Below are 144179 nucleotides of genomic sequence, written 5' to 3' on the forward strand. Positions count from 1 at the left end.
TGAAGGGGGCCTACAGGAAGGCTGGGGAAGGACTTCTCAGGATCTCAGGTAGTGATAGGACTAGGGGGAATGGAATGAAGCTGGAGGTGGGGAGATTCAGGCTAGATGTGAGGAGGAAGTTCTTCACCATGAGAGTGGTGAAGCCCTGGAATGGGTTGTCCAGGGAGGTGGTCGAGGCCCCTGTTTAAGAGCAGGCTGGATGAGGCTCTGGCCAGGCTGATCTAGTGTGGGGTGCCCCTGCCCATGGCAGGGGGATTGGAACTAGATGATCCTTGTGCTCCCTTCCAACCCTGAATGATACTATGATACTATGATATTTGATGTGCTTTACTGAAACCACTGGTAACATCCTTAAAATGATTAGCAAGTTTCACTGCTTTTATTTGTGAACATTTCCATGGCAATGTGCTTCCTTGCAACTTCCTGGCTTGACTTCTCAAAATCTGCTTTAGCAGGCACTTGCATGTGAAATGAATCACACGTTGCCACTCCCTGGAAAAACATGACTGCTGATGAAACATGCTATTGCTGGCCACTGTGGGAGATTATTACTGGAGCCAGCGATCCTGCAGGTTGGTGCTGACCCTCCAAAGACATCTCCTAAGGATGTGTGGGTGATTTTTCGTCAGGATGAGGCTCTAAAATTGGAGCTTTATTTTTTTTAATTGGCTTATAAAAAGCAGATTTTCCCAAATGCAGATAGTTAGTTAGTTCAATTCAGGTAATTTGTTCAAATTTCTGTAAGCAGGTTCAACAGTGGAAGGGAAACTTATTTCTCATTGATTCACCAAGAATGTCACCTGGGGGAATCAGACAGGAGCGATGGATTACAATCTGATGAAATTAATTGGAAGGTTTGGGCGATAGGGGTAGTTATGGGATAAATGGATGCTGCTTCAGCTACACAAGTCAACTGCTGCCTCTCACCCAGGTCACATAAGGGCATGCAACTCTCAACTTCACTTTGTTCCAAAGCCCAGATGTTATGCCATTAAGATCTGGTGACATGACACTTGTGACTATACCCTGCAGCCACACACGCTCTCCCTTCCACCCACAAGGGAAGTACCTAATCTGTGGCACCATTCACTTGAAAACGATTTCTTGTTTGTTTATGATACCAAAGGACTATTTTTTCAGGGTAATAAACAACAAAGCTGTCTTATACTGGTGTTACATTCTTTTCAGAGGGCTGAGCTATGGTGACAGAGCTCACTGTTTGATGCTGGTGTTCATGAACCTGCCCTCTGTGCTCCATTGACCACATTTCTCATTTTCAGCAGTGCTGCTGTACAAGCCCCCAGGGCTGGGGACCTCGACTTTGCAGCTACTATTCAGACCACTATGTGTTCACAAGGCCAACACTGACAACCCTAAAGCTGCAAATCTACAGCCAAATACGTGGCAGCACTGCTGCTTGCAGCAGATTTCGCACCTGGGCCGCTGACACTTTGCATTCCTGCCCAGGAGTGATTTGAGCCACATTTGAGAGGATGTCACAAAACTTTATTTTTCATTTATGTCATAAAATATTTAGTCTGGAGAAAAGGAGGCTGAAGGGAGACCTGAAAGGAGGTGGTGGGGAGGTGGGGTTAGTCTCTAGGCAACAAGTGCTAGGAATGGCCTGAAAGTGCACCAAGGGAGTTGTAACTGGGTAGTAGGAGAAACTTCTTAGAAAAAACTTCTTCACTGAAAGGGTTCCCAAACGCTGCAAAGAGGCTTCCCAGGGAGGTGGTTGAATCACCATCCCCGAGGCGTTTAAAACACACATAGGTGTGGTGCCAAGGGACAGCACCAGGCTTGGTAGATAATGGTTGGAGTCGATGATCTCAAAGGTCTTTTCCAAGCAAAAACAACTCCATGAGAAACATCAGTTTCAGGCAAGTACCAGCAAGGAAACGAAGCTGCCGGGGTTATTTGAAGAGCAGTAAGCAGGCTAAGACGGCTCTCCCATCTCCCGGCTGAGGTGATGGGATCAGGCCCTCATCTGTGATCTCAGCGCCTCGCACTCCCCCACGCAGACCCCCAGCTGAGCATCTGTGCCGCACAGCTGTGCCAGCATCGGGCCAGCAGCCCTCGCCGCCCGAGGCCTGCGTACAGCCACCTCGTGGCAGACCTTTCAACCCCCGGGGAAGATGCGGTGCGCCCAGTGCAGGCAGGTATAAGGGATGGCGAGGGAGGCAGAAACCGCCCTAAGGTTTCGCAGGAGAACAGGAGCGCGCCGGGCTCCCCGGCAAAGCTGCTAGGGGCTGGGGCCCTGAGCCGCAACATGGCGGCGGCGCCTCAAGCAGCGCCTCAAGCAGCGCCCCGCCGCGCCCTCCCCGCACGGTCTGACCACCCGGGCGGGGCTTGCGCTCCTCCTGCCACGCCACGCCACGCTGCGCCGGCCACGAGCCCGTCCGCTGCGGGGGCTCTGCCCCAGATACTCGCAGAACGTCGCCCTTGGCACCTCGCCTCCGGGCGCGGCTTGGCACGCCCTGCGGGCGGAGCTTGCTGCATCCTCAGGGCCCGGCGGCGGGGATCGCCCGGAAAGCCGTGAGTACGGGAGTGGGCCCGGAGAGGTGGTGGGGGCAGGCTGTCTCTGCCTCCCCGGCGCCCACGGAGAGGACCCCGGCCGCCGCCGCTCGTCTCTTCCCGCCGGCTGGCTGGGGCGAGTGCCGCGGGGCCTCGGCGTGCCGTGTGGCCCTCACCGCCCCGCCCGCCCCTCCGCACCCTCCCGCAGCAGCGGCTGCGGTCGCGCACGTTGCGGGAGCCCCGCTTTCCCTCCCTGCCAGAGGGAGAACGAGGCTGAACGGTTCCAGTTCACTTGTGGTGTTTTGAGAGGGGTTTAGGCATAGTATGTGCGGGGATGCCCTCACTCGAACGCCTGCGTGAGCCGCCTCAGCACAGTAACTAGTGAGGTGCCCGGCGGCTTGCGCAGCAAGGACAAGGGCAGCTTGGGTCCGTCCCCAAAGCGTGCGGCTCCTGCAGCAGACCCTCACACCTCCGCCTCGCAGGACATCGCCTGCAAGCCCCAGGTGTGGGTATTGTGTCCCTATAGGGTGCCTTGAGCTGCTGGTGGGTTTGTGCAGTGTCAAATGCGTGAGGCACATGCTGTAAAGTCCCCAAGGCTCAAAAGAGGGCCACGTCCACAGCTAACATTTGTTTGGTGTGGTTTTGGGGACCACATGCATGCAAAGGCTGACATTTATCGAATGTCCTTGCTAAGCTTTGTGAATCAGCTTTCATGGCTGTTTTTTCACTTCTTTACAAGGGTGAAAATAAGGTTTTGTCCTAAACCACACATCCTGTTTGTCATCACTCCCATGCTTCAGTAGCCCTTCAAGCACAAACTACAATTCTGTTAGGATTCAAAGGCCACTACCACCACTGCATGGCAGAGTTAATGCCTAACAGCTCTACTGACACTGTGGCTCCTGTGTGGTCGTCTTTGGCCTTCAGGGGTTGTATTTCCCTAACTGATATTTGGCAAACCAGTTGTCACCCCTTTCCCAAATTCCCCTTGTACTGTGCCCTTTGAGCTGGGTAAGAGGTGGCTAATCTTACCTCAAATGGCAAAAAGACCCCATATTTTTTTACATTTATTTTATAAAGGTCAGCATATGTGTGTACAGAATGTAAGAAACACTTGGCAATTACTGAGTTAGAAACACTTGGCAATTACTGAGTACTTGCTTTCGTGCTGCCAAAGGCAAATGCCAATTATTCATAAGATGTTTCTTTAGATACGGTGCCCCACGACATTGAGCTAGGGAGCTGTGATAAAGGAAAGAATCAGGGTATGATTTTAAGTGAACAATGAAGTTGCTGTACCTATTTTCACTTGCTCTTCATTGAATAATCCTCCCAGGCTCAGGCTAATTTTAAATATCTCCAGCAAAGAAGGTACTCCACCTTCCTTTCGTCCCTAGCTGTCAATCTGCAAGTCAAATCACTCTGACAGACTTTTCCTGCCACATTTGATACCTTCCATTTTAATTGTACCAAACTAAGCACAGCTCTAAAAATTTAGAGGAAGAAGATCCAAAGGCAGAGTTTTCTTAATGCTGTGCCTATAAACGGTCTGGGTGCTGCTGATCCTGGCAGCTGTTAACTTCCTAGTGTTGGGTAAAGGCATTTTCATTCGCTCTATGTCTTTGTTTTGTGAGCTAGTGGAACAGAGTATTTGGGTACATTTAAGATTTAATGTTAAAGGCACCATATGCAAAGAGGCATAACAGGAATTTGGACAGAATATTCTTGTTTTGCAGGTACAACTGCTCCAGCAAATATGCTCCCTGCAGAGACATTCCCAGCACAGCAAAATGTGGGAGTCACTGATGATGTCATTCTGAAGCTAAAGACAGCCCCATCTCTCCTGTCTGGTGAGCCTTAAGAGTCCTTATAAGCACTCTGTGGTCTTCCCTTGATGTCTTTTATCATAGTCAAAAGTGAAGTGAAACCACCATGGAGCAGAAGTTTTATAGATGGTGTTAATTGTTCTTTTAATGACATTTAGTGAGTGCATAACAATGCCAAATCATTGGGAGCTGCTTTTTGGACTTTGTCTTAACCATAAAATCTTCAGAAATTGATAGGCCTTTTGGTTTTCAGAGACTAAGCCCATGTGTGTTGCTCATGTAGGAATGGGGTCAGAAAAAGTCAACAGTCATGGAAAGCACAGAAATGGCTGAAGAAGGTTGTGGTGGGGAAGAGCAGCTAATGCCAGCAATAAGAATTCTCTTTATGGTCCCCTCCATTACAAATCAGTCGTCTGGTTGGTTGTGAAATACAGTGTCACACAAGACAAATCCCAAGGAAAAAGAAGACTAGGGTTTGGGGCTGTTGGGGTTTGCTTTGTTGGGCTCTTCTCTGCTGCAGTGGAGCTGCATTGCTTATTCTGTTAAATCCTACTGAGATTAGAACCAAGAAAATTAAGCAAGAGAAACATAAGAATGCAAAAAGTCTGTCTGTCTGCAGAGTTTAGGAAAAGGTCAGAGAACAAGAAATACAATGAAAATACTCTCAGGGCATGCAGCTGGGGCTGTGCTGCAGGCTTGTTGCAGCCACAATTACACTGAAAGTCCCAGAAGACTCCTCAGTGAAAGGTTATGTGACTTTGACATGTTTAAATCCTTTCCCTGCAGGTGATGTTGGGAAAAACCCATCATTTGCTTACACGGAGAGCTAAGAGTAGGCCACAGGGGTTCAATGAGGAGGTAGGCACTTCAACATGAATTGGTAAATACTGGAGAAATATTATCTGAAGTGTGATTTGGAAAAAGCTAGTGGAGAGGTAAGATTCCACTGCAAAAAGGGTTGTTTGGGTTTTTAACTGTGTCCTCCAGCTAATACTAAACTGTGGAGCCTGTGGTGCAGCCACTAATATCTGACACTAGTATCTAACATCTGTGCAGAGCAAGAGAGGTGATTAATCATGAACATGTGGATACCCAGTTGGGACATCTTGTGATCTTAGTTGAACTTTGCAGTTAGTGTCAGGCTACAGGCTGGGGTCAGAGTGGCTGGAGAGCTCCCAAACAGAGAGGGACCTGGGGGTGCTGATCGACAGCCACCTGAATATGAGCCAGCAGTGTGCCCAGGTGGCCAGGAGGGCCAATAGCATCCTGGCCTGCATTAGGAATAGTGTGGCCAGCAGGAGCAGGGAGGTCATAGTGCCCCTGTACTCTGCATTGGTTAGGCCACACCTTGAGTACTGTGTCCAGTTCTGTGCCTCTCAGTTTAGGAAGGACATCGAGGCTCTTGAACATGTCCAGAGAAGCGCAACAAGGCTGGGGAGAGGCCTTGAGCACAAGCCCTATGAGGGGAGGCTGAGGGAGCTGGGATTGTTTGGCCTGGAGAAGAGGAGGCTCAGGGGTGACCTCATTGCCCTTTAAAACTACCTGAACGGTGGTTGTAGCCAGGAGGGGGTTGGTCTCTTCTCCCAGGCAAAGAGCACCAGAACAAGAGGACACAGTCTCAAGCTGTGCCAGGGGAAGTTTAGGCTCTAGGTGAGGAGAAAGTTCTTCACCAAGAGAGTCATTGGTCATTGGAATGGGCTGTCCAGGGAGGTGGTGGAGTCACCATCCCTGGAGGTGTTCAAGAGGAGATTGGACGTGGCACTTGGTGCCATGGTCTAGTCATGAGGTCTGTGGTGACAGATTGGACTCGATGATCTTTGAGGTTTCTTCCAACCTTGGTGATACTGCGATACTGTCAGCTGGGGGATTCAAAGGAATGCTACCAGCTTTGAAAAACTTCATTGTGGAAATGCCATTAAATCAAATAACAGGGAGTTGAAAAATTAAAAGGGATTGTTTTTTTTAAGATAAAAACTTTAGACCTGTGTGTTTAGCACTTCTGAATGGTCTTTTTTTTTTCCAATGTTTCCAAGTTTAGCCACTTATCCATATTGAAAAAGCTCCTTGTAAATAGAGCAAGCTGCACTGCTTGGGATCAAGAAAACCTTACACAGTCAGAAGTGCTCATATTTTTTCAATTAAAGCCATTTGCAAGCTGGAATAAGGTGATGTATGTAGCTGTTCAGCAGTTGCAAATAGCATATGTCCAATTTAGCAGTAATTATGCTAATGGAAAGTGGAAAATTGGCAAATACTGAAGGTAAAAGAGGTTCAGAAAGAAAAACAGAAATTAATGAGGACTTTTCAGGGGCGTAGTTCCAACCCCAAAACTTAGTCACTGAGATGCCAGCACAAATACATGTTGCTTTTTATAGAATAGTTGTTATCAGCCATAAAAATGTTTACTCCTTGCTAAAAAGATAAGATAATTCATGTGAATAATACCCAGCTGCCTTATGTGGAGTGAGATAACTTTTTATGTTAGGCAATAAAAGAAGGCTCCTGCAGGGAGGCAGAGATCCCCTGCTGTTGCACCAGCGCTCTCCTCATCCCGGCCGGGCTCTGCGAGGTGCTCACTAGTGGATTCCTTGGAGTTTCAAGTAAGCTGTGTATGTTTTTTCCCTCCCTAACAGATTAATTACATGTGGGTGTTCTTCAAAGGAGTTTTTCCAACTAGAGACAGGACTAGTTGTTTTTCTCACACATTTACTTGCTTCCTCCATGACCTACGTGCTCCTAAATGCCACGTGTTGCTGTTGTGCTGTTGAAGCCTATCGTGCCTATCGTGTTTGCAGTGCATCATTCTTTGCCTATTCACTGTTGGCTTATTTAAAATCTCAGCTGAAATTTTTTTCTGTATGTTACTGTGAAAAGTTTTTTTGCTTTGGGGTAAGTGAGCTGTCGTGATTTCCCAGTGCAGAGTAGAGAAGATGAGGTGGAAACCCTTGCTATTCCTGCGGTAACACCGGTGCAAGAACGAACTACTTAAAAGTGACGCTGTAAATATTTATACTTTGCAACTTTGTTTGTTGAAAACCAGATGTATTCTTTCAGGCTTTAATTGATTCCCCAAGATGTTTGCAAAAGCCACAAAGAATTTTGTGAGAGAAACTGACCGTGGAGGGGACTTGATCCCTGTCTCCCACTTGAATGCTTCAGACAAGCTGCAGCTTCTGGGCTTAGTTACAAAGAGGAAGAGATTCTGGTGCTGGCAGAAGCCCAAGTATCATTTCTTGACAGTCACCCTGAGTGATGTGCTTACTGAAGACAAACCAATAAAACCAGGTAAAGCACAATTATTGCAGATAAAAGGAATGCAAAGCCTCATCTTTTTTGTTACTATTGTCAATTATATTACTGGAGGGCTTCTTTCAGAAGAGAGCTTTAAGGTATTCTCCATCCATGAAAATGAGATGCCTGGATCTTTTCTCACTTGACCATTCATTTCACTAAAATGAGTAATAATCAATGTTCATTTAAACAAAAAAAGTTTTGCCTAAATAGCCTACTGAAATTGAGAGTTGAAGGTTGTTAAGCCATACAGTCCTGCTGTTTACTAGCAGTGCTCTCTCAATTGGTTTTTCTCTTCCATTGGTTTTCAGGGAGCTGTGGGACAGCCCTGTAAGGAAATATGTCAATATAATGGCAAAGTATTAACCCTATTGTACAAGCAGATCTGCTTTGCAGTTTTTCATTGTGGCTGAAATGTTTTAATCATTCTTTATAAATCTTCCATAGCATCTGAGCTCAGCATTTCAGTCACCTTATGTGTTCCTAAAATGGCACAGTATAAAAGATAGTGGAGCAAAGATGATGAAAACACAGAGGAAGCAGAAGAGTTGCAGAGCTGTAAATCTCAGGAGTGTTTTTTTGCCTTCACTAGCTTGTCATATTTTATGTAAGTTTCAGTTTCTCCAGTCACTTCAGCACCATTTCAGCACTTCACAAGGTAGAAATTACTTTTATTGCTTTCCTAGTCATTGTGGAGTCCGACTTTGTGAAATACACGGGGAGGTTTGAAGACTTTGTTCAAGGAAGTATTGAAACTTCATTTGGGAAGATCAGCCTAGGAGCTGGAGGGAAGGGCTATGTGGAAAACCAGTCCTCCTTTGGAAACCTGAGGAAGCAGGAGATTGACTTGCAGCAGCTAATGAAAGATATCAAGGACAGGTATGTTTTTAATGTGGGCATTGGGACAGCCAGGAAAGATTACTGAACTTTAAGACTTGGGCTGTGCTCACTGTGCAATTGATAATGTAATGTTGCCATAGTTTGAGAATTTTGTTGTTTATCTCTCATTTTCAGATGATAAATCATATGCACAGACATATAAGTGTCTGGATTTTGAAAGCTTGATGGTCACACTTTTCCCTTGCATTTTAAAAAGCCTCTCTTCCATTTTCTCTTATATATTTGCATGAACATTACCATGTGGAATGGCAGTCTGGGGAAGTCCCCACAGGCTGGAGAAGGGGAAACATCACCCCCATTTTAAAAAAGGGTAAGAAGGAGGAACCAGGGAACTGCAGGCCAGTCAGTCTCACCTCTATGCCCAGAAAGATCATGGAGCAGATCCTCCTGGAGGCACTATTGGCTCAGAAGAATAGTGAAGAGGTGATTTGGAACAGTCAGCATGGGAGAAGAGAAGGCTCCGAGGTGACCTAATTGTGGCCGTTCAGTATCTGAAGGGGGCCTACAGGAAGGCTGGGGAAGGACTTCTCAGGATCTCAGGTAGTGATAGGACTAGGGGGAATGGAATGAAGCTGGAGGTGGGGAGATTCAGGCTGGATGTGAAGAGGAAGTTCTTCGCCATGAGAGTGGTGAAGCCCTGGAATGGGTTGTCCAGGGAGGTGGTTGAGGCCCCATCCCTGGAGGTGTTTAAGACCAGGCTGGATGAGACTCTGGCCAGGCTGATCTAGTGTGAGGTGTCCCTGGCCATGGCAGGAGGGTTGGAACTAGATGATCCTTGTGGTCCCTTCCAACCCTGACTGATACTATGATACTAAGAGCTAAGTCCTCCCTTCTTTGGGGCGCTGTACTGAAGTAACAGTATAGATTGGATTCACTGTGTTACTAGGGCATATGTTATGGAAACTGAGTTCAGAAGTGCTAGTGTACTTTTAAGCAGGCTTTATAATGTTTTTTTTTGTGTATGAGCTGCTGTGCAAGAAAATTGGATTATTTGGAGTTGAAGGAATGGCAAAGTGAGCAAGCATGGTCACTGCATCTTCTGCTAGTTGAACAAAATCCAGCAATACATCTAGAAACTCACTGGAATGCACTGTAATAGCTGAGGGGAGCTGTAATCTTAGTTTTACAACATGTGTAACACTTCCTTTGCTACTCTGGAATTGGATTTGTTTAATCTTGTAATAACACAGTGGTGGACCAAAGCCTACTTGGCAACTAGCTGACAAGTCAGGGGTCTACCTTGTATTGCAAGTCCTGACACGTGGGAGATGAGGGTGGTTCATTTGTGACAACAACGTACCTGAGGTGTACAGATGTGGGTGATGTAGTGCATTTTAACAGCCTTTGCTGATTTTCTGCAGATAAAGAAAATAGGCTTTTGTTATCAGTGCAAAAGGCATCAGAAGCAGTGTGTAAGTCTGCTTTAGATAGGCTGATATTCCAGAAATGATCAATTCCTCATTTTCACAGGAACAAATGGCTGCTGTTCTTTTAATTGTGAGCATTCACAAGTCAACAAATGCATTTTAATAAGTTTGGAATGATGGAATCATCTGTCCTGGGAAGCAACAGTCTCCCCAGCATGAGATACTTCTAAGATTCAGCTGGACAGGGTGTTGGGCCACCTTGTCTAGACATTTTTACCAAGAAACGTTGGACTAGATGATCCTTGAGGTTCCTTCTAACCTGGCATTGTGATAATAAGACACCTTACTGTCTTTGTACTAAATGCCATATTAAAAACAGAAAATCCTGGGCCTGTAAAATTGTTCTGCACCTAGTGTCAGAAAAACACTGTCAGTCAAGATTTAGAATCTTGCTTTTAAGACTTGGTAGGGTCCTGAAGCAAACCAGACTGAAGTAACTTCTGTTTAGGCTTTTACTTTGTCCTCTGCAGCCAGTTACCCACTCTGTCAAACAAATCCTCTTCTTGCCAATCAGATTTACTTCAGCATCTTGGGATTCCAATCCTGAATGCAAATCAGTACTTAGAAATGTACTATATTCTTTTAAGCATGGAAATCAGTAGCTCTACATCAAACTGGTTGGAACTGTAAATGAGGTTAATGTGTGTGCCACTTCATACAAGGAGCTAGTTCATAGTTCATAGAAAAGATGCTCATATCTTGATAAGGCCTCAGATGCAAAGTGTATAATGATACCCACTTGCCTGGATATGAAGCAAGACTTTGCTCCTGCCAGATCACTGAAAATTGTGAAGATGGCAGAATCTTCAGCACAGCACCAAGGCTCATTGGAAATTGTGGCAGTCCTTATAAATGAAAATTCAGTTACTCATTCATAAATGTTCATTGGTCTATGAGGGATTGTGTCCAGCTTCTGGCTTTTGTCTTGTTCATGGAGCTTTGTGTGAATTCAGGAGTTCAGCATTCAGGAGTGCTGCTGGCTACAAGTGGGGTTTGGATGCCAAGCACTGTTTTTCTGTCAGTCCTTGTGAGGTGAGAGTCAGCTAAGTGGTCTTGATTTCCTCTGATGGCATACATTGCTTGGGCTTGCTTGATCAATTATTGCTTTGTTTATTATTTCAGTGCATGAAGTCTAGTTATGCTGCATTTTAAAATGTTCTTCTTGCATTAGTCTGGTTAAGTCAAAACAGCAGCAGACTCTAAAAGAGGTCAAAGCCAATGTGTCTTCTGAACTAAGTCATGTGAGCCTTCAAGGTTCAGCAAGCTGGAAGTGCTGAGTGGCAGCACATTGCTTTCCTCTCCCTTCATCATGAACCTTCTGAAGGAGAATCCTCCTGGTCTTTTAATTGGATCCTAGATGCTGCATTGACTCTCCTTTTCTGGAAGGGGATGGCAGCTGAAGGATGAGGGATGAGATCCTCCCTGATGTGCAGGAGCAGTGAGGTGCTTACTGACATAATCTGCGATGTATTAAATGGTTCTTCCAGCTCTAAAAACTCAGCATGTTTTATCTTGCATTATTCTTGCTTTTTGTATCACTTTGTGCTTGCTACCTCACAGAATGCTGTAACAGACTGCTTTTGGGTCAGAGTCCTGTGCCTTTAACACAATGATATTGCTATGGATTTAAGAGTGCATTGCATCTCCTGTTTTAAGGCGTTCAATACCGTCTGCCGTGAGATGTCATAGAGAAGCTGGGTGAGCATAGAGGGCTGGGTGAGCAGATGGTGAGGTGGATTGAAAAGTGGCTAAATGGCTGGGCTCAGAGCATATTGATGAGTGGTACTGTGCCTAGTTGGAGGCCCAGGGGACAATACAGAGTCCAGTCCTACTTAACATTTTCATTAGTCATCTGGATGATAGAGGCAACTGTCATCCAGTTTGCTGATGACACAAAGCTGGGAGGTGTGGCTGATAACATGCAGAGGCTTGTGCTGCTGTCCACAGGGACATTAACAGGCCTGTCTGATGGCAACATCATGTAGTTCATGAAAGAGAAGTGCAAAGTTCTGCACATGGAACAATCCCAGGCACCAGCAAATGCTGTGGTCTGACCAGCTGGAAAGCAGCTTGCAGAATATAACCTGGGGTCTTGGTAGACACTGAGATGGACATGAACCAACAATGTGCTCTTGTTGCAAAGGCAAGAGGGGCAGAGTATCACCAAGAGGCTGGGGAAAGTGAGCCTTCCTCTTTTCTCAGTGCTGGTGAGGTCACTGCTGGAGTATTGTTTAGTATTCTGGGCTGGCTAATACAAGTGAGAGATGAGTATACTAGAGGTAGTCTAGTGAAGGGCCAAAATGGTCATGAATCAACTGGAGTACCTCAACAATTGGCTGAAGCTTGAGGAGATGGGACTGCTCAGCCTAGAGAAGAGAACCATAGGAGAGATCTTAATAAGGTGTATAAATACTTGAAGGATGGATGCAAAGATGATGGATCCAAGCTCTTTTCACTGATCAGTTCCTAGTTGCAGAACAGGAGGCAGTGAGCACAAACTGGAACACAGGAGACTCAGGAAAGATGGAATTTTTTTTGCTGTGAGGGTGGCTAAGGACTGGCACAGGTTGCCCAGGCAGGTTTTGGAGTCTCCCTCCTTGGAGACATGATCATAGGCAGCCTGCTCTAGATGGCACTGTTCAAGCATGATGATTGGACTAGGTGACCTTTCAATCTGAGCCATTCTGTATGCTTCCCTCAGGGCAAAAGATTATGAGGAGGTTGTGATCTCTGTAGTTCTCATGGGTTAACAAATCTGCTTGCTTGTTTTGACTCTTTCACTAGGGTGAAATCACTTAGGTGATTGAAGTAGGAGTTCTGAAGGACAGTGACAGCAGAGAGAAAGAAATAGGACCAAGTGGCAGTCAGTCAGTTCACATCAGCTGCAGAAAAGTGTGCCTGTCACACTTCCATCATTTCATGGGAGTGATTCCTAACTGTGATTAGCATGTTAGAAAAACCAGGTGTTACTAGCTTGATTGAAAGATACTTTTACAGTATTGCAGATTGCACTTTAATGGCACTTTCCTTTATCATAGTATCAGTCAGGGTTGGAAGGGACCACAAGGATCATCTAGTTCCAAGCCCCCTGCCATGGGCAGGGACACCCCACACTAGATCAGGCTGCCCAGAGCCTCATCCAGTCTGGGCTTAAACACCTCCAGGGACAGGGCCTCGACCACCTCCCTGGACAACCCATTCCAGTGCTTCACCACTCTCATGGTGAAGAACCTCCTCCTCACATCCAGCCTGAATTTCCCCACCTCCAGCTTCATTCCATTCCCCCTAGTCCTATCACTACCTGAGATCCTGAGAAGTCCTTCCCCAGCCTTCCTGTAGGCCCCCTTCAGATACTGGAAGGCCACAATTAGGTCCCCGTGGAGCCTTCTCTTCTCCAGACTGAACAGCCCCAACTCCTTCAGTCTGTCCTCACAGGAGAGGTGCTCCAGCCCTCTGATCATCCTTGTGGCCCTTCTCTGGGCACCTTCCAGCATGTCCATATCCCTCTTGTAATAGGGGCTCCAGGACTGGAGGCAGTATTCCAGGTGGGGCCTCACCAGAGCTGAGTAGAGGGAGAGAATCCCACTGTTGTCCACACTGAGACAGAAATAAGTGCCTAATCCTGATCCAAGTGAAGTGAAAATTCACTCTGTTATCTGTTCTTTAACACTCCTTTAGTATTTATGTGCATGGTGAGCAAATCATCCAGGTTTTTACCATGGGTTATATGAAGTCACAGAACATTATGAGACAGGAGGATGCCATTCAGAAAACAGAGGCACTGTCTGTCACTTGCACTCTCAGAAGTCTCTGGTCTTCTTGGGAAAGATGTTCTATGAAGTAATTGTCAGGTTATTCTGTAGGGAAAATTGTGAAATGCTCTCAATGAGCTGACTGAAGCAGCTAACTGTGTTCCAGTTTGACTGCAAGAAATAGGTCAGAGAGGTTATGTTTGAAATAAATTAACAAGAGAAATATTATGTGTCTCTGCTTGGTGGAATAGTGGCAGGGTGTGGGCTGGTGGATTTTTACTCCATGACACTCATCTAGAGGTCTGTATTAGAGAAGGAACAAAGCTAGGTGAAGGCTGCCACTGCAGCAAGCAGCATTGGTATGGAAGACATCAGAGTGCTGCGCATTATAAATGAAGTGGAGACAACTGAACAAGCTGAAGAATTCTGGCTGAGCAGTGTGAGAGGTTTTGAAGTCAGTCATGTGGATCTTAGGGAATAAGTTGCATTTGGGTGAGCCCATGAGTGGGGCACCTATGTCTGTACAGCTGTGCCTGCAGGTGTGTTCAGGTGACACTGCTCAGTGAAAAGATGTTCAGTTGTGGGTAGTTTGGAGCAGTGAAAACCTGTGCAGGCAGGTCACAGTGCTGAGGTCAGTGTGAGGATGGAGAGGACTTGCAGCAGCAACCACTTCTTTTGGTATGCATAGTAAATTGAGAAACACATTGCTCAGAGGATGTGTGGAGTGGGTTACTGAGAGGAACAGAGAGGAGAAGAGGGAAACATGGTCCTAGCCTCACTCTGTTGTGGATGGTGTTGTCAGTGGTCCTGCACCTGCAGGGAATAAAGACCCTTAGTCTCAGCTGTGGGGTGTAGAGCAGACTCCTGCTCTCTTAACTGTGAGAGCCTGCTCTGTTGCCAGGTGGTGTCTGTTTTCTCCTGCTGTCCATTGGTTTCTGCTTTTCTTCTTTTCTGTTTCCATTCTGCAGCAAATTGTCTTTGTGCCTCTATTCGCCACTGTTTTCCTCATGCAAGAAGGAAAAAAATGAATGAAAATGAAGGAAACCTTTACAGGCAAATGAAAGTGTTTAATTAGATGTGAAGAGTGTGAGACCAAAACTCAAGGAAACTCTTCTCTGTTCATGTTTGACCTACAGAGTTTCCATTGACCTCAGGGAGGTTATTCAAGCAGAACAAACAATCCAAACCCCATAACCCTTATCTTTCAAATTATCTTTGTTTCAAGAGGGTTATACTCTGTGTGTTGATAATGGGACTTAACAAACCAACATCTCCTTGTCTTTTATGTAGTGTGGCCTTCCAGTATCTGAAGGGGGCCTACAGGAAGGCTGGGGAGGGACTTCTCAGGATCTCAGGTAGTGATAGGAGTAGGGGGAATGGAATGAAGCTGGAGGTGGGGAGATTCAGGCTGGAGGTGAGGAGGAGATTCTTCACCATGAGAGTGGTGAAGCCCTGGAATGGGTTGTCCAGGGAGGTGGTTGGGGTCCCGTCCCTGGAGGTGTTTAAGAGCAGGCTGGATGAGGCTCTGGCCAGCCTGATCTAGTGTGGGGTGTCCTTGCCCACGGCAGGGGGGTTGGAACTAGATGATCCTTGTGGTCCCTTCCAACCCTGACTGATACTGTGATACTTCTGAGTGCTTGAGCTCAGCTTCCCAAGGTGAGAAGGATTATAGTGATGTAGTCTGGGTGATGATGAAAGAGATGGTAAGAGTGATGGTTGTAGAACAGAAACCAAAGCTCTGAAACATAAAAAAATGCAATGCAGTTGGTGTGCCTGCATGCACAAGTGCTCAGGGGGTTAGCTCAGCCACCTCCTGTTGTTCAGATTTATTCTTGATACTCAGTGTTGACGAGTTCATCTCTTGCACCAATACACTCACAGATTCAGTGACCATTGCCCTCAATACTTACAGCTCTTCTCTGCTTTTCAAACTTTAACCCTGTTGCATTTTGCTCTTGGTGACTGTTTTCAGTGATGATTGAGATAAGCAAGGTATTTGCTTACCTCATGTTGTCTCCTCTCTGTTGCTGAGAACAGCAGAATATTTTGCCTTCCACAGGCTGCACCCCAGTAATGACTTGTGTCCACACACCCCTCTAGGGTGGTGAGGGGCTTTATGACAGAAAGTTCAGTGCCAGAAGCCTAGAGGAGCACATTTAACTGTGCTGTCCTAAAAGAAAAGGTATTTGTTGCTGTTGGTATGGGTATGTGTCCTAAAGCTCTGAATGTGATGTTCACTGAACTTGGCAAGGAGGCCATTTCTGCCAGCTTTACAGTTGAACACATCCCACTGAAGTCACTTCAATCTTGGGTCTGAGGCTGTGGCCGTGTCTCTGACACACAATACAGCTTTGTCCTGGGGACCCCAAGTCACCTCTGTGACACAGTGCTTGCAGGGAGCTCTACATCACAGACTGAAGCAAGTAGCTCTGTGCCCCTATGGTGTTTGTGTCACTGCATAGCCTCCAGTTCTGCAGCAGCTCCTCCATTGCTGCCTCAGGAATTTCTTCACTGCACCTCTTTGCAAGTGTACCTGTGTCTTCTGACTCTCACTCTGCCACTCTGCTTCTGGACCTCAGACTCAGCAGTGTGAGGGGGTCTGATGGAGGGCAGAATACTGTAGATGGAAGGAAGAGTCTCCCTTTGTGAAGCGTGGAAATCATGTTCTGTGTGCTGCTTGTTCAGAAACAGCCAATCTCTAATCAGTATTTTGCTGGCTTTCCTTGTTCTGTTGCATTTGCTTTCATTTTGGGGGATATCCTGTCAGCTTGTCATCCCCTAAAGCAGATAAAAAGTACATCATGTGAACACAGAGGACAGACTGCTTTTGTGCTTCTTCATGGCATTTCTTCCAATGGAGCTTCTCAGGCTGAGTGCTAAAACTGCAAGTTCCTAATGCATTAATTTGTATTTTCAGCATGCTTAGCACACCTGTTCAGAATCACAACTAATTATTGTGAAGTACATGAGAGGCTTAATGGTCTATTCATGTGATAACTAATAGTTCTGATTTGGCAGGCACTTCTAAGAGCAGCAGTGCTTGTGATTGCTTGACATGTCTTCAGTTTTTGTTTAATCCAAGGATTCATTGCATTCCAAGCATAAAGCATGGCTTTGCACCAAAAGAAAGCAAAGAAGTTGTATTAATAATCTCAGGAATGTTTGGGGGTGCTTTTCTAGTGGCTGTGGCATTGCTTCAGAGGGATTTTCTTCCCCTTGTTTAAACAATCAGCTTTAAGGTTTTTGGACAGTTCATTCCAACTGATTGAACTTTCATATAAGCATGTAACTCTCCAAAGATCAAAAATTGCCTCAGGATATTTTTAATTTAATAAAGAACTGAGCTGACTTCAGACTTGCACAGACTGCATAAATCCAAACCTCAGAATCTAATACATCTCAAACTTTTTAATTAAAAGGGGAGATATCTCTATTTAAGTGAAGCCAGACATGCCTTTCTGTCATATTTTGGGGGATTTGTCATTTAGTCCCCATGAACAGCCATTTACAGTAAAAGAGAGGAGAAGAGACTGAATGACTTGAGCTGGGGATAGCAAGCTTTTAATCTTCCAGTGGTGGTTGCCTGTAGCTGTCCTAGTCCAGGATGGCGCTGAAGACCAGAATTTATTACAAGAGGGATATGGAGGTGCTGGAGCGTGTCCAGAGAAGGGCCAGGAGGATGATCAGAGGGCTGGAGCACCTCTCCTGTGAGGACAGACTGAAGGAGTTGGGGCTGTTCAGTCTGCAGAAGAGAAGGCTCCGAGGTGACCTAATTGTGGCCTTCCAGTATCTGAAGGGGGCCTACAGGAAGGCTGGGGAGGGACTTCTCAGGATCTCAGGTAGTGATAGGACTAGGGGGAATGGAATGAAGCTGGAGGTGGGGAGATTCAGGCTGGATGTGAGGAGGAAGTTCTTCCCCATGAGAGTGGTGAAGCCCTGGAATGGGTTGTCCAGGAAGGTGGTTGAGGCCCCATCCCTGGAGGTGTTTAAGCCCAGGCTGGACGAGGCTCTGGCCAGGCTGATGTAGTGTGGGGTGTCCCTGCCCATGGCAGGGGGGTTGGAACTAGATGATCCTTGAGGTCCCTTCCAACCCTGACTGATACTATGATACTATAAATTTGGTCACAAACAAGCCCCATGCCACCTCCCCTGTTGAGAAGCACCTGGTGGCACGCCTTCAGCAGGTAGAAGGATGTACAAAGACATGGCTGTCAGGACTGAATGGTGACAAGGAGATAAATGAGACCAAGAATGGCCAGATGGCTGGAGAGTGGTAGCAATGAACTGTGAGAAGGAAGGGAGACTAAGGCTGGGAGCCACAAACAGCTGGTGTCATCCAAGGGTACAACATAGCCCAGAAATCACATGAAGGGGGCTTGTGAGCTGCTGGCTGTGGGACAAAGATGAGTGAATGAGAAAGAGAGAGAAGAAATGGAAGTTGACCTGGTCAAAGAGAGAAAACTGAGAGCTGTTGTGGGAAGTGGGGCTTGATTACAAAGGGAGAAACTAACCAGACTGGAAGTTTCCTTGCTGTATGTTCCCCAATTTACAGCAGCTTGACTGCAGCTTTTTTGAAGCAGAGCTTTGTGATGTGTATGTAGCTAACACTATAATTTTAGAGGCTTATTATGTATTGTGCTATTGTAGGCACTTCCATTGTGGGTGTGCTTCCATAATGTATGTAGTAGCGTGCTAGGCTGCAGGGGGTTCATAATCTGAACCAGGAGCACAGCTCTTGTGTTTGTTCTCCCTGGTAACTTTCTTGGTTGAAGTCATTCTTTTGAGTGAAGACTGCAGGGTATGACCCATTGACTTACTGATATTGATTGTGCTAATGTGAGACTCTGAAGAAAACAGTTATCTGGTGTCCCCTGCCATGGCCATGTTAATGCCAGCGTGAGGTCACGGTAGCAGAGAATTCAGTCTGGTGTCTAGGAGCCTAGCTGGTTATTTTTGTATTATACTGAAAGCTTCAAGTTTTCCTTAGTTCTCCCTTGTGGTTTTTTTTGTGTGTGTGTATAAATAGCCAAACAACAGCTATTTTTGCTCAGAGTAGGGAATCAAGAATTCAATAGATGCATTGGGACTTACTGCAAAACACAGATATTTACTGCTGCCAAATAACAAAAGGGGACATCATCCTTTTGAGGAGACTGCTCATGCCGTTGTTATCTTTACAATAAAAGCTTCTTCAAACAATTAAGGAAATGTTGGGTTGTTTTTTTTTCCCCTCAGTTCTAGTATTTACGTTGCTAATGGCATCTTTTCTTTTTCAGGACAATAAATCTGAGCAGTAGTTTACTGCAACAAGTGATAGAAAGAAAACGTGAAGTTCTGTGCATCTTGAGAGAAAAGATAATCACAACTCAGAAGTGTACCATCTCTGAACACATCCAGACAGAGGAAAGAATCAGCGCTGTCATGGGATGCACTACGAGAACAGTGAAGGTGAAAGTCATTAAAAATCTGCAGGGAGGATACATTTGCATACTGTCTGAGAAGAAAGTGCCATTTCTCCCAATAGACTTCATTTTCCATGCTTCCTTAGCATGCTTCCTTAGCTCCACTGAGCCTGCAGTGTGCCCAGGCGTCCAGGAGGGCCAATGGCATCCTGGCCTGCATCAGGAACAGTGTGGCCAGCAGGAGCAGGGAGGTCATTCTGCCCCTGTACACTCCACTGGTTAGGCCACACCTCGAGTACAGTTCTGGGCCCCTCAGTTTAGGAAGGAGGTTGACTTGCTGGAGCGAGTCCAGAGAAAAGCAACAAAGTTGGTGAGGGGTTTGGAACACAAGCCCTATGAGGAGAGACTGAGGGAGCTGGGGCTGCTTAGCCTGGAGAAGAGGAGACTCAGGGGAGACCTTATTGCTCTCTACAACTACCTGAAGGGAGGTTGTAGACAGGCAGAGGTTGGTCTCTTCTCCCAGGCAGCCAGCACCAGATCAAGAGGACACAGTCTCAGGCTGCGCCAGGGGAAGTTCAGGCTGGAGGTCAGGAGGAAGTTTTACACAGAGAGAGTGATTGCCCATTGGAATGGGCTGCCCAGGGAGGTGGTGGAGTCGCCATCATTGGAGGTGTTCAGGAAGAGAATTGATGGGGTGCTTGGCTGCATGGTTTAGTTGATGAGGTGGTGTTGGATGATAGGTTGAACACGATGATCTTGAAGGTCTCTTCCAACCTGGTATGGTCTGGTCTATTCTATTCTATTCTATTCTATTCTATTCTATTCTATTCTATTCTATTCTATTCTATTCTATTCTATTCTATTCTATTCTATTCTATTCTATTCTATTCTATGTTGAACTCACTGTGCTCCTCAGCTGTGAGGAGCAGAAAGGCAAAATGGTTTTATGGATGGTTTTTCCCCGTTGCCTTCCTAGCAAAAGATGCCACCTTGCAGCGTGAGCCAGGCATGGGGCTTCCATCAATGATGTCAAATTGAGAGCCATTTTCTATGTAGCTTCCTGTCTACAGCAGAACATAAACTGAATTGTTACTCAGTGAAGGTTGAAGAGCAGAATGCATTGCTGAAGCACATTTGTTGGAAAAGCCAAGCAGTTATTCAAGAAAGAAATTTGCAGGGTCTGCTGAGTTGTGATATTTATTGAGAAGCTATTTGAGTTTTGATCGTGGGAGTGGAGATTAGCTGCATTGTGAGGATATCTGAACAGTTGCCTATGAACTGGGAAGGGATAACCAAAGTCAAAACATTCTAAGGTGGTTGTTTTTTTTCAAAGCTGCAGATGAATCATTGCTGTGTACAGGGTGTCTCCAGTAGCAGAAATCTAGAAGTTGCAGTTCAGCAACCCTCTGCCCAGTGCCACCTTCCTGGTACCAGTCTCCAACTGGGCAAAAGGGGTGGCAGGGTAGAAGAAGGCAGGACAGGATACTGAAATGGGTACCCTTTGCCTAGTGACATAGCATTTCCTGTGTGGCAAAAGCTGCACCTGGAGCTCAACTTTTTACTAGGAGAGGGTAGGTAAGAGTTTGAAAGCTGCTTTTGGTATTGTACCTGCACCTCACTGCTCATCCAGTTATTTTCATAGATGTCAAATGTAACAAGCACATTCTCTCATTCTCTCTCTCATTCTCTCATTGGAGGTGTTCAGGAAGAGACTTGATGGGGTGCTTGGTGCCATGGGTTAGTTGTTTGGGTGGGTTGGATTGGTTGATGGGTTGGACACGATGATCTTGAAGGTCTCTTCCAACCTGGTTTATTCTAAATAAAACAAATTCTCTCTCTTTCTTCCCCTTAATTAATGCTGTGTTGAAGCCACACAATAGCTGAATCAGGTAAACAGTGGAAAAACAAATCTGTTCTCTAGGTTTCAGTGAGTGAAGATGGAAGTATGATGAAGGACTCTAGTGTGATCCTTGAAATTCCTCCTGCAACCACTATTGCCTATGGAGTAATTGATCTGTTTATAAAGCAGAGTGGCCAGTTTGGTAAGTACAAAGATCGTCTTGTGTGGCACACAGTTCAGTTGTGGACAGAGCTGTCTGTTGGGCAATGTTTTTTGCATCTCCTTGTGCATGAAGATGATGGTGATTGTTATTTGTGCTGTGAAATGCTGCTCTTCTGTGTTGGTGATGGTTTTTCACTCGTTTGAATAAATCATAAAGTCAGGATAACTTGGGGTTCAGGAGACTGCAGGTCGTCTAGCTGAAGCTCCAGCTCAAGGCAGTTAGGTCAAGCTGCTCATATCCTTGTCTATTCAAGTTTTGATTGTCTCCATGGACAAAGATTCCATCACCCTGTTCTCATGTTTGACCACCATCATGGTGCACCTGGCTTTTTTGCCTTTATATCTAATTAGAGTTTCCCTTTCTTTTCAACTCTGTCTCCTGCTTTTTGTCCTGTCATCATGCAGAAGAGTTTGGCTCTGTCTTCTCTTCCTGCTTCTGTTGGGTAGCTGCAGATAGCATTAAGGTTCTCCCTCAGCAGTATTTTGTCCAGGCTGGACATACTCAGTCTCTCATCTTCTTATGATACATGATCTCACGCCCCAGGGATCTTGGTAGCTGTTTGCTGATTGCTCCAGTATGTGAATGTCTGTCTTGTACTGAGTACAAAAGTGGGCGCAGCACTCTCAGTGCAGTCTCACAAACTCAAAGATCACTTTCATTGATCTGCCACACTCTTGTCCATATGCAGCAAACTTCAAAGCTGCAAGGGCATGCTGCTGATGTTCTCATTTGTTGTCCAGGTCTTTCTCTGAAATTCTGCTGCTAGCTAGCTGGCCCTCAGCCCACGCTGTTGCCTTCAGCTATTGACAGGGAGAGTGAACTGAATATAAATTGATGGTCAACTAGGACATTCATGCTAAGAAAATGATTATTCATAAAATACAATACAAGACTGGAATTTAAACACTTCTGTTTTACACTTGCATGTATAGATTGTTCTTAGAAGGGTTGCACAAATGTCCTTGCCACGCTTCACTTCTTTCAAGTTGAATACTTTCAGGTGTCAAGTTAAAAAAGGTTGAAATTGGCTTTGTGGAGGAGTAGTAACCCTGCTCTGCAGTACTGCCTAAGTTGTTCTTTCTTGTCTACCCTCAGTTAAACTCTCTGACCTGAAGGAGGTGTAAGGGACTGTTATGCAAGAAGGAAGGAAATCAGATGGACTGTGCAAAGAACTGATGTGGAAAGAAATAGTTGAAGCACAGTTGAGATTTGAGTACAATTCCTTTGGATATGAAATGCAGGAGATGCTGTGCATCATTCTCCTTTAACTGACTTCTGATACCAAGGAAGTCTGTACATTCAGGAATGTAAATAAATCATTTCTTACAGGTTACATGATACCTGAAATGTGGAATTGCTCTGGCACCAACTGAACACTTAGATAGCAGAGGGCATTGACTTCAGGGTTATAATACAACTGTAATACAGAGAAACAAGGTGCAATTAAGGCTGACTACACAGGTGTATAGCTGATAACCTACTGGTGTGATTGCTGTCTGAAAATTCTTATGGCCTGTTAGCTGATTATCCTTGGGCCCTGTTAATGATCTGTATTCCTCTGCTCCTTTTCTACTCCTGCTGTTTTCCACTTTTTTTCCCCCCTCTTTGTATTTAATGCTACATCTTTTAAGATTCAAACCCAGCATGTTTTGTCTCACAACTTGCTGCTTTTAATTTGTTCTATCTTCCCTTGTCTGACTGTCATTGAGAAAGTGAAGTGGAGGAACTGACAACAAAATGAGGGATATGCCAGCAAGACTAAGTATGGTAGAGCCTAACCTTCAACTTCTTAATGTCTGAGCAGTGATCAGAGTCTGTTTATGAAATTAAAATAGCCTTTGAAGTTAAATCCAGAGACTAATGTAGTCTTTTCATGTGAGACTGAAAATCACCAGCAGCAGGTGTAATGGTTAATGAGATTCTCTTCATAGATAATTACAGATTAAGGTTCATGTAAGCTGGAGTTCTTTTATTGCTTTTCCTGTACCACTGGTAGTACTTCAGTTATTCTGTAAGGAAGAATGATATATAAACCCCCTTGGAATGTTCTGGCTGATGTGACTGGACATGCTTGGACATGCTTGGCCACAGCAACCTCATCAGTGCTATAGGCTGGGGTCAGAGTGGCTGGAGGGCGGCCAGGCAGAGAGGGACCTGGGGGTACTGGTTGATGGTAGGCTGAACATGAGCCTGCAGTGTGCCCAGGCGGTCAAGAGGGCCAATGGCATCCTGGCCTGCATCTCTTCTCCCAGGCAACCATCACCAGAACAAGAGGACACAGTCTCAGGCTGCACCAGGGGAGGTTTAGGCTGGATGTTAGGAGGAAGTTTTACACAGAGAGAGTGATTGCCCATTGGAATGGGCTGCCTGAGGAGGTGGTGGAGTCACCATCACTGGAGGTGTTCAGGAGGAGACTTGACAGGGTGCTTGGTGCCATGGTTTAGTTGATTAGTTGGTGTTGGATGATAGGTTGGACATGATGATCTTGAAGGTCTCTTCCAACCTCGTCTATTCTGCTCTATTCTATTCTATTCTGTTCTGTTCTGTTCTGTTCTATTCTGTTCTATTTTTTTGGATAAAAAAAAAATAGAAAGAAAAAAAGTTCTAATCCCTTTCTCATCCCTTTACCATAATGTTTCCCTGTAATCATTCTGGTTTGCTTCTACAGGTTAACTTTCCACTACAGGTAAAATCTGTCCCTGTTACAGACATGACAGGTTTGTGTCTCTGAAGTCTCCCTGCAAGCCCTCTTGTTCTTGCTTCACCAAATAGAAGCTATAGTAGCACCTGGCTGACTTGCTTGGTCCTGTTCATTGCCTTATGTGTGTGACTGAATTCCATTTTCATGTATGTAAATTAAACAGTCCTGATTTTATTCAGCTTCTCCATGCAGAGGAGACTCTTTGCCTTTGATTGTTTTCATTGATTTTCTTCACTTTTGTTTCTTTTTTGATAATGTTTCTGATTAGCTAACAAGGTCTAACCACTGGTGGAGGTTTGTCATTGATGGATGTGTTAGGTATATTCTTTCATTCACTTATTTTCCCTTCTCCCTCTCTCTCTTTTTTTTTTTAAGACTGTGGCAATTAATGAGCTACAGAATGAGCAGTCCTGGTACTACAGAACTTCCAGAGTCCTGTAGTTTCCTCTGAATGGAGTCCTGTCACAAGGTTTAGCAACCACCTCTGTATCTCTTAAAACTTTTCACATGATCATAGTATCATAGTATCAAGTCAGGGTTGGAAGGGACCACAAGGATCATCTAGCTCCAATCCCCCTGCCATGGGCAGGGACACCCCACACTAGATCAGCCTGGCCACAGCCTCATCCAGCCTGCTCTTAAACACCTCCATGGATGGCGACCCAACCACCTCCCTGGACAGCCCATTCCAGGGTTTCACCACTCTCATGGTGAAGAACTTCCTCCTCACCTCCAGCCTGAATCTCCCCACCTCCAGCTTCATTCCCTTCCCCCTAGTCCTATCACTACCTGATATAGTATGGTGCTGTGCATGATTTCCTTTCCTAGCATCCCTCTGCCATAGGAGGGCAGGTAGTTTATTAGCACTGTCCTCCTCCTTCAGGGATCCTGTGAAAGCCTCCTTATTATCAATGAAAGCAACGTGAGCATGTTGGCCCTACGGTGCCTTAGCTGCTCTCTGGAGTCTTATTGCTTTGGGAGGTTCTTTAATTTGTGTTAATAGCTTTCTGCTCCTCTGTAGCTCCCTCTCCTCTGTGAAGGGCTATGCAGGCATAAAGGTCTCTGTCATCTTTCTTTCTCTGTAGCAGAGATTTCTTTGTCTGCTCTCCCTTTGAAAAGCTTTTTGCTGATGGAGTGCTCTTTGTGCTTTCTCATCTGCTTTGAATGTCCTTAATTTGGTGAGACAGACTCTTACAACTGCAGGAAGGTTATATTTAGATTTTGTGCCTGGTACATGTGAGCACTGTACTTGATTAGTTGTTGTGGTTTGTTTTTTTTCCCCCTTTTCTGTTAGATATTACTTTAAAATCAAGTTGCTCTTGCTAGTCTGTCTGCATTCTCCTTAGACCCACTGCAGTGTGCCAGGGACACAGTTTCAAATCTTGCATCTGAGCAGATGAAAGATGACCAAAATATGCTTCTATTCTGCATCCTTGGTGTACAATGTTGGACACAAGAGCCCAGAATCACAGAACAGTAGGGGCTGAAAGAGACCTCTCCTGCTAGTGCACATTCTCCTAGAGTCAGGTTGCACAGGAACACGTCCAGGGGACTTTGGAACTTCACAAGCCCTTTGGGCAGCCTGTTCCAGTGCTCCCATCACTATCTAAAGCTGATGTTCCAGATTTCTCAGCATAACTCTTACAAAGGCTCCCTGTGTCCCTTCCAGGAGTCCTTCAGCTTTATCAAACTGGGAGCATTGGGGTGGCAAGAAATGGTCAGTTCTGTTTGGGTGAGGTGGGCAGGTGCTGATGGTGAAGACAAGGCAGAAGAGGTGATCCAGTGTGTTATTTTCTCCATGAAGTTCATGCAAAGAGACAGTAAATTGCAGAGTGACTCTGCCAGTGAAACATGCCTGGGTGAAATCTTCCAGAGACTTTGAAAAGCCTCTTATTTTCCACCCATCTGGAAAACTTGAGGAGGACCTGTGGCTTGGCTGAGAAGGAAGTCTAATGTTGTAGAGAGGCTGGTGCTAGTGGTGGTTAGTGACAGAACAAGAGGGAATGGCCTCAAGCTATGACTGGGTAGGTTTAGACTGTACATTAGGGGGAAAAAATTCACAGAATGAGTGGTCAAGGATTGGAATGTGCTGCCCAGGGAGGTGGTTGAGTCACCAACCCTGGATGTGTTTAAAGGTCATTTGGATGTGGTGCTTGGGGATATGGTTTAAGGGGGAACCTTGTAGAGTAGGGTTCTGGGTTGGACTTGGTGATCCTGAGGGTCTTTTCCAACCTTAATATTTCTGTGATTCTGTGATCAGTGCCACAACCAGGAGAAGCTCTGTAAGGGACTCTCTTGGAGTTCTTAGGAATCTCAGAAGGTGCTGTCATGTGTCTCCATCCTGAGTGGATTCTGCAGCCTGCATTACAACACGCCTCTTGACTAGCAGGAAGTGTGAAGAATTCATACCTGCATCTCTTGCATGCAGCATTCAGGTTTGCAGGGTCAGAGGGAAGTGCTCATGTTCTTTGCAGCCTTCAATTCACAGGAGGTGGGGTCACATTTTGAAGTTGGTGGTTGCAGCACAGGACCTTTGTTTGTAGGCACTGTAGCAAACTTCAGAGCTGCGGCAGTGCTGATTCGTTCACGTACAGCACACGCTGGCATTCCTCCCAGGCAGGAGAGACGAGACCCGGAGGAGTCCTGTGTGGGAGCACTAGATCATGTCAGCTAGCATCTCATTCAGCAGTTGCTGAATTGCTTTTTAAAATGTAATTTCTCATTCCAGAATTCTGTCTGCTGGATGACCAGCAAGGAGGCTTTGAAAAAGAGGGCACAGAAGGCTCAGCTTACCCTCATTCAGCGCTGTTCAAAGACGCTTCGTTCCTCTATCAGCCAGATGCTGTTGATAATGAGGTGTACTCTGGGGCTAAAAACCTCATTCCCAGTGATGCTTCTCTAAGTGTATTGAAACAAGGTATTACCAGGAATGTTCTGTGTGATTACATTACAGCGGGTTAAGCAACATGATAAGGGGAAATAATCTGGCACAATAGTACATAAGAAATTCTATTAGTTCATTTTAATAGCCTTTATCAGGAGCTCTTGGGGGAATGCACGGAAAGAAGAGAAAAAGATTCACTTCTGCAACAGGTATGTGCAGTGGACTGTTCCCTAGGAACATTCTGAATCCCTTTGTCATGAAGATGATCTTACAAAATCAGGGGTTTGTTTCAGGTCTGGTACATGCCAGCTAAGCTCTGTGAGATGAATGATGATTTTTCCCTTTCATTCACAAAGGATCACTGAAAATGTTTGGTCATGATGTGGAAAATCCTGTCAGTAAAGCTTCTCAGTTGAAGGCAGGCCATTGTAAGTCTCAGAAATGACAAAGGAAGACATCTGCCCTCTCTTCACACAGCCTTGTTATTTTCTGATAAGCTTTATAGAAATCTTTGTCAGCTTAGGCTGACAAAATGGGGATCTGGTTTAACTGGAAGTTTGTAAATGATACAATGGGCCAGGACCAAGGTGTTTGGTGTGGGGGTGTGGAAGGAAGGGGCAGGATTGGCACCAGAGGAATGAAAAAAGGGCAAACAGAACACACTTTACGTTCCAGCAGTTTGTCACTTCAGTTATCTCTAAATTTCACCCTTGGTTCATGGCTGTTCAATACCAAAACAGATATTTGCTGTCCTGAAATCTAGGGCAGACTTGTTTGAAAGGAGTAACTCCAGAACTACCTGAAGGGGAGTTGTAGCAAGGTGGGGGTTGGGCTTTTCTCCCAGGCAACTGGTGACAAGGCCAGCAGGCACGGCCTGAAGCTGTGCCAAGGGAGGCATGTGTTGGATGTTAGGAAGCACTTCCTCAGGGAAAGGGTAATTAGACACTGGGATGGACTGCCCAGGGAGGTGGTGGAGTCGCCATCTCTGGAGGTGTTTGAGGAAAGATTGGATGTGGCACTTAGTGACAAGGTCTGGTCTGTGTGGTGGTGTTACGTCATAGGCTGGACTTGATGATCTCAGAGGTCTATTCCAGCCTCAATAATTCTGTGATTCTGTGAACTCTTTCTCCATGTGTGTATAAAAACCACTTTATGAAAGAATCATAGAATGGCTTAGCCTGGGAAGGACCATAGGGATCATCTACACCAACCTCCCCACCACGGGCAGGGACACATCTCAGCTAGACTCAGCTGCTCAAGCCCTCATCCAGTCTGGCCTTCAACACCCTCAGGGAGAAGGCATCCCTGGGCAGAAGGATATGGTGCTGTTTTGGTTTTACTTTGGCATACCTGTGTGCCCTTCTTGCTTAAAAGGCTCAGAGGTTGCTTTTAATTAACCTGAACTATCTTTTTTTGGGGGGTAAATGAAAAAAAGGATTTCTACTACAGCAATTGAAAGCAGATTTCCTGTTCTGCTATTTGTGTAGACAGTCATACATTGCACTGGGTACAAAAAACATCTGCCTGTGGCTGGGCTTTTTTTGGGGTGTTTTTGTTTTCTTTTCCAATGAAGTAATCTTCAGACCTAAGAGAGGTGTTTCTTGACTGGAGTGACATGAAGGGAAATGTCTTCTAAACAAGGTTAAGAACTCTTGCATGCCCATGTTTTTGGACTGTGGCAAAGCACATTCCAACCTTCCAGCTGGCCCTGGGGACTTGAAAGCTCATTTTCTTTTAGCAGAGTGGTAATTTGATGTCATAATCATTTTGTTCTAGTGTCATAGTACAATTGTAGGGAAAGAAGTGCAGCGAGCTCCCTTGTGATTCCATTGTATGTGTTGCAGTGGAGTCAGCATTGCACTTACAGGATGGCCAAGGGATCAGGCCCAGCCAGCATGGATTTAGGAAAAGCAGGTCCTGCCTGACCAACCTGATCTCCTTCTATGATCAGGTGACCCACCTGGTGGATGTGGGCAGGCCTGTGGATGTAGTCTACCTGGACCTCAGCAAGGCCTTTGACACCGTCCCCCATAGCAAACTCCTGGCCAAGCTGTCAGCCCATGGCTTGGACGGGAGCACACTGCACTGGGTTAGGAACTGGCTGGAGGGCCGAGCCCAGAGAGTGGTGGTGAATGGTGCCACAGCCAGCTGGCAGCCAGGCACCAGTGGTGTGTCCCAAGGATCAGTGCTGGGCCCTGTGCTCTTTAACATCTTCATTGATGATCTGGATGAGGGCATTGAGTCCATCATCAGTAAATTTGCAGATGACACCAAGCTGGGGGCAGGAGTTGATCTGCTGGAGGGTAGAGAGGCTCTGCAGAGGGACCTCGACAGGCTGGACAGATGGGCAGAGTCCAACGGCATGAGATTGAACACATCCAAGTGCCGGGTTCTGCACATTGGCCACAACAACCCCATGCAGTGCTACAGGCTGGGGTCAGAGTGGCTGGAGAGCAGCCAGGCAGAGAGGGACCTGGGGGTACTGGTTGATAGTAGGCTGAACATGAGCCTGCAGTGTGCCCAGGCAGCCAAGAGGGCCAATGGCATCCTGGCCTGCATCAGGAACAGTGTGGCCAGCAGGAGCAGGGAGGTCATTCTGCCCCTGTATACTGCACTGGTTAGGCCACACCTCGAGTACTGTGTCCAGTTCTTGGCCCCTCAGTTTAGGAAGGAGGTTGACTTGCTGGAAGGTGTCCAGAGAAGGGCAACAAAGTTGGTGAGGGGTTTGGAACACAAGCCCTATGAGGAGAGACTGAGGGAGCTGGGATTGCTCAGCCTGGAGGAGACTCAGGGGTGACCTTACTGCTCTCTACAACTACCTGAAGGGAGGTTGTAGACAGGCAGAGGTTGGTGTCTTCTCCCAGGCAGCCAGCACCAGAACAAGAGGACACAGTCTCAGGCTGTGCCAGGGGAGGTTTAAGTTGGATGTTAGGAAGAAGTTCTATACAGAGAGAGTGATTGCCCATTGGAATGGGCTGCCTGGGGAGGTGGTGGAGTCACCGTCATTGAAGGTGTTCAGGAGGAGACTTGATGGGGTGCTTGGTGCCATGGGTTAGCTGTTTGGGTGGGTTGGATTGGTTGATGGGTTGGACACGATGATCTTGAAGGTTTCTTCCAACCTGGTTTGGTTTATTCTAAATATCTTTGTAATAAATCTTTTGGGGTCAGAGGTGAAGGGGTGCAATTCTTTGGTGAAATATGAGGAGAGTAACAATTCAGCATCACAACAGGAACCTTTGATTCTGTGTGTGGACTCACACCACTGACTTGGTCATTTGTATTAATCCACCGGTTAAGGAGAGTAAGGTTCTGAGCAGAGCTCTTTATTCTGGCTTATAAATGAACATTCTCTGGAGATGCACTTTGAAGTGAGAAACTTAATGGTTAGTTCAGTTAAGATTAAAACTCTGACTTCTTGCATTCTTAGTATTTTCATTGATGCTTCATTGGCTCATTAGGGAAATAAAATCAGCTGTGTTGCAGCCTTGCATTATAACTTGTGCTGGTGGAAATCAAGATGTCAAGATGTGGTGAAGAATGAGCTTACAAACTGCACAGAGCAAATGTTATCTGTTTTAACTGGCATTAGCACAGTAATGCTTAATTTTGCCTTTTACTGCTCGCTTGGGAAAGATTTGTCACGGTTGAAGACTCAGTTCCAGCCCTTTGTGAAGCTGCCGGAAGACAGGCAGAGAGCTTTGTATAAAACCCTCTGTGAACTCCTGCTCCACGAAGAAATGGTAACTGCCCTGGAGGACGTGGTAAGATGAAGAAACTTTTGCTTGCTTCTTAAAAAAGTAATTTCCAGATAGACAGAACCTTCTCTTTTGCTTGCACTTTACTGTTGTCAAGAAGCTGTGCTTATTCTTCCACTTCCAGCTGGATGATATCCGCGCTGGAGGCCAGCCAGAGCTGAAAGAGTTACAGCCTGCACAACAAGGAGACCTCCTTGACTTCTTGCAGCTCTTAGGATGCAGCTTACAGAGTGAGCTGTTGCTGCAAAAATATCAGCCTCAGGATGAAGAACTCTTCTCAGCTGCTCACCTCCTCATCAGTGCTATCTCTGGTATGTTGTGAATGAACAGCACACCCCTCTCTTTTTTTTTCCTCCATCCTCCTTTGAGGAGCTCCCTCTGTGTCAAAGTGTTTATGGCTCTTTTTGAGCAGTTGGTGGTGAGCTGCCTGAATGCCATTTCTTCTGTTGCTTTTTAGGGGTTTCCTATACCATGCTTAGCATCCCTGGCTGCAAATTAAATCCAGTCCTCCCTCCCTGACGGATTTTGCTTGTAAAACACACATTCCCCCAAGAATGCTCAGTGCTGCTTTCTGCTGAGTGTGGGCATTGCCAGTTTGGCAAGCTAATTTCTGTTCTCACTGTGTGCTAGAGGCCTTCCTGCCTAAATGATGAAAATTACCAATTAGGTGTTGTCTTCAGTGTAGCAGCATTTATTGGTGAAGTGCAAACCTATATTTAACAAGGATTAATTTAACATAGAGACACTGCAGTTGGAGGCTGCTGGAAAAAAGGAGATTAAACACAAATGTCAAACAAATGCCATAATCACAATCCACTTGGCACCACAGTATTAATCAGAAGCTACCTGCAAAGTCCTAGACAGAGTCCTTGGCATCTTTTTCTCCTCTCTCACATACAGATTCTGAAGGGAAATGCAGGGTGGAATTGGTTAGATGTGGCACTGTGCAGCAAAATGGCAGTGGCTGCATATAGGCACAGTACCCCAGTAGGAGATCTTAACTCATTTACAGGGATAGAAGAGAAAGAGAAAACAGAAACCTGCTGATGTGGTACCACTTGTCAGATGCTATTAACAGCAGGTCACAGTTAATTAAGTGTGTTACATTATCTCCTGGCTCTGGCCATAATGTCTGCTGCTAATGTCCAGGTGTAAATGTAGCTGGATCAAGAAGCAAAAGCTGGTTTCTGTTTGTTGCTTCTATCAGGAATTACAGCCTTGAGTTAGAGTTGAAGGGCACCACGGGGATCATTTAGTCCTTCTCCCAGCTCCTAAGCAGCCTCATCTATGTCATTCCTCTCAAACTGTGGTGTTGCTGGAGACAGCATCTCATATATATTTTGAGAGCAGAGGTTTTTGTTTTATTCAAGGCCTAAATCATTCATCCAGCCTGCAGGCTTGGAGTGAAACACTGGGGAAGTATTGAGGTGATGAGGAGAATGATGGGGAGGAAATCTTTCCTACAACCTGCCCTTTTTTCAAGGGCAGGGATAGTCAGTGTGAGGCTTGTACCCATTGCCTATCCTCTGGGAAGCAGACAGGAAAGGGCTGGATCAGGCTCCTCCATATGTTCAGCAGAATTCCTGCTGCAGTTGTACTCAGCACTGAATATCTTTGGTCTCCAGCATCCGTTTCACAAGGTGCTGTGCCCGCAGGTGAGCCTCAGAAATGCAGCTCACCTGTCTTTGCTCAGCAGGAGCACCCTGTACAGAGCTCACTGTTAGGAAAGTCCCATTTCCAGCAGCCAGCCTTGTGCAGCATTCACTGGGAACAGCCTTTCCCTTCTCATGTTTCCTTCGCAGAGCTGTCTGATTACACTCTTGTCCTGCTGCGAGCCTGCTGTGATCTTCAAGTCGTTCCGGCATTGTGTTGTTTGGTGAGTAATCAGAATGTGACTGCAGCGTGTGGGCCCCGGCAGCAGCAGGGGCTCTGCTCTGCCCTCTCGCCTTTCACACACAAGCTCCAGCGTGAACTTCAGCTGTGAGCTTGGCTTAGGCAAGGGCAGAGCCTGCCAGTAGCAGCCCATGGAGGTGATTTGCTGGAGGTGGGTACACCCAGCTCTGAAACCTTCCTGTAGCTGGGAGATTTCATGGGCTGCGAGGGAGAGAGGATTGTAACTCGTGTGAATTTTAGTGTGTGGATAGTGTCAGTAGCCCAAGCTAAAGTCTCAGGAACAGTCACCACCTGCCCTAGGGAAACAGAAATTTTGCTTTTGGAGCAGTGGGGCTTGAGCTTGGGCCAATTCTGAAGATCCAGGACTCTGAGCTCATTCATGGTAGCTGCTGAAGGAAAGGGGCAGGGCTGGTTTTAAAGGTTTTTAAGTTCACAGACAAAAAAAACCATAGTAAAAGTTTGTATATATATATATAGGGGTGAGAGGAGTTTTACTGCTTGCTCAAAGTAAGAGTGAGAGCTCAGTGTGATTTGCCATGAGGAAACTTGAAGTGGGGGAAGGGGCACAGTAAGAGAGATGTTTCTCCTGGAAGGGTGCCACAGATCTTTGGTTCTGGACAAGCACGTCAGACTTGTCAAGGCCAATAGTAAAGGGAGCCTTGTCCTTTTGCCACTGCCTTGTAAGCTCCCTGATGCTTCTGTAAGAAAACACCTGAGCTGTGTGATGGCAGGAACAGCACTGCTTGGAAAACCTTTGTAATGCCTCTGTCTTTTGCTCTCTCACACGCACAGCCCAACATCACTTCAGCCGATGGCTCTGTGGCACTGAGCAGTCCTCCTGTGGCTGCTCTCACCGAGAGAGGAAGATTTGCTGTCGTGCAGAGACTGTTTGCTTCATCAAACATTAATTTGGAAATGACAGAGTCTTCTGTAAAAGCTGTAACTATGAAAGAACCTAGATTCATCCCTCTTGTTCTTTATGTTGCATTGTATGGGTTTTATGCTTTAGGTGGAAGTGTATAGGAGCCTTGCAGAGCATCCAGCTCTTGCTCTAGACTGTTCTTTCTTCTGTAGCTCAGCAGTGTAGTGTCGGTGTGTTTTGAGGTCGCAGTAGAGCCACTCAGACTTGCAGCAGCCCAGCCAGGGGCTGTGGAGGTCAGGGTGGACTTGGCATACCTGGGGTGAGCACTTGGAACTGCCATCAGGTGTGCTGCTGTTCTGCAGTGCCACTGAGCTATGTCTGCAGTAGAAAATACATAAATACGGGATGAAGGGGAGGAATTAAAAAGACAAGTCTGGAACAGAAATTGAACATAGCTATTCTGGTAGTTGTCAGATCTGCAGGGCAGCAGAAGCCTGATTGCTTGCATTAATATGCGTGGGAGAGAGCTGCAGAGTACAAACTGCTTTTTGTAAGGAAGCAAACAAGCAGGCAGTGGAAACCCAGGATTCTGCAGCACAGTAAATGTTCTGCTCTTGAAAGACTTGATGTGCAAAACGTCTTCACTCTGGAGCAAGTGCAATAGAGGACTCCAAAGAGGTACTTGATTAGGCTTTCATTTATTAAGCTTTAGAGATATGAACCCCTCACTGCAAGGAATATAGATCCCTCTTTTTCAAAGGCTAAGACCACCTTAGGGATTTCTTCCTCTCTGGAGCGTTGCTGATTTCTAGTAAGCGTTTGCTCACCGTAGCAAGCCTCAGCTGTTTAAATTGCATTAGGAGCTTTCTCTTCAGGTATGGTGGTGATTTTGGCATGCAGATGGTGGGTAGGAGTCCTGGGTTCAGTTTTGTGCTCTATTTCCACTTGGTCTTGAGCACAAGAGGTCATGTCAGTTAAGCCTTCCCTGAGCAAATGGACGTGGCAGTAAAGCACCATGGTGGCTTTCCATACCCTGAGAGTGCAGGACAGCCTTGCACACGGAGCTGTTGGCCTTTCTGTGCCTCTTCTGTTAATGAAGCTGATGGTTTTGCCTGAACCTTGCACTGGTGTACATGGAAATGCCCTTTAGGAGGATGGAAGCACATTGCTCTGCTTGTGGGGGCGGTGTTTGTGCATGGGAAAGTTTTCTTTTGCCTCTGGGGAGATGTAAATGGGAAAGTCTAAAGCTGCTTCTGTATCTAACTAACTTATCAATCTTTCTATTACACATTATGTCAAAACAATAGAACAACTTCTAACCTCATGTGTGTAATTGCCATTGTTCTTTGGGGGATTCCAGTCATGCTCTTGACCTTGAAAGATGGTACACAGGTGCCAAGTGGGCATGTGGGCATCCATGCAGTGCCACTCTCCATGTGCTCACAGTTTTGGGGCAAGCCTTCTGTGCACTTTATTGCATAGCTGCTTTCCAAGTGTGTCTTGTGTCTAGGAGAGGAGATTTGGTTAAGGAGAGGGAAAAAAAAACACCACCCAAGTGCTAAATGTTTTATAGAGACATCACTAAAAAAAGAAGAGGTTTTGTTTGTTTCCTGCTGTTTTGCTTTTAGGTGTAGACTAGGCTCTTGCTTCAGCTAAAGCCACTGAACAGAATCAGGCTGAGGAGAAGCCAAGGTGAGGAGGGCAGCTGTGGGGCTGGCAGTGTTTGTGATGCTGGGCAGCCCTAGCAGCTTCATCACTGGCAGCAACCACAGCTCAGGAGGATGGAGGAACTGTACTGCCTCAGAGCCCTGCTGCTTGTAACCTTGAGACAGGGGAGCTCAGGGAAGTGCTGTGTGAAGCCACCACCACTGAGCGGTTTCTGTGTGATACCAACCTGCTGTGCAGGCCTAGCACTCAGGCCTTGTGCCTGAGGTGGGAGTAGACACCCAGAAAGGAAGGGTTGTTAGGGCAGCCTTGGGCACACACAACATGGGAGATACTTGGGCACACAGTAGCGTGCCCCAGCGACTCCAGACTTCCTGCTAGTCATGAAGATTGCTTAAGTCTCTTGGCTCCTGGCCTCATCTGCTGCTATACTTTGAGGATTGATCAGTCTGTCTGGAGAAGTCATTGGCTGCACTCCAGTCTTGGCCTGGTCCTTTTATGTGCTGTGAAGGGGTTTCCCATCCTTCCTCTATTTGGCAGCATTTCTGTGACCATGGAAGTGTCTCTAGAGCAGCAGGTCACCCAGGGTGGCCTGTTGAGAACTAAGTGAGGAAAAAACCAAACATTAGGGTGGATTATACGTTCATAATTTTCTCTCCAGTTCCTTCTTCCATATTCTTAATGTGCATAAGGATCCTGATATTAAAAATAGCTGCAACTGGGGATATGAAGATCCAGGGGTACAGCAGAAGCATTGCCTCTCTCCATTAACTCCAGTCCTGCCCTCCCCTAAGCCAAATGAGGACAGCCTCTTCAGGGACCTAGCCTGATCTGCACTGATCCAAAGTAATTCAGAAGCCACTTCAGAGGAGCTGGATGTGCAGCCACAACATCTCAGCTAAAGCAGCAATCTCCTGTGACAGGCTGGCCTCGCACAGAAAAGGCTTTCTCAAGGTTTGATGGTGTCCTCCCTAGCAAATGGAGGTGGTTAGGACAGCTGAAGGTCCTTCAGAGAAGGGTGGAGCTTGTCTCATGAGAGGTTTGATTTCATGCCCTGCATGAATATTTCTCAGGAAGAAGGGACTTGGGTAAAGACAAAAGGCACAGATTGCTTCTGGACAGCTAGATTATGCCCCCCAAAACCCACCCCCAAAACCATCAGAAACAGTTCATTACATATTTTTTTCAATATTAAATCTTTATTATATACAAAAATATTTTGTTGGGAATTAACAGAATTTCACAATTTGTACATTAACATTTTCATGTTTGGCTGCATTTACTGTGAAAATATTAGCTGTGAAAAAGACAAGGGGGGGAGGGGAGGGGGCTAGAAAACAAGTCACCATTTAAAAATGTCCTATGGGTTAGCTGACTCTACCAGGATGAAGTCAGGATGCTATGGAGTCCCACCTCCTAGGCCTGCTCTAGAGTATTGGTATCCAAACAACCATTAGGTACTAAATCATCTCCAGGTTTACATTAGAAAGTGTAGGTAACAGGTAAGATATTTTCAGGGCTAGAGGAAGAATATCCTCTTACAGGAGAGCAGTTTTAAAAGTTGTACAAAGGTCAAATCCAGTTTGATTTAATACATGAGAGAAGGAAAGAAAAAAACCAAAACAACAACAAAACCAAAGCACAAGAGCTTCCAAGAGGCAAAGAACAGTTGTGAGAAGCAGCAAGGTAAGGAAATACACAGTGACAGACTTCTAACACACATTAGATCCAAACATGTAACCAAGGTTTTACAGTTCTTAGCCCAGTCTGGGGTGGGAGAGCAGCAAACTTTGCCTTCTCAAACCAAAGGAAGTGGTCCCCCTTCTTACATACCACAGTACACAAATGTTACACACAGGCAGTATCTGTTGAGAGAGCTGGGGCAGGGGGGAAGGAATGCTCAGCAAGCATTTTGCAAGGGGCAAAATTACATTTCAACAGTTGTCTCCATACAGAATTGTGTACAAGACCTAAGCCAACAAAAATAATCAGTCAAACCAAATTTGGTTTGGCAGCCAACAGTTTTGCTGCCACCCCCAGAAATGCACAAATTGGCATCATTCCTTTTGCTCTACACTCTGTACGGTGCAAGAGCTCCAGTTAGGGAGAAGTTACTTGGGTTCTCCAAAGAGGCTTTGCTGTGCTTTAGAATAAACCTTTATTTTAGCATAAACCAAACCAGGTTGGAAGAGACCTTCAAGATCATCATGTCCAACCCATCAACCAATCCAACCCACCCAAACAAAAGTGTTGGCTACCTATGGAGCAATACCTGGCTCAGCCATGAGGACAGCCAAATGAGCAGGGACAAGCCTTAGCACAGAGCTAATGACATCCAAAGGGAAAGGACAGCAGGGAGAGTGTTTCCAGGACTACTTAGCTATGTCAGCCTTGGGGGGTTGGTCACTGAGTATTCCACATCCAGTCACTGCCTGAGCAGCAAAAGGAACTCGGCTAGCACGGGAAAGGATTAAAAATATGGAGAACAAAATTCACATTTATTTCAAGTGTAAGTTAGTCTATAAAACATAAATATTGCTGAGACCCTGTTGAGAGCCAGTAATTCTACGTGGTGAAACTGCTCACCAGCCTTCCCCACGCTGGAGCCTGTTTGTAGGCCCCTAGGGGTGAGTTTCTGCTGCTGAGGATCCAGCAGGTTGCCTTGGGGCAGTCCGTGGAATGGTCTTGCAGCAGGGAGAATTCAGGTAAAGGAGCAGATGCTGTCTGCACTGCTTGCAGTTTTATTGATGTGGGTGAGTGCACTTGTAATAGGGCTGGAAGCCAGAGCTGCCTCTAAAAATGGGTTGGTTTCCAGTGTTTTCACTTTGTTGTTTTTAAATCTTTTGGTAGTATCTGTCATGGGACTCAACCCAGTAAGTTCCACCAGACTGAAATTCCAATGCTTACATTGACCACTCTTGCCTCTACAAGACACGGCTGAGAATCCCAGACAGTTCCCATCAGTAAGCTTGTTAAATACCTGAAAACCAAGAAGGGTAGGCCAAAACAAGGAAGGTGATAAAAAGCCACAAACAATTGGGCCAGGACTTCACCGCCTTCAGCAATGTCAGTCCACCAGGGAAAGCAAAGGTAAGTACCTTCACCTGCAGAAACCCCTCTGTGGGCCAGAAGAGGTTTTGTGTAGGGAGTGGCAGCTGAAGGGGTGTTTAAGGCGAGGCCTAGCAGGCTACAAGTCCTGGCATCCAATAACCACTGCCTAGACATCACCAAATAGTTCCCACTTCTTTTGCAAAAGTACTGTTGTGAAGTTTGGCAACAACAAGGTGGTACTTGAACTCCTCAGAACTTGGGAGAGGCATGAAGCAACCAGTCTCTATGTATGAGATAGGACAGACCTCTACCTGTGGTTTGTCTTAAAGCTGTACCTACAGGCACAATGAGTGATGAAGTATCAGTCTACTGCAGTAGGCACTATAGATGTATGGAGAAACAGCATCTGCCTCAAAGCTCAGTCTGAATGAAGCAGCAGGACAGAGGAAGCCTGGATGGGGTTTGAGTTTGTTCAGAACAGCTCATGTGTAAAGACAGGCAGTAACCTACAGCTCCTGATTCCTGGGGTGGTGCTCTACTGGATCATTCTCCACTGGTCCTTAAGCATAGCAGAGAGGCAAGCTTGGCTCCAAAGGGCACCTAACCAGGAACTGTTTGTATTGCAAAGAAAAAAGTTTCCTATTTCTTACCTGAATCAACCTCTTCAAAACCAAATCAAACCCAGATCGCTCAGTGAAGACTGAGCTGCAGGCAATTTGTCCATCAACTCAGTTAAGTACAGTTTTAGAAGATGCAATGAGAATTTTACAGAGGATTGGGAAAGAAGTGTCACATTCTGAGCCTATCCCAGATGTGACAGTTCATATAAACAGAACTTCAAAAGCAATGAGCTGCTCTGCCATCCTGCTCCACAAAGCTGCACTGATCCGAGAGCACAGCACAACTCCAGGACACTGCACTACTTAGAAATTCAATTCCCATGCCCATGGCTGGCTGATTCTCCTCCAGTTTTACCTTCATTTTATATCTACAGAACACTTGGAGGGACCTTCATGAGCCCATGCAGGATGGCATATGCCACTACGAATATCCCCCTAACCTTTAATTGACTGCATCGTGTTGTGTGATGTAGAACCTAGAGCAGTCCTGCTCGTCTACTGGTTAGCAAGAGCAAGGTCATCCCTTGGGTACACATGCACCAAAGTATTTACATTAAAGGTAAGATTGGTGCACTCCTGGGAGAATTTTTGCTGCATTTAAGGAAATAACTTAGGGGTCTTGGCATACTGGCTGTCCTTTTATGTATAACTTTTCATCTGCAGGGCAACTACAGTGTTTCTCCTATAAGTCTCTATATGTACAGAATTTTACAGCACCTCATGCACTGTCCAAAACAGATAGAAATTACAGATAAATATAGAATTTTGCAATTGAAATATCTGTGTACTTAGAAAAATATACATTAGTAAACACAATAAACCAGGTAGAGAAGTGTACCAGTTTCTAAAGCCTCACATGCAGGTACATTTCTGGATTAAGAGTCATGGTAGCTTAGCAATGTGACAGCAGACATGAGCATTTCTGGTTTACCATCCACATACATACATATACACAGACAACTAGTTGATAATTTACTCTTCTAATCTACTTAAATATTTATCTTGTGATACATACCACACATATCTGAAACATTTAGCAGCATCTTCACCTCGCTCAGACAGACCTATTGTTATCATTTAACAGTCAGTGTAAAAAGTTCTCCTGTCTGGGAATGAATGTTTAGTGCAGAATGAGAGACATGAAATCCCAGTTGTTTTTTCACTCCTCCCAAAATACTCCAAGCAGCTGCTCATGAAATTAGGTTGCTCAGAACTGGCCTTGCCTGGTGTCTTCCTCCGCTTATTGCTCAACACAGAGGGCTCAGCTGATCCAGCACACCCTAAGGAACAGAGATGCTCGTGGCTGTGTAGACAACTGCCATGGCACCAGCACTCCAAGAACCTCCAGGAATGCTCTTTTCAAAAGAAGTAACCAACTGTCACTCCCATTCTGGTCATCCTACCTGACAGTGACAGACTGCACAGAGTAACTGATCAAAATCTGATTTTGCTAAAAAGAAACCCAAAACAAACCCCAGCAGCACAAAACCAAGTTAATCCTTCTCCCTGCTCCCCTCCCCCCCACCAACATTCCATACCTGCCCATCCAAACTCTGTTTTCCAGACTCAACAAATAGATTAAAGGAGTGTGGGGTTATTTTCTTCCCCCTTACAACCTGCATGTGGACATCCAATTAAACCCTGTGGACACTTCGATACAATCTTTGTGCACAACCCAAGTAAGCCATCTTCTCTTATTGCTTCAAAATTTTACTTCTCCTTAGCACCTACATCTACACCACCAAATGGTCAGCCACTAGGCTCCACTGTGCTAGCTGCTTGACATAAAAGCACTACCTGAATGTGTAGCAAAAGTTAAAGCTTTAGGGCTTTAGCGAGCACATGGCTATTTGGGGACTGCGAACTAACCAGGGAGGCACTTTTGACAGTATTCTCCCTGGGATGGAAACAGGAAGAGCAGAGAGGTTTCAGTGACTAACCCTCCATGCCCTTGTTTCATTTGGTTAAGTAAACTTGTAGAAAAACAAGATGAAAGTGGTATGCTCAGTAGAAAGTACTATGGTAGGGAAAGTGAAGAACCTTCTCGTTCCATTCTGTAGGGAAGAGTGAGCTCAGCCCACTTTTGGCATCACAAGTAGAATGTCTTCTAACTCATAATGAAAAGGCATCATCATATCTGTCCAGAGAGCACATCTTATTTACAGCACATGTAGGTCTCCTGTTACACAGTGCACACACAGCTCAGTCACGTTCAGCATACAGTGCCAACCTCCAGTCCTTAACACAGGCAGTGGCCCTGCCGTCATTGCTGCTACATGCAAGCCTCGATCCATTTCTCAAAGCAGCCTCTGAGCAATGGGATCACAGAGCATGTCTCCTGGGAAAGGAAAATAAAAGTTTCATGCTGGTGCCACTTCTAAAAGCTCTGCCAAACTTCAACAAAACCAGAAAATTACAGCAATAAAACCAAGTGGTGATACAAATGTTCCTTACAGATGCTCAGATTCCCTCGACAGGACTGAAATCTCAGTGTTGAGAGCCACAGTGCTTACCTGTGCTATACACAGGTCTGACCAACATTTTCTGCATGCATTGGGATCTCCAGCCCCTCCTGCTCCTTCTCCCCAACAACCACCAACTTTATAGGCTTTGTAAAAGTCATCTGTAGCACACAGGTGTTTTGAGGCTTACACTTTTCCTATCCTGCACACGAAAGTCTTAAAGAGCCCCAGGAAGCAATACTGCTTTACAGTGTGTAAGCCTCTCTTCCTTCAGAAGTAGTTCTGAGGAATTTGCCTTTTGATAGCATTCTGTGTCACACTTTGGTGTTGAAAGAGAATTCAGAAGCTAGGTGCCTGTCACCAGATGGAGGAGAAATCAAACAGATCGATGAGTCCAGCTTAGACACCTAAGCTGGTAAGAGATGGTGAATGTTACTATATACAGCAGCTGACATTATAATATCAAATACGATCACTAAAGAGCTGCTCTCAGCAACAAGCTGTACTACAGTTTTGTTCTTGTGAAGCAGAAATGTACAGCAGCCTAAGTTCTGATGGATGAACCTGAACCTAACAGGAATTGTGTCGGTGAGCCTACTAAGGGAGAACTGCCACTGCACAAAAGGAAGCATGTTGTAAAACCAAAAGGTCTAAGGGACATTGCTTTGTAGCAGTAAGCCTCCAATTCACAAGCCAGCTAAGGGAAACTGTGAAAACAATGTAACAAAAAGCACAGAGATTCCATTACATCACACTCAGAAAAATACAGCAGTTGATCACACACAAATATTCAAAAAGATAATACAGAGCCCAGCCAGAAATCACAGGAGATGAAGCCACAGATCACTGTACAAACAGCCATGTCCTAAGAAAAGAATGGGGTTTGGGGTTTTTTTTTCAATCAATGTATTTTCACAAGTGTGAATAAATAGTCCTAAACATTAGCTGTCACTCTACAAGGCTCCAGGTTAGCAGGTTCTCTCTTGGGCTACTTCACCGTTACTCGAGTTGCACTGAGTGACCTTGCATACAAGCATTCTAATTGCCAGTACTTGAACCACACTGGGCTAACAGGCTGGCTCCCCGGAACAGCCTCATCCACACCTTGCAAGGTATTGCTTCAGGGTATTTTAAGAGACACGTCTAAAGGAACCTACACAACAGCTGCCTGAATCGAGAGACATCAAGAATTTGTGAGACATTAAGCTGCAAGAAGCTGGAGCAATGGAGCTGTGTTGGTTGTTGCTTTTAACATTGCAAATTCTGCTCCCGTGAGATTCTGTTGGGTTTTTAAGGAAGGGGGAAAAAACCCCGAAGGAATCAAGTGTTCTTTCCTAAGAAGAGCTGTAGACTTCTGCCCAGTTAAACACTGATGTTGACAACTTTTACAAAAGAATTGTTTCAAGTTTTGTCATAATCACAGTGAAAAATGTAAGACCGAGATGCAAACGTGGAAGTGAATGACGGAAAGTTTCCCGGATGAACGAAAGGCAAAGGTACCGAAACCAAACCGTACAAAAAATGCTTAAACGCATTTCCTCCATGGGATGTGAGTAGAAAGGTTATCTGTAAAAAGTTAGAAAAATTAAAATAAATTACATATTTAAGTACACTTTCCCCTCCAACAGTTTTATAAAAATTCAGAGCAGTGTACTTTGAATATACAGAGAGTAAAAATGCGCAGGTGCTGGGGGTTGCCGGCGCCGCCTCTGCAACGTCACCTTTAACGCCTTGGCCACGGTCGACTCCAGCTCCTCTTCGCAGATCTCAATAGACCCAGCTGATGGGGACCCACTGGGGCTCCAGCCTCAGTCTCTCGATGGCAGTCTGTAGCTTCTCGAAGGCTTTGTCGAGGTTGTCATTGACGATGGTCAGGTCAAAGTAGTGGTTGTAGGCTCGCTGGATCCGCGCGCTCTCGTCCACTGTTTTTTTCAAATCGGTGTCCTGGTGAAGGGAGTTTAAAGGTTACTAAGAGCACAGCCCTTGGGCAGCCCTTACAAATGCAGAGGGATCTCCCCACCACACACTGCAGCTGGCTACTTAAAACTACGTACTGAATACAAAATAACAGGCTCTCATTTATAGTAGATCTGCACAGAACTTCGCAAGCTGGTTGATGGGTTGGACGCGACGATCTTGAAGGTCTCTTCCAACCTGGTCTATTCTATTCTATTCTATTCTGTTAATTCTATTCTATTCTGTTAATTCTATTCTATTCTATTATGTTAATTCTATTCTATATATTCTATTCTATATATTCTATTCTATTATTTCTAGTCTATTCTTTCTATTCTATTCTTTCTAGTCTATTCTATTCTTTCTATTCTTTCTATTCTATTCTATTATTTCTATTCTATTATTTCTATTCTTTCTATTCTATTCTATTCTATACAAGCTGCAATGCACTGGAAGAGCTGAAGAAAGTTCTGTGCCAATGCTGTTAAATCTGGCAATCAAATGTCTGCAGACCTTGCAGTTTCTAAGGCAGTCAACAGCAGCAGGTGATCCTGTGCTGGTACAGGCAGCGGGCAGTTAACCACTTCGTACATGCACCTGACCACCCAAGGGGAATCGGACTGATGCTTCAGGAACGCTTGAATCAATCTCTTACTTAAATATGTTTGTGCCCTTCTTTATTTCCACAGAAAGCATGAAAGCTCCAAGAATTTAAATTAGCATTAGTAACAAAAGACATTTCTAGTAGACTACAGCTCTAGAATACTTAATTGCTTCTAGAGGGTACATCTCAGCTCTGCTCACCTGACATCAGCTCCTCATTTGTAAACTACTGCTGTGTGACTTCAGTGCTGACATGAGCTGCAGGAAATTTATATTTCTATGTGTGGTGGGGTTGGAGTGCTGCCACTCAGCATTTTGTGTATATTTCCTTTATCCTACATTCTCAGGAAATTCCCCTCTGCTTTTCAACTAAAGCAATTCTTGTGTAAGCAGTTATGAGATCTGTCCCCCTGACAATATGTATTTTAATATTTTCAAGTCCTGGTACAGCTGTAAATGCAAATAGTCAAAATGAAAAGGTAAGTTTGTGAATAGCCTTTCCTTCACAGGTACTGCAGGAAACTGGCAAATGTGTCACCACGGGAGCCAGCATTTTTGCAATGCAATGGCTTTGGATGCTAGAAATAACAGATCACTAACAGGCAGAATACAATGATTTGTTCAGGAAATATAAGAATATGAAATGGGAGAACAAACTCTTTATACCCATGGGTATGGGCATTTTGCTTTGCCTATTACACTATCTGTCTTTCTATCAACACATGGCTACGGGCATGGCTCCTGCCCATACTGCATGGTTACAATCTGCTGTGCTGGAGGCAGAGTCTCTCATTCCCCTCTGCTACACACTGCCTCTCAGAAAAGGAGAGAAGATCTAATGCATAAAATGTGCCACTTCACATGACAAATGCAAGGAGCTTAAAGGAGAAGAAAATCTATTCATCACTTCTTACTCTGGCAGCTCCAAGCCAGCCTCAGCGCAGCAGGTGCTGCTGCAGCAGTGGAAACAAGGCCTAGTTTCACTCTGCTGTTGGTTGGTTGGTTTTTTAATGCAGGCTGCAGTATTTTTCCTAAGAATTTTGGATTCCATATGTAAAGCACATTTATATCATCAGACAAACAAGCCATGGTCTAGTTAGTCATGAGGAGAAAGTTCTTCACGGAGAGAGTTGTTAGGCATTGGAATGTGCTGCCCAGGGAGGTGGTGGAGTCACCATCCCTGGAGGTGTTCAAGAGGGGACTGGATGTGGCACTTGGTGCCATGGTTTAGTCTTGAGGTCTGTGGTGACAGGTTGGACTTGATCTTTGAGGTCTCTTCCAACCTTGGTGATTCTGTGTGATTCTGTGTGTGTGAGGTGTTGGGTGATAGGTTGGACTTGATGATCTCTGAGGTCTTTTCCAACCTCATTGATTCTATAATTCTAAAGCACATTTATATCATCAGACAAACAAGCCATGGTTTAGTTAGTCAGGAGGTGTTGGGTGAAAGGTTGGACTTGATGATCTCTGAGGTCTTTTCCAACCTTGTTGATTATGTGCTCAAAGCAAACTAAGTATGCAATGATCTGCTTACAGTGAGAAGTTTGGTCGTGATTCCAGCATCCACCACAGCCTTGTGCATAGCACGCAAAGTCTCCAGCTCTGGAGCAGCAATAAATACTACGTAGGGCATGAATTCTGAAGTCCTCAGTATTTTCAAGGCCTAGAAGCAAGGGAAAAGAAAGGAAAAAACCAAGTTTGAGAATGACTCACGGTCTGTCCCTGTTACTAAAGGGGCACAGCAAAACTAGTCTGTTATAATGGGCAGGAACATGGTAAGCAAAGATTCTTATTTCTATTTTAGGAACTTCTACAGTGCCTTTTTGAAATGCTCAACATCACTCCTTCCTTGGCTAAAAAGATTATTTATTACTCTGTAAGTCTCCTCTTCCATGCAGCATCTAAGTTGGTTTTTTCCCCTCTTTCCAACTCATTCCAGCTAAATGCAATCCAGCTGATACTGCGACGTTTGAACTGGGTAAAAAGCAGTCCAGCGTAAGGGCAGTACTTGCTCAGCATCATACCCCTACACTTGCAGTGAAATACTCTAAATGCCATATACCTGTGGATTCACATCCAAGATGCAGGTCCTTCCTGTCTGAACAACTTCAAGGATGGAATCAATTTTGGTGCCATAAAGATTGCCTTCATATTCTCCATGCTCTAAATATCTGCCAGCTTTAATATCCATCTCCATTTCTGCTCGTGACACGAACCGGTACGCCTGCCCATCCTTCTCATCATCCCTTGGCTTTCGTGAGGTAACTGGACAAAAAAAAAGGTGCAATATAAGTTGAATGTTTTAGATCTGGAATACAAATACGAGGCTGGACTCTCCATTAAGTTAGGGAGAGAATAGTACACATGAATATACAATTTAATTGTTCCCTATGCTGATTAGTTATTCGAGTGTGAGTTTCCAAACTGAGCAGCGCTGCTCCTGTTCCCTTTATTTCTAGTCTTTCCTCTGTGTTGTTCACCCACCCATTTGCTTGCTTCCTTTATTTATGACTTCTTCACACCATATACAACAGTCATTCATGGCATCTTTTTCATTATTCACTTAGTAAAAATCAGAGCAGACCACAAAATCTGCCCCACCATGCCCCCCAAACCTTAGCATACACGTTGCTCACTGTATTTGCCCTTTTATTCAGGGTAGAATCTCCCGAGCCAGCTATGAAACGAGCTCCAATATCAGAAACCCAGCTTCCATAGCAGAGTCTTAGTGCAGCTAATGCTGCTTTCCAGGCCAATTTACCATGTAAAGGAACTTAAATTCACTGCAGGGAGATTAAAGCCAATATTTAAGTAAAAGATCATCAGCTATCTTGGGTATTGCTACACTGTGCTGTACAGACATTATTTAAGAAGTTGAAAATAAAACATCAGATTATTACCCACTTTGCCTGCCCACTACTTGCATTTCATTAGATTTGAACTCTAGAATACATTAAACATAACAGTGTGAATGGATCCCTTTGGCAATACTTGGATCATCACTTGGTGCAATATCATCACTTGGTGCAACTTGGTGATGCAAGTGAGAAGCATTGTACCTGTCCCAGTAATTTCTATCAACTTCATGATTACAGAAAACTCAAATCCCAGGAGAAATGATCTTCTGAAACTGTTAGCAATAAACATATTACTAGACCATCAAGTTTTAGCCAAGACTCTACAGAAAGATGAAAATTATAATGGTTAATACAATACCAGCCAAAAAAAATAAATCATCATAACACATGGAAATGCATTTTGGAGAATGAGCTTGAACAGCTCACAGCCAGAAGATGACTGAACACTTCAGCTACCCACACTGAAAAACAACACCCCACAGCACCATTGCTGGATTAGAACTCGACACCAAGGACATGCTTCTCCCCACAGCAAAAATCAATCTGCTTCAGCCATTTAACAACAAGAACAAAATACAGACATATAAAACCCTCCTCACACATCCATTTATGAATAATCAGAAGAATTTTCTTCTCAAAGAAACTGAGGCCACCTGAGAGTATTTTTTACACTCTAAGTACAGAGATTCTGTTTACAATAAACCATGTACTGCATGTGCATGACCAGACTCTCAGATTGAAAAAGTTAACCTTTATGCTTTTGGAGGGTGTTCAAGAGCTCCAAGCAAAGGCATTCTAACACTGTGATGTATTAGTTGTAAGTATTTAAGCATCTAAGTAGAATTTTAGAGAGACTAGTAAATTTTGAGGGCTTTTTTAGAAGGAAATACAGAGTTTCAGAAGTAATAGACAGTTTCTTACTCTTTAGAATAGAACACAACAGAACAGAATAGAATAGAACAGAACAGAACCAGAACAGACCAGACCAGGTTGGAAGAGACCTTCAAGATTATCATGTCCAACCTATCATCCAACACCACCTAATCAACTAACCCATGCAACCAAGCACCCCATCAAGTCTCCTCCTGAACACCTCCAGCGATGGCGACTCCACCACCTCCCCAGGCAGCCCATTCCAATGGGCAATCACTCTCTCATACAGATTGCTGAGATTCCCAGGGAATAATTTCTTTTACAAAGCAACACTGGGAAGTCAACCTTGTTATCAGTCACACACAGCAGTTCTTAGTGCCCTGGCCAGCAAATGAGAGAGAAGAGTTCTCTCATGTTGCACAGTTTATCTGTCAGACCTATCCCTCCTCCCCTATTATCAGATCTGCTCCTTGCCCACTGAAAACAGAAGGGAACAGACTGTTTCTGAAAGTCTGAACTAAATGGCAGACCTGAGAAACTCCACTGGCTCTTCATTACCGGAGACCAGTAGGAGCTTCTAGAATCCTCTCAGCAACTTACAGTGACTGACACTGAAGAAACCTATCAGACTGAAACCCTGCACATATAAAAGCTGTTTTTCTGCAGCATCAGTAACATTTAAATGCTAGTTACAAACACTCTCGCTGTCGTCATATGTCACTTCAGCTTTCTGAGAAGATGAAGAACCTTCTCTTTTCCCACTCCACACAGTTTTTATAACTCTGACCAAATTACTCCTACCCTGAATCACTGGGATAAACATCAGATGTTTTCCTGATAATCAGAGACTCCAAGTGTGATATAGAACCAGAAATGCAGACAACTTACATGGCACTGTAGTTCCAAACCTAGTGGGATTCAGTACTATAAACCTGTTCTTCAGACTTCTTCGCCCCACTCCTTGGGCCCCAATTAAGACCAGAGTCTTCCTCTGGAAAGGAGGCATTTTGGCTACTTCCTCATAGATCTGGATTTCATGACGATCAAATTCTACATGAAGAGATGTACAACAAATGGTTAACAGCCAGCACTGCCAGAAATAAAGCAGGACTTGAGCACTCCTGCTGTATATCAACAGACCACTTGCAAATATAAATAGCACTCCGAGGGCATTAAGTCTGTTACAAGCTTTCTTCTTTTAAATTGGCACTGGAATAAAAGAGTTACCCCTTCCTGGACAGCATAAGGTCAGCTAATTACCTTTACTTCCAAGGAGAAAACTCAACACTGATGATAATGGGAAAACTAATTAACAATTACTGAGCTTTCACTGAATCCTAAAATGGTTGAGGTTGAAAGGTACATCTGGAGAGCACCTGGCCCAGCTCCAGTGCTCAAGCTGGGCCACTTGGAGATGGTTGCCCAGGACCACATCCAGATGTCTTTTGAATATCTTCAAGGAGGGAGGCATCATAACTTCTCTGTGCAAACTGTGCCAGTGCTCTGTTACTCTTACAGTGGAAAAGTGTTTCCTGACATTCAGAGGGGACTTCCTGTGCTGTTGCTTGTGGCCTTTGTGCCTGTCTCTGGGCTCCTCTGCAAACAGCCTGGCTTTGTCCCCTCTGCACCCACTCTTCAGGTGTTTATATACATTGACAAGATCCTCCCTGAGCCTTCTCTTCTACAGACTGAACAGTACCAGCTCCCTCTGCCTTTTCTTGTAGGAGAGATGTTCCAGTCCCTTCATTATCTTTAGATGTCCACATGTCTTGCACTGTGAAGGAGTCCAGCACACTTCAGGTATGGCCTCACCAGAGCAGAGTAGAAGGAAAGAAACAAAGCTTTTCTTCCCCTGCTCTTTTAACACACAATTCTGCTCTGATTCCACTTACCTGGTGTAGGTGAGCACCACTATCACCAGTCACTATTGCTTCTAAACCATAAAAACTAGCTGACCTATCAAACATTACACTGCAAATCTTTCAGCTTTGGATACACTAGACTCTGAAAGTTTAGAAGCCCAGAGAACTTTGACTCATGTAATATTAAGAGATACCTGCATTTCTTGTGGTGAGATACATCATCTTTTTCTTTTTCTTGCTGCTTATTGTTCCACAGAAAGGCCCTAGAAAGGAAAATTGAGACAAACTCATCACTTTGGTTAAACATGTGGTTTCCAAGGCTTACTTACATCTACAAGCTTAGATTAATCACAGTTGCTAGGGCTGGTTTAGACTTTTCTAAGTCTAGGGCAGAAGATCAGTTTTGTCAAAAGCAGCAGCAAAATCCCTCAGACAGGTTTAACTGATTGACTTTCAGTGCATACTAACATCCATCATTTTATGAGCAGAGCTAATTCTTACACCTGACACTTTCCCCCCTCAGGTAGCTTCACCTATCTATGAAGACTAAGCACAGACTTTAGACTTTGTCCCCAAGTCAGAGCCAAGTCAGAGCCAAAACACTTCTTGCAATATTCTGTGTCTTCTCACACAGCAATTTTCCAGTATCTGTGAAGTCAGGAAAAGCAAAGCAAATGGAGACAGGGCAAGATCTATTTCTGAAATGCATTAAAATCTCACCTGAGCTGTCCCAATCCCTTCTAACGAAGGCCTTTCTCTTCTCTTCCAGGAACTGGCTAGGAATAAGCCCTGCACTTCCTCCTTCTTTGACATGACTGGCCTGGGGGGGGAGAAAACCAAACAACAAAACAATCAGAGGTAACTTGTGAGCAGCATCTGTATCATCAGCACGGTGCTGACAGACTACATTTACTTCTGAGTCTTGGAAATTCAAACAGATGTGGATATAAAAACTCTGTCTTACAGTAACAATGTCCTGCCACTAAGTATTAAAATTCAGGGAAGTTCAATAAAACAGATACCTTGACAGGCTGGAGAGGTGGGCACAAGCCAACCTCATGAGGTTCAGTAAGAGCAAGTGCAGGGTCCTGCATCTGGGTCGAGGCAATCCCAGGCACAAATCCAGGCTGGGCAGTGACTGGCTGGAAAGTAGCCCTGAGGAGAGGGACTTGAGGGTGCTGGTGGACAAGAAGCTCAACAGGAGCTCTCAGTGTGCACTTGCAGCCTGCAAAGCCAATCAGATCCTGGGCTGCAGCAAGAGAAGTGTGGCCAGCAGGTCAAGGAAGGTGATTCTCCCCCTCTGCTCAGCTCTGGTGAGACCCCACCTGGAGTACTGCCTCCAGTTCTGGAGCCCTTATTACAAGAGGGATCTGGATGTGCTGGAAGGTGTCCAGAGAAGGGCCACGAGGATGATCAGAGGGCTGGAGCACCTCTCCTATGAGGACAGACTGGAGGAGTTGGGGCTGTTCAGTCTGCAGAAGAGAAGGCTCGGAGGTGGCCTTCCAGTATCTGAAGGGGGCCTACAGGAAGGCTGGGGAGGGACTTCTCAGGATATCAAGTAGTGATAGGACTAGGGGGAATGGAATGAAGCTGGAGGTGGGGAGATTCAGGCTGGAAGTGAGGAGGAGGTTCTTCCCCATGAGAGTGGTGAAGCCCTGGAATGGGTTGTCCAGGGAGGTGGTTGAGGCCCCATCCCTGGAGGTGTTTAAGCCCAGGCTGGATGAGGCTCTGGCCAGCCTGATCTAGTGTGGGGTGTCCCTGCCCATGGCAGGGGGGTTGGAACTAGATGATCCTTGTGGTCCTTTCCAACCCTGACTGATACTATGAGGTGCAAGTTTCATTACTGGTTCCCATTAAGTTTGCAAGCTCCTATAGCCATCAAAATCCTAAATGGAATGCTAGAGCTCCAAACACTGAACTCTCAAGTGACAAAACTCAAGGCTTTCTAGTACACAGTACACTGATTTCCTATTCTTGAGCTGCTCCAAAGAGGTTCCAGCAGAACTCATTAACTGCAATTGCACAAACAGCTGATGTCATTAATCCAGGCCTAACTCATGCCTTCAGGCTTTTTGCACTAAGTAACTACAGTTTTGAAGTGTAAGTAATTTAAGTATTGCTGCCAAAAGTTTGGCTAAGATTGTCTACAAAATAATTCCATGGCAAGCTCAGCTCTCAGCAAGCCTAACACACACAAACACAGAGTTATGAAATACTACACTCTCTTCTCCATGGCTAGTTGGCCTGCCTCTTGCTTTTCATCCTGTACACTGTTTGCTTTTCAGGCTGTACATTTTCTCCTATGCCTACTTGATTTTTTGTACAGTTAGCAAGTTTTCAGTGCCAGCCCTGCATTTCTAGAGAGCATAAGGAAAAACTTGCTTGCTTTTCCCAGTGGCATGCTCTGCAGAGCAATACTTGCAACACACTATACTCATGTAACATTTAATTTTCACCACTGATTTGAGTCTTTGAAGTTTTCTGTCTCCTGGACTCCCACAAGTTACAACTGGAGAATTTGGAAAGCAACACAGAAGACAGCATGTAATCTAAATGTCAAACTGCTAGGGAGTTTTGGAGTGTCTAACTTCTGAAACTTACTTGGCAGTAACAAATTTTCTGCCTTCCACCACACTTTCTATTCTCTTCCTTTCTGCTACCACTGTCACCAACAAGCAACAGAATTTAGCAACAGTTGTTGATGTACATTCAAATCTGTTGCTTTTCAAGAAGTCATAAATACATTGCTCTCAAGTAATGCCTGGCTCACTGTTGCTTGTTATCTAGCAAAGCAATTTAGCAATTCAGGGTAGAATGGGAAATTCAGAATGTTAAACTCTGCCTAGATTGCTGCTGCCACTTCCAATTTGAGCATCTCAGTTAAGAAAAGTGTCTTAAAGGTTCGTTTGTCCTACTTCAAAAGGCACTGATGATGTTTAATTGTGTTTATAGTGTCTTGAAAAAACAGAATTAGCCTAAGCACTGGCTTACATGATTTCTACTGAAGGGCTGACTGACTGTAGAAATACAACCAGAAAGCAGGGTGAACTGTTACCATTTGAAACAGTGCCAAACACTTTGACTGAGAACGTGCATGCTACAGCTCACAGACATTGACCACCGCTGCAGAAATAAAAGGTACGGCTGCTCTTCAAATCCACTACGTTAATTTCCCCCTGTCTCTCCTCAACTCTGAGCACTGAGGAAGGGGTCCACTTCTTCCACAGCCACCATCAGGGAAGACTTACCACAAGTATCACAGTATCACCAAGGTTGGAAGAGACCTCAAAGATCATCAAGTCCAACCTGTCACCACAGACCTCATGACTAAACCATGGCACCAAATGCCACACCCAATCCCCTCTTGAACGCCTCCAGGGACGGTGACTCCACCACCTCCCTGGGCAGCACGTTCCAATGGTGAACAAACATAGTAACATAGTCAAGTAACACAGTCAACCTAAGGCTCCCTGCTAGAAATGATCCACTTCCACAGATTGTGGAATGTCTGTGTTTTTGATACAAGCACAAAGACAAATCAACAGCAGCAACAACAGCAAAATGAGTGTTCGAGACAACTTACACCAGTCAATTTTCTCTAGCATTTCAACTGTGCCTAGCTTCATATTACCTTGAAACTGAATGATAGTGTAAACATTTTTGTTCTGTTAATGTAAGTAATTGACAGTTGAAGGAGTTTATGATGAAAGCAAGCAGTGAAGCATTTCCATTTTTATCTTTTGTTTAACCCTTTTCACCAACCTGCCACCAGTTCGGATCTTCCCGGTTGACAATCTGAAGGATTTCGCCTTTGGAAAATTTCAAACCTGCTTCTTTGCATGGGATGAGGTTGTCATTATATGGGTTATAGTCAAAGTGACACTTCACAAAAACCTGAAATGGGCAAAGACACAGCTTAACTGTTATACAATACATTCTTACTAGTTTAGCTATCAAACTGAAGTAATGCCTTTACCGTATCACAGTATCACTAAGGTTGGAAAAGACCTCGAGGATCATCGAGTCCAACCTATCAACACAGACCTCATGACTAGACCATGGCACCAAGTGCCACGTCCAATCTCCTCTTGAACACCTCCAGGGATGGTGACTCCACCACCTCCCTGGGCAGCACATTCCAATGACGAATGACTCTCTCAGTGACGAACTTCCTCCTAAACTCCAGCCTAAACCTCCCCTGGCACAGCTGGAGACTGTGTCCCTTTGTTCTGGTGCTGGTTGCCTGGGAGAAGAGGCCAACCCCTTCCTGGCTACAACCACCTTTCAGGTAGTTGTAGAGGGCAATGAGGTCACCCCTGAGCCTCCTCTTCTCCAGGCTAAACAATCCCACTCCCTCAGCCTCTCCTCATAGGGCTTGTGCTAGAGACCTCTCCCCAGCCTTGTTGCCCTTCTCTGGACACATTCAAGTGTCTCAATGTCCTTCCTAAACTGAGGGGCCCAGAACTGGACACAGGACTCAAGGTGTGGCCTAAGCAAAGCAGAGTACAGGGGCACAATGACTTCCCTGCTCCTGCTGGCCACACTATTCGTAATGCAGGCCAGGATGCCATTGGCCCTCTTGGCCACCTGGGCACACTGCTAGTTCATATTCAGGCGGCTGTCAATCAGTACCCCCAGGTCCCTCTCCAGCCACTCTGATTCCAGCCTGTAGCTCTGCATGGGATTGCCATGGCCAAAGTGCAGCACCTGGCACTTGGACTTGTTGAATGCATAAAAAGTTTGACGTGGTCGAAGTCGTACTTGGCAAGCAAAATACAATCCATGGAAAACACTGGCATACACCAGCTGAGAGAGCAGAATAATCAGCAGAGCAAGTTTTGGCTGAAAGAGACACTCCCCCTGTATGCTGCACTGGTTAGGCCACACCTCGAGTACTGTGTCCAGTTCTGGGCCCCTCAGTTTAGGAAGGAGGTTGACTTGCCAAAATGAGTCCAGAGAAGGGCAACGAAGTTGGTGAGGGGTTTGGAACACAAGCCCTGTGAGGAGAGACTGAGGAAGCTGGGGCTGCTTAGCCTGGAGAAGAGGAGACTCAGGGGAGACCTTATTGCTCTCTACAACTACCTGAAGGGAGGTTGTAGACAGGCAGAGGTTGGTCTCTTCTCCCAGGCAGCCAGCACCAGAACAAGAGGACACAGTCTCAGGCTGCACCAGAGGAGGTTTAGGCTGGAGGTTAGGAGGAAGTTCTACACAGAGAGAGTGATTGCCCATTGGAATGGGCTGCCTGGGGAGGTGGTGGAGTCACCATCATTGGAGGTGTTCAGGAAGAGAATTGATGGGGTGCTTGGCTGCATGGTTTAGTTGATTAGGTGGTGTTGGATGATAGGTTGGACACGATGATCTTGAAGGTCTCTTCCAACCTGATTTATTCTATTCTATTCTGACTATGTATTATGAAATATCCATTTGTGCATTTCAGTATATACAACCCAATTAGTATTGGGTTTACATCCCTTAAAAACATGAAAAATTCTCAGACTGTGAGGTCTGTATTCAAGGCTTGCAGAATCTTCAGGATTAATTTTGCCACAAGCTCAGTGTTTGCAAAAGAACAAGATACATGACTGCTTGAGACTGGAATTTGATGCAGGGGAAGAAAGAATAAGTTGCATCAGTGGACTGGAAACATCTTTGATGTTTTTCTGCCAGTTTGGGGAGCTAAGCAAGCAGTGCCTCAAATACAATACATCCCCTCAGCATTTACTCAATGTAAGCATAGCCTATTTTACTCAATGGCCTTAAGACCTGGAGGAGTGTCTTGTAAGACATTTCAAAAGGCACTGATCTAGAACAACAATTTACTTGTCCCTGGAGAACTCAACAGCTTACAGCAACAGCAGAAATGAGGATGATCAGAGGGCTGGAGCACCTCTCCTATGAGGACAGACTGAAGGAGTTAGGGCTGTTCAGTCTGCAGAAGAGAAGGCTCTGAGGTGACCTAATTGTGGCCTTCCAGTATCTGAAGGGGTCCTACAGGAGGGCTGGGGAGGGACTTCTCAGGCTATCAGGTAGTGATAGGACTAGAGGGAATGGAATGAAGCTGGAGGTGGGGAGATTCAGGCTGGATGTGAGGAGGAGGTTCTTCCCCACGAGAGTGGTGAAGCCCTGGAATGGGTTGTCCAGGGAGGTGGTCGAGGCCCCGTCCCTGGAGGTGTTTAAGCCCAGGCTGGATGAGGCTCTGGCCAGCCTGATCTAGTGTGGGGTGTCCCTGCCCATGGCAGGGGGGTTGGAACTAGATGATCCTTGTGGTCCTTTCCAACCCTGACTGATACTACGATACTATGAAATAGCCACCAGCCAAGTTCATCTGTTGAATTCAGTATGTTTGTGAATTCTATAAAGCAGATTAGCTGGGCACTGATCACATTATGAATGCAGGAAGTTCACTGCAGTTCAGTGTATTTGTGGCAATGAAGCACCAAGCAGGAGTCGTTCTGATAGAATCATCAGAAATGTGCTACTCACCTGTTGAGGAATTACAGTGTCTCTGTAGCTGGGGAGAATCTTCAGAGTGACACTGCCACTAATATTTTTCAGCAGTTCCTGCAATTCTTTTGGATTGTTTCCCACCTCATGGCCATTCACCTCTTTAATAATGTCACCTACGTGCAGCAGACCTTGTCGATCTATCATGCCACCATGGAGAATCCGGGCTATTACCAGGTCATTGTTCTCAACTCTAAAGGTAACACCCTGAAAGAGGTATTTGACACTCAGTTTAGCACTGAATTTCTTCACTTCCATTCCACCATTATCTCAAGCATAAAGATACAGCTATGAGACACTCTACCTACCCCAATGAAAACAGACAGTCACAGTGACTACAGAGTTCCTAGCACACAGATAAGCATCAGGGGACACAAAAGTACTTTCAGACAAGGTTTTCATATGACTGAACAATAAGTGTATTGTTCTTGAGTGCACACAATCCTGGTATTTTCCTATCAGGACCAAACAGATGTTGCATTAGACAGTTATGCTAGCAAGACATTCCACCTATCCCATAACTGCTTAAAGAGAACAGAGTGGAGAATACACAAATACCTTATTTCAAGCTCTCAATAGTGATCCTACCACCCATTAAATTACACAGGAAAAGGATGGGAATAATGAAAACATCATGAAAGAGATTAGGCACATGTAAACATTATCACTCATACTTCAAATTAAAGACAGACTCCAATTACATACCAGTGGTTCCCCTGCTCTTTTGTGAATTCCAAGGATACGAATAGCATCTACTGGAACTATCTGGTTGTTCACTGAAGAGTTATTGACTTCTGGGCTAGATGGAGGGGAATCATAACATTTTGAAGCCACAATATCATGTGCTTCCAAGAGTGACTGCAAAGGAACAGAAAGAGCCTCCATTTAAATCATAAAACAACCATTTGCCAGAGGTTTTCATGTTGAATAACCACTGAATCTGCCCCTTTGGGACTTGATCATAAAAGGATCACTACAGGATTTTATTTCACATGGAATGGTGCAAAAATTGGCCTACAAGTACTCACATGGCTTGACAAGCCTACCAGCTTGGCAAATATGCCCTCTTATAAATGCAAATGCTGCTTCTTAACAAAGTGTAGGAGATAGCCAGATTGCCAGCCTGATCTAGTGTGAGGTGTCCCTGTCCATGGCAGGGGGGTTAGAACTAGATGATCCTTGTGGTCTCTACCAACCCTGACTGATTCTATGAGGAGGAATATGTGACCTTGCAGGTAAGAAGATGGGAAAAGAAGTACCTAAAATCCTATTTCACCTAATGAGACAGTATCTGAGCAAATGGGTAATGTAAACAACCCACAGCAAAAAATACACTAAAAAGTGAATGTAAGTAATTTTTAGATGCTTGTGTTGAATGTAGTAAACTTTTAATCCACAATAATTTGAATAGTAAGAGGTGTGCAAGGATTTCTAGAATGAGTGCCTCCTGCTTCCATAAAGCCAAGGCAAATAAATTCAGTTGGCAGAAGTCAATTTACAGTTAATCAAGACTTTACAGTTAATGCTCTTTTCATCAAGTCACATACATCAGTTCCCAAAATAACAGGAAGAGATCAAAAAACCCCCAACAAGCAATCATCTTTGGAAGACAATGCAATTTAGACTTGGTTTTCTAGTAGAATATACTTGTTTTCTTTAAATCTTAATATATACAGGTAAAACAAGATCAAACTTATGAAATTAGACAACAGAGACTGACTTTCTTAAGGAGGAAAAGGGGCACCTTGCAGCCACCATATACGGCAGTTCAAGATAAAGCATCCCTATAGCCCAGGGAGTCTCACTGGCAGATACAGGAAGAAAAACAGCAAGTAGAAGAGATGCCTACTGGGCTTCAAACAACATAGCTTTGTTTGAAATAGTGGCCTGATGAGAAGACTTAAGTGGTCTTAAGTCTTGTCACTGACTGGTATCAAACAAGTAGCTGAGAAGAGACCACAGGGTCTACTGCTGGAAGTGACACACACACACTGGAGGAAGCCAGCAAACTGCAAGCAAGCTGAGCATGCTTCATCCTTCTGTAAGCCACCTCTAACCTAAAAGTTGCACAACCACATCAGTTTAGTGCCAATGCAACATGGAAGCTCTGAAAGTGTCACAGCCCTGAACAATTACTTTCATCTGCCCATTACATGACCACCCTGCTGCTATTAGGAGGAGGTATTAATTCATTGACTCGGCCCTTGCCATTAAGATTGTAAAGCCAGCTGCTTATTGTGGCTGCTGATGCTGTGGTCATAAACCAAATCAAATTAAATAGGAAAAACAATCATTTATTTAATTCAGGCAGCTGTCAGATGGTAACAATTTCTAATTCTTCATTATCCAAGGCACATCCAGTCCAGAAAACAGGAGAACAGAACTCTCTGTGCCAATGTTTGCAAGCAACATTTTTGGCTCTTTCTGAATTTCCAACATGAAACCAACTAGCATCAACACCACATTTTAACATATTGCTGCTGACAAAGCCAGGTAGATACCTGCCTCTTTTCCTTTTTGGCCACATGCTAAAAGAAATTGTTACCAAACCTTTTGTCCACAAACCAGGAGATTTCTCATGGAGCCTTACACATAACCATGCTCGTTCAGCTCCCTGCCCTTCGTGGGCATATAATTCATGGGTTATATTCTGATTCACAGTCCAAAAAGAGACTACTAAGGTAACAACTTTTGTCACCCTTTTTAATTAAATTCTCTGTAAGACTGTTCAGCTCTTAAATCTGACCCCATTCCACATTCGGATCCCATTTATTCACTCAGAATTCATGCTTATTCTGCCTGAATGAATAACTTGCAGCTATGACCTAACCATGTCTCAATCACAGAATCTTTGTGTCATGACAGCATCACAGGATTATTAGGGACTGCACATTGCTGCCCACAATTATGAAATGGTCTCTTTAAGAAAAGTAGATTATTTGGTTTATCAAAGTAAGCCACATTTATTACCTTCCCCACACTTAACTCTCAGGTCTGAAACTCAACAATCTATACCAGTTTTATGACACTCTTTCCCCAGCTAATCAGATCATAGCATGCAGCCCTGAAGAACACCTAAACAAAGAGGCAACAAGGGCCACGTGTCTGTATTCACTGCCAGGCTACACTCCAACATCTTATGTCACTCAGTTACTTATTTCACTAATGTGGTTCCATGATCTGAGAAATACAGCCCCCTGAACTCCACTTGTTTCTTTCTTAGGGTATCAGAAAAAGTGATATCCTGTGCTCCTGCAACTCCCAAGTGCCCCTGGAGTCTAGCCAAGAGGACACAGTCTCAGGCTGCGCCAGGGGAGGTTTAGGCTGGAGGTTAGGAGGAAGTTTTACACAGAGAGAGTGATTGCCTATTGGAATGGGCTGCCTGAGGAGGTGGTGGAGACACCATCACTGGAGGTGTTCAGGAGGAGACTTGATAGGGTACTTGGTGCCATGGTTTGGTTGATTAGGTGGTGTTGGATGACAGGTTGGACACGATGATCTTGAAGGTCTCTTCCAACCTGGTCTGGTCTATTCTATTTTATTCCCATACTACTGCTGGAAGACTTTAGAAAAAATCACTGCCAAAGTCTCAAGACAACATGGGCTGAATAATCAACAACCATAAAATGGTTCAAAGTTTCCTCCACATAACATATGTAAGCAGGGTCAGCTGATTATCTAAGACTGGGTAACTGTAGAAGGGTTTTCAGGGGGAAAATGGCAAAGTTGCCACAGGAAGGCATTGCAAAAGATATTGCATGATAGACATGAAGTTCTGTGTCAGACATTATGGTCTCTTTGTGTAAGATACTGTCATGAAGTAATACATAATCTCAGAACACATTAACTGCTTTACAGTACTTTTTTGTGGCTGTACTTATTAGGTCAAAAAAAAAAAAAAAAAAGAAAGTAATTAAAAATTCAGTAAGCAAAGGAAAAAACAAACCAAAAAACATCCAGGGCTCTCTACAGTGCTGAAGCCAAGTTAAAAAAGAAAAAGGTTTCCTGGAAAATAAAAGTTGTCAGCAGCATCTATATGAAGCACTGCCTGCCCTCTATGGTAACTAGCTCTCAAACTGTGATCCAATAGAATAGAATAGAATAGACCAGACCAGGTTGGAAGAGACCTTCAAGATCATCGTGTCCAACCTATCATCCAACACCACCTAATCAACTAAACCATGCAACCCAGCACCCTATCAAGTCTCCTCCTGAACACCTCCAGTGATGGTGACTCCACCACCTCCTCAGGCAGCCCATTCCAATGGGCAATCACTCTCCATTAAATTACAAACTGGTGGCTGGGGTGGGAGGGCAATACAAAAGAGCAGAACAATGGTAGGGTCTAACATTCGGGACTCCTTTCCTAATACTTCAGGACTCAGAAGTGCTTAAAATAGTTCTGTTCCTCTTTCATGCACCAAATATGATAATGCTGTTCATGTATTAGAACTTAATAAATGGACTGAAGGCCTCTGATGCACATGTGAAAAGACAACTTTTTTAATGGCTGTTCTGGAAAAGTGAGGAAATCATTTCAGATCTCAGAGAAATCAGGGGGGCTGATAAGGAGGTATGAAATATGTGAGGAAAATAACCCTACAAATTCAGATCTGTCTAGGACATAACTTCAGATAATTTTTCTCAATGAAGCATTTCAAAGATATGATTAGCCATTATAAAGCTAACTCTCAGAAAAAATATTGGCAGCTTTTCAGATGAAGTATTTTATTGCCAGCAGAATCTACTCTTCAGGATGACTGGCTTGCATAATTCTTGGAAAGGTGAAAGTAATGGAACAAGCTCTTCCATAAGCAGCAGAAGTGATTCTTCTGCTTGCTTAACCACACCGACAGTGCGATACTTTCAACTCCTTCCTCTTCTCTCAAGGCAACCTCTCTTACCACTCTCTCCTGCTTTCCAGCTACAGTCTGGTAAGGCCTGCTCTAACCTCTAAGCAGTGGGAGTGCCAGCTGGCTCCTCCATACACACTGGCCTGGTGGCCACCCATCAACCCTGTGAGATTCAGAAGAATTTAGTATCTTACACACTTTGACCTCTGAGAAGTTCAGCTAAAACTAAACTGCATAAAATGTTAGATGGATGAATAAGAAGAAAGGAATGAAAGGAAAAATGAAAAAAGGGGGGGAGCAGACAGCCAAACAGAGCAGTATAACCAAGCATGCACCTGCACTCCAGAAGTCAGTCTCTCCCCAGGGCTCTTCTATCAAAATGTTTAAAGGGAATGTAGGTCTGTAATTTCAGCAGTACACGATACAGTCAGTAAGGTACTGCACTCGATGCCACATGTGACACTGGTATGGCAAGGCAGCTTACAAATGTAAGAGGACACCATAATAAAGTGGCACCATTCATCTGTAACCTGCAGAATCAACCTCCTAAGCAGTTACACAATGGAGTCCATGAAAGTTTAAAGAGTCACATCAAGGTAGCTTGTTTACACGTTTCCTGACCTGGAGAAAGGATGCAAACTACAGTTTCTATAATTGCAAATTGCATTGGATTTTGCCTTTGCTCCTCCCTGCAGAATCTGGAATATGCACCTTGGCACCATATGAGGCACAAAGGACAGCACATTTTTGTTGAGTATTTAGGTACTTTGCTGTTTTCTTTTCAGAAAGAGACATACAGCCTCCCCCAGCCTTCGAAAGGATACCCAACAGTACAGTGAAAGAGGCAGCGTGCAACTGTGTTCATAGCATGCAATAATCACGAGATGAATTTTTAAACTGAGTTCCAAGGAGGAGTCAACAAACTAAGCCACTAAGTCTGATGTTGCCACTAAACAAATTAATTACTTCCACAAAGAACAGAATGATTGAACAAAATAGATCATGGGAAAGTATCCACAAGCTTCAATAAAGGGAAGTCATCCTTCTCAAATCTAGTTAAGTAGAAAGAGGCACCAAACAAAGCTACTATATGATAAGCAGTAAGGCTCCCAAGTGGATGAAAATATTGGTTAAGAGAAAAATTTGGGCCAGGAATTATTAGTTTCCAAAATTCATGCCACCAGAGGATTCAACCCAGACTGCAAGAGAAAACACAATCCTAGTTTAACATAGTAACTGACAGACTCAGAAGTGATATCTCCGAGGTGTCAACAGTATGAAACCAAACCAAAACCACAAACCCCCTCTATGTTTACTGAGCCTAGAGGCACCTCTTCTTTCCTGAGAGGATAGTCAAACACTGGAATGATTGATGCCCAAAGCCTATCAGTGTTCAACAGCATTTGGACATTGCCCCTAATAACACACTTTAATTTTTGATCAGCCTGAAATGGTCAGGCAGTTGGGTTACATGATTGTTGTAGTTCCAACCAAACTATTTTATTCACCAGCTATAGTAGGAGTTTTTAATACCAGGAATTTTTAAATAATGAGTAGGAGGTGCCATGAAAATTATTACACCACCTCACAAGTCCATGCTGCTGTGAATGACTCTGGGAAGCTGTCTGCAGCTTTGCTTCCTCTTTATTTATTTGACACAGACAGCCACATACACAATGAAGCCTCTCACATCAAGAGTAGCAAGTGAAAACATGACTAAGAAAAACTGTTCACTTTCTCCCTATACAAGAACAAGGAAATATTAAGTGCCACTGACAGGAGACAGTCTCAAAACCAGAACAGCTTAGTCTCCACTCTGATGGTGGATGCTGTGAATGCCAGAGCTTTACACAGGATCAAAGAACAACTGAACAAGCTGATGGAAGGAAACACCACCACAGATGGATGATACTGCTTCACACCGAGAAACCTGAGCAACATATCACTAAATCTTCACAGAACATTTTGCAAAGTATTGATTTTGGCTTGTCCTAGCCTAACAGCCTTCATTAGATGCCTACTGCTGGCAACAGAGAAGGCTAACAGAAGATACACTTGCTAAATGGATCTTTAATGTACAATCAGGAAGCACTAACAAAAGATTAGAGTGAAATGGTGAAGTTAACATAGCATATATGTATTTTCAAGTCTGGTCTCTAGAAACCAATAAAACACATACAAAAATACCACACATAATGGCAGTTTTGTTCACCAGCTACTTTGGAACTTCCAAATTAAATGTTGCTTAAGCCTGAACTAATGGAATAACTAACACCAACATCACTTTGTGCCTCACATAAATATTGGCTATTTACCCTCATTGAATTTCTTATTTGATCTCTGTCTCTTACAGGCCATTTCCAGTCTCCACCACAAAATGTCTTTGCCCAGGTGGCCTCTGGTCTTTGTCATCTGTCTCCAGAGAGAGAATTGACACAGTGCATTTCAAAGTCAGTCTACTCCAGCACTCCACTTCCTGAATCCTTTTTGACTAGTCAGCTCTACTTTATCTAACATAATGGATTTTTGTCAGGTCTGTCACTGCACCAGCTGGCCCCCAATTCCAGTCTTTTTGCACTGGAACCACCAGTCCCTCTAAACTCATCCTCTTTTTTTCCAGTACCAATTTCTGCTAAGGGATCACAGACTGATTTGCAGGTTTACACTACCGATAAGTCTCCAAATCACAGCCTTTGAGGCCCTTCTGAACAAGTAAGAGCACACAGGAGGCCAACATACTGCTCTTCAGAAGAGTCAGAGGAGCTGTCAGCACTCAAAATAGCTACTACCTCAAAAGCTGAACTTTTAAAGCACTCCCTTCTCCAACAGGCCACAACACAGCTTGATAGCATTCCCAGTGTTTATCTATATTGAACAGTAATGCACCCCACTGCTATGTCTGTAAAATGTGTAACTGAAAATTTAGGAAATGAAGTGTATGTAAACTCAGATAACTAAAACTATCTAGGACCCTACACCTGTCTGCCAAAAGAGGCACATTTATACTAGGGCAAAAGGCTTCATTATGTTCTACAGAATACTTAGCTATAAGTACTAAGTCATCTGAAGCCTGCCTAGCAAATCCAGAATCTACAAAGGATTTACAAACCCTAATCTTCAAGGATTGGTACAGAAGCCAGTAATAGAATTGTAGCAGTATGGAAAAACATCTGCTTCTGACAAGCATCTGTCAAAACTTCACTGAAGCAGAGCAACAGTGAGTGGCACAAAGTCTCAACTTAAGCTGCAGCGCAGACAACATGATAGATCATGTTCCTTCGCTCTGCAAACTTACACAGGAGTGTGAATGCCAGCAGCTGAGCTGCAATGCAGAATGGTTCAGCATCAGGCACTGGACCACCTGCAAATTCTATGGATGAAGGCTTCATTAAATTGCTACAGAAACTTCAGTCACAAAGGAATTAAACATTTGTCCAAGAAACTCCAGTGTATTTTAATGCAAAAAGCAAACATATTCTTGAGGTGGTATGAAAGAACAGAATCATGCTCATTTCAAACCCCACATGGCTTCTGTTTTACCTTTCATTTGGAGTAAAGTCCTACATAATCATGTTTGCTATAGTTCAAGTTTTGTTTCATTTTTACTTCTAGATCCAGTAAGTTGGTAATGCACAGTAAAAAGGTGGCACCTGAAAATGAGGCTCCTTGAGTATTCCAACCAACTCTGCAATATTTTCATCTTTATTTACTAAGGGGCTGATGTCTTCGAGAATTTCATTCACCAGCTCCAGGTTGTTGTCACTGACAGCCTCAAGTTTAGAATCTTCCAGTCGCTCGTGAGCCTGTAAGAGTAAATAGATGAGACTATACTGTAAAGAAGTTTCAAGTAGTTCCAGTTTAGAAATCTTGTACACAATTTCTCAGTGCAGCCTTTAGCAAGAAAGCCTGAACAATTGCATATGGTATAATCTGTACTGCTTGAAACTGCTGAAGGGTTTTGCATGCTTAACTACATGACTCCAAAAACTTCATAGGCAGCACTGTCAGAAATGTTTGTATGCCCTTATTCCCTGTAACATCTGTGTTACAGATACCAAACAGGCGCCTCTGAGGAGTATAGGGCTCAGATCCATTCTGCTTCAGAGCCAAGTACAAGTACACCTTCTAGAAGGACAAAAAGGAACTGAGATCCACTTAGAACAAAGTCTTCAAAAGGAGCTTTTACTCCAGGGTCCTCCCACTCAAACAACATCAAAACAGCAAATTCTAAAGGGAAGTCTGCATAACTAAGGGAAATGCAGAAAGGCAGCTAATGGGGTCCTGGGCTACAGTAAGAAGACTGTTGCCAGCAGGTTGAGCTCTACTCAACACTGGTGAGGCCACACCTGAGTACTGTGTATGGTTCTGGACATACTTGAGAGAGTCCAGTTAATGGCCATGAAGATGATGAAAGGACTGGAGCAGATATATCTCTCCTATGAGGAAAGGCAGAGAGAGCTGAAACTCTTCAGCCTTGAGAAGACAAGCCTCAGGGAGGATCTCACAATGAAGGGATGGTGCAAACAGGACAGTCAGGCTCTTTTCAGTGGTGCCCAGTGACACAACAGGATGTAATGGGCACAAATGAAGCCCAGGAGGCTCTATCCAACATAAAGAAACATTTTTTCCAATGTGAAGGTGACTGAGCACTGGCCTAGTATGCCCCAAGAGGTTGGAGTCTCCCTCCCTGGACATATTCAAAAGCTGTCTGGACATGGTCATGAACAACCATGTCCAGGTGGCCCTGCTTTTGTAGAAGCCTGGACCAGATGCCCTTCTGAGGTGCCTTCCAAACTCAATCATTCTGTGCTAATCCTACTGCTGCAGACATAATTCTTTCTTAAGCACTGTGAATGCTCAAAGCTCCAACTTTTCAATGAATTTAAGTAGCAACAGAAACATCTCATAAATCCAAAAGCCTAGCTTATTACAGGTAGTGCTGTATCATAAATGAAGGAGCAAGAGAGGGCCAAAAATAACAGAATCTCAATGCATTCAATTAAGAGTTATTCACAGCACCATAATAACAAGAAGTTCAAAAAGAAGAACAATTGCTTTGGCACATAAAAACACAACAAATATATTTGGAGTCGTCTATGCATTCTTCCCATCTATACAATTTGAAGGTGTGTGCACACAGCTATTTTCTTCTTAGTGCTTTAAAACAGATATTAGAATAAACTTTTACAAAAGCCAGAAAAGTTTGTTTCCTGAAGTCCTCTGAACACTACCATTCTAGTTCATGTCTATTAAATGGCATTTCTGCAGGACTGCTGATCAAAGACTGGAAAGGCTGACTCAACACAGAGCAAGACATTTTAAACATTCCCCAACACCAACACACACAAACCATGATTACAAAGTCACAGGAAGCTGGCACCTACACACATTCTCCTTGATAAGGGAATGCTGTCTTGTATAGAATACATACAGTACAGAATATTCTTCTTTTAAAGTTTACTTCTTGTACAGCATGTAAAAACACAAATCTATTTCTAAAGGTACTTCAACTCCAAAATCTTTGTAAGACTAGAGAATACAGGTTACCTTCTTTCTCATTCATTTTCTTTACAACACTGCCACCAACACAGAGCATAATCTAAATACAAATATCCTCATCCTTCACCTCAAAATTAAGGCCATGTATAGATACTGAGGAACCAAAAGTTTATCAGTCAACAGCCTCTGATCCTGTAATAATTTAAGGAGTAGCAGGATATGGAACAGTATGAATATTTAAGAGAAGGCTGTAGGCTATGCTGTAATACTAAAATGTGACTGCAGAAAAGAAGATATAGTTTTGAGGTTCAAAAGAATAGTTAACAACTCAGGAGAAGAGAATCTTGATAAAACAGTTCAGTAGCAAAACTGAGCAAGACTCACGTATGTTCCAAATTCAGCCGGTTTCAAAACAAGCACAGCAATTCTAAAGGCTTGACAGGACTGAACAGAAACCTCAGCACAAGAAGGACACAAAGCTGTTGGAATGAGTCCTGAGAAGGACCACAAAAAATTATCAAAGGACTGAATACCTCTCCTGTGAAGAAAGGCAGAAGGTTTGCAGTTGTTCATCTTGGGAAAGACCTTACTGTGGTATTTCAGTACTTAACTGGGGCCTGTAAGGATGATGGGGACAGACTTTTCAGCAGGATCTGATGCAACAGGATTACAGGGTAATGTTTCTGAACGAAAAGAGCCTAGCTATAAGGAAGTGGGGGTTTTGTTATGATGATGATAAAGATGGTGAAACACTGGAACACATTGCCCAGAGAGGTGGCAGAAGACCCCTGGAAACATGCATCATCTGGTTGGATGGGATTCTGAATAACCTGAACTAGTTAAAGATGGTCCCTGCTCACTGCAGGGGCATTGGAATGGATGACCTTTAAAGGGCTCTTTCATCCCAAACCACTCTATTCTATAAATATCAGCAAAGGACAGGAGAACAGATCTTACACTGATAACAGTTACTTCCCCTTTCCCTTCCCACCTACTGAAGAATGAAAAGGCACAGCAGAAGAACCCTATTTCTACCTCAATGCCTTTACCCTAGAAAGAAACAGTGTGAAATGAAGTTAACCCAAAGATTAGCCAAACTCTGCATTGCAAAATATTATAAACTATGTTTATTGCTTGCCTTTGTTTTTTTAAGGACTGAAAAGAAAGAATAAGTCTGTCCATGGCAGGGTTCCTTAGCTTTCTTTTTGTCCTTTTTGGGGATACCTTACATAAGGATTCATTTTAATAGCCAACTAATAAAGAAAAATGGATAAGTTTTTATGTTTCCAACCTGGTCTGAAATGAATCTGCTTGAAGAATCTGACTGTCTCAGGGTTCTGAGAGCTGCCTATTCTGTTAAACCTACCTCCTCTAACAGAAAACCCAAGTTACATGTATTTTTACAGACAAATGGATATAGATGAACTATATATAGTTCATGAAATGTGGTGTTGTTTTGACCTTGCCCTTATTTAGCTCTGCTGGTTAGGACAGTTTTTGGGTTTAATTCCACAATAATTACCAAAGGAAATGAGTGCAGTCATGCCATATGAACACAATTAAAGCCTTTCAGCATTCTAGATAATGCAAGTTTATAGTTAAGAATCTGTCTCCATCACAAGCATTTTTTTTACATCTGCTAGTCATTAAGTTTCACATAATTGTAATTGGCCATTAAAGCCCAGATTCTTGAGAAGGAAAAAAAAAGAAAATGCTTTGCAATGAACATTTTCTACATGATAAATATTAAAGATGACCTATGCAGCAGATACTGGAGCTGGAAACAATTCTAAGTAAGAAAATGCTTTTACTTCTCTAGTAAAATTAGTACCCAAGTCATGGACAGTAGCATTAAGTGCACCCTCAGCAGGTCTGCTGATGACACCAAGCTGTGTGATTCAGCAGACACGCTGGAGGGAAGGGAGGCCATGCAGGGGGACCTTGATAAGCTGGAGAGGTGAGCCCAAGCCACCAACCTCATGAAGTTCAACAAGATCAAGTGCAAGGTCCTGCATTTGGGTCAGGGTAATCCCTAGCACTGATATAGGCTGGGCAGGGACTGGCTTGAGAGCAGCCCTGAAGAAAAGGACTTGGGGGTGCTGGTGGACGAGAAGCTCAACATGAGACTCCAGTGTGCACCTTCTGCCCAGAAAGTAAATCACATCCTGGGCTGCATCAAGAGAAGCAGAGCCAGCAGGTCAAGCAAGGTGATTCTCCCCCTCTACTCAGCTCGGGTGAGACCCACTTGGAGTACTGTGTCCAGTTCTGGAGCCCCTGTTACAGGAAGGATCTGGACATGCTGAAACATGTCCAGAGAAGGGCCATAAAGATGATCAGAGGGCTAGAACACCTCTCCTATGAGAACAGGCTAAGAGAGTTGGGGCTATTCAGTCTAGAGAGGAGAAGGCTTTGAGGAGACCTTATTGTGGCCTTCCAGTATGTGAAGGGGGCCTACAAGAAAGCTGGGGAGGGACCTTTTAGGATGTTGGGTGGTCATAGGACTAGGAGGAATGGAGCAAAACTAGAAGTGGGTAGCTTCAGATTGGATGTTAGAAAGAAGTTCTTCACCTTGAGGGTGGCGAGACATTGGAACAGGTTGCCCAGGTGGTAGAAGCCCCATCCCTGGAAGTTTCTAAGGCCAGGCTGGATGTGGCTCTCGGCAACCTGATCTAGTGTGAGGTGTCCCTGACAATGGCAGGGGGTTGGATCTAGATGATCCTTGAGGTCCCTTCCATCCCTGACAATTATACAATTCTATGATTCTAAGTTTCTCCCTCTGAAATCAGCTCATTAACAGATGAGACACGTCCATTCTTTCTAAGTTTATTGTTATGCAATGCCTCCTACTTACAGTGATACTATTTTTAACAGCTAAACAGAAGTAAATTCTTCTATGAATTCTCCAGAAGTTTTTCTTTCCAGATTTTCATACTGAGCAAAAATCCCTGCACAACAAGCATTTCATACCTGCCTAGAGGGCATTGCTTTCATATGTCTATTCATATTAAAGAGACAGCTACATTTAAGGGAACTGGTTTTTCCTCATGAAAAGTTCAAATTTATGAAGTAAGAATAAGAAGGAGCATAAGTAGTATGCAATATTGACTGCATCTCCTACTGGTAAGATCAGCTACATTTTAAGAACAGGGTCCAAAGATTGTTTTTTATAAATATCATCATACATACTTTTAAAGGTTGATTACTATCTATAAATCAAAGATTTTCACAATGCAAGACCAAAACTAAGGACAGCCCGTGTCTCAGAGCATTACTGAGACTCAGGAAAGGGCATGAAGGAATGACTTCCCTGGGCTGATCAGAAGGTTGTTTTGAGTAAAGACCAAAAGGAAAGCTTGTTTACACTGTGGGAGAATGAAGGTTATTGCTCTCACTTTTCATCTTTGGCAAAAATACTAAAAGTCAGAAGGCATATGGGTTTTGCACACATCAGTGGTCATGAGACCATATTAAAACTAACTGCTTCTAATTTCAACTATTTTGACATTTTCTTTACAAACAATGTTACCACACCATTTCTGGAGTCTCTGAATTTTTCTTCTTCTCCTAGAATCTTACATATAACAATAAACCAACATAGACAGAAATTACATTATACCAAATCTTTACCTCCAAGAACTCCGTCAAGTCTTTTAATAAGATACGCATACAAGCCCTTGTTAACACTTCAATCCATACTCAGTGTGCACACAGTAATTTAAGAGCCTAAATACTTCCAGATTCTGCTCAGAGCAGCAAGTTGAAATACCTTAGCAAGTGATCTTACAATGGGGTTTTCCATAATTCCTTTCAGAAAAATGAGGTCTATTTCTTCGGCGCCTGTCGATGTCGGCAGATCAGTAAGGTTGTCCAGGACCTGCTGCATGGCTGCTGACAAAACAAAACCAAAATGTAAGTACTGACCAAAAGAGGCTTTTGCATAAATATCAAAAGCTCTGGTAAACACCACAATCTTAGAGATGTTCAGCAGTCAACTACATCTACTCAGAGTAAGTCGACAGAATGGAAAACAAACTTTTTTGTTTGGTGGAAAAATGGAAATAAAGAGTCCATCCAAACCCTTACCACCACAACCAGCAGAACTCCAGGCCTAGCACATTCCATTCAAGATTCATGACTAATACCTACAGACTGAAAAAACAAGGAAATATAAACTATGTCTAAGGTATGCATAGTCTTCCAAATACAACAAAAGCAACTCATCCAAGACTCTTCATTTAATCTCTATCAGAGAAAGTATTCAGCCCTCATACATACACCAACCAAATACAATCTCTACAGTCCTTGGATAGGCAGATGTCATTGTTTTTAAAACAAACACAGTGTTCCAAAACAATTACTTTTAACCAAAAATTTGCTTCCAAGGCACCCCTTGCCTGGATGACACTTGTGTCCATCCCCAGCAGACCTTTACTACTGGTTCTGACTTACTGCACTCCAACACTAAGTGTGGATGGTGCAGGTGTTTACACAACCTGGCACCACAGCACACTGCAATTGGAAGCATATCCTACAGCATGAAATATATCATGCCTGCCCAGTATTCTCAGTGGAGATTTTCCTGGCTGTTTACAGACTCACAAAGAGAACTGCAGCAACTTAGGTGACAGTGAACAATGCTCTCAATGACTCAAGGAAAAGAGTCAGAAAATCCCATCATCCCAGCTGTCTTGTCCCATGAAGTCACTGAGGTGAGTGATGAGAATTTGTTTTATAACTGTGTGCTTTAACTCTCCCATTTAAGATAAAGTGGAAAAAAACAGATTTTTATTTCAGACAGCAGGTTCAGCATGTTCACATACTTGCACATCTGGACATGTGTGCAGCAGCTCTTAGCTGGGATTACATCAGCTAGCCCCGAGCTTGCAGGGACGAACACATGCCATCTTAGGCTAAGTGCAAAAGGGAGAAAATTATAGAAACATAGAATCAATAAGGTTGGAAAAGACCTCAAAGTCCAATCTGACACCCAAGACCACATGACTACTAAACCATGGCACCAAGCACCACGTCCAATCCCCTCTTGAACACCTCCAGGGACAGTGACTCCACCACCTCCCTGGGCAGCACATTCCAACAGCTAACAACTCTCTCTGTGAAGAACTTTCTCCTCACCTCGAGCCTAAACTTCCCCTGGTGCAGCTTGAGACTGTGTCCTCTTGTTCTGGTGCTGGTTGCCAGGGAGAAGAGACCAACCCCCTCCTGGCTACAATCACCCTTCAGGTAGTTGTAGAGAGCTATAAGGTCTCCCCTGAGCCTCCTTTTCTCCAGGCTAAACAATCCCAGCTCCTTCAGCCTCTCCTCACAGGCCTCATGCTCAAGACCTCTCTTATGATGTCCTTCACAAGGTAAATGGTCATTCTTTCCCTGTTTTCCAACATATGACTAAAGAGTCTTATTTTGTCCTGTTTTCTTAGTAGTGATAGCCTACACTATTCTTGGGTTTAACTGTGTTCTAAACTCCCATAGAATTATGTGTGCATGTTTGCATACACAAGGATACTAAAATCTGCTGAGATGCCCAACAAGCCTAAAAGCATCAGAAACAACCATTGTGTATTGCAGTACTCCACACGTTGCACAGCAGCATTTATCAAGAGAATTAGAAAGTCTATATGCCCCTTCTCCCACACAGGAATTTACCCTTGACTTTCCTCACTGCTTTATAATGAAACCTATTATGAAGCACTGCGCAGCAGCAGAACAAACAGCATTTCTCAACACCTACTTTCAAATTTCAATTCTTCCTAGACAATTCCACCCCAAGGAAGGGAATAAAAAAAAATATAATTAAAATCTGGTCAAGTGGAATTTTCAACACTTAAATCATCCTCTCTGCCACATTTTAACTATAGGAGTTCATGTCAAAAGATTGCATTTTTTAAGAGTATGCTTTAACCACTCTTGTTTGCAAAAAGTGAATCTTCTGTGAAACCTCAAGTAGGAGGGAAAGTAACACTTACTTTATGCTTTCAGATCTTGAAGCAGAATTATTCCTACTTTATAACAAAGTACTGTCAGCAATCACACATTATGCAAAGTCACCAAATCAACCTGTAAACAGTCCACATCTCCTTCAGACTAGGCATGTCCTATATCTCAACCAGTTCAGCTACAGAGGCACCTGCCTCGTTTCATGTTTTCTCAGTTCCCAGTTACAGATTCATGACTCAATGCAGTTATGCAAGCTATACTATTTGCAGAAGCAGACAGATGTTTCCAGGTGCTGCATGAATACTGCAAGTGTTATAATAATAAGCTTTCTTTACATTGTAATGGTTATGCAAACTGATTTTAAGAGACTTCAGACTACCATATTTGTTCTTATAAATAACCTGAGTTAAAATATAAAGCTTCCTGCAGGTCAAAGCATCCATCTCAACTACCAGTTGCAATTCCAGCACTTGGTGCTGGCAGAGGTGTGCATAATAAAGACATTCCTTATATATCTCCATGTTAATAAGCCTAGCTTAGAATAAAATTATTAGATCAGATTAAAAAAATAAGATCCCCATGTAAAAACTTTATCACCAAGGAGAAACTGCTAAGAACAATGTCAAACTTCACAAGAATGACTTGTCAAGCTTTGTGCAGCTAGGTAGGGTATTTTCAAATGAGTGTTTTTATTAAATAAGGTTTCACAAATTCTAGCATCCAAACTGCTTCAGCATGCTTTAGTAAGTTTAGCAAGTTTATTCTGGGAAAGCAGTGAACACCTTTATTAACATGCAGAGCTCAAAGAAATTCACAGAAGCAGATTTGCATCCCAGGTGATCAAACCCAAACCCATCTCTTGTCAGAAATAATTTTCCTATTTCATCTGATGGTTGCCTCCTCTCACAGTACAGTCATCACAGCACATTTTCTTGGCTATAGTGTTGCCTTGATATTAAAATGAAAAACAAATATGCAAGTATATAGAATAGAATAAACCAGGTTGGAAGAGACCTTCAAGATCATCGCGTCCAACCCATCAACCAATCCAACCCACCTAATCAACTAAACCATGGCACCAAGCACCCCATCAAGTCTCCTCCTGAGCACCTCCAGTGATGGTGACTCCACCACCTCCTCAAGCAGCCTATTCCAATGGGCAATCACTCTCTCTGTATAGAACTTCTTCCTAACATCCAGCCTAAACCTCCCCTGGCACAGCCTGGGATTGTGTCCTCTTGTTCTTGTACTGGCTGCCTGGGAGAAGAGAGCAACATCCACCTGTCTACAACCTCCCTTCAGGTAGGTGTAGAGAGTAATAATGTCACCCCTGAGTCTCCTCTTCTCCAGGCTGAGCAACCCCAGCTCCCTCAGTCTTTCCTCATAGGGCTTGTGTTCCAAACCCCTCACCAACTTTGTTGCCCTTCTCTGGACTTGTTCCAGCAAGTCAACATCCTTCCTAAACTGAGGGGCCCAGAACTGGACACAGTACTTGAGGTGCAGCCTAACTTCATAAATTGGGAGGCACCTTTATTCACCCTGGATTGTGTGTGTTTGAACACAATGTGGGTCACTATTGCTTCAGTGTAGCTAGTTCCTCATCTTGAAAGGAGTATCTTTCTAAGTAGTTGAATAAAGAGATAATACTGTTAAGTACCCCTTTATTTAACTTGTTACAAGGTTAAGTAAAATATTTTTAGCACAAGAGAAAGCTGTGAGAAGCTTTGACAAAGTCTTTGCACCTGTTACCAAACACAAAGTAACTAGAAACTCAAGCAATGTGTATATGCTTCACCATGTTTTACTGTTTTACATTCACCTGACAAAAACCCCTCAGGACATGGCAAAAACCTCATCAAGAGCATCTTCCAATAGGAATGATGTCAGTTGGTTTTATTGAAAAAGAATAGACAACAACACATGGGTACTTCTTGTAACACACTAGACTAAACACTTCCAGTGTTTTACATTATTTATGCTAAACAGAGGCCAGCTTCAAACATAGTTCCCATTTAATGTGAAATGCTAATATTTGCTCACATGTTAACACAGCTTTCAAAGTCTAAGCAACATAGTGACCTACATAGATATTCATATGTGTACTTACAAACAACTTGATTTATTCAGAGAAAATGTAAGAGGTGGGGAGGAGGAGAAGATGCTTTAGTTAATGTGTAAGCCCTTTTTTAATGCATCTATTCCATGGGCATTTGTTTACTTCTTTTGAGGTGGAAAAAGAAAACATCTTATTAAAATATAAATAGCAAGAGATGTGTTGTTTCCTGGCTTAATTATAATGATATTTCAGAATAATGTAGATACCCATGAAATTACAAGCACTAGTCTTTAAAACAACTTCACTTTTTTCCTTCCTGGGGCAAGGCCAGCTTAGCACTGTTAGTAAAATATCTTACCTTTGAGCAGCAGGAACAAAAGCTGAAGATGTAAGTACTCACACCGAAAACTTTTGCTTGAAAGATCAGGTCATACCAAGCAAGAAACAGATGGAACTAAGGGGTATAGAGACTATCAAATCTACATAACCTATCAAAAATTGCCTTTTGAGCCTCCTGTCTCTTCTCTACCAAATCTGTCCTCGAAATGAGAAGAGCAGAACTGAGTCAGGCAAACAAGAACTAAGGACTGCAGTGAACAAACTGCATGAACCAGGTTGTAGGAAGTGCTCCTTATCATTGAACACTTTGGTGTTCAAAAAAACCCAAATATGTGCTTTTTCTTCAGTAGAAAATTAATTTGGTCTCTCTAGCCTCTCCCTTCTCATCTTTTAGAGGGAACTGGTAAGACCATACAAAATTGGAGAGCTCTACCATGTGCCACCTTCTCTCTCTGAAGACAAGCCTTTATCTATATGCTAAGACCCATCTGCCTTAAATTTTAAATTCTCGTCACAACACAAAAGGATTTGCTTTTGTGAGGACAGCATGAGATAGACATGCTTGACTACAATGGTTAACAAAACCATCTAGGAACACACACATTAGAAGAAACACATACTGACAACAGCCTCCAGACAGAACAGGAGGAACAGAGCAGCAGAAACATGCTCTCAATTGAGGCAGTGTTGAAATAAAGGGATTCTTAAGAAAATGTGACAATAGGACTGAGTGTGAGCTGCTGCTACTAAGAGAATGAGATTACAATGGGCAGCCTCCACTCCAGCCCCTAGAACTGGTGACAGGAAGCATACACATAAGAAGAATTCATTTCCACAGTCAGTTTCCAAAGAATGTCTTCATAACTGTAGAATGTTTAAAGCCTCAAGCAAGACTCAGCAGGAACATACTGGTCTGCTGTGTGAACACACTGAACAATTTAATCCTACTATGCATATAACCCCATTCTCAGAACAGCTAGTTTGTGGTTTGAACCCCTTATCAACAAAAGGAAAGGCAGGGGGGAATGACATGTTAATTGATCTCTGTGGCAAGCACATGCATCCCAAGGCATAGGAACACAAAAGTCTCATTACTAATACAAAATTTACCAACCAGAATTAACTCCTCCTAATTCATATATAGCTCTTCAGACAACCAAAGGAGGCTTCAAAGGTTGAATCTACATCTTACCTTACAATAGTAAATTCAGATCAAATAGAAGTAGAAGACACTATGATAACTCTTCTATTTGCAAAAAAAGACAGGTTTTCGGTAAGCTCTCAACTGTGACTCTTCTATCAAGTTTGACTTTACTTTTTCTTTCAGGGCCTAATTCTTGCCTACATTAATTCTATGCAAAGGAAAGAGGAAGCATACATTTAAATAAATTTTCCAGATTTGCAGACAGAAGACAAATGTGTCACTCACTAGGGAAAATTAAAGCTTTCCAGAGTGAATACCTTGCACAGGATTTTTTTTTAGCTCAATTGCATTTTATTAGTCTCCAAGCTTACAAACTAATAGGAATTAAAAGAAATTTATGTATACTGTATTTAAATTAACTAATGCATATTTATTTCCACATGACCTACTCATCTGGATAGGATGGTAAAATAAATACCTCAAGGACTGTTGGTGAGGTTGGTAATTCACAGGAAGTCTAAAAAGATTAAAATCTTGTGACATACCTAAACTTTGGCAATAATTTCTTAGGTGAATTAAAACCTTTTCAGGAAGGAACTATTCAAAAGAAGTTTCACAAGACACCTCATGTGTATAGACAAAAGAAGATCCATTTGTAATTCATATAGACCTTAACCAATGGCAGTGGTATAAATTATTGCCATTTGCATTCATGCTTTTTAAATAACTGATTTATGTTTTAACATAAGGAAAAAAAAAAAGAACAATTTGTTTTGTATCATCCACTTCTCTCCCCAGTTACAAATTATAACACTTTTGGCAGCCTAGGTCTAAGAGAAGGAGGATCTCTGAAGAAGTTAACATTTTGAGCTTGTACAAGGAGGTTCATTCACTAAAAGACTATTGATCAAGAACGTATAAAACATTGATCAAGCCTTCTTTACTGCTGTTAGAGTGTTTCAGAAACTGTGTTTAAAGACAAAAGGCTCTGGCAAAGCATTATGTAGTGAGCACACAAACCAGTGCATTTGCATTTTCACAGTCAGTAATTATTTACTGAGCAGAGATCACATCTAGAAATACCTCCAGAGAATCAGAGAAGGGCTTGAGTTGGAAGGGACCTTGAAGATCATCCACTTCCAACTCCACTGTTATGGACAAGGCTGTCTTCCACTAGATCAGGCTGCTCAAAGCCTCATGTTAAAGACTTCCAGGGATGAGGCATCCATGAGTACTCTGGGCAACCCATTCCCCTGTCTCACCACCCTCATTGTAAAGAGCCTCTTCCTACAGAAGCACTATAGACAACTACTGCAGTTTAGCCCTAGTTCTCCTCTACACTAGACTACAAATTTGCTACAGAATCCCACACAAGACATGACTATGTTTTTTATTGTAATAGATACAATGATACTTAGGTTCTCAAGAATCCACAGATGTTGTATTGACCAGTGTGAGGTTTTACCCAGGCTATCTGACAAATAATCACCAATCAGGGAGTGTTGGGTCAGTGCAGCTATAGCCCTGTTGATAGCCACCTTAACTCACATATTTCTGGGTGGCAGTCCACTCTAGTATCATGGAGGCACATTTTCTAAATGGGATCCTTCTTCCTTTAGTAAATGCAGTGAGTCTGCTCTATAAAGACAGTAAGTCTCAGTGAAGGAACCAGTTGTCTGCACTGTGCATAATGTACTGACTGCAAAATCTGCAAAATTAATAGCATATATGGTAGTGAATTAGTAAAGGAAGGAGGAAAAGTCTCATTGATAAGAATGAATGTTCCTCTAGATAGTCAAATTCTACTCACCATTTTTTTGTATGTTGAAAAGAAGTTAACATATATGCTTAAAAATGTTTGCTGTTTTTTAACTTCATTTTCTTTAAGCCTCCTGGCAAACCAAGACTGAGCTAATTTTAGCATCACAACGAACAGAAGCTCAAGCAGTCCCTATCTCTATCAAACCTAGCTCAACTACATCTTACATGCCTACTTTTCACGACTCTTAAGGTCACAGAAGCCATGAGGAAGAATAAACCACCCTTCCCCAGCTCAAACACTATAGCCACACTTCTTTTGGGCTGTGAAATTTGTCTAAAAAAAGATGAAGCACAAATTGTCTGATGAACAGATGGACCTTACAGCTGCATCTTTTGAAAGAAAAGCACTATTTTAAAATTATTTCAGCAAAGATAAAAAAGGAATAAAGTATCATTTCTCCAAGACCAGCTGAATTAGAAGCTAAGTCTTTTTTAAATATATATCTATCATGATGGACAGTAAGTTATTAATAAGAGATACACTAACATCCAGTACACTGAGGAAATTGTGTTAGACGTCTCTTTTCTGAAGGACTGTAAAGAGAATCATAGAATTAATAAGGCTGGAAAAGACCTCAAAGACCATCAAGTCCAATCTGTCACCCAAGACCTCATGACTACTAAACCATGGCACCAAATGCCATGTCCAAACCCCTCTTGAACACCTCCAGGGACAATGACTCCACCACCTCCCTGGGCATCACATTCCAACAGCTAACAACTCTCTCTGTGAAGAACTTTCTCCTCACTTCCAGCCTAAACTTCCTCTGGTGCAGCTTGAGACTGTGTCCTCCTGTTCTGGTGCTGGTTGCCTGGGAGAAGAGATCAACCACCTCCTGGCTACAACCATCCTTCAGGTAGTTGTAGACAGCAGTAAGGTCTCCCCTGAGCCTATCACAATTGTAAAGTAGGAAGTCAATTAACTTGATGCTCAATAACTAAGCCCGTAGCTTTGAAGAAGGTAACACTTAACACCTATACAGCTATTATGTATTACAAAGAGGAACTTCTTTTCTAATGGTCTAGTCACAGAGATCTAAAATCACAGTTGAAACTTCTCTGCAGTAAACAGCAGAAACCTGCATGGTGTTTCCTCCAATGTAGTTTGAGTCACCTAATGAATTTGCTTCTTCACTTGTGCCATACTGAAAGAGGTGGGAGGGCTTAGGATGCCTTCTGGAAGGTTCAGGGAGTGCAATTATTTAAAAAGGTAATTCACTTTCCCATTTTTTTGCTTCTCATGCTCCACCAAAAAGGTTGTATTTCTCACTGAATTGTATCATATACAACTGCTAGAGAGTAATCAGTTAAAACAAATGATTACTGAAAAGTAAACATTCTCTCCCCAGGGGTGCAATCAGGAAAATAATTGGATCGAGTTATGAAAGCTTAAGTAGGAAGGATCCCCACAAGGTCTCTAATCCAATCTCATGCTCTATGAAGTGACACCTATGAGAGCATACCATGCTGCTTAAGGCTTTACCCAGCAATCTTGAAAACATCTCATGATGGAGACTACGTAACTTCTGTTCTTTGCACTACTTCCTACTGCTGAAAAAGGCTTTCTTTACCTAGAGCCTGAATTTCTTTTGATTCCATTCATGTCATAGGTCTCTCATCCTCACTGAAACAGATTGCCCATAGGAGCAGAGTCTGTGGGCAGCACAGTCCTGGACAATCTGCTCCAGTTCATCCTGTTTGGACAGAGTGGTTAGGCCAGATGACCTGAAGAAGCACCTTCCCACCTCAGTGATTCTGTGATTCTGTAATCATTTCCTGGCATCCTCTACCCAGATGTAAAGCTTTGCCCTCGCTTCTTAGACTGTGCTATAAACTCTTTCACACCATGTAAATGCTACCTTTAAATAAATATTGGAAATTCATACTCTCCTGTGATATCAAAGGCCCCAATTTAAACCCATAAACAGGGGCAGCTCTGCTGTAGATGCCTGCATTTCTCCAGGGAAACTCAGGCAACACTAAACTATGCTATCAGTAGTTGTTTCAAGATAAACATAAGAATTTTCACATCCTAAAGAAAAATAAAAGGAGACCTATGCCTACAAATAATTACTTTATGAATTGATATTAAATTGCTAATATTCTGGTTTACAGCTTCTGAATACTGTCCACCAGAAACTTAATAACTACAGTAAATCTTCGTTGAAAACCTGAACATCACCAAGGCCAGCTGGCAACACATAAATAAATTTACCTCCACAGTTTCTGGAAACTTTACACCGTTGCTCTAGCTGACTATCTGCACTAGTCTTCCTAAGAGGTAGCACTAAGGAGCAAAAGTTTGAAACCAGTTCTATTTCTCCTCGAAACTGTTATGATAAGGCACAGCTGAAAGGAAATCACCACTTTTCCTTTTGCAATAACAAATGTTCACATGCTGCTATTTGAAAGAAATAGTCTTTGAGGAGACCACTGAGAAAACTTCAAACCAGAAGCATTTCTCTGCACCTCCCAAGCTGCACAAATACAAAGACCAAATATTCCAGCCATTGAAGAGTATATTTAAAGACATTAAGTAATCCAGAGAGGATCACCCTCTACTCAGCCCTGGTGAGACCCCACCTGGAGTACTGTGTCCAGTTCTGGAGCCCCTATTACAAGAGGGATGTGGAGGTGCTGGAGCGTGTCCAGAGAAGGGCCACGAGGATGATCAGAGGGCTGGAGCACCTCTCCTATGAGGACAGACTGAAGGAGTTGGGGCTGTTCAGTCTGCAGAAGAGAAGGCTCCGAGGTGACCTAATTGTGGCCTTCCAGTATCTGAAAGGGGCCTACAGGAAGGCTGGGGAAGGACTTCTCAGGATCTCAGGTAGTGATAGGACTAGGGGGAATGGAATGAAGCTGGAGGTGGGGAGATTCAGGCTGGATGTGAGGAGGAGGTTCTTCGCCATGAGAGTGGTGAAGCCCTGGAATGGGTTGTCCAGGGAGGTGGTCGAGGCCACGTCCCTGGAGGTGTTTAAGCCCAGGCTGGATGAGGCTCTGGCCAGGCTGATCTAGTGTGGGGTGTCCCTGCCCATGGCAGGGGGTTTGGAACTAGATGATCCTTGTGGTCCCTTCCAACCCTGACTGATACTATGATACTATGAAATCTAAATCTGTGGGAGGCAGTGGAGGTCAGTTGAGATAAAAGGAAGTATTCTATACTTTTGAAAGCCTCTACCTATAGCCTAGACAAGCAGGGTTTGTAAAAGGCTTCCATTGTAGGAAAAAAAAGATTAAGTGTTCCAACAGCAGAGAAATTAAAAATAGTATTGTGCCCCAAATTACAAAGAGCAGTTGTGTTTGAAATAAAACATAGAAGGAATCCCATGCAAAAAGCTTTAACCACCATAGAGCACAAACACAAGTGTGTAAAAGCAAGTCCACCAAAAGCTTTTTAAAAGGCTGAATTAAAGTATGTTCCTCTTTTGATAGTCCTTTCAGCTACAGATGTTTGGAAAGCACATATTGATGTCACACAAAGACTACTGTACTTTAAAAGAATCCTAGTATATGCCCTTGGAGAAATTTCAGTTTTGGTGAACAAAGACTGCATTCCCCTTTACTCTTCAACTACTTTAGCACTTAAGGTACTGGAGGATATTTTTAAATTTGTTTAAAAATGAAGGCAAAACATATTCAATAGATGTGCAGTCAGAGATAGTACTCTGTACCCAAAGTTATAGTACAAACTCAGCAACTTTCAGGACATATCCTGCATCACACTCATACCACAGGCTGAACTTAGTGGATCACATCATTACCTTCCTTGATACTTTGCAAGAAACAGCTGGATGAAGAAAATCGTATTTTCTGCACTCACATAGGCAATTAATGCCAGCAGAACAGATGGAACAGAGTAAGTACAGGTTTTGAAGAATGCCTTTCTCTGTATCTTACTTTTTCAGCTCTAACATGTACCTTCCCAAATGAATCAAAGCTTTATATCTCTGTATTTCTGTACAGGACTCAAAGTCATTTATCCGTTGCAGGGTGACCAAGCCTGACAGCATAACTGACTAACAAAATACAAACCATATAAATACAGACCACAAGACTATAAGTTACATACCCACACCAGAAGTTGTGTGTAACAAAATCTGAAACAAACCACAAACCACCACAAAAAAAAATCACTTTATTGTACCACTTTTCTAGGTCAAACAGTTGAGGTGAATTCATGTAGAACCACCTACACAGTTTTATCCCAATGACAATTTTATCCTACGGCCAACTAAAAATCAATGAAGAGATCTCCTAAAATCAGATCCCTTCTTCACAAAGGTACTAAATCTACACCTGAAGAGAAAATAGTGAACACTCTTCCAAATGGAAAGGAGAATTCCACTTTAAGTGCTACATGCTTGTATCTGGTCTTCAACCAACAATGTCATAGTTAATAAAGGCAAGCTAGAACCTTCAAGTTGTACATTGGGCCCCATGTCTAAGAACAGGCATGCCAGCAGCAAGAAAACAGAAGGTTCCATTTCTGCTTTGAACACTTCTCTTCAACTATTCATACTTGCATCTAGGCACACTATGCAGGCATAATTTCAAAGAAAAGAAGCTCAAATTCACAAGGACTGTAAAGTACTCTACTGTCAGTGCAAATATCTAGGCTCAGAACAGTGCCTGAAGAGCTAATTTTTAATGTGTTTGGAATATGCCTGCAAACAAGACAAGGTACTTCTCATACATAAAACTCAATACTGTATCGCATAGCAAAGTAATAACACTGTGCACCTCTAGAGATCTGGTTGGTTCCACGGGAGTTTGCATCTCAGAGGTGTTTGCATCCTTCCATTTGAAAACACCTGATCACTCAACAGAATACCACAGAGAGAAGCCACACTTCAGATACCTGGTTAATATGAAATCTAGCTTAAACAATTCTTTCTGATCCCTGTTCTTACCCCAAATTTTACATCCAGCAGACAATATCTCAGTTATCATTATTCAGGCCTAAAAGTGAGAGTCAATTTTCTGCCCTAGAGAGGACAATTTCCCCTGTGCTACATGGGCCAGGAAAGAAGCCAGCCTGACATAACTCCCATGTACCTCTTCTTTTTCTTTGTTTCAATTGGAGTCAGAATTGTGCAAAATATATTAGACAAGAGTCTCATGAGTGCCTTGCACAACACCATTAATACTTCCCTTTCTACTGATAGATTATGAGATCTGTTTTGACTTTCTCACAGTTACATCATACTTTCAGCTCAATCTAGCGGTCTGTCACAAGAAATACAAAACATCATTTTGAATCTCTGTCTCACCCAATGCTTAACTCTGTTGCTGAACAAAGGGTACTTTTTGTTAAGTGCAAAACACTACATGTAGATTTTTGTCCCACTGCTACTACTCTTACTTTTTGGCATTTTGTTTTTTATCCTCTTTTGCTTAATTTGAAATGATTAGACAATTAATTTTACCAGTAACCACCATTCATCCAGATACTACTGCTGCTTCTAATTCTACTTGTTTACTTGTTTAATTGTTTAGCCTGGAGAAGAGGAGGCTCAGGGGTGACCTCATTGCCCTCTACAACTACCTGAAAGGTGCTTGTAGCCAGGAGGGAGTTGGTCTCTTCTCCCAGGCAACCAGCACCAGAACAAGAGGACACAGTCTCAAGCTGCACCAGGGGAAGTTTAGGCTCAAGGTGAGGAAAAAGTTCTTCACCAAGAGAGTAATTCATCATTGGAATGGGCTGCCCAGGGAGTCATTGTCCCTGGAGGTGTTCAAGAGGGGATTGGACGTGGCACTTGGTGCCATGGTCTAGTCATGAGGTCTGTGGTGACAGGTTGGATTCGATGATCTTTGAGGTCTTTTCCAACCTTAGTGATACTGTGATACTTCCTTTGATAGCTTTAAGTAAGTGCAGAAGGCACTGAAGAATTCTAATTAAGAATTTTATGATGCTTTGATAATGAGTGATGCTCTATGAACACAGTCTCAGACTTATTTCATAACAACAGAATGTTGTTTTGTTTAAATTAAAGCATCCAAACACAGCACATTGAAAATCTAATTGCCCCATTATGACACAGCCACTTCAGAAACAACACCCTGTACCCTTTTAATACATCACACATATATTAATATTTCATACATGTTGTGTTTTGGATTCCTATTAGTGTAAAGCATGTGTTGAATTATTCCTTCCCATCTGAAACACTAGAATATTTAAATTAGATCTGCATCAGTGCAGACATAAAAATATTTTTAGTTGAGGTTCTATTATGGATGCTGCCCAAGCATTTGAAAATTGCTCAATAAATTCAAATGAAATAAAAAGAAACTCAAGACAGCTTTTTAGAGAGCAAATTAAATTAAAGCCCTTCAGAAAGGATTTAGACTACTTCAATGCATTCTTTAGTCCAAAATGACAGTGATTCTAATTTAAAATAGAAAATATGTTTGATAATTAGAGCTATCCTATTTTTCTAGAAGGAAAAAGACCCACTACCTAAAACTTCCACAGGGAAGTTTTCAGTCAGTTCATAGGAATCATAGAAATCATAGAATCAATAAGGTTAGAAGAGACCTCAGAGATCATCAAGTCCAACCTGTCACCCAACACCTCATGACTACTAAACCATGGCACCAAGTGCCACATCCTCTCGCTTTCTGAAAACCTCCAGGGATGGTGACTCTACCACCTCCCTGGGCAGCACATTCCACTGGCCAGTTACTCTCAGTGAACAACTTTCTCCTCACGTCCAGCCTAAACTTCCCCTGGTGCAGCTTGAGACTGTGTCCTCTTGTTCTGGTGCTGGTTGCCTGGGAGAAGAGACCATAGAATCATAAAATCAATAAGGTTGTAAAAACCTCAAAGATCATCAAGTCCAACCTGTCACACACAGTGACATCTAAACATGAGGAGGAACTTTGTTAATTTAAGGGTGGCAGAGCACTGGAGCAGGCTGCCCAGAGAGGTGGTGCATTCTCCATCTCCAGAAACACTCAAAATCCACCTGGATGTGTTCGTGTGGCCTCAGTCCACTTAATTTCACTGAAAGTTTTCTTCTGTATCACACATTGCAATTGAAAAAATTAAGACATGTTGAACTGCTAAAATTACAGAATGTAAACTATTTCTGGCCCAGCATCTTAGTTTTCATTTTCACCTGATCACCTGATCCATTTTCCAGAAAAATTAATTTGAATTTCATTCCCATTCTAGCATTTCCACTTCCAATAAACTAATTCCTATCATGCAAGCACTCCCCATCTCTGCCTGAAACAAAACTCACGAGGAAGTTGTAACAGCAAGTTGCTAAATGAACAATGTTATAGTTCAGGGAGAAATGCAACAAAAAGAAAAAGTTTTCTTTACTATCCCTGTCATATGACACAGTTCATGTTTATTCTAAGCACACAAAGTAATGCCTTATCTACAACAAGAATTTACCAAAACACAGTTGAATTACAGAATACAGAATTAACCAGGTTGAAAAAGACCTTTGAGATTATCAAGTCCAACCTACCACCCAACACCATCTAATCAACTTAACCATGGCACTGAGTGCCTCATCCAGTCTCTTTTTAAACACTTCCAGTGAAGGTGACTCTATCACCTCCCTGGGCAGCCCAGTCCAACAGCCAATCACTCTTTCTGTGAAGAATTTCTTCCTAACATCCAGCCTAAGTCTCCCCTGGTGCAGCTTAAGGCTGTGTCTTAATGTCATTATGAATGTTAGTAGTGATGCAGTGGACAGAAAATGGCTTTTCCAAATTTGTTTGCAGAACAACACTGTTGATGTTTTTAAATGGCGAAAAATGCCACATAAAACCTTTGTACTTTAATACAGGGACAGCAAAACATGATGGCAGGTTAAATGCTTACTTGACCTACACGAATGCCCAGTTCTCTAAACTTTTTCATTTAACACAGTCAAGATTTACACAAGTACCTATTCACTATCCTCAGCTACCTTCCTTTAGTCCTTTAAAAGTTATGTTCAAGAACCCTGGAAAAGAAATAGAAGTATCACCCAGGCAATCAGCCTTTGAAGGGAAATGAAAAACTCCATGAAATAAGTCACACTGCACTTAGTCATGTGTTTCACCTTCCAGACTACTTCCCCACAGTAGGCTGTCAGGATTTATTTAGGATCAAGACTGCTTAGTTAGAAGTGGGAAATTTAATTTCAATTCAAGACTATCTGGGGACGATAGCATGGGAAAAATTATTTTTAGTGCTCTTGGAACAGCTTGCATTAAGAACTACTCATTTTTAAGGAAATTACCACTTTGAATGTTCATCACCATCACTTTCAAGTCAGTTTCCAACTTGCTGCTGTGAGCACTGAAGGACAACCGTTCCGTGTTTTGTAAGGTGGGCACAGGCACAGAAAATGCAAAGGTTATCTTCAAAGGAGTATTTTGCGCTCGTCCCCCTGATGCATAATGACAAGTATGGAATTTTCTACTCTCCTTAGAATACCAGGTTTGGTGTCACTAAATTTTGCCTAAGAATTTCTGAATTTTCACTCACATACTCCTGAAGCAGAACTGAGAACTTTTAAGTAACCTTTTAAGTTGCAGGGAGTAACTTGTAACCAAATAGTTCTAACCATCTTTCCCATCAACTCTTCACAGTATCACAATATAACTAAGGTTGGAAGAGACCTCGAGGATCATCGAGTCCAACCTATCAACACAGACCCCATGACTAGACCATGGCACCAAGTGCCACGTCCAATCTCCTCTTGAACACCTCCAGGGACGGTGACTCCATCACCTCCCTGGGCAGCCTGCTCCAATGACGAATGACTCTCTCGGTGAAGAACTTTCTCCTCACCTTGAGTCTAAACCTCCCCTGGCGCAGCTTGAGACTGTGTCCCCCTGTTCTGGTGCTGGTTGCCTGGGAGAAGAGACCAACCCCTTCCCGGCTACAACCACCTTTCCGGTAGTTGTAGAGGGCAATGAGGTCACCCCTGAGCCTCCTCTTCTCCAGGCTAAACAATCCCAGCTCCCTCAGCCTCTCCTCGCAGGGCTTGTGTTCAAGGCCTCTCACCAGCCTTGTTGCCCTTCTCTGGACATGTTCAAGTGTTTCGATGTCCTTCCTAAACTGCTTCCCTTAGCAAGGGGGATAGTAGATGACAGAAGCTCAAGGACACAACTGAAATTTTGGAGTAATGAGGGGGTTGAGGTCAAAGACAGGGAATATAGCTCATGCTCAGAAATAAAACGATCAGTTTCATATATAAACAAAAATCTTGTTTCCAACAACTATTGATGGCTTCATTCCCAGTGTCCAAAGAATGTGCTTAAATGAAGTACAGCCTACTACCAGAACTGAAGCGGGAAGTTAGAAACACATTATATGCCCAGGTATAACACCCTGGTGTTCCTCCAAGCAAAATCCAAATTCCACACATCTTCAGTTCAATTTTTTGTTTCCTTGTTTGTTTTGGGGGGGGTTGTGGTTTTTGGGGGGTTTTTTGTTACAGAAATTCTGGCACCTGCAAAGTCAAATGCACTTTTCTTCTTGGACAGTTCACTGCAAAATTCAGAGTAAACTGCTGTAAGATCTGAAAGCAGAAATGTTCAAAAGTACAACTCTTACTTATCTTTCCTGGTCTTTTATAACATGTTTTCATGTAACAATGAGGCCATAGCAAAACTTGGCTTTTTGAGTGCATGTGAAACAGAAAGTCTACAATGGGGAAAAATGAGAGAATAGTGAAGATAATTTCTTTCTAGACTTCAAACTGCAACTGTCTTTTCTTAAAAGCAGTTCATACATATCTTTAAATGCAAACTCTCTTCAATTCTATTTATGGTGATACCATAAGAGCCCCAAACTCTCTTGGTTTTGACCCAAGTCCTTTGTTCTGTTCTTTCCCCCACCGCTTAAGGGTCTCAGAGAAATAAGCTGGAGAAGAGAAGACAGGAAGATGGTAGTGCAAGCAGTACCTGAGACAGGAACCCCACTGGTTTTAGATAAAAAAATATCTCAGATTTGCACACATTTCAAGGGCCAGTTACTTGGTATCAGTAGTCAGAATTATTAATGTCATCAAGAGAGAAGTGGAAAGGAGTCTTAAAATAGCCTGTTAAAGTCCTCCCATGTACAATCAGAAATGCCATGTTTGGGACCATGATTATTCTCCACCCCCTGCCTTGGAATTCCACTGCAATAGATAAGTAATTCTGTGTTTCAGCTTTTCCTCAAGAGGGTTTTATGAGGTCTGGGTCCTGACCTGGAAAAGAGAATTGGTTTGCCAACCATCATCAGCATGGCAGTTGAGAGGACTGTCTCATCACTCTAAATGGGTTCTTAGAGAGGTCAGTCCCATCCATAGTAGTTTCTGCTTATTATACTCCTCATTAAATTCCTCTTTACCAGAGAAGTATTTGGGCCAAGAGATATATAAAAAGACTACAATTTACCCTCCTATGGATAAATTGGTTCTTTGGACACAACTAGCTTTAAGATTGTGAAATAATTTAACAGGAACTTACCCTCAAGTGGCCAAGTGAACTTAGAGGGGCAATTTTTCCATAATGCTGATACCCAATGCTTTCTGGATGTTACAAGGTCAAAAAACATTCATGACATTCATAACTACTGGCAACAGAGAAAACAAGTACTCTCTCAGAAGACAGGTCACACAGCAGATACAAGGCAATAAGCATCAAACAGATGGAATAGTCACTGTCTCACACAAACTCAGCACTGAAGTTAAATGGCCAGATTCTTCCTCAAAATTTCGGAAGGTCTGAAACAAAACCTGCTCTAAGAATGTATTTTCAGACAATGTAAATTCCTCTTTATAGAAAGGAAATAAACCTACTTAGTTATTTTTCAAATAACCAGACATATTTCTTTCATTTTTCACTAGACTATTCCTGGAGACATGCCCAAAATCCAAATGTAGTCTTGATTCTGCTTCAACTTTTCAGCTACCCTGTCTGTTAATGTGGCCCTCAGCATACTTGTACACATTCCACTTGTCATGTGTTGCAAGAACAAGTTCTATACTCAGCACAGAATCTGGCTGGCTATATCTCCTCAAAGAGCAAGTGATATATTTAAGCAGGTCAGGCTTGCATGTCCCTAGATCAACAGATCCTGGTAACTCAGCAATGAGCATCCTACATATCAGCTATGTGCTGGTAGCATGATAGACTTTAAGTTGCTTTTTGGTGGAGTTGAGAGGGGGAAAATAGCTTGAGAAGACAAAGTAAACCACATGCAGGCAGACTGCCAGAACACCTGTTCCTGAATAGATTCAATGGTACGATAACTAACAAAGGTGTAAATCCAGCAGCCTGTTCACAACCAGGCAAGCACTCACTGAACTGCTGATCCATCTACTAGCATAAGTCTGCACTCAGAGATCCATTAGAAGCATCAAATCTTCATGTTGAAACCTCCTTTGGAATCTCAGTTTAAAAGAAATCTTAGCAATAGTAATAGCAAACTGATAGGAAAGATATCTTTTTGTTTTCATTAATATATTATCCTTTCCATACATGAAGCTTACTGATGGCACTGGGTATTTATTATATGTATTACATCTCTACAGAAACCTGTCATGGGAGCAAAAAGCAATGACACTTGATCCCATAAAAAAGAATTTGTGTTGAATGACTGAAGCAGTTGAAACATGAAAGAAGCTCTCTCAATTGCAGGAACTCTGGCAGAGTCTCTCTTTTTCTAAGCAGTGCTGGGATTTAAATACCACATCACTTTCCAGCATAAGTTTCCAGACTCAAGAGAAGCCAGCTGTTACACAGAAGGAATCAACACTTGCAACCAGAGAGACTGGTTTGAATGAGCTTCTGCCAGCAGTTCAAAAAAGAAGCCAGGTCTCTATGTTTGAAAAATATTTCCTCAAATTCATTACCATCCCCTGTCCAAAACGATGGACATCAAGGGCTAGGAATGAAAAAGATACAATCAAGCATGGATCACTTTGGCTCAATTATGGCTGAATGGGTAGAGAGTTAAATAGTCTAATGGTAACTTTTTAATATTGATTTAAGTGCTTGAAATTCACAATGCAATTACACATTTTGCATGTGCTCAAAGCTGTGATTTTCTTGTGTTTAATAAATGCATTGTTTGCACATTGAATGAGTTTAAGTAGAGTGAACCAAGGAGCCTTGTAACTTCTGGTTTCATGTGCCTGTTACACTATTCTTGCACTAACAATACCTTTAAACACATACTCTGTGTAACCCCTCTTGATATATATTATACAAACGACAACAAGTGTGCAAAGAAGTGTAGGAATAAAGTGGCCATTGCAGATCTTCAAACTTAAGATTAAGCATGTGAACTGTGATTCAGAAACAGCAATTCAGATTTTCATTGTTGTCAATAAATTGAGTTTTACACCAATGGACTTTACACCTCTTTAGATTCATGAGGTGTCAGCCTTCTCTGTTTCTACAGGTAGTGAGTCCAAATTAAATTACCAAATCCACTAACTGCCTTAAGACAAACAACTGAGTTCAATTACCCACATACTATTGCTGTGTATGACAGATGTCAAATCACAGTCCCAAGACAGTTATTTGATACTAAAGCCAAAAGGAGTCAACAACCCATATTGAGTAGTAATGTACATGAAAAGAGAGAGTCTAAACTTAAGTATAGACCAAAAACTATTTTCATCTATTCTGAAGAAAACAGTAGGGATATGTAGAACTCTTCTCCTAAAGGATTTTCACTGAAGACTTAGAGATAAAACACGGCCTGTCAGTTTTCCTTATTCTTCCTTGACCAAGTCCATCACTCATTTGGCAGACCAGTTTTGTTCTGGACAGAAACCTGAACCTAAGCAGGTATTTTTCCTGTGAGAAATGAACATTCATGCAATGTTTTTCAGCACATGCCAGGAAGTCTTAGTAAAATAAATAAATCAGCAAAGTAATTCTACCAGTCTTGCTCTTTAGTTATGGGGCTTTCTAAGAACAGGTGGATAGAGGTTTTTCTGTATGACAGACACCAAAAAAGACTGACAGGAAGAGAAGTGCATAATGCAGCACAAATTTGCCGGTTCAGCATTACTGCAGGCCTCTGCCATAAATCTGAAGCATGGAAATATCACTGCAATTGCATCTGAGACATTCTTGCTTTCCCTAGAAATTTTGACTTGAAGCTACGATGCTAACAGCAAAGCCAGAGCAACACACAGTGTCCTATGACTTTTGAGGAAGGAAAACAGATTCCATAAAAGACAGATACTACAATAAGAGCACCCAAACAAACTTACTACTTTTGACACATCTTGTAGAAAGATGTCTCTGTAAGAGAACTGGCTGATTTTAATCCTGTGAAGTTTTTTGTGGCATTATGGTTTTAGGAAGGGTGGAAAATATATTTCTTAATGGGTTTAATCACTGCTGAGATGCAAAAATTCAAGATCATCTTAGTGTCAAATTAGGTCTTGTGGGCTTTTTTTGCAGTCATCTATTTCATTCCAAATTATAGCAGCCTTCATAACACATGCACACACACACCCCTACAACAGCGTTTAAAACATGTAGCCAAAGTCTAAACCTTACAATACAAAGCAAAGTTGGTCATCTTTTCAACACAGAAACAAAAGTAAACATTTTTGTTTGATGCCTCAAAGTCCTGAGCTCCTCTTTTAATAACAATTTATTTGGAAATGCATCAAACCAAAGGGAAAATATGTCTAGAAAGTCGACAACACATTATGAAGAATTTAGAAAACCTGGATACAGCAAAAGGAGTGGCTCAGGAGGAAAGAGGAAAAAAATGCATGTCTTACAGCACATTCCAGCAAACAGCCCAGGAGCCACATCTGGCCTGTCATTTTTTGCAGAGTCTAACAACAAAACAAAAAAAAAAAAGGAAGAAAGATAGTGCCTTCATCATGCAGGAAGGGGTAGTGTATGATTGGGACTGCCACCTGCTTCTTCTGTGTGCAGGTCCACAGCCTGACACTTCTGTTTGGAAATTGACATTATGCTTGCTATACCTTACTTGATGGGAAAGAGAGGGAGGTTTCCAAAGCTGAGGGTGTTCAGCTTGCCACTCATTGTGCTCCCTTTCAAGCCTACTGCCTTAAAAAAGTTCATTACACAGTATTACAGAGAACTGGGACTTGCTAAAATATTTCTGAAATTATTTAAGTATATGTTCAGCTACAGCAGGTAAGTAGTTACAGTGACTTCAAAGTTAAGGCATCTCTTAAAAGCTGGTTTGGGGAATTAGGCCAGAGGAAAAGAGCAAAAAAGAAGGAAGTGACCTACTTGAATGAAAGCCTCACTCTGAGGTTTATATGTTCAGATCCTCTCAAAAGACACTGACAAGAGGTATTTGCATATATTTTGTTAAGTACAGACTGTGAAATGTCACATATTATTAACTCCTGATTAACCTGTTTGGTTCACAAAGGTTATTCAAACTCGTGTACATTTTTCCCCGCTATCCTTTCATTCACTGCCTATTTCTCTTCATCCAAGAAAGTACTCCTGCTATTTCTTAATCACACCCAAATGCTTAAAAAACAGAGGAGAGATTAAAACCAAAATGGTGGCTTAGCTGCATTAACATGATGCTATAGATATTCAGAGATCTTCCTAATGTGTTTAAACTCTATTCTAAAAGATGGCCAGGATCTAGATTCCTGATGGCTCTTCTTTTGCCTTTCTTCATCTTGTTAACTCAGCCAGAAGCTGCCGCTGAACTCCAAAAGCTATGCAATAAAAGCTTTATATGGATTCTAATTTTGGTCAAAGATAGCCAAGTATAGTAATTCTAGAGAATATTAGCTGAGATTTGTATGCATTCAACGTCTTCAGATGCACAACAGTATTTTTGGGCATCATTTGAACAGACAATATTCAATGTACAGCTGGTAAATGTTACTCTTTTTTCCTCCTATTTCTAAACAAGAAGTATGTGTGCGCTGCACTTTTTCTCAGTTCTGTTCCAAGGGACCTGTTACTTCAGCAAGAGAAAAGACAAGTCTAGTCAACCTTCACCTTCAAGATACCAGAAAATTAAACTTGTGCTGATTTTGAGAATGGAAATTTTATACATCACCATCACTTCTCTGAGCGAGATGTACCAATAGTTAGAGGAAGAGTTGCCCTCCTGGTGCAGCTTGGGTAAGAAAAGTTGGACTCTACTGTTGCATTATTTCTGATCTACCAAAAAAACCCCACCCCAATTATTTCTTTTACCTACCACTATCAAAATCTCTTGTCCCAAGAGGAAAGAACAACTCAGAAGGACTAACTCAAGTTCTTGGTAATGGAACTGCTCTTATTTTTATACACTTCACAACTTGTGTCAAGCCCAAGAACTTCTGCTTAAACTTACTCCAAAATAAGGGTTTGACATTGATGAGACTCCTTGCTCCAAAGCAAAACCAAAGTCACCTCAAAAAAATATCTTAAAATACATTTATAGAAAACTATACTGGGACATTGCTTTTCTATCACCTCTTCAGACTAATGAAAGGATCAAACACAAGAACCTCAACTTTCAGCAACAAGTGTGAAAAGATGAAATACTGAAAATCAAAGAGGAGAGAGCTCTTTACATCTCTCTGGGTCCTTGTCTTCACATCTCCAACAGGTAGCAAAAACTATTTCTATAGTACTATGTCTCTATTCTGTATTTCACTGAACAAAATACATCTCCTGTTCACTGTTAACACAAGATGGTCTAGAAGTCCAGAATCCCTCCATCTTACTTGCATCAGAGGACTGAACCAAGAAGCTTAAAAGTCATTGGGTATCACGGTAAACTTGGAAGTGTTTTCCAAGTGATACTGAATATCACAAATTGCTAGCTCCCCGTAGAAGGACTGAAGAGTCAGTTGCTAGCTTGCTCCCAATTGTGAGTACATCTATAGAACAATGTGAAGCTGGACTTTAAGAAAGATTTTTAATCATATCAATCTAAACGAGATCACTGTTTCTTTATCATCTATGCAACTCCACAGACTGATGGAAATTCTGTTTCCAAGCACAGGATACCATACTGTCAGCCTGACTTGAAAGTCCTTCTATTGCTAATTTAGAAGTCCTTCCTTTAGCTTCAGATGATCATCTGTAAATTTAAAGGACTCTGTGACCAATCAACCCAAAATTCAAACTATTAAAATGTTTTTCATTTATCCCCATCACACTGTATATTTCTATGTTCATTAAAGCTTCACACCAAGGGCAAAAGAAGCTTTAAAGCCACATGAAGATCTTGGCCAGGGCTAGGTCAACCTTACACAGCATGGCCATATGGAAGATGGAATCAGAAGGAACATGTCACCCAGCATCAGCCAGACTTCTGGACAGTAGGTAAATATGTAAACAGGCATACAGGTTCCAGTGCTTGGAGGCTAAACATCTACTGCTGTTACATCTCAACATACATTAGGCAGAATGGAGCAATGGCCAAGCAAAGGACAATCTGTGGGCACCACGGTTAGTCTGACATGTTTCCTAAACTACATATATGGGTAATCATTAATCCACTGCAAACTTAACCACAGCTCTATTGCCAAAACAAGAACTAACACTGGCGCAATCTTCACCGTAAGCTACAATGATACACATATCACATCTCAGTTATCAGGCACTCCAGAGAAAATCCATATCAATTATTTAAGGAAACTAAAGAGTAATCCAGTCCAAGGATAAGAGTTTCTCATGTTTAATCAAACAGATTTCTAATGCACAGTACCAATTTATATATGAATGCTATTCCACAAAGAAATTGAGACTGGTTTTGAAATGGAAGCACCCTGAATAGTAAAAGCACACAATATAAATTACATAACCCATAAATCTCATTTGATTTGAGAAGTCTTCAAGTTAAACATTAGTGGTATTATGGGAGATTACCTCGGGAAAGTATAACTTAGGGTTATGTTGGTTTTATCCTTTCCTAGACATCTTATGGATGCTGGGGGGGGGGTGCTTACAGATAAGCATTTTAGTTTTTAAAGGTAAATATGTATGCATGCATATATACACATACACTCAATATACATATAAAATACTACACTAAAAATGCCCTCTTTATGTATACATATTATATTTTCTTTTTTCTTTAAAGAACATTTAACAGGTTGATTGCCAGCTCCACTGCATTACTGCTAACAATCCTGTTGCGTTCAAATGGGTAGTAACTCAACATACAGCAAGATCACATTGAACAGAAGAAAGGTCCTGATGCAGGATCTTTCCTCAGTGCACTGCAAGTAGTAGGAATCTTTTTCTAACAGGTAGTCATACCCAAAGCTGCTTACCTGTGCCTGATATTCTAGATCACCCTCTTGCATTTATATTGACTCTTTAATGACTTTAGTGGGGTCAGAGCGGCTGGAGAGCAGCCAGGAAGAAAGGGACTTGGGGGTACTGGTTGATAGTAGGCTGAACATGAGCCAGCAGTGTGCCCAGGTGGCCAAGACAGCCAGTGGCATCCTGGCCAGAATCAGGAATGGTGTGGCCAGCAGGAGCAGGGAGGTCATTCTGCCTCTGTACCCCGCACTGTCCAGAGAAGGGCAACAAAATTGGTGAGGGGTTTGGAACATAAGCTCTATGAGGAGAGGCTGAGGGAGCTGGGGTTGATTAGCCTAGAGAAGAGGAGGCTCAGGGGAGACCTTATTGCCCTGTACAGCTACCTGAAGGGAGGTTGTAGCCAGGTGGGGGTTGGTCTCTTCTCCCAGGCAACCAGCACCAGAACAAGAGGACATAGTCTCAAGCTGCACCAGGGGAGGGTCAGGCTGGATATTAGGAAGATGTTCTTCACAGAATGAGTGATTGGCCATTGGAATGTGCTGCCCAGGGAGGTGGTGGAGGCACCACCACTGGAAGTGCTTAAGATGAGACTTGATGGGGTGCTTGGTGCCATGGTTTAGTTGACTAGATAGTATTGGGTGATGGGTCGGATCTGATGATCTCAAAGGTCTTTTCCAATCTGGTTAATCCTAAATCTAAAAGCAAAGAAAAAGGGTGGCAAATGTGTTATCTTCGTGGTCTACAAGGGGGCAGACTTCCTGGCAAATTTTGTCTTGTGCCTTTGGCATGATCAGTCATTCTGCTGTCTTAATTTTCATTCCTCTATGCAAAGCAATCAGATCTGTTAATGTGCAAGACCAAAGCAATTACATAAGATGTTATTTCAGTTGTGAACAACACATTAAGTTTTGGATTCTGCCACTGTTGCAGATTAGTACAATTAAATTTTTTGCCAGTTTTCAGCTAATGATGTCCAGGCACTTGGGGTCCATGGCACGCTTCTTTATCCCTTTCTGGAAGCTGAATTTAAAGCTATCCAGACACTAAATTTTCTGGCCCCAGTCAGGTCTTCTTGAAAATCTGCTCAAAGACAATGTTAATAGGAGCTCCTGATATGTTCTGGATGGTTTTAGAAGTCGCACTGCATGTTGGAAAAAGGCTATGGAGTCAGATGGACCTCTGGTCTGACTCAATGATAGGTCTTGTTATTTGAAAACTTACTGCATGAAAGAGCACTCAACTATGGAATTAAAAAGAACTGCCTCTACAGATACCCTGGCTAGTCTTGCCTTCAGCACAAACAGGAAGTCACAGAGACCTCCAAACACCATAGATTTCCTTCTGCGTATTTCAAAACAGCGCTGTATTTTCAAACAATGAAGTTCACTCAAGTACAAATTCATCTTCTCTTACAAAATCATCATCAGATTCCTCTGATCTGAACTCTCATTTCTATATTTCTCTGAACCATGCTTAAGTGCATAGCTACTTCTTAAAGTAAGCAAAATCCAAACAGAAAAAGGCCACTTAGATAAAAGCACTTGCAGCAATGTACCACTATGATTCACAATCATCTATCCTGAAAAATTTCCCTTCCTGCTGAAGTTCACAAACAAAAATGGGGAAAACATTTTCTGAAGAACAGCAGTATCTCCCAAGACTAACTCTGCTCCTCTTGTTTATTTCAGACTAACTGGTTTTCTGTCTCAAGATTTTGTCGTAGAGGTTGAAATGCAGTACCTTGTTTTATTTATGCAGCTTACTGCCAAAGTACTTGAAAGTTTTGCAAACTCAGAACTCTGGCAATACAAATTTATGAAAACATTGCTCTAGCTAGACTTACTCAAATACCAAAACTGAAAGATTTCATGTGCTTACTCTCTGCTCATTAAGTAAATATTTCTAGTATTTCCAAATTAAGAAACTCTACAACTGAAACTATGTGAATACAAGATAGGCTCCAAGAGTAAGAGGCTAACATTATGGATGAAAAAAAAAAGGTTAATGCTAACCTTCAAAATACAAGCATGCTTACCCATTCCAGTCTGGTAATAAGGAAGAACAGCAAACATTAAAAGTGATTTGAATTTTGAAGTAATTACAGAAAAATAAAACTCAAAGTCTTAACTCACCCTGGAGGAAAAAAAAAAAAAAATCAAAGTAATCTAATTCAAATGAGTCCATGGCTGTCCAGAGAGAATACCTCCTGAAGTACAGTAATTACATTTGTAAAGTAAAATGACTTATGCCTGGTGTGGGGAGGCCCAAGGGATTGATTTATTTATCTATTTATTTGAAATGTATAAAAGCTTTGTAATGGCATGAATATTGATAAAGGAATTTTGTGTACAAAAGGAGACATTCTGTGTCATGGTCTGTTTTGGTGGTGGTAAGCAGATATGTATAGTCAATAAGACTGCAGAACACCAGAGGTCAAGCATGAACAGGCATATAGTACCACTTTTCCACGCAGTGTCTAAGTTAAGCAGCAAAACGTTTTGGAACTTCTTGCAAAAGTATTTCTTGCCAAATTTGTAATTACTCTAACCCTCACAAAAGTCCTAAAGAAATCCTAAAGAAAAAGATGCCTGCTGGTTTCCCTGGATGTTTATCTGTACAGGTTTTTGCTAGTACCTTACAAATTAAATTACTTTTGTTTAAAAAAAAAACTCCACTGTATTCTTATGAGCTCTAACTTACTTAGAAGCCAACATAAAGTGTTTTAATTCAACAACTCCATTAAATAGCAAGACCTAACACCACTGTTCTGACAATCTCACTGTGATACAGAACTATCTCAAAATAGCTTTGATGACTTTATGAAGAAATAAGATGTGTGGTCAAATGGGGCCTAACCTCATGTCTTATCTACAAAGAAAGATCTTTACTAGACACCAAAAGCTAAAATTTTGAACAGCTGAAAAGAAATCATGTGAAATAATACCAGAGGCTTGGAATCAAGTCTCTTGGTACTTCTCTTGGAACTTTCAAATTATTTATGACTAAACATCTTGAGACCTTCTACTCTGTTAGGAGTTCAGCGGCTGAACAATCCACCCTTCTTACTTCCATTTCTTATTCATTAGTACCAATAAAGTACCTCCTGAAGACTCCTGTTCAATAGCTTTATTGTTTCTGCTGAATTGTAATAGTACAAAATCTGACCTAAGGCTGAGAACTGTATGGTAAACTTAGCAGGAACTTCATGTTTCATTCTGCTGCTGTTTGGTTGGTGTGTGCTGTTTGCAGAGTTTTTGCCAAATCTTGGCAAACACGTATGCTCCAATTCCCATCTAGCAAACTCCATTCAGCAGTAACACACATGCTTTCAGGTCAAAAAACAAAAGGTCCCAGCAAACAGATCACAGTCACTTCCCCAAGCAATAGACTACTGGATGGAAGATTCTCTTTTTTGACCCAATTACTAGACCAAGATTTTTAAATGTATCAAGTTTTGGCTACAGTGGATTTTTGGTGGGTTTTTTTATGTATTTAGTTACCTGTTAAGTAGAACTGGCTTTTTTATCACTGTACACTGCTCAGCACGCAGGCACTCATACAAAAATAGTTGTCTCCTGTCACTCACGCAGAGCAGCAGTGTGACCCCGAGTACTTGCCCAGCTTAGATGTCACAGAGACACCACGAGAGGGAGTGTTCGAGCTACATTTCTATTGAGAAACGGGATGGGCTCTGCTTCACCCTTTTCATGCTCGACATTCAGAATTTGAAAATAATAAAATAAAATGCACTTTTGTACTCTTTTTAACACTCAAAGCCACTTACCCTTCTCACCAGAGCACACATTCAGTTACTCACCTATCCCAATAGCAAGATTTCTAACAATGTCTTGATCCCTAAGATGAATATCTTGGGAGCCGGGGGCAAAAGGGAATTCGCAGAGATAGATGATTTTTTTTTTCCTACCTAATTACATGACGAACTTAAGACACAATACAACTGCCAACTCTTCAATGCTCTCCTACCCCTTTCCTAATATTTATTTTAGTGTACTTATTGCCTGCCTCAAAACGGCCCAAACATATCTCCCTTCTAGCAATGAGAACATAGAATTGATGTGATCGCTGCAGGCAGCAGCAAAAGGACAAAGGTTCTCAATTATCATTCAGAACAACTCAAGCACGGTCACCACCTCTTTGTGACCAGCTAATGCTACACAAATGCTGTTTAAAACCCAGTAGAGTGGTTACAGGTTTATCCTGCTCCCCAATGAACAGTGACTCAAATGTAGTGTGTCTATTTTTTAGAATCACAGAATCATAATAGATTGTTTTGGTTGGAAATGACCTCTAAAATCATCAAGTCCAACCACGCTTGAACCATGACACCTACGAGATTATCACAAAGCTAGGTTACTTTTTAATCTATGTTGCCAGTGGGCCAACCCAGAGAAAGCTATGAAAGAATGAAACAAAACCAAAAGAATCACAGAGCCAGTCCTAACATCACTAGTGTTTCACCTCATAAATAAGCTTCACTTGAACACCGCTTTAAATATCACATCTAGCAATGTACACAAAGAATTTGTCCTCATATTAAAGATCACACATGACAAACACCAGTTACATCAACCAAAAAGCTTCGGGAAGTTGCTCAAATACTATATAGATTAAATCTATATAAAAGAGCTGCTCTGATCAGAAGTGATCAAATTAAGCACTGCTCATCCCATTTTGCTATTGCTTATTAAATCTAGTGTAAAACTGTAGCAGTAGATCTGACTATGTGCATGATTTGCATTTAGACGACTGCCTTACAGTCATACACTCTACAAACATTAAGTTTCACTTAACAATTTCTCCCTGCTGGAATGTCCTTTACCAATGAATGCATAAATTGAACTTTCAATTGTTAATTACACCTCCTCCTCCTCCTGCACTTCTAGTGACCCGAAAAATGCAAGTGAAGCTGTAAAAAGCAGTTACGGCTACAATAAGCATTGTGTATCATTCAGGCAATTTCTGCCCAGCAACACAAGCATGCTACACCACAGCAGTTCACAATACAGTAAGCCCAAACTGCTTGGAAAGGTGAAATAAACTTTTCATTCATTTCATTCACTAGACTGTAGTTTGCCCTCCAGATTCAGAACTTCTGCTGTATAAGCAGTTTCATCTTGCCAAAAAAAAAGTCTTCTGTAAACTTCAAGAGTGGATCAGGAAAGGCATGGGGTGGAATTTTAATAGGAAGATATGTAAAAGCTGACCAATCAGTTGTAAAAAAACAAAACCCAAACAAACAAATATCAACTACTTTTTTTGTGACATTTTACATGCAAAACCTCTCATGATAGCTGCATGCATATATCTGAAAATACTGAGTATGGAACTAATGAGGAGTATGGAATCTTCTTTTTTTCCCTAAAAAATGTGTCAAGGAATGTAAAACCATAGTCAGAACAGCTGATAGATTTCCCTTTTGTTTCCCTACAAATTCACTAGAGTGCCTCCCTAACTGTTATTATTCTCAGGAAAAAGCTTTGCCCTGTCTTTTTACCTTCAGTCTATTTACCCTCAATCTACTTTCCTCCATCCTGTGTTTAGGTATTTAAAATGGTATCACTTTAGCTTTTCATTAATGCACATTTGAGCAGTGGGTGGAGATAAGACTAATTAGAAAACTAAAGCTAAACTAGTTGAGTAGCCACTCTTACTACAGAAATCGTACTTGAATGCCAACAATATCTCAGCAAAAGAGACTTAAATGAATCATCTTGAAATAAAAATTTAAACTATTTTTCTTATCTCCTAAATTTCATTACTTCAACAGTATTTTGACAGAACCTTTGGAATGAAAAAGTAAAGGCTTAAACGTATTTGAAATCAACAGTTGTGTCTCCATCTACTGGAAATGTGAATTCAACTGAAACAGCAATGTGATCCTTTGAGATCTGGGTAAGCGAAAGCTGTAAGAGCAATGTTTGCTGTGAGACACAAAGAATTTGCGTCCTCCAGCCTGTAAAAATTGCAGAACACACTGACACTCCCCACAGTCAGCATGGATTTCACTCAATTCCTGCTGTCAGTTGGTTGTCAGAATGCAAAACTAGTCATATCCAAGTAATTTCTTAAATAACCTTTGTTGTTAGTAAATCTGAGATACCATCTGATTTCAGTATCTTGCTGATTTCCACCACGCTTTCATGAGACCTGGACACTAACATTAGAACAAGCTCTTTAAATAACTGTGACATTTTCAATATGCAATACTTTTTCTTTTTTTTTTTTTTTTTTAAAAAGTAAAAAGGTAAAAGCAGAGACTCTTACATTTTCAAACTTTTATTTGTATGATTTAATACAGGTTGCCATTTTAAGGACTCTAATTAACCCAAAACAGCAATGTCAGTGTTTTGATATGGAAAAACTCTTCTGACTTCACATTTTTTCTTTTTTGTGGTCTCCACTATTCTTGCAAGAATGACATCAACTGTAACTAAGTAATTCAGATTTGCTTTATTCTGAGAAAAGCAATTCTTAAGCCACAGGAGAGCACATTAACATCACAGGGCTTTGCTTATCCCATTGCAAAAGACAACAGTTTTGTTGTAACATAACCTCAGATAGTTATAATGAGCTGCAGATAGTTATAATGAGCATGGAATCAGATACCACCTTGTAAAAATTACCTTAACTCCTCACAGAACCTGAAACATTATTCTGACATCTTGTTGAATTCAGATTAGAGAGGCTTTAGTCACAACTTCAGCGATAGCCAGTAACACCTACTGTTCCAGCTGTTTAGCACAGCCTTCCAGCTAGCACACACTTAAAATCTTAGATCAGTTTTAAGCTCCAGAACAATCATCAATTACTATTTATCCTGTGATTTAGAAGTCACATTTATACCTTCCTGACAGTGAAAGCACACCACAACATTGGTCTAATAGTGTTTCTGACTGACACATCTGTACTTCGGCCTGCCTCTCACGTGTCAGCCTTTTCCCCTTACAGGTTTCTTATGTTGCGGAGGGCAGTGAAACCACCTCCCTCTCACAGACTCACTCTGAACTCATCATATTCTACTTCATATTTCCACACAAATAACTCCAGCAGTTTCTGTGTTACTCCAGTTGCAGGGTATTTCTAAAAAGTCTGTTTTTCCCACATGTGCAAGGCCAAACCAATTCCAGTTTACCTCAGCACTGATTTTAGAGAACATACACTACTATGTAATTCCTACAGGTACCATAACTTTTTTTGGCTTGCAGAGATTCTCCCTACACTTCAACTCCTCTTTTCCTCAAGCATGAATATCTCAAGACAGGACGGGGCGGGGAAGGAGGGAGAGGAAAAAAAGAATAAGCAGCAAAAAGTAAATTCAGGTATATGTAGTGTTGAGAATCCATCTGCCCATCCTGTGGTGCTCCTACAGCAAATATACTTCCCTCATCTAGTAGCAGTCAGTTCCCTCAAACCAGGATGTCAATTCATCCTCTCTATTAGCCTCTGCTAAGATACCTTCATATCAGCCAGGCATGTTTTCCCTACTTCCTTATTTTAATATTGAAAAGAAAACATAAGTGACTAAGCCATGATTTATGCAAATAGTTTCCATTACCTGTTAAAAAACAACAACAACAACAAAAAAACCCCAAGAGGTACTTGAAGAAAACTCCACTATACACATTGCAACAGATCTTCAATAATTTTAGAGACTTTTTTATGAACTATTGATAGCCCACTAATGGATCAGCAGAAAATACATCATTTCACCCAGGTGGTACAGGATATTTGTCAAGAATTTCCATAAGCAGTAGTTCTTCACAAGACTGGCTTAAACAGCATTGATCCATAGGATCCGAATCAAATGCAAGCACTCAGGATTCTAGGAAGCTAAATATACACTAACTTCAGGTTAGATGCTGAAGGTTCCCCAAAAAGAACTATCTCCCCAAAAAAGTATTGTAAACTCAGTGACAAAGATAGGAGTAAAGTGTCTCATCTAGAAAAGATTAAATAAACAACAACATTATGACACCGTGCCTCAGTACTGCAGATTTTTCACAGCACTATGGATCCCAGGTAATCTATTTCACATAATACTTAGGAGAACAAAATAAGGGGAACAAGATCATCAATTCCACACATTTCAAGGGAGGGAAAAGGAGATGAAAGATTTATCTAAAGTGTACTTTAAAAATCAAATCTAAATGAGCCCAAACTAGACTCCAATTAGCAGCACTTCATTTAAATAACAATTTTCTCTATGGCATTTTCAAGAATAATTTTGTGGCATATGTTACACGGTCAAGTCACATGTCAATGTGTTAAAAGCCAACAACTTCAGCAGAAATAAAAGGAAACGTTATGATGCTAGGGTCAACTCAACCAGTTTAACAGACGCTATCTGTTCAGGAGCAGCACGGTAAGATTTGTTCAAAGCCTTCTCTAGTTGGACATCTATTTATAGCTGCCCAGCCTTTCTACAATTTCTCACAGCCCCTCCTCCTCTCCAAGCCAAGTCGGGGAAGTTTAATAGATATAATCCTGGGCCTTGTGCCACAAGATGGTCAGAAGATCTCCAACTCTCCTCCCGCAATCCCATGGGCAGTAAGACCAGAAGTAACCAGACGAGAATGGTCTAACCTACACAGAAGCCAAACACATGGTATAAACCTTCTCTTTCCTGGGAACAAATTCATTTTTCCTCTGCCATACATTGATGGCAATGAATCACATAAGCATTGGAGACTAAGCAAAAGACACCTTTTGCCTCGTTCCTCCTCACTACAGAGCAACAGACTAAGCCAACTGCCTTGAAAGCCAAGACAGAAGTTATCCAAGTCAGCTTTGACCCCTGTACAGCAGCAATGTCATCCATACACCTTCTCACATTATAATGCTACTCCAGTACGTTGTACCTTTCTCAAAGAAGCTAGGGGGCTGTCGGCTTTTATTCAGTGCAGTTTCTGGTTAACGTGCAAAATCCACCACCCAGACATGCTTGTGAACGTCTTTACAAAGCACTGATCCAGATGGGCTCTTTTTCACCAGCATCTCCATCAACAACTGTAACATCGCAGAAAGAGTGCAGGTATTTTCTGCATGCGGAGCACAACGCCACAGGCTGAACTCTGCCACAAGCTCAGCACATCCTTGGTGCCTCTCCCTACCACCTACTTGCATGTAGTACTAGTACGGAGACCAAGGAGATGACAGCACTACTGGAAACTCCTGCCCACCCGATTACAATCACATTTTCTCCCCTTTCCCCAGTCAGAGGCAGACGGAAGAGGAGGGATGACTTCCTCGGGAGGAAAATAAGCATGGAAAGGCCGGGACAGAGATCAAGAGAGGAGGAATCACCCCAAAGGGAGAGCAGATAATCCCTGAAAGGCGAGGCTGTGGAGGGGCATAATCAGGGAGGGACATGGAGAGCGAACCCGAGGGGATAATCCAGCAGAGAAGGGGGGAGATAATCCCCTCGGAGGAGGTGAGGGGGAGAAGCGGAGGATCGCGGAGAGGGAGGGGCGGGAAACCTGATAATCTCCCGGAGGAGAGAAAATACCGGGAAGGGGGTGGTGGAAGGAGGGTGGGCGGGTTGATAATCCGGAGCGGCAGATGAAGAGCGAATCTCCCGGGGACGCATCCGGAGGCGGGAGGAGGAGGGTTAATCCTCGCTCTGGGGGCAAAAATCCCTCTTCCCTGACTCCGGCGCTGCCATGTTCGCTCCCCTGCAGGCCCGCCCGGCACCGGTACCTGCGGCGGGCGGTTCTTCCCCCCTCACACACACGCACGCTGGGCGTCTCGGCTCCAGTTGCCGGAGCAGCGCGCCCCGCTCCGGACGCACGGCCTCGGGGCAAGCGGGCTCGGCCGGGATGGCTGCGGGACCCCGCCTCCGCCACCATTTCCCCGCCGGCATGAAGTAAGGGAGTAGCAGGCAGGCGGACGAACCCTCCCCCCCTACCCCGCCCCGCACACGCGACCTCCTAGCCGGTATCGCAACTTACCGGCTGACACCGACTTCTGCTCCCCGGCCCGTCCTCAGCGGGCGCCGCTCGGCCCCATCTACGAACTCGGGCGCGCGAAGCTGGCGGTTGGCGGACGGAGAGCGCGAGCCAGAGGTGCCGCCGCTCCTGCCGCCGCTCCTGCCGCTCTGCGCCCGCCTCAGCGCGCGCCGCCGGCGTGGCTGTAGCACGCGCTCGCGCTCCTCCTCCCCCGCGTCCCCCCCTTTCCCCCCCGCCCGCCTCCCCGGCGCGCGCGCGGGCTCCGCGGCGGTAGCGCGCGAGCACCTCCCCCGCCTCCAGGAGCACACGGCTGGGCGCCTGAGGAGGCGCGCGCCACTGCGTCGGCCCCCTGTCTGGCTCTCCGTCCTTTGCCGGGACCCCTCTCCCCTGCTTGCACCCCTGGGCCCCCGCCTGCACCCCCTGGCCCCCTGTCTGTCCCCCCGCGTCTGCCTGCCTGCCAGGCCAGCGGCGTGCCCCGATCCCTGCGAGAGCGTGTGTGTGAAGGAAGCTGCGAGTGTGAGAGCGTGTGACAGCGTGTGACAGAACCTGCGTGTCCGTGAATGTCAGCTGGAGCGTGTGGCTGCGGGCGGAGCGTGTGTGACAGCACCTGCGTGTGCCTGTGCGTGTGAAGGAGGGAGCTGGGGGTGTGAGGGGGCACGCGTGTGCTCGTGTAAACGCGCGTTGTGAGGGCGACCGTACTTGTGCGGGAGAGCGCTGGTGTGAGAGCGAGCGGCTGCGTGGCAGCCGGTGTGTGTCCCCACGCTGGGAGCATGCAGCACACGCCCCCCCTGCCAATGCTGCTGTCGGTGTTTGCCGGGGCAGGGCTGGACTCTCCTGGGCCCGAGTCAGGAGGGGACACGCCAGCGTTTCACTTGGCACTGCCTCTTCGGTCACCAAGTGCACGAAACACTGGCAAAGGATAAATCCAATCTCTCAAAGGGGAAGGGGGAGGGAGGAATTTCCCCTGATCCTAATAACATGTAAGACCACTGAAAGCCAGTGGGGAGAAAGGCAAGGCAGAACTATGTGGGGGTAGACTTGGAACAGAAAATCCACTAGGTACTGATTTTCATTTTAACAGATTCAGATTGTGCTTTCCTACCAGATAACAAATAACCTGATTTTTATTCAACCAAAGATATCAAAATAAGCAGCACCTACATGATGGGCATGATTAAAGACATTGTGAAACGGCAGTCAGCAGGTGCAAAACTTTCTTCAGATTGACCAATAAAGATGCATCTTGTAAATAAGCTCTTGCTGTCCTCATCTTAGGAAACCAGCATGTAAAATTCCTTTAGGTATTATTTTTACTTACTCTTCAAATTACAATAGCTACCATGTGCTGAGAGCTTCACAAGCATGTGGGATTATGCGTTCCCAGGTCCAAAGAGCTTAAAGGCCTCCTGCAATTTCTCAGTCAAACAAAAAAAAAAAAAAAAAGGAAAAATAAAACCAAATTGAAAATATTTTTGATCATTTTCTTCATAAGATGTTGTCTTTTCCTTGTTAAACTGGAAGGAAACTTAACACATCATGAGGCATTGTAAGCTAAGCAATAGCGCACCACCCTTTGGGTGTTTGCACCCCTGCAGCTACAACAGAAAAACAGACAGGCAGAGAAAATCCTCTCTTCCAGAAAAGTAACTCCAGATCTTTCTCTTTGCTTTACCCTTTGTTTACTTCTTGTGATTTTCTAATGGAACACCTTTTGAACCAGAGCTGCAAGGTGCATAACTGTCATTTTGTCCTCTATTTCACCAGCTCCACATCTTGTTGACTTCTTTTACAGTCCCTGTATTTGAGGAAGCTGAACATTATACTATTAAGGACAAAGAGTTGTAGCAATTGATGCTGGCATCTTTCATGATAGCCTGACTTTACCTTCATGGCCAGTGAAAGGAAATCACTGTGAAACTCAGAAGTTCCTGGTTACAGTTCAACTCAAAGCTTGAAACCAAACTTGTGAAACATGAGAGTCCCGGTTTGGCTGTAACAGAAATACCTAAACACAAAGTACTTAGACTGCTCCACAGCCTTTGGAATGTCTTAAAGCCCTTTAGGGAATGTGTCCCAAAAGCTCACACACCATTTTTTACCCACCACTTAATCCACGTGACCCATTAGGGTCAAGGAAGAAACAGAGATGTATTGTTTTAGAGAAAAATTTACAAATTGATATTTATTGTCTAACATAAATTATCATATTCTTTCAGCTTTCTACTACTTATGTTCATATGCCACTCATTACACGAATGCCCCCTCCAAGGATGGTCATTAGGACCCTGATGGTGCAGTTCAATCTGATAGTTTTGCATCATTCCTTCAGTTCAAAAGAACTGTAAATCTCTCTTATCCACTTAATGGATCACTACTGCATTACAGCCAAACCTCACCCTGTTCTCAGTTTAGGGTAGAGCACTTGGAGACCCTGCCAGTGCTCACTTATGCTCCAGCAATTTCTGGCTAGTGATTGTGGTCAGCAAGGCATAAGTTAGAATAGTGCCAAAGACTAGTTGCTTTATGCCAGGAATTATCTCAGTCTCAGTCTAGCCACAGGATTAATGGAGCATGAAGACTGTATGGCAGGTCAGTCTCAACTCTGATACTTTTGGGCTGATCAGTTAGTATTTATCTGAACTAGAGTTTATGACCCCACAGAGCTGTCAACTCTGCCTTTGATGATACAGATCTCACTCAAGGGAAGGGTTTCTTTCACTAGTAAAGTCTGATGCTCCTCTTGGTAAAACTGCAGAGACTAGGGTTGCTAACATGATACTTCTCAGCCAGTGCTACTTCTAACATAGTAGAGGTCTTTCTCCAGGGTCTTTTGGTTTTCCTAGGGCTTCTGCCATAGTGTATAGAGTTAGAGAAGTAAATATTCCAACATGAAAAATGGAAGGAGAATGATGTTGTTTTCAGTCCCTTTACAGTTCTGGGTGTACAAATAGAAAACAAACCCTGTAATCACCACCAGCACTGCCACATTTGCCAGAGGAGTGAGCTACTGGCTGGTGTCAACTATGACAAATTTGTCTTTATCATAATTCTGCCTTGCAGAATTCTGGGCCTAACTTCTCTGTCACTATTGTGATGACTGTTTTACTGACAAAATGAACAGATGTATCCACAGAAGAGCTGCTTCTTTTAGCTAGCTCCCCTTTTTGTATTTAATTGTGAGGAATGGATGTCAAGCACTTAGAGTCCAGGAAGGGATTGGTCTCTTCTTTCTAGCAACCAGCACCAGAACAAGAGGACACAGTCTCAAGCTGCACCAGGGGAAGTTTAGGCTCGAGGTGAAGAGAAAGTTCTTCACTGAGAGAGTCGTTTGCTGTTGGAATAGGCTGCCCAGGGAGGTGGTGGAGTCACCATCCCTGGAGGTGTTCAAGAGGGGATTGGATGTGGCACTTGGTGCCATGGTCTAGTCATGAGGTCTGTGATGACACATTGGACTTGATGATCTTTGAGGTCTCTTCCAACCTTGCTGATACTGTGAAGACAGTACATACTTTTAAATGAAACTTTAAGCTGATTGCTGGAATATATTGCAATTCCCATGCCCTGTGTACTTTTGCTTACTGATGTATAACTTGGATAATTAATTATGATCAATCTTCAGACAAGCAAGTAGTCTAGAGTTCCATTCTATTTGATAACCCCTAAAAGATGCTGTCTTCATTAGCTGATATATTACAGACAATAAAGTATCGGCTTCTTTGCTGTGTGTATCACCATTTGGGAATCTTCTGACAGTAACTTGAATATATATCTTCCAGCATACCATCCAAGATCATCATCATCATCATCAAAACAGTGCATTTTTTTTAGATGAGGTTCTTTGTGCCCAAGAAATTGAGCAATGTTGTTGTTTTTTTGGGGGATACAGTATGATTTCATGTCTGTACACAAAACCTTATTCATGGTGCTCTAAAAGATCCAAAGGCAGGAAAACTGCATGATTTTCCAAACTATCCCAGAGGAACTCATTAAAAGATCATGTGAATGATTAGAAGTACTGAAAGTAAAATAAGAGAGTTTTCTTTTTTGTAGGGAGGTGAAATCAAACCCACAGCAATTAGGAGAGTGTTGATTTGCCTGGAAAGGCAATATGAAAGAATCGAAGGAGACAGTACCTACAGAGTTAAAAGGCTATATGTCTAATTCCTCTGCTCTTTTTATCGCTGAGGTCTGTTTGCATGTGGAATTCAGCTCCACAGGAGAAGATAATCAAGGAAAATACTATGGCTTTATTTTTAAAAAGGGTGGATAATTTCATGGCAGCTTACAACATTGGCAACTGGGCGAGCTAAGATAATAAGGCTAATCAAATCTCATGCTTGGCAGCACCAGTCCCCTGCAGGGTCAGGAAAAATCTTTCCACTGTATACAACACTATACAATTAGCAAGGTTATTATTGGGGAGCAAGGGTACAGCCTTCCAAAGCAACAAGCTTTTACCAAGAGCAGAACAGAGGCTGCACTTGGCCACAAAGAGAAAAGAGCGTTGTTTTCTTGTGCCACCTCTGCTCCTCTCTCAGTGTTTTAGAATCACAATAATTGGACTTGTTAAAAAAAATAAATAAATAAAAAATTCCCCCTGAACATGATTACCTAAGTGCATTATTGTCTGAAACCCATCAAAAACTCTTACACCTGTGACTTGCAGCCCAATTAAAAAATAGCTGTCACAACTGAACCCAGGAACGGTATTGATTAAGCTGTTGCAGGTTGCAAGTTCACATTGCCCTTAGGTTAGGTCAGTGGTGTGACGGAATTTGCTTCTCAGCAGGGGTTTAGGCTGAAAGACAGAGTCCCAAACGATGATCAGCTCTTAGCTAGGACTGGAAATGACATGTGTTTGGAATATTTAGTTGTGGAAGTACTGTTATTTTTCTTTAATTGCCTGAACATATTGTTGTAGGTGTTCTGTGTATATACTTGAATTCTATTTTCCATCAGTGTGTGCATCAGAGAAATTATATTAGCTGCAACTGAAAATATTTATCTATTTTTTTCCTGCAAAATTTATGTTCTGTATATGAATGTGATACTCCTTATGACATGGTTTGTGTTTTGTGGTGGGTTGTTTTTTTTCATGAGGGAGAGGAAGCACAGTAACAGAAAAACATACTTTCAAAACCCATATTAATAAAAGAACTCTTTCTATAAGCTATCATAGTATCATAGTATCAGTCAGGGTTGGAAGGGACCACAAGGATCATCTAGTTCCAACCCCCCTGCCATGGGCAGGGACACCCCACACTAGATCAGCCTGGCCAGAGCCTCATCCAGCCTGGTCTTAAACACCTCCAGGGACGGGGCCTCAACCACCTCCCTGGACAACCCATTCCAGGGCTTCACCACTCTCATGGTGAAGAACTTCCTCCTCACATCCAGCCTGAATCTCCCCACCTTCAGCTTCATTCCATTCCCCCTAGTCCTATCACTACCTGAGATCCTGAGAAGTCCCTCCCCAGCCCTCCTGTAGGCCCCCTTCAGATACTGGAAGGCCACAATAGGTCACCTCAGAGCCTTCTCTTCTCCAGACTATATATACCCCAGGGGGGGGAAAAAAAGTGCCTCCTTGACCCCCTATCTGAAAGCTATTTCTTTTAAATGTATATTTTCAGGTGACTTATTTTTCCTTGTTCACAGCCTGTGTGCATTTTCAACTCTTAGACCACGTATTGTTCAAATCTGGAAAGAAACCCCAGCCAAAATTTCACCTCAATTTTAAAATTTGGGTTAAATAACAAAAGAAAATAAATCTGAAAGCATGAGAGCAGCTTAAATAAAGGCAATATGAAGATGTATTCACAGGTGCAAAAGTACTAATCTTTCTTATATATATAATATTCAACCTCTTTCTTTCTCTGGACTACATGGCCATGAGCTGTAGCAGGTTCCATTACATGAAGTTGAAGTAAATATAACATTTGTTTGCTCCTCATGTCTGACTAACAAGTTTAGTAAAGGATCTACTTGTCTACAGTACCCTCCTAAATAAAGAGTTGGGCACAAAGGGTGAACAATGAAAATGTGTGTCTGCTACTGAGCACATTAGGTGACACAGTGAAAACCGGCACAGTTATCTTTCAGATACTCAATACCTTCTTTTAGGCTGCATGTTAGGAAGAAATTGTTCATACAGAACAATTGGAATTGGAATGGGCTGCCTGGGAAGGTGGTGGAGTCACCATCACTGGAGGTGTTTAGGAAGAGACTTGATGGGGTGCTTGGTGCCATGGTTTAGTTGATTAGATTATGTTGGATGATAGGTTGGACACGATCTCGAAAGTCTCTTCCAGCCTGGTCTATTCTATTCTATTCTATTCTATTCTATTCTATTCTATTCTATTCTATTCTATTCTATTCTGTTCTGTTCTGTTCTGTTCTGTTCTGTTCTGTTCTGTTCTGTTCCTCATTCTGCACCAACAAGGTCTACCAGGCCTTTGTGCAAGTAAGAAAAGTACCAGCAGTTGATGAAAATCATCACAGGGATTACTTGTGAGAACTCAGCTTATACAAGTCCATGGAACCAGTTGGACTACATCAGAGGGTGCTGAGAGGGCTGGCTAATAGCCATACAAACTTTGAGAAGTCATAGAGATTGAAGGAGGTCCCTGACAACAGAAGAGAGGCAAATATTGAACCCATCTTCAGAAAAGGCCAACAGGATGATTTGGGAAGCTCAGATTTGCAGGTGATACCAGGCTGGGGTCTAATTTAGTCCTTGTTAGACCACATTAAAACACTCTCTCCAGTTCTGGCACCCCCCAGTAAAAGAAAGACATTGAATAAATTGAAGCAAGTTCATCAAACGGCCGCCAAGATTGTTGGGGGCTGGAACACTTGGCCAGTGAAGAGATAAAGAACTGGATTTCTTCAGTCTGGAGCAGATAGGGCTTTGAGGGTGAAATAATGAAAGCTTGGCAGTGCCGGTGAGGAGGTTATTAGGAAGATGGAGCCAGGCTTCTCAGTGGTGCATGACCAAAGGGTGAGAAACAAAAGACATATGGAATCAAGAGAAATGAAGAAAACCTTTTTCATCATTGGCAAGCAGTGGAAGCATTTGCCTAGAGAAGTTGTATAGTATCCATCCTGGGAGGTTTTAAAGACTCAGCTGGGTAAAGCCCTGAGCAGTGTGGTGTGCTCTCATAACTATTCTTTCTTAGACCATGAGGTTGACCTAGAAACCTCCTAGGGTCCCTTCATATCCAAATTACTCAATGATTCAATGACTCCACGAGTTCACAATTTGTATAGAAAACATGGGAGAAAAGAGCTATTACCTACAGGGAGAGAAGGTAGTTCTGACTTATATGGTTTATGCAATGAAATGATAAATCTTTAATTATGCTGGGAGCATGGACCAGAATCCAAGCTACAACTGCCCAGCTGTGCTGTAATAAGTTGGCCATAGTTCCATACTCCCCCTTGTGTGCTCTCCTTTTGGCTTCAGCAGCCATGCACTCTTGGCTGCGCAGCTTTAGGAGAAAGGCTTGCGTGTTTGAAGTACTTTTCAACCACTAGAAAATGCCTTAGCTTTTGCCTTTCCACAGCTTCCTTCCCAGAGAAGGAGGTCCCCAGAGTGAAAGAGGAGCCACAGCAAAATTCTGAAGGTAATGCTTGCCAGATCTTTTGACTTATATCTGAAAGTAAATTCTTGAAAGAAAATGCAGAAATCTTTTCCTTCAGCTCAGACACAAGGATGAAGTTCCAGAAACAGAAGATTTTCTTCACGTTGCTAATATGATGTCATTTATGCCCACATCAAAAATCTTTTGCATTATGGGATGGCTGCAAAGGGACTCTAGTTTAAACAGAAACCAAGTCCCAAGAAACTGTTGTCGTATTCAATGAAAGCAGAGCACCAATGCAGAGAATTTTAATTAAAATCCTCAAATAAACTCAAGGGAATCAAACCATTTGTGAACCTGAGCATATCAGAAAAGCCACGGCTCAGCGGCCTATGTGAGCAGACTCAGCTCATTTCCTAACAATGTTTTCCATCTTACAAAGATGGAATGTTTTCCATCTCTGTATCCTCATGATTCAAGGCAAAATTAATAGGCAGCTAAGGTCAGGAAAAACCATCCCTTACAACAATAAAATGAGTAGCACTAGTGGCTTCGGACCGCAAGGCTCTCTTTCTCAGGCTGCTCTTGTAGCCCTGGCTACAAAAGAGAGCTCCTTCTTTGAACTCTTTGGCTGCAAATCTTTTCAAGAAAAAGAAGAAGAAAAAAAAATTGCTGTTTATTTCTCCAGCTCAATGGGATGACAGCAAAGAAAAAAAAAACAATAATTGTATCTCCAGTGAAAATTTAGTAGAAGACAATCTTCGCCGGTAGCAAGCATTGCTGCCTGTTCCCAGCTATCTGCCACGGCATATTCATTTAAAGAAACCCACAAGTAAGTCTGGCAAAGATGACAGCAAGATCAGAGGACAATTTTCTGTCTGAAGGATGAAATCAAGAAGCAGTAAAGACAAAAATGAAAAAGTACATGGATTGGAAAGGGAAACGAAGGGAACAATAAATTCTGATTAGATAGTTTACATTTTAGAAAGGACTCAGTTTTACTTACAACCAGATTCAGGGATCAAATTCTTATTTTAAATAAATAGCATACCATGGGGAGAGTAATTATGGAACTATTGTGCCGATATTGTTCTTGCATAACTTATGCTTTCTTTTCCTCTTTATTTTCCAAATGCTTTTAAGACTGTAACATGTAATTTTAAGATTTGATTCTGTTTGTCCTAAAAGTAATTGAAAAAAATTCAATTATGGTCACTGCCACAAACCAGACTTTAAAACAAAACAAAACAAAACAAAACAATCCAACAAAATGAAAGACAGAACTGGACTGTAGGTGTGTGTGACACAATGTCTTCATTTAATATCTAATTACTTATACTGCATGGCCTAAAGAGACCTAAAATCTGCAGTTAAGTTCTTTCACAGAATTGTTTATCACTTCAATAAAAGTTAGCCTGTAGGACTAACAGTATTCTTTTGTTCTCAGGTTTAACCATTACAAACATGAAATTGTAAAGGATTCTACTGGTGAGGCCGGGCCTCTCAGTTTAAGAAGGACACTGAGACACTTGAACGTGTCCAGAGAAGGGCAACGAGGCTGGGGAGAGGCCTTGAGCACAAGCCCTACGAGGAGAGGCTGAGGGAGCTGGGATTGTTTAGCCTGGAGAAGAGGAGGGTCGGGGGAGACTTTATTGCTGTCTACAACTACCTGAAGAGTGGTTGTAGCCAGGAGGGGGTTGGTCTCTTTTCCCAGGCAACCAGCACCAGAACAAGAGGACACAGCCTCAAGCTGCACCAGGGGAAGTTTAAGCTTGAGGTGAGGAGAAAGTTCTTCACAGAAAGAGTCATTTGTCATTGGAATGTGCTGCCCGGGGAGGTGGTGGAGTCACCGTCCCTGGAGGTGTTCAAGAGGGGATTGGACATGGCACTTGGTGCCATGGTTTAGTAGTCATGAGGTCTGTGGTGACAGGTTGGATTTAATGATCTTTGATGTCTCTTCTAACCTTGATGATTCTATGATTCTGTGACATCTGTAACACCATTTGGTTCTTCGGCAGAAGAGTCTTTAAGAGATTTGATGACCTGTACAGAGGTCATCATTAAAATCACTGTGCAGAATTTGAGCAAAACAGAACAGCTCATAGGTCTGGATTCTGATGCAATGATTTCAGTTTGCAGCGCAAAAGGTGCCCAGAAGCTCTCCATCAAAATTTCAGGTGTTCATTTTTCCTAATCACAGAAATGTTTATCACTTCAATAAAAGTTAGCCTGTAGGACTAACAGTATTCTTTTGTTCTCAGGTCTATATCCAAGTCAAAACACCACTTTTGCTGTGAAGTGCATTTTGGAAAGCCACAGAAAATTTGGTCTCCTGAACCTCTTTGTGCAATTTCTTCTGGGGCAAGGGGATAGATATACTACAGATGTATGGAGCTGTACAGTACAGATCTGTCTGTGGGAGCTGCAGACAAAGGTCTCATTTCCTTTGCCTCAACAATTTCTGGCAGGGGAGGCAACTGAGAACAAAGCTGACTAAACATGGGGCAGCACCTGCCAAAGGGGAGGTTTGGGCTACTTTGTTTCTCACAGGCCAAAGTCTGTTGGCGGGGCTGAATTTCTGGTTATTGGTTAAACTCTCTCAGGCACGGTTACGTCTTTGCATATTTCCTAGGAACTGTGGCAGAATTTCCCTCAGCAGCCTTTGAGAACCTTCAGAGTATCACAGCTATGGTCCACAGGACAGGGACAGCTTGACTTTTGAGGCCCTTTGTGTTACCTGTCATAAACCAAGCAGAAATGACATTTATTCATTGCACTGGATTATTACACTATCATCTGTTATCTGTAACACAGATGATAGATTTTAAAGAAGCTGTAATACACAAAAAAGCTGTCTTTTTTTTTGTTTTTACAGTGTTTATCTGTGTTATACCCTTTTCCTTACTGTGTTTCAGACTTACTTACTTTTAAGATCCACAAGGCGAGGATTCTCTTCATTCTGCACGTGAATAGTGCCTCATCTGTTAAAATCCCTACTCTTATTGATCCCCAGGCACTCCTATGAATCAAATGACTAAAAATAGTGCAGAGTGCTTCTTAGTTTTTAGCAACATTTTATACAGGGTCCTCTTTTTTTTTTAACTTCAGATTTTAAGGGACACCAAAGTGTTTTGGTGCTTTTTAATGCCTTTTCAAAGCTGTGTGCCCACCACAGGGCTTCCTTCCAACTTCTTAAAGATTTTAGTATTTAATATATATATAATATATATATATATAAAAATTGCATGAATTTTAGGATTAAAAAAAAAAATTATTAGAAGCAGCAGTGTCTGAAATCCACAAATGAGTAATTTCTACTAATCAAGGGTAAAAATCCATTTGCTTTTCTTGTCACGGTGACTTTTAATAGCACTTCCTTCCTTTCTCATTAAAATAAAATAGTAAACAAAATTTAATACGTCTTCAATCAGACTTGAAAGTTGGCAGCAATCCTTTCTGAGGCATAAGACTACTATAAGCAATGTGATGTAGTAGTGGAAGCTACCTACAACCTACTAGGGTATTGGACTTCAGCCTAAGAGGGACCAAATTACTTTATAATCTCACACACATGTTATGCAGAGATACTATTTAGCTTAGCAGTCAAACACTGGAATCTGAAGGGGGTAAGAGAGAAGGAAAGAGGACGTGCCATTGATATTTCACAGTGCACAGCTGTTTCAGAAATAAATCAAGAAGTAAAGAAAGAGTTCAGCTGTAGGCTGGATTTCTGAAAGTGGTGCACAAAATCTGGCCAGGTCACAAGTCCATGTGAATTCTTCTAATCACAACCAAGGATCAAGATTTGGAGCTGATATCTTATCTAGATTCCTGTCTGTGTCTGAAGAATGCAGGACGCAGATCAAAGGTGAGGCAAAAGGGACTTATAGCAAGGCCAGGTGCAACCACTCTGTAGATGCAAGGGTGCACACAGGCACGTGCTGCTGCTGCATCATGCAATCTCAAGAGCACAATGTAGCCATCTGTACTATTGCAGAGGCTACCATTGTACTGTTTCTGGTTATCTACAGTGACTTTGTGGCTGTTGGAGCTGGGCATGGCTGACCTTATCCCAGTAAAGGGCACAATATAGTCCACTAAACGTTGGGTGCAGGTTCCAAGACTTCCAGTTCATTGCTGCTTCCAGGGGAGATGAATCCACTTTCAAGTCACCAGGACCATTGCTCACAAGAACTCATGTCAGGTGTACACCACGCCACTCCTGGAAAGGCCAGTGGTTGAGGTTGCATGACAGCTAACAGACTTACACCCCAAGATGAAAATTATTTGAGATCTTCCAAATGCAAAGCAGTCAATATGAAAACCAGGCTTAAAATGCAGGTATCAGTTGTTAAAAAACTTGAAATAAGTACTTAGAAGTTTGGGTCTGAGGTTCCCATTCTTCTCACAACAGTGAAGGCAGACCTCTGCTACTTACCTCCATTTGTGAAGGGCTGTTTGCTCTATGTCCTTCACAGCAATAGTCTCAGGAGTAAGACCAAGCTTAGGGGAAAAAAGGGGGGGATTGTAAGCAATATGGCATAAATGAGTCCATCCAGGGTTAGAGAAGTGTTTCTGTGTTGAACCAAAAGACAACACAGAGTTAGTAATCCCTGCTGGGTTTCCATCCTGTTGCTGGGATGTGCAGCTGCCTGCTCTCTTCCCCTCAACAGAAAGGAACATATGGTTTTGTACATCTGTATTCTATGCCATAACCAATTTTCCACTATATAAGAGGAAAGAAGTGTTAAAAATTCCTACCTTTTCAGTGGTGCATTGATCACTGAGTGTAAAGTCACAATCATCTAAACTAAATGCTTGAGTTTAAGGTTCATTTAAGAGAAACCTTAATCACAAACCATTATCTGTTGAGCTATCACATTTCCAGCATACTAGATTAAAATGATAGCTTCAAGAAAATTTATGGAGTGCACCAGGAGCCTTTTCCTTTTATTACAGTTTATTTCTCCCCAAATAGGAATATGAATTCATGGAAATATTTCATTTAAATGGATGTTTACTGATAAATACTAGACAACAGTATTATTATGGGAATAGCACACAACAAGGCATATTAACTGACTGTTAGTGCATTTCCTCACTAGCTAAAGTTAAACAACCTTGAGCTTCTTGAAGCATGCAAGGTAGATTTTAATAGACCTTTAAAACTTGGTGTGTTGTTTCATACTGCAATATATTAAGGAGAAAACCAAGTTGCATTTCACTGAGAACATATTGGTGGCTTTCAGCCTGAAAAAGGAAAAAAACACAAATCCACACCAAAAAAAAACCCCAGATAAGAACACTGTGTTCCATACATGTTGGGAGAACCAGAAAATTGTAGCATTTCTAATCTCCCCAATGACACAGAACTTTATGGAGAGATGTGAGTCATACTGGGTAAGTATCTGTTGCCAACACTAAGACATTTTTGACACTGCAGGCAGCCTGTATGGTGTCCAACTTCCTCTCCAGAAGGTCCCAGCCTTTTCTAGATCTCTCTTCATCCTTACTGTCACTTTTATGTAGATACCTTATGTAGCTTATGTAATTTAAAGGACTTCTTGCCACCTGAATTGCTACTATTGCAACCTCTACCTCCTGTAATAAATTTGCTAGGTCCAGTATCTGAAGGGGGCCTACAAGAAGCCTGGAGAGGGACTTCTCAAGATATCAGGCAGTGATAGGAGTAGGGGGAATGGAATGAACTGGAGGTGGGGGAGATTCAGGCTGGAGGTGAGGAGGAGGTTCTTCACCATGAGAGTGGTGAAGCACTGGAATGGGTTGTCCAGGGAGGTGGTTGGGGCACCGGAGGAGTTTAAGAGCAGGCTGGATGAGGCTGTGGCCAGGCTGATCTAGTGTGGGGTGTCCCTGCCCATGGCAGGGGGGTTGGAACTAGATGATCCTTGTCTTCCCTTCCAGCCCTGACTGATACTATGATACTATGATACATAAATACTTCAGCCATGAGCTATTTTGTGTTTAGCCCATACTTGGGGCAAAGCTATTTTATTTACTCTATCACTTGATGACCCAGCCCCAGCAGAGAAGGGGAATCAAGAAAAGGAGAGAAGACCTCCAAGTTTAAATTAAAACATAATGAAATAGCCATATGAGAATCATAGAATCAACAAGGTTGGAAAAGACCTCAAAGATCATCAAGTCCAACCTGTCACCCAAGACCTCATGACTACTAGACCATGGCACCAGATGCCACATCTAATCCCCTCTTGAACACCTCCAGGAATGGTGACTCCACCACCTCCCTGCTCAGCCCATTCCAATGGCTAACAACTCTCTCAGTGAAGAACTTTCTCCTCACCTCAAGCCTAAACTTCCCCTGGTGCAGCCAATACAAGACATATAAAGTTATGTTCGACAGAGCAAAAATGTAGCAGCCACAATACCCAGGAAGGCAGTCCTCAAGAAAGGGATGAGAATGTGGCCAGAGAGGGTGAGCAAAGCAAGAAGCCAAAAAAGAAGATTCCCCTCTCCACAGCGAACTTCCTCCTTTATAATGAGGGTGACACACATGGTCTGGGATATATCTACAAGGCAGCTAGGGTCAGTTGCCCAAGCTGACTCATAATGGTCAATGGTCTGCAGCCCATGGCTGGTCTGTGATTCTGACCCAGGAAAACCAGGACAGCTGTGTATAGACAGACATACAGATAGACAGATGGATAAGTAAGTTCTCTGAAGCATAATTCTGTATACTTTCCATGGAGCTTTGCTCTTGAGATATTCTGGTTCCTCCAAGCAATAGGAAGCATGTAACAGAGTTGTTCTCAATATAGTTGTCTCAGCTGAGACAGCTGATGCATTTCTCACCAAGAGTTTTTACTGCCTCAAAGGTTAGTTCCTGCAAGGCCTCCTCCACGAGCTCTTTGGCTCTTCTTCAGAAAGGGGTAAGCTAAGTAAAACTGCCAACTAACACCTCGTGAAGCTTCTCAACTATCTATGTCCTCTGTGTGGGTATCTAACAAGGACAGGAGTTTCAACCCAATGCATTTTGATTTTCTCTTCCTGTCTTAAATCAGGCAGTGTCATCAGAGCTCAGAATGAGCTGCCACTACTGCTACAGATACTGGAAATGAGAGGGGGAGAAAAAGCTCTTAGTTTAATTTGGAAAAGTTCTATGTTTGCTTGCTACTTTATTGGACTCAGTGAATTTTTGTCTTCTTTTAAACCTTTACAGCAGAGAGTAATCTATATTTGTGCCTAGTACTTGATTAGATCTTAATAAAGTCATAATAATAAAAGATACCACGCCGGTATGCTCAGCAATCTTACAAATATGGCAATGCTTTTGAGTTTTCTAGTGCATTAAGAAAAGATTGCATTAGTGCTTCAAAAATAGAGTGAAGTAAATAAGCTGTGACAGTATAAAGAAGTGCTAGAAAGAATGGAACAAAGTCAGTGAAAGAGCTCCTCTGTTTATTCAGAGCGGAGTTTGATGTGCTAACTGTTAAACATTAATGTATTATCTTGATGGATTTTGTACCTACACGCTTTAACATCACAGATCAAAAAGATTTAAAAATAGTGCATTGTAATTCGTGCTTCATTTATGAAAAATGTATGGGCAAGATAGATTGTGTTTTCTCATCCTCTGCCCATTCTTGTCGTTGTTCTCCCAGTGAAAAATCACAAATTCTGGTTTTGAAGCCGAAAATTAATTGCAGTTGCCATCAAATGTGTTTACAGGTGTTATTAAAGGAGAAAAACAGTACACTGTTTGGAACAAGAGAATGCTGCTTTTATACTCTGGAGAGCTAAAAGCTACCCCTAGAAGGAGAGAAGAGCACTTAGCACCTTTTGAGACATGAACATGGCACACAAAGAACGTTATCTCACCGTTACCTTTTTTGCTAATAACCTGCTTTAGCTTTTACTGCATTTCAAATTTCTCTTATCAAATTTCACCAATAACTCTGGCAGCCAAAACAAGGATCTAATCCCTTGAATTTTTAATAACTCTTACAAAGCATTGAAAGCAGGCAGTGTCCAAAGCAGATTGTGGAATAGGCAGCACACGAAATCACCTACATCTTCTGCCTCTTTCTAGTTCTGCCAGTGGCCCAGCCACATGAACTTTCTTCAGTTGCAGCAGGAGATTCAAACTCCATTCATCTCTTGGGATCAGCCAATTCACTTACAGTAGAGAAGTTTTATGCAAAATACATCTGCTCCTGTAAAAATAGTAATAAAAAGAAATCCTTTTCTATTTAAACAGTATTTTACTCCAGATTTTTGTCTTTGAACTGCTTTGTAAAATGGAAATCAGAATGAGCACTTTTGAGTTATGACAGGAAACTGAAGACAGGATTGGTTTGTAATTATCTAGCTCATTCCAAAATAATAAGAAACTTAATGACATACAATGGACTCTTTCAGGAATGAAAATGCAGACTATCAGCACAGATGTCCCATTAAAGCAAGTGTGTGTGTAGACTTTGACAGGTAATAGAGAATGGGCAAAGTACAGCCTGAACAATATCTGTAGTTAACTTTCAAATTAGCTTGCTAGAGATATTCAGAATGATTTGTTGGTTTCATAGGAGAACACAAAACACATCTTGTGGTCAAAATATTACCTTTTAATTCCATAGTGTGGTATCCCAAACTAGCACATTTTAGTAGTAACAGTTTATCTCATCCTCTATACATTTCAATATCACCAAATACAGTTACTGTGATGATAAAATATACCAAGATGTCCTCATGGTAGGTTGTGGGGGGTTTTTTTTCTGTGTTTTTTACTATACCTTATTACTTCTGGAAAGGTAAATACAAAGGCAAAATGTGGCCTATGTAAAAATAACCAAAGACTTAATAAGATAAATCAGCTAAGTAATTTTACCAGTCCTGCTCTTCAGTAATGGGGTTTTCTAAGAGCAGGTGGATACAGGTTTTTCCCTATGACAGACACCAAAAAAGACTGACAGGGAGAGAAGTGCATAATGCAGCACAAATTTGCTAGTTCAGCAGAACTGCAGGACTCTGCCATAAATCTGAAGCATGTTGAAAACTCCTTTGGAATATTCAGTTTGGAAGAGACCTTAGCAATAATAACAGCACACTGCTTAGAAAGATATATTTTTGTTTTCATTACTATACCAACCTTTCTGTTAACCAAGCTTGCTGATGGCACTGAGTATTTACCTGCCCTGCTTCACACTGCAGTGCTGTGGTGTCTTGTAAATATGTGCTTGAGAACTCAGCAGCAAACTGTTTTCCCATTTTGGATGGAACACTGCAATTCTGTAGGATCTTGGTTCATTGTGAGTTTGTCCAGTTGGTGAGTTTATTAATGTGAATCAATGAGCAGAGTTATAAACATCCTCATATACTACTCTCTTCCTTTTGCTGCTTCAGCCCTGCTATAGATAGTTTGGGCCTGGGCACGATCACTAGATTAGCTTGAATTGTGTCTTGCTTCAAATTGATAATTTTAAGAGTTAACTCTTGCTTAACATGGTGGCTCATTACTGATGGGCATACCAATGCCTTGTGCCTGCAGGGGCTTGCAGTCAGGTGGGGACTGCTTTTGTGCTGGAAAATGCTGGGAAAATCACAGAACAAAATGCTTAAACTAAGATAACACTTCATATCTCTTCATATCACTTCATATTTCTTACAGGATTCTTTGATAAAAATTCCCTAACTGGAGATCTGATGACCCTTGCCAGGAAATGGCTCTACTGGGTTGGGGGGGGGGAAGGAAAAAAATGTGACTGCACCAACTCAGAGTGTTCTTCATAGATGAGGTGGCAGCAGCTCAATGTTCATAGAGCTGGAAGGGGAGAAGAACTGCAACTGTGTTTGTGCAGCAGCACTGCAAAAGTTCTTTATTTACATTTGATAGTTTGCAGGTCCCTGGTCCATACAAATATCTACAGATGACATGTATAGCAGCTCTCTTTCTGTGTCCCAAACAGCCTAGGTACCAGCTGACAGCACTAGGACTGCAACCCTGAGCTCAGTCAAGCTTGGGCTTAAATTCAGCTTGGCTAAAATTTGCCATACCAGTACTTCTTCCTATGACCTTTATGAAAACTTAGATCCACAGCAGTGCTCAGTGAGCTTTTCTAGCTGAGCTCTTTCCACTGAGAGATTCCTCTCAACAAACCATTCTTTTCCTGGTGCTGCTCCTGTCACAGAATCACAGAATTGTCAGGGTTGGAAGGAAAAAGAATCATCAAGTTTCAACCCCTCTGCCATGGGCAAAGACACCTTCCACTAGAGCAGCAGTTAGAGACACCTGGGCAAGAGATGTAAGCATGCACTGTGAAAGACTCATGCAAGCCCAGAGCATTTTCTTTCAGCCAGTCCCAGGTGTCTGTGTGCTCTCTATTCACTGCTGCAAAACCTTTTTGAGCAAGCCCTCTGCTCATGCACCAAGCTGAGGAGGTCAGGAACTTATCACAGAGTACGGCCTCCCACTCTCTGGGCCAAGTTCAGAAGAGACAAGAATTTCAATACCTCAGTTCAGTTACCCACATTATTTATTGGCTCCCACTTCTTTCTATTGATTGCATGTCAGAACATAATTTAAGAGTAGTGGAGTGACAGGGAACAGAGGGCATCCAGGGGCTTAAGATACTTTATGTTGTCTTCCTAAAATATCCTGAATCTTCGTGCTACTGTTTTTTTCCTCTCTGTCTAAGGAATGGGAAAACACACGTTAAAAGCAGAGCTAAACATTCTGACACATGAGGTCAAGGAGAGTTTTGCCATCAGCTCCTGTGCAGCATAATTAAATTGTAGCTGGCCAGCTGCTAACAAGGTAAAAACATGTCCATGTGTTCATACATTTTCATGATGTCCAGATGTGTACGTTTACAAGCCCAGGAAGGGGCAGCCTTGCTAACCCAAATTACAGTGTATCTTTTCTAACTTGACAGAAATGTTGCTCTTGCTGCAACGCTTTAATATGGGGCAGAACCTGCCAGGAGAACATCTATTCCCTATATTCCACTCCATTCTGAAATATTTATGTAGCATAGCAAGTAGGGGAGAGCTTTGCCAGTAGAAAACCATGGTAAACAGAAGCATACAAGTCTAAAGATGCATATTCCGAGGGAAAGCCTGGCTTTCTTATGAAGACAGCTTCACAAAGTAGCTGAGGTAAAATTGTGAGACATATGAATGAATTAAGAGTTTATCAACTAGAGACTACTCTGGTCCTGCAAGCCAGTCAGTATCATTCTTTCATGTCCCAAAGTTAAGTTTCTTTCATTGATGTATAGACCACTGTGTAACTTTTTTGTTGTCTTACAGAAAGATGAGTGATTAGGAGAAACTTGAATGTGAGGAAGGCTAGACACTCTGGGGTGGGGAGGACAGGAATAATAAAAATAATGAATATGGGTGAGAAGATAGGAGAAGGAGGCAGAAGAGATGACTAGAGCATCGATATTGGCTGCGACTGACAGCCTCAGGAAAACTAATTAGGACTGAGGAAGCTGATGAATTCCATATGAGAAAATGGAGTTTGAATATTAATAGGCTCTGCTCCATTATTGTCCAATTTTAAATCCACTAAATGTGAAGGTCTTGAATTTTGGGAAAACATATTTTCTCATTCTTGTGACAGGATGAATAATGCAAAGATTAGGAGATAGTCATTTCTGCAGGGGTACAAACCCCTGTGTATACTAAGTGCCAGCATATAGCTAGTGCACAACTGAAGTCCCACTTAAATGCTTTCTTTTGCATCAGGAACGGTGTGGCCAGCAGGAGCAGGGAGGTCATTCTGCCCCTGCACACTGCACTGGTTAGGCCACACCTCGAGTACTGTGTCCAGTTCTGGGCCCCTCAGTTTAGGAAGGAGGTTGACTTGCTGGAACAAGTCCAGAGAAGGGCAACGAAGTTGGTGAGAGGTTTGGAACACAAGCCCTATGAGGAAAGACTGAGGGAGCTGGGATTGCTCAGCCTGGAGAAGAGGAGACTCAGGGGTGACCTTACCACTCTCTACAACTACCTGAAGGGAGGTTGTAGACAGGCGGATGATGGTCTCTTCTCCCAGGCAGCCAGCACCAGAACAAGAGGACACAGTCTCAGGCTGCACCAGGGGAGGTTCAGGTTGGATGTTAGGAAGAAGTTCTATACAGAGAGAGTGATTGCCCATTGGAATGAGCTGCCCAAGGAGGTGGTGGAGTCACCATCATTGGAGGTGTTCAGGAGGAGACTTGATGGGGTGCTTGGTGCCATGGGTTAGTTGTTTAGGTGGGTTGGATTGGTTGATGGGTTGGATGCGATGATCTTGAAGGTCTCTTCCAACTTGGTTTGGTTTATTCTAAATAAAGGTTTATTCTTGAGGGTTTGCATGAAACTCATAGGGAGAACTGGGCTGTGTTTCTGCATGTGCTTGGTAACATCACTCAGGAAACAGTGTTACACAATGTATTTCTCATTTGGTTTTATATTATGCTGTTTTAAGAACAATGATTTGCCATCGCTTGGCTGTTTGATTTATTTGATGGTTTTCCTTCATTTCAAGATGAATGGTGGTTTTAATCTGTTTGCTGTCATCTCTCATTTCAGCAAAGCATACATATTGCTCTTACTGCCATGCAAATAGGCACTGTACATATAAATAGGCACTGTATAGATAAAATGAATTATCATGATCAACAAAGTAAAAGAACCCAGAGCCATCCGTTATACAGGGTGCTCTGCTCTTAGTCTGGTGCTTATGTTTTTCGCCTGTCTCTCCACTTCTGCCGGTAGTGCTCTGGGGAAGTGACATTTCTGAGCCATACCAACTGAGGAGCATCAGGGCAAAAGAGTAAATGGAAGCAATGGGGCAGATTTATCACCAGTACTTACAGAGAATTGCAATTTACTTTCCTCAGGTGGAAACTAGTGATAACAATACAGCTGTGAGTTTTGAGCTCATCATACCTCAGAGGAATGGAGGCTGAAGATTAGCACTGGGGTGGGAAGCCTTCCAGGAGCACCTGTAGCCACAGTCTGACAACCGTATTCCCATGTCTCTCTCCTGCACTTACCTGCTGGATGCTCTCCCACCTCAGCTGCCTCCCAGAGGAGGCAGAGGTACAGAAACATCCCCCCATCTGCCTTTACCCAGCTTTCTTCCAGTCAGACAATGCATGGAGAAGCACATGTGAGGTTATGGGAAGCAATTCTGTGGTGGGTACAGCTTGAAAAGGTTACAGGTCCTCCTGACAATAATGCTGTAATGTAGGTGGGGGAAGGGAGTTTGTGTGGGTGGTTGAATTGTGAACTCCTGGAGTTATAAATGTGATAGGCAGCTATCTCTTGCTTTGCTCAGAAGGATGAGAACACCTAACAAGTTCACTCTGGAATGGCATTCTGGTTGAAGACAAGAAACCTCATGGAATGGCTTTTGGATTACACTCTGTATGGTTGTGGTGATGGGGAGAAGGAAGAGATTTTACTTACATTCTGTTAACGAAGTGCCTTTCCTATAAATCAGAATAGATATTGTGCTAAATTAGGATAAAAATTGTGTTTCAGAAATTGTGATTCATTGTAGTCTCTGTGCTCTTCAAAGAGGCTAGGTAGCCTGCAGTGGTCACATCTTGCTGCTGCCACTTTCTGTGCTGGCAGAAAGTGCACCTGCAGACCCTAGATTTCCTAATTACTTGTGTTCTTACTGCAAGCCAAGATGTGCCATATTTTTCAGTGTTCCTGAGGGAATAAATATATTTGGCCTATTGGAGCTGAATGCTCTCTCATTTTTTGAAGGATTTTCTATAATTTATCCTAGTCACCATCTGGGGTATGGTGTGATCTCCTTCCAGTGGACTTCTGCTGAGCATCCTGAGGACATCTGGATGCAGTGTCTACATCAGGGAGGTTGCACATGCATGATGTGGGTATTTTGGATTGGGGAAAAAAAAAAACCCACACCTGTCTGGGTGTAGGGCACAGGCATAAGGAAACTGCAAAACTGCAGTATCCACTCATAACAGGGAAATGTTATTTTAAGGTTTAGGATGGGATATATGAGGAATTTCAAAGCCCAGTATGTAGTGCACTGGGCAGGGAGCATGGAAGGGAGGACAAATGCTTAAGGAGTCTTCATGGAATACAGTGGCAGGAGAGTGACTGATTCTGAAAGCAACATTAGAAGCATCAGGGGCAAGAGATGGTTGAGACATCTTGAAAAAAAACAATGCTTGAGAGCATAGAGACTACAATGTGTGTATGCAGTGCCCTCTAACACTGACCTATACAAACACAAACCATACCAGAGTCTTCTCTTTCCTTGCAAGACTCTTAACAGCTGCTGGCAGAACTATCAGTCAGGGATAAAACTCTCCTGAGTGCTGGCTGAGGTATCACACATCCTATCAGCAGCAGTGACAACCAGTAACATGAAATATGTTTGCAGAGTAAATGCAATGTGGAAGACTCCTCACTTGAGTGAGGACCTGGTGATGGTTTTAAGTGCCCAGATATTTGTTGGAAGAAAAAACCAAAAGAGAAGTGTACCAGAGATGGAAAAACAGCTGAATACCCATTGAGAACTACTAGGCACTGCCTTGGCATACAGAGGTATAGTTAGAAAAGCAAAAGTTCATTTCAGATTGCAATTCACCAGAGATGACAAAAACTACAAGAACAAATTCTTCAGGTACATAAACAACAAGCAGAAACAGAAGGAAAATATTGGTCCACTGTTAAAGAAGAGGGTGACTTAGTCACCATCAACACTGAAAAGGCAGAGGTTCTCAACACTTGCTTCACCTCTGTCTTTATCAGCACTGTTGGGCCCAAAGTCTTGGGAACAAAAATCCAGGCTGATGCAAGCACAGACCCACTACCAGTGAAGGAAGAGGTGGCCTGCGAACAATTACAAGAGCTTGACCCCTACAAATTGATGTGCCCTGACATTATTCACCCAAGGGTGTTAAGACAGCTGGCTGACATTGTTGCATAACCTTTGAGAAGTTGTGGAGATAGAGGGATGCCCCAGAAGACTGTAAGAAGGCTAATGTCACTGTCATCCACAAGAAGGGCTTAAAGAAGGACCCAAGAAATCAATTGATGTGGGCCTGAAGCAAGCTCTACAGAAGAGGCATAACAGTGTGGACACAACTGTGTGAAGCCATTTGGCACAGTGAGCCCTAATGTTCTCTGCTCCAAGCAGCATGGCTGAGTTGTTCCTCAATCAGCTGCTCTCCCCACTAAGACTGGAAGAACATTGATGAGTTTGGCTGAGAAACAACCCAGCTTCTTCATGGCTTATGACCTATGTCACTACTGCCTCAGTTCTCCATCCTAACAGCACTGCAGCTCAAAGATGGCATATTAGCAACACTAAGATCCACCTCAGAGATAAAATTCTGCTCTTCTGGTGCATTTCTGTTCTAGCATCTGCTGAATCTCTGAGGATACATCACATGATGAGCTATAGCAGAAATAAGAGTGTATTTTTACTAGTGACAGCTTTCTTTTACCTGGCTGGCAAGGCACCCAAAACCAGCTCTGGAATTGTGCGGAAAGGTGAGAAGTGAAAGCTACCAACTGACTTGCTTGACAGCCTTGTTGTTAGTTAACCTGTCCCAATATCTCCCAATGACAGGTTGGTCAGAACAAGAGGACACAGTCACAAGCTGTGCCAGGAGAAGTTTAGGCTCAAGGTGAAGAGAATGTTCTTCACTGAAAGAGTTGTTAGCCATTGGAATGTGCTGCCCAGGGAGGTGGTGGAGTCACCATCCCTGGAGGTGTTCAAGAGGAGATTGGACGTGACACTTGGTGCCATGGTTTAGTCATGAGGTCTGTGGTGACAGGTTGGACTTGATGATCTTTGAGGTCTCTTCCAACCCTGGTGATTCTGTGATTCTGTGGTCCCAGTATCTCCCAATGGCAGGTTGGTTTCAGTTTTTACAAGTGATGTTCTTTTTAATCCTTTTTTTGTGTGTGTGTGTGGCCACCTTCATGGGTTATTGTAGCTCTGCCAGTTAACAGGTATCAGCTCCACAGTAATTGCTGTACCTTCCACCGTCCTTGTCTTCATGCTCTGCTCCCTAACAGTAAAAGGGCAGCAGCTTTTTGTTTGCAATCTCTGCTCAGCAAGGAAGGGGTAACCCCAGGGCTGCCATTTTAAGCACAGGAATCCCAAGCTGCCTATCTATCTAGCGTGGTGTTTGATTCACACGAGCAGCATCCTGCAGATTTACTGAACTTCATTATTTGTTGAAGGAAAAAAAAAGCAGAAAAAATTGTGGCTTTCCTTATCCTAACAAGAATTTTTTCCTGTCAGTAAAACACCAAGTCTTTGCCCTGAGCAATATCACTGCTTGTTTTGATGGGACCTTTAAATACAAACAACATCTGATGCAAGGTAGAAACTATTAGAGCACAAAAAATGGCTCCGAATGTATCACTGCTCTGGACAAACAGCTGCTGACTCCATGCCAGCTCATGTGGAATGTAATTGTAAAAATTTACAGTTTTAGCTGTTTCCTGGTTAACCACAAAAAAATGGAGGAGTTTTACACATCCAGAGGTGTGGTGCACAATGTCAAGGGACAGATCAGTGCAGCTCCCAGCTGCTGAGCACATGCAAGGCATTTATGGTGGCCTGAAGTAACACTTCATGTCTCAGGAAAACCATCTTACATGACATGAGAGTTGCGTCTGGGGACTCAATTTCTGAGGTTGGACTGATTGTTCCATTAATAAAACCTTGTGGGTTTCATTTTGGTTATTAAGGAATTAAAACAAACTTCAGTAAGAAACATTGAGATAGCCCCAGAAACAGCCTGCAAAGAGGGAAGCTGAGCACAGACGACTTGTGGTAAAAGGCAAGAAGTTGGCTGATACAGACAACCCAACTACCCCTGCAAATGGATCTGACACTTCAGTGCTGAGTCTCCGTAGACAAGGATCCATTTTATGGATCCATGTGGACTGTGGGGGTAAAGTTCAGGCATGTCTCTACACTTGAATTTTCCTATTTGGAACCTAGGATGCTTCCCTCAAGCTGGAGGTGGGTCATGAGGTAAATTTGCAGACAGCTATAGACAAGCAGGAAATGTGTGAGATGGAAGTGCAGTCAAAGCCCCAAAAGATAGTGTGGGTGCACCTTCTGACTGCCTCAACCACTGTGAAACATGGGACTTGATGAAAAGGTAAGGAGGTTTAGGCAAGGGGAACAGCTACCTAGCTCTGGGCTTAACAACAAGGAAGGCAGGCCTTCCTCTGTCACTTCACAGATAATCCTACCTCTTGATGACAGTGGTTATTTGACAGCATGAAGTCCCTTCCAAAAATTCTACTCATAACAAATTATCATCAGTATGACTGAAGATCTGTTCTTGCCAACAAATGTGGAACAAAAAGAGGAAAATTTATCTGAAGCTGTTAAAATTTTACTTACCGCTGAATCTTGAAGACAACTTCAAAAGCGCCGTGCTCTGACTTCCATGACAACTTGCTCGAGAACAAGTATACCCATCATGAAATAAATGCTCTAAAAAAAAATATCCCTCTGCAGAACTTCAGCTACTTGAGCTGAGCAATTCAAACTACCTCTGTCTCAGTAACATCTGGTCTATATGTTTGTTGCTCAGCTTTGGTTTGTAAATATGTTTACTCTTAGCGCCATGTGTTAACACAATTTTCCTTGTATGGGCGGATTATTTTCCAGTGTGTGGTGCAGCTGAGAATTTCCCATTTGAAACTTGTCAAAATATATAGGATCATTAAAAGCTAGCTTTTATAAAGGTAACTGGTATTAAATTGCATGGAGTGTTGATGTGTTCTAGGTTTAAGAAATCCTGAGTAGAGGCTATTGATTTTACTGAGCTGTGAATTTTCAGCACTTTTGAGAGCTGGGTGCATAAAGTCATGTTGGTTTTATAACTGTCCAAATTAATATAGCCTTAATGCCTAAAAATTGTCCTTTCCTCTCTCGAAAATAATGATCATGTTCTTATTGTGACTTCTACACTCCCTGCAGATTTGTTTGCCAAAAGACCAGGGCAAATTACTACAATCTCCAGTGTACCAACGTTTGAAAACAGCATGACAAGATTAGTCTGTACATACTCTGTCTTCATCACATCAGAGACTGAAACTTCCTGGCAATTGGAGAAAAAGCCATTAATACTCATAGCCTTGTATTAGCCAAGGCAGATCTGTTTTAATTTTCCTTTGGCAATAGCAGTAGCTCCTTCAAACTCCACAAGCAGCTACACCTGAGCAGAATCCAAAAAAAAGACACTGCTTCCACCAGAGAAATGTTTTAACTCTTGCATGGTGGCTGTGAGAGAGCTGCCGGTCCTTCGGTGCAGGAAGGTCCTCCTGACAGTCACACAGCCAAAGCTGGATGTAGCTGTCAGCACGATCACTAATTTAGCCAACCTGTAAGTGTGAAGATTCACCTACCCTGCACTGCACACCATCACTGAAAAGCTTCTAGTGCGTTTCAGAGGCAGACACTTCTGGCTCGTTCTGCTCGGGAGAGAAGGCACCGCACAATCTCCAAATCCAAAATCTATCCGTGGTATAAAATCAGGTGTTTGAAGACAAACAAATAATACACTGAATTAATAACATGGCTCTGATTAAGCCCATTTCTAGGTGACTGATTTTTGCAGTCTGAAGCATCTTCCCCAAAACATAATTTTCCTGCTGCTTGTCAAAGCTATGAGTTTGCAAAATTGTTTGGGCTCTCCCTCTTGGAGTCAGTTCGTCTGAACTATCAAGTGATGGTGATTCTCCTGACATTTCCCATCTGAAGGTGACGGCAGAGCTACCTTTAACTAGTCCTTCCCTCCACCATCACCACCTGTTTTTGTATTCTGTTCTCATCCCAATTCTAGTGAGAATCATGCTTTGCAACCTAAATAGGGAGAAAAGTGCAGTACTATCTGCATTTGCTTTTATTTCATTCGTGGTCCTTAAAAACTTTGACCTTTTTGTTTTGTTTGAAGCCAGCACGTTAAGGTTCATTTAGACCTGCAAAAATATATATGTTGGAGTTGTCTTTGAGAGCATCTGATTATTATTCTTTGACAGAACTGTCACTAGAGGGTCCATTTTGAGCTCATTCATTGAAAGCCGTGGCAGCAGCAGCAGCAGCAGCCAGCCTTAGCTCAGTTCTGCCTCCAGAGATTTGCAGAAAAGCTATTTGGAGTTTATCACACAGTTTTGCAAAACACTGCAGCCTCAGCAAGCTGTCATAAAGAGCCTCTCATTCCAACTGGGCTCGTTTACAAGTAATATTTTATTACTCTCTGCTCTGTTTTACCCTGCACCTTGCAAAATCTTTCTTCACCTCTTTTAGTCTGTTGATAGATTAAAAAGTTCTGAAATATGACTCTGAAAAAATGCTTGGTATTTTTAATGCTTCTATGATTCAAGAGCTATCCAGCTCCACTCAGATGGAGGCTCTTTGATGCTAAGCTGTTCCATATCCTGAGACCCCCTGGCCAGGGCCTGCAGCTGAAAGCCTTATCCTGAGCAAAGGCACTTCTGAGAGCCAGTCTGCATGTCTGTGACTAGCTCCCACCCATGACTGTGCCATTTGCTGACAATCAGCCACTTCCATCTGCCCTTTCAGTAAGACAGTTTTTAACCTGAGCATAAAAGCCATTGGTGTTTGAAAAGCAATGTGCTTTTCATCCCATAAAGAGGATATAAGAGCAAATAAGAAAGTCCCCAAGGCAAATTTCAACCCCTGCCTTGCCCTGTGTATGTTGGCTCTGCCACAAATCCATCTCCCAGGGGAACTCTGCTGGGCGCCAGTAGAGCAGCTCTATGCCGCCCTTTGCTCGGCATGGTGTGACAAGGGATTTGAGTGTTCTGAATGAAAGCTCAAATTTGGGGGTTACATCAAACTTATCCTCTTAAGTACAATAATCTGCATCAACAGAAACCTAGGTGTGCCCTCCTCATCAACTCCTGACACTCCAAGCATCACTGCTGCCAAATCTCACAGTTTTGTCTCAGGGCACATAAACATTTGGTGCTTTTCCCAAAGTCTCAGCTCCTCTAGTCAGGTGATTATGTGCACACACCACCTTTAAAAGTGAAGAGCCAGGTTCTTGCCACCATTCTGCCCTTTCCAACAGAGGTAAAATGTCATGGGAAGGGAAGAAAAATGCCCTATTTGACAGGTAAAATGTAGACAGTGATATGGTCTTGCAAGCCAGGTGCACACGGCAAGCACATCACTGAGACTGTGAGTCATATCCACCAGAAGCAAGGATATAAATGAAGGAACTGGGTTTGTGCAGCTGCCCAGCCCCCCAGGGATGCTCCAGTTTTAGTTCCATGTTTGATGCAAACCCATCCCACAACACTGTGTTTTCTAACTGGGAGAGAACAGCATCTGCCACCTTAAAGTTGCTATTTTGCACATGACTGCCTGCTAGCTAAGCTCCTCTCCCTTCCAGCACTTAGGGTTAACTCCTGGTCTGTTTTCCTGCATCTCTTAATCCTCAGAGGCAGTGTGTCCTCACATACTTTGCTAGATGAGAAGGAACTGTCTTCTCCCTATACATCAGTTTCACCAGTCGTATGAATTTCGTATGAGACTTAAAATCATTGCCCTGCATGGAATTCTTGTACCTCGTTAGTGGCAGTAATTCAGAGGATTTTTCTCTTCCACTTGTTGTTCATCCACTTTAGTGGGTGACAGCCTGTAACAAATGCATTTGTACCTGGCAAATAGTATTTATTAGCATAAATTCCAGCTCCTTCATGAGGTAATTAATACCAAACATTTCTGTCATTTCACAAGATCGTAATTCGAAGAGTCATTTTTAAACCCCACTTAAACAGCGGTGATTTACAGCTTTGCAGGCATGTGACTGAAACCAGCTCCTTTTATTTATTTATTTATTTATTTATTTATTTATTTATTTATTTATTTTTTAAATGCAGAGAGCTCTGACTGTCTTAAAATGAAATTTTCTCAAAATGTGGTCTATAAAGCAGAGTCAGCCCACATCCATTTATTTTCCCTCAAAGACTTTCCCGTGCCGTACTTAAAATAGTCGCTTCTCTCAAAACCATGTATTTGTGTCCCAGATGTCTGTTGATACAGTAGCAATTTCATGGTTGCCAGCAGTACATTTTCTGGATGACCACACCAAGAGTTTTGCCTCTCTTTTGGTCAGAGGAACTCAGATTCCTTCTCCAGCCCAGCTTGGTCCTTCAAATTTTTGCTTTGGTTCAACAGAGCTTGAAGCACCTAGCAGGCAGGTCTGCTCTTTCAAACTCCTTCTCAGTCACAAGAAAAGAAAGAGTATCGTATCTAATATAGAAAATGCTGCATATCCTCTGAAATCTAACATCTTGTCCAAGAATCTTGCTCCTAAGGACTGACAGCAGTTTGGCCATAATTGCAGTTTGTGCTTACATTAACCAGAAGACTTGTGTTTCCTCTCCTTCCCTCCCCTATTAGCAATTTCTGCCTAATGAGAAGTGTAACTGGTGGTTGTGCTTGCACTTGTTTTGTAGTCTTCTGCATGTTGCTGCCTCGAGCCCCATCCATCTGGACATGTTCAATTTCTTTCCTCATGCCCTTACCAGAGTTGGGGGTTGGGAGCAATGCAGTGTGGTGGCACACCCCCTCTTTTGGTACCCCTGTTGCTGCAAACCCTGTGAGTGCAACTCACTTCTGATAGGATGCACAAATCCTTAGTGGAGAGGTGATGGAGACAGGCATCCCAAGCCTCCTCGAGGACACTGAGCCTGTGTCACAAGCAAGGGCTGATAGAGGTCTCACATGAGGGCTGTGGGTGCAGGTAGGCAGGCAGAAGACCCTCTGCTTGTATCATGTGGAGTATTGAAGGGCTCATCATACAGCAGCTTTTGATCACCACCCACTTTGGATGAGAGCCAGAAACAATGACGTAGAGATGAAAGCTTCTGTATCCCAAAAGCAATCCTCTAAGCCATCCAAGTCCCTCTAAAGCTCTGACTGTTTGTTAGCTGAAGACTTTTAGGTTGGTTATGTAGCACAGAAAAGAGAGAAAACACTCCTGTAGAGCACACCATCTCTCTTTTTATTTTGGATGCTCACTCTGTTTCCTTCTCAAGTGTTTATTTGTTTGGTTGGGGTTTTTTTCACTCTATCACTGCTCTTTAAGAGATTCATGCCCACTCTATAGTAAGGAGGATATAGCAGATTTAATTTCTAACAATGTGCTACCTTGCATACCTCTTTTGTTGGTTCAAACACAGGAGTCTTGTTAGTGTGGATTGTTCTACTGGAATTACATGTTTTTGCTGTTTGAGTTTATAGACTTACATTTCCTTTAATTCTCATACTGAAATAAGCAGTAAAATAAAGCTGAAAACCAGCCAGTGCTGCCAGGGTCACATTTTACAGCTGAATTGCTAAGGGGATATTAAGCATGCTTTGGCTTTTTTCAATGAATTCTGATTTCTCCTTCTCCCAAAGTCAACAGAGGAATTGCATTATGTGTTTGTTTCTTCCATCTCTTCATAAAACTCAGTGTTTGGTACAGGGGGGGGTCTAAGCCTGCAAAGCACTTGCGCACGTACAAAAAACCCCTCAGAGCAGCTCCCAAACACAGCTGATTAAAGTCAGATTGATTTAAGAGGCAGAGAATATTCCTATGTGCGTGATTTTAATCAGCCTGCTTCGGGAGAAGGTCCCAACGCTCTGTGTTATTTTCAAATACTTGATCCCCGTGCTGCAAGAATTTGCTATTACAGCAGGGTCAGTAAAGTGCTATCTCTGCTGAGATCAATGGGAGTTTTGCTGCTGACTTCAGTGGAGCCATGATTCACCAGTGATAGAGCTGGGGTTTATCTGCTTTTGATTTGATTGCTGCAGCATTCCTCCGTTTCTCACACATACCAAACATGGAAATTTACACGTATTTGCCATCTGTGGACATCATTGGCTTTCACCAGATAACCCCAATGCAAACCAAAGTTTAACCCTTTAACAATTATAAACATGAAATTGTAAATGATTCTACTAGTGAGGCCGGGCCTCTCAGTTTAAGAAGGACACTGAGACACTTGAATGTGTCCAGAGAAGGGCAACGAGGCTGGGGAGAGGCCTTGAGCACAGCCCTGTGAGGAGAGGCTGAGGGAGCTGGGATTGTTTAGCCTGGAGAAGAGGAGGGTCGGGGGAGACCTTATTGCTCTCTACAACTACCTGAAAGGTGGTTGTAGCCAGGAGGGGGTTGGTCTCTTTTCCCAGGCAACCAGCACCAGAACAAGAGGACACAGTCTCAAGCTGCACCAGGGAAAGTTTAGGCTCGAGGTGAGGAGAAAGTTCTTCACTGAAAGAGTCATTCATCATTGGAATGTGCTGCCCAGGAAGGTGGTGGAGTCACCATCCCTGGAGGTGTTCAAGAGGGGATTGGAAGTGACACTTGGTGCCATGGTTTAGTAGTCATGAGGTCTGTGGTGACAGGTTGGATTTAATGATCTTTGAGGTCTCTTCCAACTCTTTATTAGAATAAACTCTTTATTAGAATAAACCTTGATGATTCTGTGATTCTGTGATATCTGTAACACCATTTGGTTCTTCAGCAGAAGAATCTTTAAGAGATTTGATGACCTGTACAGAGGTCATCATTAAAATCACTGTGCAGAATTTGAGCAAAATAGAACAGCTCATAGGTCTGGATTGTTATGCAATGATTTCAGTTTGCAGAGCAAAAGGTGTCCAGAAGCTCTCCATCAAGATTTCAGGTGTTCATTTTTCCTAATCACAGAAGTGTTTAACTTAGAATCACACTCCTTAGCACGCTCACAAAATGACAATGTTGCCTCCTTCAATGCATGCCTAGATGCATGCCTAGCTGCATGCCAATCCCTGGCGGTGTTCAAGAGGGGATTGGACGTGGCACTTGGTGCCATGGTCTAGTCATGGGGTCTGTGGTGACAGGTTGGACTCGATGATCTTTGAGGTCTCTTCCAACCGTAGTGATAGTGTGATACTGTGATACTGCTTGCTGGAGAAAAGAACCACAGCTTGCAGATGAATATACTTCTCTCATCTGGGATGCTTCTCAGCTGAATCAGGCTGCTGTTGCTTGCTGTGGAACTGGTGGAACTGATCTAATCCCCTGGTGTGATAGTCCAGGGACTTTAAAGACATAAGCCTATACTAGAAAGTGATATTAAAAAAAATTGTCTATGATTGTAAATGATTGCAAATTATGTTAAAAAAAAATATATATATGCACAAGAATCATAGAAAGAATTAAATTCATTAGTGGAGTCATTTGGCTACATTCACAGCCATGTGCAAATCCATGAAAAGCTCCAAGTCAGATTCTAAATAGAAAGTTGAGGGTGGCTCTTCATTCAATTTCGAATGTATTATTTTTTCTTTAAACTAAGAGACCAACTGTATTGTGGGTGGTAAGCTTCTCCTGCTGAATATTTTCTGAATGTCAGAGCCCTCAGCACTTAACACCCAAAAAAGAGGTGAGCAGCACCTCAAAGAACCTAACTTTTGATCATTTGGTGTTAATGAAAGCCAAATTTCCAGTCAACATTAAGCATGCTAATGAAATTCATCCCAGTGGCAGTGGATTTATGCTCTATTATTTTTTTTATCCATGCAACTTCAATGACCTGAAGAGAAACAGAGATTGATACACACAAGTTATTAGCTTGAGTTGTTAAAAACAACAGCAACAAAAAAAAGGCCTTTAAGAACTCTGTAAATCATTGGGGAATTTCCTTTAACTATCGAGGAAAGTATTTTAATGAGGAAATGAAAGTGTAAGTATGTCATAGCTGAGGTTTTAATTGAGGTTGTTGACAATATTCTAAGAGCAGCAGCAGAGTGCAAGCAAAGACTTTGAAACAAAGGCAATGAGCCAGCCAGTTGCTGGCAGGCACCATCCAGGAAAAAAAAAGGGGGGAGGGGGGGAAGGAAAAATAAATGATTTCTAGAAGCTTTACTGTAAATATCTGAGGGCCTTCCTTTTGAGCAAAGTTAAGTCTTTCGATTTCTGAGAGAAGAGTCCAATAGGTTTTGTGTTATAACCCTGTAGGAATCACTAAGTGTAGACACTGGTGAGAAGAGTAAAGAGGCTTGAGAAGAGAAAACAGGCTTGAAAAGTGCCCATTCCTCAAAGAATGGAGCCTCCCAACCACCTGAAAAGATGCTGTAGCAGGGTGGGATTGATCTTCCTAGTAACAAATGACAGGACAAGCCCTGGAGGTGTTCAAGGTGCCATGGTTTAGTTAGTCATGAGGTGTTGGGTGACAGGTTGGACTTGATGATCTTTGAGGTCTCTTCCAACCTTATTGATTCTAGGATTCTATGAATGACAGCTTGTATGCAGCTGAATATATAGTGATACAGAATATTTTGTCCTGTCTTTCATTAAGAAGAAACTGTTTATGTGAGCGCATGTGTGAGTGTGCATGCAGGCATTTGCAGCTTGAGACTGAGATTCTGGAATGGGCAGCCACAGCTAAACAAGTCTGGATGTTCACCTTTGATTAATATTTACTTTCCAAGAGCCACTGTACACAGAAGGATTGTTTAATTGAAGCTGAACCTATGGAGGTGGTAGGAAGTCAGTGGGGACATGAGAGCTGGCTGTGCTCCAGTGGCTAAAACTCAGTTTCTCCAGGCTGACACCCACAATACCCAACTTACTCATCTGCTCTATACCCCAAAGCCAGAGGTGGCTTTTCACAAAGTTTGCCTTAACTGTTTGTTCAGGATTTTTTACATTTGCTGAATTAAATCAGTACACTATCTTGTGCCCTAGTCATCAGTTAGCAGGATATGATGTCAGTGGTGTAAGGGTACACAACTAAAAGGGCTGTTTGAAAGGGCACATTCAGCCACGCTCTTCCCATCACCTAGAAGAAAGAAATCCAAAAAACCCTTATCACATTATCTGTAAACATCACCAGTGGTATTTCTCATGCATGCACAGCCAGGATCAAAATTAATTACTGGAAATATCAAACCATCTACAAATACAAACACCACTAACTAGTTGACTTAGGGCTCAGTCAAAGCGGAAACACAGCTTTCTCGCGATTTCAGGTCTCGTGTAAAACATCAGCTGCTTCTGGCTTCCAAGTAAATATGTGCTTCTGTTATCAGGCACCTGACATTTGCAGGATGAGCCCTGTGTGAATTTAAAAACAGAGAATGAAAGTGAAAAACCTCCTCACTTGATGAAAGGTAAACTGGGTAATTCCTGTGAAGATTATAATTTTCTGCTGCTGAAAAGAAGCACTTGGGTATTGTCAGGGCAACTTAATTGTCTGTTTCCAGCAGATAACAAGAAATGAACACTGCAAGGCTGTGTTTGTGTCACCAATGCAGATCACAAATCTTTTTTTATAGAACTGGGCATGGCTGAGATTACTCAGAAACAGACTTTAGTACAGGAGGAAATAAGATCTCTTTTAAATGTCATGTTGAAAACTTCCAGTTCTACACGATAAGATACCTCAGAGGGAATGAAAACTAGCAGTTTCTCAATTAATTTGATTTTCAAGTCAGAAATGCAATGATTAGTTAGCTCCTTTTGTATTCCTGTCCTGAGACAGAAAAAGTTTCTGGGTAAACAGGTAGAGTGAGAGCATTTAATTCTCTTTCAAGCATTCCATGAATTTTGCCTTATGGTCACCATGGGTTTAAATCGTTGCCCTTTCTCAGCCCAACAGAAGGCACAAGTGATTGTAATTGCACTTCTGTGCACAGAGGGAAAATGCTACACTTCTCTGATGATGTGACTCCACTAGAGTTAATCCAGCAGAGAATGTGGCCATTTTCCCAGAAATCTACATTTCTGTAGAAAACTTCCTACCACACACAAGATGGTGTATTTGTAGTAGATAGGGGCACTCAACTTCACATTGGTAAAATTAGTGTATTTTGGGGGCTGTGGAAGTTCCATACCTAACCAGAAGAATAATAACTCAGATTAAACAGAATTAGGTTGTGTTTTGATGCCATTCATCAATAAAATTATTGATATATTAATGCAAGGCCTGTGCATTGCATGAACTTAATCACCAGTGATCTGAGGTCAATATTTATGTATTTAGATTGCTGCCAGTTCCCAGGGTTTAAGAAAAGCCTGGGAAGAAGAAGAGAAAAGGTTTGCCATGGTGTTTAGAACAGTCATAAGAAGCTGCTGTTAAAAATGCTGGATTGAGCTTGAACTGTCAATCACTATTAAAAGTAACACATATATGTACATAATATATATATATATATTTGTATATATATGTATATATGTGTGTATATATATATGTGTGTATATATGTATATACACACACATAAGGTTATCAGGTGACCATGAAATGTCTTTTGTCATCATCTTACAAGAGCTTCAAGGTCAGATCCACAGGCTCTTGAGGCGAAAATACTTCTGGAGGTTGGGTCAGAGGAAGGGCTTGGAAAGCCCTGAAGCTTCCCCAGGGCAGGCTGAAAAGAAACATTCCTGGCTGCTTCTGTGGCAAACACTGTTCTGGGTTTTTTGTCAGCTGGAATAGCTCTTTAGAAATGCTTCTGTTAACAGAAGAGAGAACCGTGGTAGGAAATCTGAGGTACTTCCTTCGTAGGAAAAGCAGCAATGCAGCTTCACGGGGCAGGAGGGACATTACCGCTCGTCAGGTATTGGATACAAAGCTTCACAGAGAGCAGGTTTCTGTTCTGATTGGCTCATATGTCAATATATTAATTATGGCAAAAAAAGAGCCAAAGAAATATTTTAACTTTATTACAAAAAAAATAAAAGTGAAGTTAAAAAATGCACTTGGATTTCTTTTTCTGAAGAATTGTACTACAGGGCTCAGTATCAAACTGTTCCCTCTGAGTAGAAGGGATGAAAACCTGACTTAATATAGGGCAACAGCAGGGACCATAATTCCTCCGTAATACCATCTCTCCATCAGCTGGATACAAAATAAGATGCCCTGAGGTATTTCAGTGGGCCTGGGGTAATCAGTAGGCAGGAGAGACAGATCAGGAGACCAGTCCCTGTCTATACCACTGTCCTCAGCCGACCCCAGGGATTTCCGACTGGAAATCAGAGCTATGGCTAATGCTGCTTGACACAGAATTAACTCTCCCAGGGCCTCCTCTTTGCTTCTGCAGAGCTGCCATGGAAAAAATAATCTGAGCTGGATTGCATGCTCCCTGCAGGGTCATGCTGCGAGGAAGACGAGAAAGATGGAGGAGAAGCATGAAAGGGAAATCCCTTAAAAGATTCGTCTTGTAGCCCCACAGGGCACAGTCCGAGGGAGAGTCCATAGTTTAAACTTGTATCAATATCATATATTTCTCATATCTTGCCCACAGCAATAACAATAGTCTGCAGCAAAAAAAGCAGCAGGAGTTCTGTATCACCTTTCATGCTGGTGTACCGGGATACAAACTAGAAAATAAACTTTGAGTTTCATCTCCTTTTCAGCCTTCAGACACATATGTAGCAGTGCTTTCTCTCTCTTATAAATTCAGGCTGAAGAAAGTGTTTTATCTCTTATAACCAGTTTAACACCACCCAAGAGTGTCGCAATAATTTCCTTCTCTATCATTTTAACATCTCACTTTTCAGGTGCAAGGCATTGTTTCATAGGTTTGCTAGCTTGACATGCAAATAGCTCTCCAGAGGAGAGCAGTAACAGGAACTTTTACCTCCACAAAAATGCAAAATGGTTCCAAATGTCCACAGCAAGACACCTGTAGTGTGGGATTTCCCCAGATCACCTCTGCAGCATCACCTAACCCTAAGTCCCTCTCAGGGAGACAGGACCTATATCACACGAGGCAGCCCAGCCTCACTGGCTTCCCAGACACGAGGGCTTCCTCCCAGGCAGCTGGTCCTACAGTGTCTGTCATCAAGGAGGGTGCAAGCAGACAAAGCATTTCTTGAGGTCAGATGGGGAATATGAGCACTTCAGAACAGAAAAAGGAGCCCTTCCCGGAATCCAGGTAGACCAAAAGGTGTCAAAGAACTGCAGGCAGCAGTCTCCTTGGCTGGATGTTTTCTCCACTTTGCAGAGAGATGGATATTTTCTGCCTTGTGAACAAGCTGTCAGATATTTACCAGGAACTCAGTACAGTGCAGGACCTCCAGTTAACCAGAGCGTGTCAACCCCAGGTCACAGTATCACAGTACATTAGAGGTTGGAAGGGACCTCCAGAGATCATGGAGTCCAACTCCCCTGCCAAAGCAAGATCACTTAGGGTAGTCCACACAGGAATGTATCCAGTAGGTTCTGAAAGCCTCCAAAGAAGGAGACTCCACAACATCTCTGGGCAGCCTGTTCCAGTGCTCTGTCACCCTCACTGTAAAGAAGTTTCTCCTCGTGTTGAGGTTCAACCTTCTGTGTTCAAGCTTGCACCTGTTGTTCCTTGTCTTATTACTGCATACCACTGAAAAGAGTTTGGCCCCCTCCACTTGACACCCACCCCTCAGATATTGATAGACATTGATGAGATCCCCTCTCAGTCTTCTCAAGACTAAACAGCCCCAGGGGCTTCAGTCTCTCTTCATAAGGGAGGTGCTCAAGTCCCCTAATCATCCTTGTGGATCTCTGTTGGATTCTTTCCAGTAGGTCCCTGTCTCTCTTGAACTGGGGATCCCAAAACTGGACACAGTATTCCAGGTGAGCTCTCACCAGGGCAGGGTAGAGGGAGAGAAGAATCTCCCTAGACCTGCTGGATACACTCTTCTTGATGCACCCCAGGATACCCATTGGCTCTCTTGGCCACAGGGCACATTGCTGTCCCATGGCAAACTTGCTGTCCACTAGGACTCCAAGTTCTTGCTCCATGGAGCTGCTATCCAGGAGGGCAGCCCCTAACCTATACTGGTCAGCCCAGAGCTGCCTCCGCAGGTACAAAGGGTTAACCTTCACCGACAGCCCAGGTTCGAACATGTTAAAATCTGCGATCAGTAACGCAGCAGCACAAATTCTTCTGCTGACGCAGAACAAAGAACTTCCAAGGGACGCTGAGCGAATCATGGGTTAGACATTGCCCTGGAAACACCCCTGGAGCTCCCTTCATACACTGTTTGGTTTGGTGGTGGTTTTTTTTTCCCCTCCTGAAATAGAGATTTTTGCAAGCCATGCAAATGAATGAATCCAGCATATGATTCCAGAGCAGCATGCAGCTCTTCTCCTGCCACATACACAGACACTGTTTTTAGTGCACATCATCACATAGTGATTAATGGCAACACGGCATTTACTCCAGGGAACACAGCCAGCTTAAACATGAAAACCCACATTGACTCAGATGGACAGACAGGCAGGCATATATACTTTATTTATTTTCTGGCCAAGTAGGCAGACTGTAAAAATAAGAATACAAAAATCTGCTCCAATGTTTGCTTTGCTCAGGGATAAAATGATTTAACAGAATTACCAACCATGCTTTTTCTGAATAGGGTTACACATACTAGCCTGTTACTGCCACTGTAGCTAAGCAGTGCTCGGCACAGTACCAGATGCAAGGGAGAGAAAAGAGAGAGGGACTTTCCACCGTCTCTTTTTTCCTTTCTTTTGGTGTCTTTAAGGGATACCACAAAGCTACCAGCTCAGGAATGACCTCAGTTGTGGTCAAACCTAAGGGGCTTTTACAACAGCAAGAGGTCACTGGCCTGCAGTAGCATTTACATCATTTCTGCCTCCTCCTTGCCTGGCCTCTCCGAGGCGAGAGATGTCACCTGGGGTCCTGCTGGGGTGGAAAGGCTTCTCAGGAGACCAGTTAAGTTGCTTTATGGCCCTTTCTGCTGCACTGGGGTTGCAGAAGTGCTATAGATAATGTGAGGCTAACATTCTGGCCTGGTATTTGTATTCCATATATATTTCATCTTTCGTAGCCATTGGAAACTCTATCAGATGACAAACTGGCTCTCCAGATGTTAAAGGTTTAGGGCCACTGATACAAATAAATGAAAAGTCCAAAGATTTGTGCCGTAAAGATGAAACACAGGCTGCAATTGAATTAGGTTATTTTTGCATCCTGTATTAAAATGTCCCTTTCCCCTTAATTTTTCTGATTTGATCTTAAATCTTTCAAAGTCAGTAGTTCTCTGGGGTAGCTTTGTGTTATCTGATTTGCCCTTTCTTGACTTCCTCAATGATGTTCCCCAAAAGGATTTTCTCCTAACCTTTTCATCTTCTTTAATACAGGTATTTTTTTCCCCTGAAATTGTTTCAGGAAAAGCAGATAAATCTCTTTTTTAAAGTGCTGGGGTTTTTAAAAGAAAGATATCTTTCTGTCAGAATCATTCCTAGTAGCATGGCATAACAGCTCACTTTTGTTGACAGATAGCAAAAAAAACAAAAGAAAGAGCAGTTGTGAATAGAGTTGAAAGGGCAAGAGAAGAGAAAATAGAATAGAATAGAATAGAATAGAATAGAATAGAATAGAATAGAATAGACCTGGTTGGAAGAGACCTCCGAGATCATTGCATCCAACCTATCATCCAACACCACCTAATCAACTAAACCATGCAACCAAGCACCTCATCAAGTCTCCTCCTAAACGCCTCCAATGACAGTGACTCCACAACCTCCCACAGGCAGCTCATTCCAATGGGCAATCAGTCTCTTTGTGTAGAATTTCTTCCTAACATCCAGTCTGAACCTCCTCTGGCACAGCTTGCGACTGTGTCCTCTTGCTCTAGTGGTGGTTGCCTGGGAGAAGAGACCAACCCCCACCTGGTTACAACCTCCCTTCAGGTAGTTGTAGAGAGCAATAAGGTCACCCCTGAGTCTCCTCTTCTCCAGGCTGAGCAACCCCAGCTCCCTCAGCCTCTCCTCATAGGGCTTGTGTTCCAAACCCCTCACCAGCTTTGTTGCCCTTCTCTGGACTCGTTCCAGCAAGTCAACCTCCTTCCTAAACTGAGGGGCCCAGAACTGGACACAGGACTCAAGGTGTGTCCTAACCAGTGCAGTGTACAGGGTTTAATGCTATCCAAACTTACTACTCTCTAACATTTTGGTGATAATTTTCCCCTACTCTCTTGGAGTTTCAGAGGCTATTAAAAGAAAAAAAGAAGAAGAAGAAAAA

The 144179-nt window shown here is 42.9% G+C and overlaps 2 protein-coding genes across 9 annotated transcripts; one reads left to right on the top strand and one right to left on the bottom strand.

Annotated features, from left to right (window-relative positions):
* The first annotated feature begins 2459 nt into the window (after positions 1-2459).
* GSDME (gasdermin E) lies at positions 2460-34594 on the top strand. Of its 4 annotated transcripts, XM_068152412.1 has the most exons (14): positions 2460-2535; positions 4251-4364; positions 5127-5275; positions 6379-6505; positions 6826-6940; positions 7395-7625; positions 8318-8510; positions 18987-19158; positions 21034-21154; positions 26605-26793; positions 30394-30521; positions 30640-30826; positions 32318-32391; positions 33201-34594. In XM_068152412.1, the coding sequence occupies exons 6-14, from the start codon at positions 7415-7417 to the stop codon at positions 33429-33431; spliced, it is 1506 nt and encodes a 501-aa protein (XP_068008513.1). In that variant the 5' UTR covers positions 2460-2535; positions 4251-4364; positions 5127-5275; positions 6379-6505; positions 6826-6940; positions 7395-7414; the 3' UTR covers positions 33432-34594. The 4 variants fall into 4 exon arrangements, with proteins under 4 accessions (XP_068008513.1, XP_068008512.1, XP_068008514.1 ...); XM_068152411.1 differs by lacking the exon at positions 6379-6505; XM_068152413.1 differs by lacking the exons at positions 5127-5275; positions 6379-6505.
* A 1537-nt stretch (positions 34595-36131) lies between these two features.
* Positions 36132-104724, bottom strand: PALS2 (protein associated with LIN7 2, MAGUK p55 family member). Of its 5 annotated transcripts, XM_068152418.1 has the most exons (13): positions 104589-104724; positions 69843-69964; positions 64228-64380; positions 56430-56582; positions 55704-55931; positions 52983-53114; positions 49941-50040; positions 49415-49483; positions 48247-48408; positions 45690-45892; positions 45162-45290; positions 42790-43012; positions 36132-42634 (listed from the first exon to the last, which is right to left on the bottom strand). In XM_068152418.1, exons 2-12 carry the CDS (start codon positions 69957-69959, stop codon positions 42836-42838), a joined length of 1623 nt encoding a protein of 540 aa, XP_068008519.1. In that variant the 5' UTR covers positions 69960-69964; positions 104589-104724; the 3' UTR covers positions 36132-42634; positions 42790-42835. The 5 variants fall into 5 exon arrangements, with proteins under 5 accessions (XP_068008519.1, XP_068008517.1, XP_068008520.1 ...); XM_068152416.1 differs by having other exon boundaries at positions 36132-43012; positions 69843-69961; XM_068152419.1 differs by having other exon boundaries at positions 36132-43012; positions 69861-69964.
* Positions 104725-144179: the final 39455 nt, after the last annotated feature.

The sequence above is a fragment of the Melanerpes formicivorus genome, unplaced genomic scaffold (genome assembly GCF_026170545.1).
Source record: "Melanerpes formicivorus ecotype bairdi unplaced genomic scaffold, bMelFor1.0.p_v2 SCAF_23, whole genome shotgun sequence".
Taxonomy (NCBI): Eukaryota; Metazoa; Chordata; class Aves; order Piciformes; family Picidae; genus Melanerpes; species Melanerpes formicivorus.

Coding starts and splice junctions, on each gene's coding strand:
- GSDME (XM_068152412.1), top strand. CDS start 7,415: ATGTTTGCAAAAGCCACAAAGAATTTTGTGAGAGAAACTGACCGTGGA. Junction 26,794..30,393: donor TCTAAGTGTATTGAAACAAG/GTATTACCAGGA, acceptor CGCTTGGGAAAG/ATTTGTCACGGTTGAAGACT. Junction 30,522..30,639: donor TAACTGCCCTGGAGGACGTG/GTAAGATGAAGA, acceptor TTCCACTTCCAG/CTGGATGATATCCGCGCTGG.
- PALS2 (XM_068152416.1), bottom strand. CDS start 69,959: ATGCAGCAGGTCCTGGACAACCTTACTGATCTGCCGACATCGACAGGC. Junction 55,932..56,429: donor AAAGAGCAGGGGAACCACTG/GTATGTAATTGG, acceptor TACCTCTTTCAG/GGTGTTACCTTTAGAGTTGA. Junction 49,484..49,940: donor AAGGGATTGGGACAGCTCAG/GTGAGATTTTAA, acceptor TTTCCTTTCTAG/GGCCTTTCTGTGGAACAATA.